Below are 144,179 nucleotides of genomic sequence, written 5' to 3'. Positions count from 1 at the left end.
TTCAAGAAGCAAACAGAACACCAAGTTTTCTTAACCCCAACAAACCTACTCCAAGGCATATCATAATGAAATTGACACAAACCAACAGCAAAGAAAAAGTTCTCAAGGCAGCCAGGAAAAGAAGAATACAACATATAAAGGAAGGCCTATTAGATTATCATCAGAATTCTCAGCAGAAACTCTACAAGATAGAAGAGAGTGGACCCCAATATTTAAAGCCCTGAAAGAGAGGAACTTTCAGCCAAGAATACTATACCCATCAAAGCTATCTTTCAAGTACGAAGGAGATATAAAAATATTCACAAATACAGAAAATATGAGAGAATTTATCACCAGAAAGCCCCCACTCCAGGAAATACTAAAGAGGATTTTCCAACCAGATTCAAAGAAAAAAAGAAAACATAACCACAAGTAACAGCTCCACCAAGAAAACAATAAAACCAAACTTAAACTGTGACAACAAAAGAAAAAAAAGGGGGAGAAAGGATGAAGATTAACAGTAGCAAAGGACAATGAAGCGCAGAAATACTCATAAGAAAGGGTACTACAATGAATATGGTAGGTACCTTTTCATTACTTAATGGTAGCCACCCTTGAAAAAACCACCACAAAAACACTTGACTTAAAAAAGGTAGCAACAGAGGAAAGAAGTATGGAATACAAACAAACAAAAACAAACGATAGAAAAACAAAAGAGAAGAATCAAGCAAGATACAAAACTAACAGAAAGCAATTTATAAAATGGCAATAGGGAACCCACAAGTGTCAATAATTACACTAAATGTAAATGGATTAAACTTACCAATAAAAAGACACAGAGTAGCAGAATGGATTAAAAAAGAAAATCCAACTGTATGCTGCCTACAAGAAACTCATTTAAGCATCAAGGATAAAAACAAATTCAAAGTGAAAGGCTGGAAAACAATACTCCCAGCAAACAACACCCCAAAAAAAGCAGGTGTTGCAATACTCATATCTGATAATGCTGACTACAAGACAGAAAAAGTACTCAGAGACAAAAATGGTCATTTTATAATGATTAAGGGGACACTGAATCAAGAAGAGATAACAATCCTTAATATATATGCACCAAACCAAGGAGCACCAAAATATATAAGACAGCTAATTATTGACCTTAAAACAAAAACTAACAAAAATACAATCATACTTGGAGACCTCAATACACCGCTGACGGCTCTAGATCCATCATCCAAACAGAGAATCAATAAAGATATAGTGGCCTTAAATGAAATACTAGAACATCTGGATATGATAGACATCTACAGGACAGTTCATCCCCAAGCGACAGAGTATACATTTTTCTCTAGTGTACATGGAACATTCTCAAGAATTGACCATATGTTGGGCCACAAAGACAATATCAGCAAATTTAGAAAAATTGAAATTGTACCAAGTATATTCTCTGATCATAAAGCCTTGAAACTAGAATTCAACTGTAAAAATGAGGGGGAAAAACCCACAAAATTGTGGAAACTAAACAACATACTTCTAAAAAATGAATGGGTCAAAGAAGAAATAAGCGCAGAGATCAAAAGATATATACAGACAAATGAAAATGAAAATACGACATATCAGAATCTCTGGGATGCAGCAAAAGCAGTAATAAGAGGAAAGATCATATCACTTCAGGCCTATATGAACAAACAAGAGAGAACCGAAGTAAACCACTTAACTTCACACCTTAAGGAGCTAGAAAAAGAACAAAGACAACCCAAAACCAGCCGAAGAAAGGAGATAATAAAAATCAGAGCAGAAATAAATGAAATAGAGAACAGAAAAACTATAGAAAAAATCAATAAAACAAGGAGCTGGTTCTTTGAAAAGATCAACAAAATTGACAAACCCTTGGCAAGACTCACCAAGGAAAAAAGACACAGGACTCAAATAAATAAAATCCAAAATGAAAGAGGAGAAATCACCACAGACATCATAGATATACAAAGAATTATTGTAGAATACTATGAAAAATTATATGCCACCAAATACAACAATCTAGAAGAAATGGATAAATTCCTAGAACAATACAACCTTCCTGGACTGAGTCATGAAGAAGCAGAAAGACTAAACAGACCAATCAGCAGGGAGGAAATAGAAAAAACTATTAAAAACCTCCCCAAAAATAAAAGTCCAGGTCGAGACGGTTATACTAGTGAATTCTATCAAACATTCAAAGAAGACTTGGTTCCTATTCTACTCAAAGTCTTCCAAAAAATTGAAGAAGAAGCAATACTTCCAAACACATTTTATGAGGCCAACATAACCCTCACACCAAAACCAGGCAAGGATGGCACAAAGAAAGAAAACTACAGACCAATATCTCTAATGAATACAGATACTAAAATACTAAACAAAATACTGGCAAATCAAATACAACAACATATTAAAAAAATAATACATCATGATCAAGTGGGATTCATCCCAGAATCTCAAGGATGGTTCAACATACGTAAAACGGTTAACGTAATACACCATATCAACAAAACAAAGAACAAAAACCACATGATCTTATCAATAGACGCAGAAAAGTCTTTCGATAAAATACAACACAATTTTATGTTTAAGACTCTCAACAAAATGGCTATAGAAGGAAAATATCTCAACATGATAAAGGCCATATATGATAAACCATCAGCCAACATCATATTAAATGGCGTAAAACTGAGGACTTTCCACCTTAAATCAGGAACACAACAGGGTTGTCCACTCTCTCCACTGTTATTTAACGTGGTGCTAGAAGTTCTAGCCAGAGCAATCAGACAAGACAAAGAAATAAAACGCATCCATATTGGAAAAGAAGAAGTAAAGGTATCACTTTTTGCTGATGATATGATCCTATACATCGAAAACCCGAAGGACTCCACAAAAAGATTACTAGAAACAATAAACCAATACAGTAAGGTCGCAGGATACAAAATTAACATACAAAAGTCCATAGCCTTTCTATATGCCAGCAATGAAATATTAGAAAACAAACTCAAAAAAATAATCCCTTTCATGATTGCAACAAAAAAAATAAAATACCTAGGAATAAACATAACAAAGAATGTAAAGAACCTATATAACGAAAACTACAAGGCATTGCTAAGAGAAATAGAAAAAGACACAATGAGATAAAAAAATATTCCTTGTTCTTGGATAGGAAGAATAAATATAATCAAAATGGCCATATTACCCAAAGTAATATATAAATTTAATGCAATTCCCATCAAAATTCCTATGACATTTTTTAAAGAAATGGAACAAAAAATCATCAGATTTATATGGAACTATAAAAAACCCCGAATAGCCAAAGCAATCCTAAGGAAAAAGAATGAAGCTGGGGGCATTACAATACCTGACTTCAAACTATATTATAGGGCCACAATAATCAAAACTGTATGGTTTTGGCAGAAAAATAGACACTCAGACCAATGGAACAGAATAGAAAGCCCAGAAATAAAACCACATATATATGGTCAAATAATCTTTGATAAAGGGGCCAACAACACAAAATGGAGAAAAGAAAGCCTCTTCAACAAATGGTGTTGGGAAAACTGGAAAGCCACAAGCAAAAGAATGAAACTCGACTACAGCCTGTCCCCATGTACTAAAATTAATTCAAAATGGATTAAAGACCTAAATATAAGATCTGAAACAATAAAGTACATAGAAGAAGACATAGGTACTAAAATCATGGACCTGGGTTTTAAAGAACATTTTACGAACTTGACTCTAATGGCAAGAGAAGTGAAGGCAAAGATAAATGAATGGGACTACATCAGAATAAAAAGTTTTTGCTCAGCAAGAGAAACTGATATAAAAATAAACAGACAGCCAACTAAATGGGAAATGATATTTTCAAACAACAGCTCAGATAAGGGCCTAATATCCAAAATTTACAAAGAACTCATAAAACTCAACAACAAACAAACAAACAATCCAATAAAAAAATGGGAAGAGGACATGAACAGACACTTCTCCCAGGAAGAGATACAAATGGCCAACAGATATATGAAAAGATGCTCAGCTTCATTAGTTATTAGAGAAATGCAAATCAAAACTACAATGAGATACCACCTCACTCCTGTTAGATTAGCTATTATCAACAAGACGGGTAATAGCAAATGTTGGAGAGGCTGTGGAGAAAAAGGAACCCTCATACACTGTTGGTGGGAATGTAAAGTAGTACAACCATTATGGAGGAAAGTATGGTGGTTCCTCAAAAAACTGCAAATAGAACTACCTTATGACCCAGCAATCCCTCTACTGGGTATATACCCCAAAACCTCAGAATCATTGATACGTAAAGACTCATGTAGCCCCATGTTCATTGCAGCACTGTTCACAGTGGCCAAGACATGGAAACAACCAAAAAACCCTTCAATAGAAGACTGGATAAAGAAGAGGTGGCACATATACACTATGGAATACTACTCAGCCATAAGAAATGATGACATCAGATCATTTACAGCAAAATGGTGGGATCTTGATAACATTATACGGAGTGAAATAAGTAAATCAGAAAAAAAACAAGAACTACATGATTCCATACATTGGTGGAACATAAAAATGAGACTAAGGGACATGGACAAGAGAGTGGTGGTTACTAGGGGTGGGGGGAGGGAGGGAGAGAGTTAGGGGGAGGGGGAGGGGCACAGAGAAAACTGGACAGAGGGTGACGGAGGACAATCTGACTCTGGTTGAGGGGTATGCAACATAATTTAATGACAAGATAACCTAGACATGTTTTCTTTGAATATATGTACCCTGAATTATTAATGTCATCCCATCAGCATTAATAAAAATTTATAAAAAAAAAAAAATAAACTACATCCATCCTGTGGCTCAGGCCAAAAGCCCTGGAGTCATCATTGATTCTTCTTTTTTCTTATACTCCACATTTAATTGACCAGCAAATCTCATTATTTCCACCTTTAAAATATATATATATAATCATAATCTTTACCATCTCCACCACTTCAATCCTGGTTAAAGCCACAGTCATTTCTGGATTATTACAATAACTTTATTATTTGTCTCTTTGATTATACCTTTGTTTTCTATCTTTCCTTATCTCATTCTACCCTTCAGACAGTAGCTGGAATGATTCTTTTATAGCAGGCCACACAACTGACTTTGTACCTCAACAAAATAAAAACCAAAGTACTTTCAATTACCTATGCATGCTACATAATATATGGTATACCACACATACAAACACACCTCTGTGACAAAATAAAGAGAAAATGAGTGAATAGATTGAAGGGAAGAAGAAACTGGAATGTGTGACATTAAAGAATTAGGTGATGAATAACTTTTTTAACCAAGCTAAGGAGTTCAGACTTTATTTGAATAGAATAGGTAGTTATCAAAGGTTAAGAATTTTAATAAGATAACTATTTCCAATAGACCCTCTCTCTCTATTTTTAGGATAGAAGCCATATGTGACTTCTATACAAATGTTAACATAATTTGTCTATCAATTTCCCATCTTCATCAAAATATCAAGCCACAGAAAACTCCTTTCTGCTCCTTAAATATTTCACATTTCCAATCCTTCATGCCTTCGCCCTCTCTGTTACTTCTGCCTGGAATGCCCGCCCTTGCTTTGTCTGTCTGAAATGTGTGTACTCATCCTTTTTGACTCACCCCAATGCCATTATCCTTGTGAAACACTCCCTGACTGCCTCTGATAGTTATGTGTTTTCTTCTTTGGGCTTCCAGAGTACATATTACCTACCTCTATTCTAGATATTTATTTACACATTGGCAAGTCTTAGGAGGACAAGATCCACAATCAGTTTTTGATGAGGCCCCTGTACTTAGCAAACACAGTGTCTTCAACAAATATTCAGCATATGATTGTTGAATAAAAATTAGCAAAATAGAATTCAAATTAATAGAGGAAATATGTAGGAGAAACCAGGCAAATGAGATGTCATCAAAATAAAAAGAGGAGAAATTTTCAAATAGTATAGAGTGGTCAGTACTTTAGAGATCTAAGTAAGCTGATGTCACTGTATTTAAAAAATAAGTAATATAGATTTGGAGATATAATAATCAAGATTCAGTAGCATAAATAAAAATTATCTTATATTTAATTAGTGATCTAATATAAGGACTGGTGCTCAAAACATCATTTAACAGCTGGAGAAGGGAGGTTTAGGCTACACTCCTAGAATCCTGACAATACTGTAGAATTGTCCTGCAGAGAAACCCCAACCTTTGCCACAGTGAGAAAGCTGTAAGCAAGAAAGCCACACTGGAACTTCTGGCTTCATAACCACTTTACCTGCTAGATCTTCACCAGCCAAAACACATTTCTTACACCCTGCCTCTTCATACCAAAAACAAGTCCTTAAATCTCTGCTAATACAAGCACAGGAAAACATATCTCCATGATTATGTACATGGATTTTTTTGGCTGTGTAACAAATTACCTCAAACACTTAAAACAACATTAACTTATCCATATTCTTTAGGACCATAGTCCAGGCAGGTTCTGCTAGGTTCTCTGCTTAGAGTCTCACCAGATAGAAATCAAGATGTCAGCAGGCTGAGTTCTTACTTGGGAGCTCTGGGGAAAAAATCACTTCCAAGTTAATTAGGGTTTGGCAGAATTCAATTCCTTGCAGCTATAGGACTGAGCACTTTGTTATGTGACTATTGACTAAGGGTTACTTTCAATTCCTAGAGGGCATTCACAATCATTTTCACTGGCCTTCTTATAAGCCCTCTCATAGCATCACAGCTGGTGCAAGATCCCTCATGTGGACCCCTATTTACTTTGATCTCCATTACTGCCTTCAGCCAGAGGAAATTCTCTGCTTTTAGATGGGCTTATGTGATGAGTTTAGGCCCACCCAGACCATCTCTCTGTCTTAAGAGCAACTGTGCCATATAACATAATCAGGGGAGTGGTATCTCATCTTATTCACAGGTTCCCTGGGTTAGAATATAAAACCTTGGAGGCTATTTTTAAAATTCTGGCTATCACATTGTATAGCAGTATAGCCAATAGATACATCTTTTGCCTTATGAATTAGTTAATTCTCCAGAGAAACAGAACCAATAAGATGTATATCTATATACAAAGAGATTTATTTTAAGAAATTTGCTCACATGTTTTGAGAGGCTGACAAGTTCCAAGATCTGCAGCATGAGCTGGCATTAACCCAAAGAGTTAATGGTATAGTTCTTGTCCAAAGTTCAGCAGGCTCAAATCCCTGACAGAGCTGATGCTTCAGCCTGAGTCTGAAGGCAGGAAGAAACCAATATCCCAGCTTGAAGACGGTCAACCTGATTGGATGAGGCCCACTTGCATCAGGGAAAGTAATCTGCTTTCTTCAGTCTACTGATCCAAATGTTAATCTCATCCAAAACACCTTCACAGAACATCTAATATAATACTTAACCAAATATCTGGCACCCCATAGCCCAGTCTAGTTGACACATAAAATTAACCATCGCATCTTCTGAATTTTACACAAGTACATTCAATTGGCTGAACCTAAGTTCTATCTATAACTTTTAAACATTATCACCACAGGCCTGACCTGTGGTGGCGCAGTGGATAAAGCGTCGACCTGCAAATGCTGAGGTTGCCGGTTCGAAACCCTGGGCTTGCCTGGTCAAGGCACATATGGGAGTTGATGCTTCCAGCTCCTCCCCCCCTTCTCTCTCTCTCTCTGTCTCTCCTCTCTGTCTCTCCCTCTCCTCTCTCTAAAAAAAAAAAAGAATAATAAAAAAAAGAAAAAGAAAAAGCTTTAAACATTATCACCACAATCTACTGTATTGCATTACAGTCCACTTCAAGCATACACTCATAAATAGAACAAAATTTCATGAAACATTAGTTATTCTTACTAAGTGAAATGTACTCTGATATTTTCTTTATGATTCTATTTGATTTTAAACCATGCCGATCTTTTTTTTTTCCAAGTGAAAGGAGGGGAGATAGAAAAACAGACTCCCACATATTCCCAGACCAGGATCCATCCAGCAACCCCCATCTGGAGCCGAAGTTCTGCCCATCTGGGGCCATGCTTGCAACCAAGTTATTTTTAGTGCCTGAAGCAGAGGTTCCACAAAACCATTTTTAGTACCTAGGGCCTATGTGCTCAAACCAAATTAGTCATGGCTGCAGGAAGTAAAGAGAGAGAGAAGGGGGACAGGGAGGGGTGGAGAAACAGGTGGTCATTTTTCTTGTGTGCCCTGACCAGGAATCAAACCAAGGACATCCACAAGCTAGGCCAATGCTCTACCACTGAGTCAACCAGCCAGGGCCTAAACCATGCTGATCTTGATCCACTAAATGGTTTAATGACCTTCAAAAAAACAAGACATTATTAGGAAGGTAAACTGATTTTGAGGTTTGATCTATTTTACTTATCACAAGTGATCTTTGGAAAGCTATTTTTCTTCAGAACTCTGTCTCACAATGTCTGGTATGTAATACCATGTTTGTTAAGTTAAATTGAATATAGACAATGGGCTTTTAATTATATCTGAAGAAACACTAAAAAAGTATGAATCCTTTTTTTATGGTTAGGTCCATAACTATTCAATAAAATCAAACAATGGACATCAAGAATGCTCATTTTCTGTCCCTCACCCCCATTCAGAAAGGCTAAATTTGCAAAGCCACTCAAATGTATGGGAGCCATTTTTCAGGAATAATAAAATGACTGCCAAAGGGGTGTTCATGTGCAAGTGTGGACATGACTAAATATTATAAATAGGTGTTGAAGCATGTAGAAAGTATCCACTTCTGTGCCATAAACTCCTGTGTCATAAACACTATGACTCCCTTGGATTATTATGCCAATGAGTAAGGCACAATTTAGAGAATGTTATTCTTCAAACATGCCCTTTCAACAGCTACTTGAGTTTCATATCTTTGTTTCACACACTCCAAATAGTGAACTGTGCTTCTGCACTAGGAAAAACCCTAAAGAAGAATTCATCCATTTTGAACTGCTCAATCTCTCTTGCAAACTGTTCTCTAGTGAAATGACTCACTTGTTTAAACACTTGATTTGTGTTACTTGGATAAGCAGTAGACATATTTCTGAGTGCAGCTTTTCGATTTAGCTGTATCCATGTTTTAAGCAGCTTATCAGGATCAGCCCAAAGAGTTCGACTTGAATTGATCCTTTCCCTCTGTGGCCACATCAATGGCAGAGTTTCACACAGTCAAATTTAATTGTCTAAGAAAAAATTAGAAATTTGGACTCCTTAAACGAAGATCATACTGAAGAGTTTTCCTTATTCAGCCTGACCAGGTGGTGGCACAGTGGATAGAGCATTGGTCTGGGATGCTGAGGTCCCGGGTTTGAAACCGTGAGGTAACAGGCTTGAGCACTGGCTCATCTGGCTTGAGCACAGGGTCATACATATAACCTCATGGTCGCTGGCTTGAGTCCAAGGTAGCTGGTTTGAGCAAGGGGTCACTTGCTCTGCTGGAGCCCCTCGGTCAAGGTACATATGAAAAAGCAATCAATGAACAACTAAGATGCCACAACAAAGAATTGATGGTTCTCATCTCTCTCTCTTTCAGCCTGTCTGTCCTTTGTTTGTCTGTCTGTCTCTCTTTCTCAAAAAAGAAAATAAAAGAGAAAGAGAGAGAGAGAGAGTGTGTTTCTTATTCAGTTGCTCAAGAGTGTGAATGGAAATATGGGCATTGTATAATACAAGAAGTGGAGCTTCAGGGCCGGCTTATGATGGTTGTAAAACAAACAAACAAACAAACAATACATTGCTTAGAAAACCATGAAACCAGTGAAATTGTGGTGGTTTGGGGGCTTTTACCACTAGAATTGTCAAACATCTGGATATATGCTCTCTAAAAAACAATAAAACTCAATTATTCACTTAAGAAAGTGGAGTGAACACCTAGATGGAGTGAACACCTACTATGTGATATTTATAGCCCTGCTATAAACATAGAAGTGATCAAAGCAGACCAACTCCCTGCTTATAATGTAGCAGAAGGAAGCAGAGGACAACTAACTGGTAAACAAAGAGTTAAGGAACAGGCAAAGTAGCCAGTACACTGGGACTCAGCATCTAGGACATATCGCCAGCCCCAAGTTACCTAAATAAACACACTACATTGCCCATGCCATCTACGGACCACAGTTCCAAGAGCTGTGACATATTTCTAATTGCTACACATTATAACTTCCAGTGTGTTTCTCCTTTCTCTCAATTACATTTAGTTTAAAGAAATGGTGTGATTTATTAAATGATACCTAAGATTCAGAAGATCAGTGGATGCTGAAGGACCAGGTTTGAATAGCAGTCCTGGAGGTTGAGAAGCAGTAGATCTAATTGTGTTTTCTTTATAAACAGCTTTATCAAGGTATGACTGATATACAATAAACTATATATTTAAAGTATAAAATTTTACAAGTTTTGATATATGTATATGCCTATGTACACATCACAACATCAACACAAAAAACATACCTGTCACCTTTAAAAATTTCCTTCTGTCCCTAGTTATTCTTCCATCCCACATGTCCCCAACTTGTATTTCCAGGCAATCACTCATTTGTTTTCTGCCACTATAGATTATAGAGCATTTCCCAGAATATCATATAAATTAAATTATACAGGCAATACTCCTTTTGGGGGGATTAAGGGAGGTCTGGTTTCTTTCATTCAGCATTATTATTTTGAATTTTATCCATGATGGTGTGTGTATCAATAGTTCATTCTTTTTTTATTTATTAATATGTCAGTGAACATATGGCTTGTTCCATTTAGCCTATTATAAACAAAGTTTCTATGAACATTCATGTAAAATTCTTTGTATGTACATATACTTTGATCTCTTTTGAAAAAACACCTGAGAGTAAATTGACTGAGTCATACACTGGGTGAATGTTTAACTATTCAAGACACTGTCATACTTTTTTCCAATGTGGCACCACTATTTTTACATTTTCATCAGCAATGTGAGAGATTTTCATTTGTTTCATATCTTATTCAGTGGCTTATAACCTTTTTATACTTGGGGAGCAGTAAAAATAAGAGAATTATTTCAGAGACTGGTAACTCAGAAATCACCCTGAGCGTAAGTGAATTCAACTAAGATCACTGGGCTTGTAATCTTCATACAACATCAGAGTAGTTAACTCTTTTACAGACCACAACAACATTTCTGACAGACCAGTTTGCAGACTGATGGCTAAAAAACACTTGGTAGGTTAGTTTTTTAATTTTAGACATTTTAGTGGGTGGGTAGTGTTATCTCATGGTATTTTCTTTCTTTCTTTCTTTCTTTTTTTCTTTCTTTCTTTCTTTCTTTCTTTCTTTCTTTCTTTCTTTTTCCTTCCTTCCTTCCTTCCTTCCTTCCTTCCTTCCTTCCTTCCTTCCTTCCTTCCTTCTTTCCTTTCTTTTCTTTTTTTGACAGACAGAAAGAGTCAGAGAGTCAGAGAGAGGAACAAATAGGGACAGACAGACAGATAGGAAGGGAGAAAGATGAGAAGCATCAATTCTTTGATGCAGTACCTTAGTTGTTCATTGATTGCTTTCTCATAGGTGCCTTGATAGGGGGAGGGGAGGGCTACAGCAGAGCAAGTGACCCCATGCTCAAGCCAGCAACCATAGGGTCATGTCTATGATCCCACACTCAAGCCAGCAAACATGCGCTCAAGCCAGTGAGCCCATGCTCAAGCCGGCGACCTCAGGATTTTGAACCTGAGTGCTCTGCATCCCAGTCCAACATTCTAATCTGGTCAAGCTCATGGTATTTTTTATTTTCATTTGCCCATATGATGTTAAACAGATTCTTGGGTATTTATTTGCCATTCATATATCTTTTTTTTCTTTTTTTTTTAATTCAGTGAGAGGAGACGAGGCAGAGAGACAGACTCCCGCATGTGCCCCAACCAGGATCCACCTGGCAAGCCCACTAGAGGGTGATGCTCTACCCATCTGGGACATTGCTCCCCACCTCCCCACCGAGATCTTCTTAGCACCTGAGGTGGAGGCCATGGAGCCATCCTCAGTACACAGGGCCAACTCACTCCAATTGAGCCATGCCTGTAGGGGAGGGGAGGTGGAGAGAGAGAGAGAAGAGAGAAGAGGAAGAGTGGAAAAGCAGATGGGCACTTCTCCTGTGTGCCCTGACCAGGAATCAAACCCAGGATATCCACACACCAGGCTAACACTCTACCACTGAGCCTACTGGCCCAGGCATATCTCTTCTTTGATATGTGTCTTTTTAAATATTTTGCCCATTTTTTATTGGATTGCTTATCTTTATAACAGTGAGTCTTAAGAGTTCTTTATATGGTCTAGATACAAGTCCTATGTCACATATATGATTTGCAAATATTTTTTCCCAGTCTCTGTTCATCATCTTATCATCTTAACAGTTTTAAGAAAAGCAAAACAGTTATTTGAAAAGCAAAATCTCTTGGTTTGACAAAGCCTTTCTTTTCTCTTTTAAAGAAGCATGCTTCTGGTGTTGTAGCTAAGGAATCTTTTCCTAATCCAAACTCATAACAACTTTTTCTTTAGGTACTTTAAAAGTCCTGTTCTACTGAATTGTAGATTACATTGATACTGATGATAAATTTGTTTTCATTTTTATTTTTCTCCTCTTAGTTATTTTAAGATTTTCTCTTTATGTATGGATTAAAGCAATCATTATGATGGGCATTGGTGTAGTTTTCATCATGTTTCTCAAATTTGGGCATTTAGAGTTTTCATCAACTTGTAAAATTCTTGTCTTTTATTTATTTGATTAGTTTTTCTTCCTGCCCTTCCCCTTGTGAATTCAATTACATGTGTATTAAGCCATTTAAAGTCTTATTTTTTTCTGTGTGTTTTATTTTAGATGGTTTTCATTGCTATGTCTTCAAGTTCACTAATCTTTTCTTTTGCAATGTCTATATGACATTAATCCCATTCAGTAATCATAGAGTAAATTTTTAATTTTGGTCATTATAGTTTTAATTTCTGGAAGTTTGATTTGGCTCTTATTTACTACTTATATAGCTTGATATAACATACTTAGTCTGTTTTCTAATTTCTTGAACATATAGACTATAGTTAAAATAACTATTTTAATGTCCTTATCTACTAATTGTATCATCTGTATAATTTCCAGGTCAATTTTAATTGATTGATTGTTTTCTCTCATTACTGATTTTATTTTCCAGCTTTTTTGCATTTCTGGTAAGTTTTTCTTACATACCAAACATTGTGAATTTTACCTTATTGGCTTTGGGATATGTTTATATTATTATAAATATGCTTAGTCTTGATTCTGGGACCAAATTAGTTGGAAATAGTTTAATCCTTTTAGGTTTTTCTTTTAAGATGTGTTTTTAGGCAGGACAAGAACAGCATTTAGTTGAAGGATAATTTTTCTCAATACTGACACAAGAATCTCCAAGTATTCTTCCAAATGGCATATAATTTATGAGGTCTTCCACACTGGCTATTAGGAACAGGCATTATTCTTGGCTTTGTGTGAACCTGGATATTGTTTTCTCTAATCCTTGTGTTTCTTCCCCTGGCCTCAGATAGTTTCTTTATATACTTGGGTCATTACTCAATTGAATACTGAAGGCAAGTACTATTGATCTCTGGGGTTCTCTCTCTGAGCAACTTTCTCTCACTAACATTCTTCCCTGTGTAGTCTAGAAGCCTCCCTGTGCTAGTAATACCATCTCCATAATTCAGGGAAAATGCTGGGCTCTGTGTGGTTTCTTTCTATCTCTACCACAGACTTGAAACTTTGTCTAGAAAGTAAACTGGGAACTGTAGAAATCACTTCATTTATTTCTCATTCTCAGGGTCATTGTCTTTCACTGATTGATATTTGATGCCTTAAAAACAGTTGTTTCATATATTTTGTCTACTTTTTTAGTCATTTCCAAAAGGAATATAGATCTAGGCCCTGTTATTATATTTTGGTTGGAAGTGGATGTTGAATTTTACTTCTATAGTTTTGTTTTCAGATTTTTTTTTCTTCTTCAATTGTAGATTTAATGTGGTCATATGGGAAATGACAAATTGCTACACCAGGGGAGAAATTAGAAGGATTGTGCTAACAGATGAGAAGTAGAATTTAAAAGAAAAAAAAAAGAATTAAGAATAAAATGATACAGTTCTTAACTTTTTCTGATTTACTTATTTCACTCAGTATAATGTTCCCACACATAGGTGGGATATAAAACTGAGACTCATAGACATAGATTAGAGTGGTTACCAGAAGGAAGGGACATGGGGGAGGGGGCAAGGAAAGGGGTGTAGGGAAGGGTGCAAAGAGAGAAAAATACAAGGTGATAGAAAATGATTTGACTTTAGGTGATGGGTATACAACATAATCAACAGTTCAAATGCTATAGAAATGTTTACCTGAAACCTATGTACTCTTATTGATCAATGTTACCCTGTTAAAGTTAATTTTCTAAATATAATTATAAAATTAAAAAAATAAAAATTTAAAAAAGTAAATAGTAAAAACAAAACAAGAATGAAATGATAATAAGCAGTCAAAATTCTGGAGAGGCCCTGGCTGGTTGGCTCAGTGGTAGAGCGTTGGCCTGGTATGCAGGAGTCCAGGGTTCGATTCCCAGCCAGGGCACACAGGAGAAGCGCCCATCTGCTTCTCCACCCCTCCCCCTCTCCTTCCTCTCTGTCTTTCTCTTCCCCTCCTGCAGCCAAGGCTCCATTGGAGCAAAAGTTGGCCTGGGCACTGAGGATGGCTCTGTGGCCTCTGCCTCAGGCGCTAGGATGGCTCTGGTCACAACAGAACGACGCCCCAGATGGACAGAGCATCGCCCCCTGGTGGGCATGCCAGGTGGATCCCGGTCGGGCACCTGTGGGAGTCTGTCTGACTGCCTCCCCATTTCCAACTTCAGAAAAATACAAAAAAAAAAAAATTCTAGAGAAAGAAATTGATGGCGATTAGTTTGAAATTTCAAATCTCAGCTTCAATAGGCCTTATATGTGGTTGAAGAAGAATTCAAGGTATTTTCTTCAACTTGAAAACTTTAATCTGTCCATAATATTTACTAATTTTTACTGGTCCTCATAGCAGACCAACAAGGCAAAGCTTAGAAATTTGTCATCTCTGTTTCCCCTATAGAAAAACACCAAAACTATTGAGTAAATGACAAACACAAAGTCACCCAGAGAATAATGCTTGGGTGAGATCTTAAAACCTTAGATATGAGATGACGTCAGAGTAATGGCGGAGTAGGAAGCGATACCGATAAATCTCCCCCAAAACTCAACAAGATCTTCAACCAGAAACAGAAAAACCTATACTTGGAGCTTCCAGATTCTTCGCAATACACCCAAAGGTATGATTGAGTGAAAAATTGGCTAAATATATAACCAAACCCCGAAGGAAATAGGGAGTAAGAAATGCTCCGCCTTCCTCACTAACCTAAACAGGGCGGCTTTCTCTGGTAACTGTGAATATAGAAACTGAGGCGGGCAAAGGGGGTGAATAGATCCAGGCCGCCGCAGCAAAAACGGCCGAACCAGGCTGTGGCTCAGAGATCCAAGCCGAGGAAAATCTGATCCTGTGGCAACCCGGGCAATACAAGCTAACACTCGCGCCAAACCCAAACAAAGAAAGACAAGCGGAGCGGCCATTTTACCCGGTCTCCTGGTCGGTGCGCAGTTAGTGGAAGAGAGATTTCTTCCTAAGCCGCGGAAGTGGGTGCCCGTGTTGCCCCACGGAGAGGCAGGGTCAGAGGCCTTTCTGTGGGCTGAGGGCAGAGTCTCTGGGCAGCCCCAGCGCCCTGGGAAAGCCACGCACGGGAGGGAGTGAGAACTAATCCCAACGGTGGAGATTTTCCGTGCTGGAGGCTGTTTCACTCAGAGGGAACCGCAGCCAGCCTCATATCCTGGTTTGCGCGCGCAGATAAGGAGTGAGTGATTCCTCCGAGTGCCTCGGCAGTGCGCGCCCGTGTTATCGCACAGAGGGGCAGAGTCAGGGGCCTTTGTGTGGGCCAAAGCGGAATCTCAGGCCGCCCCAGCGCCTTGCAAAAGCCGCACACGGGGATGGAGCGAGACTCAATTCCAACGCTGCAACTTTTCCCTGCGGTTGGGGGTTTCACTCAGAGCGTGAGACTGCTGGCCGGATATCCTGGTCACAGACAGTGAGTGAGAGTTTCCTCCAAGCGCCCTGGAAGTGGGCGCCCGCTTGTGTTACCGGATAGAGTGGCAGAGCCAGAGGTCTTCGAGTGGGCGGAAAGCCCGCCTGATTATGCTAGCAGCTCTGACTGACTGAGCCTTACCCAGAGCCCTGTGCTGAGTGGAAATAGAGTGGGGAGTTGCCAGCAATTTGAGCCTCTTACTATCCAGGCAGAGGCAGCAGCAACCCCATACCTGGACTATCAGGCTACTAATTGAGGAAGGAAAGACTAGGAGAAAGGCTCCAGGAACACGGACTCTCTCACTGTCGGAGCCTATAAATGCTAATGAGCCTCGACTCCCAACGAGAATAAAGCACAATACATGACATTGCCATAGAGACTTATCAACTGCAAACCTCTACCTGAGCGTGCCAAAGGGGCAGAACCCGGGGTACAGAGTCACCGACCAGGAAGAGGGAGAGAAAAGAAAAAGCAAGAAGATAACCTCTCAAAATCAAGAATAATCTGCAGACTTTATAACCTATCCCATTTTATTATATTTGTTCGTTTGTTTCTCTTATCTTCATTCTTGAGACTTTTTTTTCCTCCTCCAATTTGGCCGATTAACTCTCTACCAGTCTTACTCTCTCCTCTCCTTGAACTACACTACCCATAAGTGTTACATCTCCCATTATCATTTCTCTTCTCTTCCTTTCTCTCTATGAGGGTTGCACTCCAAAACCCTTAACTCTCTCTCTCTCTCTCTCCTTTCTTTTTTCTTCTTTTAGTGGTTCCCTCTTTTTTTCTCTCTCTCTCTTTCTTTTCTCCCTCTATATTAGTTTCTTCCTTTCTCCTTTACATCTCCTCTCATTCAAACCTCAATAACAAACAAATTATCTTATCTGGGACTCAAACCTATGTTTGTGGCATTTTGGGGGTTTTTTACTTCACCTTTTTAACTCACTAGCAGTGCTCCCATCCCTGGCTCTCCATATTATCTAGTTCTTGTTCCACTAAATACAATAGTAAGTTTTTAATTTGTCCCCCCATTTTTCCATTTTCCTCTTATTCCTCTCATCATAACTCTTAGAAAACCAACACCTAAAAGCAAATCATTTTATTCTTGACCCAAATTTTTTCCTTATTTGCTTTTTGTAGGTCCATACGCTCTTTTTTTTTTCTTTTTTCTTTCTTTTTTTTTTTCTTTCTCTCTTTTTTACCCCTTTATTACTTTTCCCCAATTCAGGCCCTCCATCACAGGCATTGTTTGTTATAACTCACAGTCCACCACAAGATTTTCTCAAGAAAGAGGGGAGAGGAGAGGAGAGGAAAAAAAGAGGGGGGGAATAATTTCCTTTTTTAAAAAAATTTTTATTTTATTTTATTTTTCTTTACTTCATTATTAATTTTTTTTAAAATAAAACAACTCTTTTCGATTTGTTATTTTTTTATTTTTTTTAACTTTTTATTCTTTATTAAATCTCATTAATACTATCAACAAAACCACCCTCAGATGCCATTAAGGAAGAGAAAATCGAATATCATGGATACAAAAGAAAGAGAGGTAACACAGCTAGATGAGGAAAAATCTATGGAGAAAAAATTTAATATATTGGAAACCTTGGAGCTAAATGACAGAGAATTCAAGATAGAAATCCTAAAAATCCTCCGAGATATACAAGAAAACACAGAAAGGCAATATAGGGAGCTCAGAAAACAACTCCATGAACACAAAGAATATATGTCCAAGGAAATTGAAACTATAAAAACAAATCAAACAGAGATGAAAAACTCAATTCACGAGCTGAAAAACGAAGTAACAAGCTTAGCTAATAGAACAGGTCAGATAGAAGAGAGGATTAGTGAAATAGAAGACAAGCAACTTGAGGCACAACAGAGAGAAGAAGAAAGAGACTCAAAAATTTAAAAAAATGAGATAGTCCTACAAGAATTATCTGACTCCATCAAAAAGAATAACATAAGAATAATAGGTATATCAGAGGGAGAAGAGAGAGAAAATGGAATGGAGAACATACTTAAACAAATAATTGATGAGAACTTCCCAAGCCTGTGGAAAGAACTAAAGCCTCAAGTTCAAGAAGCAAACAGAACTCCAAGTTTTCTTAACCCCAACAAACCTACTCCAAGGCATATCATAATGAAATTGACACAAACCAACAGCAAAGAAAAAATTCTCAAGGCAGCCAGGGAAAAGAAGAATACAACATATAAAGGAAGGCCCATTAGATTATCATCAGATTTCTCAGCAGAAACTCTACAAGCTAGAAGAGAGTGGACCCCAATATTTAAAGTCCTGAAAGAGAGGAACTTTCAGCCACGAATACTATACCCATCAAAGCTATCCTTCAAATACGAAGGAGAAATAAAAACATTCACAGATACAGAAAAGATGAGGGAATTTATCATCAGAAAACCCCCACTCCAGGAATTACTAAAGGGGGTTCTCCAATCAGATACAAAGAACAAAAAAAAACAGAGCCACAAGTAAAAGCTCCAAGAAGAACACAATAAAACCAAATTTAAACTGTGACAACAACAAAAAGAAAGAGGGGGAGAAGACGGAGATTAACAGTAGCAAAGGACGATGGAGTGCAAAAGTACTCACAAAATAGTTCGCTACAATGAACAGGGTAGGGACCCTTTTCATTACTCAAAGGTAACCACCATTGAAAAAACCACCACAGAAGCACATGAGATAAAAAAGATAGCAACAGAGGAAAGATGTATGGAATACAACCAAATAAAAACAAAAGATAGAAAAACGAAAGAGAAGGATCAAACAAGACACAAAACTAACAGAAAGCAAGATATAAAATGGCAATAGGGAACTCACAAGTATCAATAATTACACTAAATGTAAATGGATTAAACTCACCAATAAAAAGGCACAGAGTAGCAGAATGGATTAAAAAAGAAAATCCAACGGTATGCTGCCTACAGGAAACTCATCTAAGTAACAAGGATAAAAACAAATTCAAAGTGAAAGGCTGGAAAACAATACTCCAAGCAAATAACATCCAAAAAAAAGCAGGTGTAGCAATACTCATATCGGATAATGCTGACTACAAGACAGGAAAAGTACTTAGAGACAAAAATGGCCATTTCATAATGGCTAAGGGGACACTGAATCAAGAAGACATAACAATTCTTAATATATATGCACCAAACCAAGGAGCACCAAAATATATAAGACAGCTACTTATTGATCTTAAAACAAAAACGAACAAAAATACAATCATACTTGGAGACCTCAATACACCGCTGACGGCTCTAGATCGGTCATCCAAACAGAGAATCAACAAAGACATAGTGGCCTTAAACAAAACACTAGAGCACCTGGATATGATAGACATCTACAGGACATTTCATCCCAAAGTGACTGAGTATACATTTTTCTCCAGTGTACATGGATCATTCTCAAGAATTGACCATATGTTGGGCCACAAAAACAATATCAGCAAATTCAGAAAAATTGAAGTTGTACCAAGCATATTTTCTGATCATAAAGCCTTGAAACTAGAATTCAACTGCAAAAAAGAGGAAAAAAAATCCCACAAAAATGTGGAAACTCAACAACATACTTTTAAAAAATGAATGGGTCAAAGAAGAAATAAGTGCAGAGATCAAAAGATATATACAGACTAATGAAAATGACAATACGACATATCAGAATCTATGGGATGCAGCAAAAGCAGTGATAAGAGGGAAGTTCATATCGCTTCAGGCATATATGAACAAACAAGCGAGAGCCCAAGTGAACCACTTAACTTCCCACCTTAAGGAACTAGAAAAAGAAGAACAAAGACAACCCAAAACCAGCCGAAGAAAGGAGATAATAAAAATCAGAGCAGAAATAAATGAATTAGAGAACAGAAAAACTATAGAAAAAATTAATAGAACAAGGAGCTGGTTCTTTGAAAAGATCAACAAAATTGACAAACCCTTGGCAAGACTTACCAAGGAAAAAAGAGAAAGAACTCATATAAACAAAATCCAAAATGAAAGAGGAGAAATCACCACGGACACCGTAGATATACAAAGAATTATTGTAGAATACTATGAAAAACTTTATGCCACTAAATTCAACAACCTAGAAGAAATGGATAAATTCCTAGAACAATACAACCTTCCGAGACTGAGTCAAGAAGAAGCAGAAAGCCTAAACAGACCTATCAGTAGAGAAGAAATAGAAAAAACCATTAAAAACCTCCCTAAAAATAAAAGTCCAGGCCCTGACGGCTATACCAGCGAATTTTATCAAACATTCAAAGAAGACTTGGTTTCTATTCTACTCAAAGTCTTCCAAAAAATTGAAGAAGAAGCAATACTTCCAAACACATTTTATGAGGCCAACATAACCCTCATACCAAAACCAGGCAAGGATGGCACAAAAAAAGAAAACTACAGACCAATATCTCTAATGAATACAGATGCTAAAATATTAAACAAAATACTAGCAAATCGAATACAACAACATATTAAAAAAATAATACATCATGATCAAGTGGGATTCATCCCAGAATCTCAAGGATGGTTCAACATACGTAAAACGGTTAATGTAATACACCATATCAACAAAACAAAGAACAAAAACCACATGATCTTATCAATAGACGCAGAAAAGGCTTTCGATAAAATACAACACAATTTTATGTTTAAGACTTTCAACAAAATGGGTATAGAAGGAAAATATCTCAACATGATAAAGGCCATATATGATAAACCATCAGCTAACATCATATTAAATGGCACTAAACTGAAGGCTTTCCCCCTTAAATCAGGAACAAGACAGGGTTGTCCACTCTCTCCACTCTTATTTAATGTGGTACTAGAGGTTCTCGCCACAGCAATCAGACAAGACAAAGAAATAAAAGGCATTCATATCGGAAAAGAAGAAGTAAAGGTATCACTTTTTGCAGATGATATGATCCTAGACATCGAAAACCCCAAAGAATCCACAAAAAGACTACTAGAAACAATAAGCCAATACAGTAAGGTCGCAGGATACAAAATTAACATACAGAAGTCAATAGCCTTTCTATATGCCAACAATGAAACAACTGAGAAGGAACTCAAAAGAATAATCCCCTTCACGATTGCAACAAAAAAAATAAAGTACTTAGGAATAAACATAACAAAGAATGTAAAGGACTTATATAATGAAAACTATAAACCATTGTTAAGAGAAATCGAAAAAGATATAATGAGATGGAAGAATATACCTTGTTCTTGGCTAGGAAGAATAAATATAATCAAGATGGCTATATTACCCAAAGCAATATACAAATTTAATGCAATTCCCATCAAAATTCCAATGACATTTTTTAAAGAAATAGAGCAAAAAATCATCAGATTTATATGGAACTATAAAAAACCCCGAATAGCCAAAGCAATCCTAAAGAAAAAGAATGAAGCTGGGGGCATAACAATACCTTACTTCAAACTCTATTATAGGGCCACGACAATCAAAACAGCATGGTATTGGCAGAAAAATAGACACTCAGACCAATGGAACAGAATAGAAAGTCCAGAAATAAAACCACATATATATAGTCAAATAATTTTTGATAAAGGGGCCAACAACACACAATGGAGAAAAGAAAGCCTCTTCAATAAATGGTGCTGGGAAAACTGGAAAGCCACATGCAAAGAATGAAACTGGACTACAGTCTCTCCCCCTGTACAAAAATTAACTCAAAATGGATCAAAGATCTAAACATAAGACCTGAAACAATAAAGTACATAGAAGAGGACATAGGTACTCAACTCATGGACCTGGGTTTTAAAGAGCATTTTATGAATTTGACTCCAATGGCAAGAGAAGTGAAGGCAAAAATTAATGAATGGGACTACATCAGACTAAGAAGTTTTTGCTCAGCAAGGGAAACTGATAACAAAATAAACAGAAAGCCAACTAAATGGGAAATGATATTTTCAAACAACAGCTCAGATAAGGGCCTAATATCCAAAATATACAAAGAACTCATAAAACTCAACAACAAACAAACAAACAATCCAATAAAAAAATGGGAAGAGGATATGAATAGACACTTCTCCCAGGAAGAAATACAAATGGCCAACAGATATATGAAAAGATGCTCATCTTCTTTAGCTATTAGAGAAATGCAAATCAAAACGGCAATGAGATACCACCTCACACCTGTTCGATTAGCTGTTATTAGCAAGTCAGGTAATAGCAAATGTTGGAGAGGCTGTGGAGAAAAAGGAACCCGCATACACTGTTGGTGGGAATGTAAAGTAGTACAACCATTATGGAAGAAAGTATGGTGGTTCCTCAAAAACTGAAAATAGAACTACCTTATGACCCAGCAATCCCTCTACTGGGTATATATCCCCAAAACTCAGAAACATTGATACGTAAAGACACATGCAGCCCCATGTTTATTGCAGCATTGTTCACAGTGGCCAGGACATGGAAACAACCAAAAAGCCCATCAATAGATGACTGGATAAAGAAGATGTGGCACATATACACTATGGAATACTACTCAGCCATAAGAAATGATGACATCGGAACATTTACAGCAAAATGGTGGGATCTTGATAACATGATACGAAGCGAAATAAGTAAATCAGAAAAAAACAGGAACTGTATTATTCCATATGTAGGTGGGACATAATAGTGAAACTAAGAGACATTGATAAGAGTGTGGTGGTTACGGGGGGGAGGGGGGAATGGGAGAGGGATGGGGGGTGGGAGGGGCACAAAAGAAAACAAGATAGAAGGTGACAGAGGACAATCTGACTTTGGGTGGTGGGTATGCAACATAATTGAACGACAAGATAACCTGGACTTGTTATCTTTGAATATATGTATCCTGATTTATTGATGTCACCCCATTAAAAAAATAAAATTATAAAATAAAAAAAAAAAAAAAAAAAAAACCTTAGATATATCTTTGAACTACTGTGTTCAAATAATTTTCTAATATCATCCACTTGGGGGAAGAACTGGTTGTGGCACAGAGAACACACTGGACTTGTAGTAGGAGTCTAGGGCTGTAGTCCAACACTATCACAAATGACCTATGTGACCTTGAGGAAGACACTTTCACTTCTCTATATCTCAGTTGCTTCTGCTGGAACTGGGATAACTCCCCTGTGAGGGGTTACTGTGATGATTAAATGAGATGATACATGTCAAGTTTCACACAGTACCTAACCCTTAATATTACATGTAATATTTTGTGTATTATCTCTCCTAGAGGGATCTGGATCTACATTTTTTTCCTGAAAGGATATGTTAGCTAGAAAAAGATGAAACTGCAAGTAAGAGGTAGATAAGGACTGGCTTTACTGTACCACCTTTACTCATAGGCATCCTGGCCCTGGGCTTTCTCCAAATGAAAGAATCAAATTCAGAAGACCTGAAATTCACCTGCTAGGTATCTGACCTCAGACAGGTTATTTAGCTCCTCTTAGCTATTAAATAAGGAAAATAACTATTATTTATTGAGCATTTGTTCTGTGTTATCAGGTACTGCATTAAGAATTTTACACATATTATCATTTAATATTCACAAACCTTTGTTATTATCTCCATTTTATTGATGAGGCAACTGAATCTCAGTGATGTTAAGTAACTATCCAAGATTACACGCAACATGAGTGGTATGGCTGTGATGGACACCAACTCTGCTTCTATGCCAACATGCATGTTCTTATCCATAATGTTGTGCTGCCTTCTCACCGTCGTGTTAAGAATTCAGTGAACTAAGAGCTGTAAGTGTTAAGATAGTGTGTGGCATGTTGATGCCCTGAGTTCTTCTTTCCTTCCATTACCCAGAACATTCTCACATTACTGAAACCTTACTCCCTACACAACACAGCTTCCCTCAAATCATTCTCAAAGCAAAGTCTTTCTCACATAGCCTACCTATCTTAGAAGGTAATGTGGGCCTGCACATAGGATTCTGCTGCCACAGGTAGACTGTAACTCTGTCACTTTGAATCACTTTGAACAACTCTTTCTATGAGCATCATATACCAACTGATAGTCTTCATGCCTCTTCTGCCCATCTTTATCCTTGTCATCTCCTTCTATTTAAGACACTCACATTTATTCATTAAAACTTTGGCACCTGACTCATGCATTTTTTACCCAGACTCCTGTCACTGACTAGGTAATTTCAACATAGTCACTGATGCTCCATCTAACACTCAAGTCTCATGGTTCCTAGACTTCCTTCCTCTTCAGTCCACTTCATAAACCTATTTCAGGCTTCCGGTGTACCAAACTGTGGTAAGCCCACCACAACTTATTTGTCCCACTGATTGCAGTTATACTGCTCAAAACATAAGAAGCAACTACTTGAGAAGCTGAAACTTAACGATAGCAGGCAAGTAGGGGAGTGAACCAAAACTCGAAGGATGATCAAGCGATGGTTATTGTGTGTCGAGCAGAGTGGGCCACGGGTGCACAGATTAGATATTATTTGAGGTGTATCTATGAGATTATTTCTGGATAACATTAGCATTTGATTCAGTGGATTCAGTAAAACAGATGGCCCTCCCCAATATGGGGGAACATTATCCAATCCACTGAAGGCCTGAACAGAACAAAAGGCAGAGGAAGGAGTAACTGGCCCTTTTTCTTCTGTCTCACCACTTGACCTGAGATGTCAGTCTTCTCATGCATTCCTGAAGTGACATTGTTAGCCTGAGAACCTTCCATCTCAAACTGAATTGACCACTGACTCTCCTGGGTTGCCAGCTTGCAGACTGTGGGGCTTCTCAGCCTCCAAAGCTATGTGAGCCAAATCCATATATGTTTATGTATACTGGTTCTGTTGCTCTGGAGAACGCTGACTGAAAACCCTTACTGAAAAGCTTGGTTTTCCTTCTTTTGCCTTTTGTGTCTCTGTGGCACTAGTGTGAAACTCTGAAGTGGGGTTGGACAATAAAATGCAAAGCCAGACACTGGAAAGAAGGTTCCATTAACCAGAAAATGTGTAGGAAATCTCCTAGAGTTTTTTCCTTATTTTTTTCTTCTTTTTTCTTTCTTTGCCTCATCCCCAAAACAGTTTCAGTTGCAGAGTTATACCCAAGTGGAAGAAACACCTATAGCTCCATGAGAAAACCATATTTCTGGAAAGAACTAAGAAAGATAGCTCTGTGACTCAGAGTATGAGGGGAATCCTCACTCTCTTTTCATGATTTTCTTGCCACTTTGTCCCAAGGGCAGTTGAGTCTAGCAGAAGGGTGCTATAGCAGGCCAACTAAAACTACAAAAGAAATCCTAGCTTTCTAGGCAAAGGACCAGAAATAGAGGCCCTTTGAATATGGAAAGTGTGAGAGAAATGAAGAAGCAAATCTCCTAATTCTGTGTATGAACCTGCACAAATCCTAGTACCTCCACTGAGTGCATACATGTTATGAACACAATGCAGCACAGGAAAGGCTTACAGATTGGAAAGAAAACATAAAGCCATCTCAACTCCCAAATGACATGATTATCTACAAGAAAAGAGAGTTCACATAAAAAGTTCCTAGAATTGATTAATAGTTCATAGAACTGATAAATAAAGCCCTAGAATACAAGGTCAAAATACAAAACTCAATTTTATTTTTATATACCATACTAGCAATAAATAATTACAATATGAAAAAAATTTAAAGTACCATTTAAAATCACACCAATGAAATGCTTAGATTTAAATCTAACAAAAAATATGTACAGGAAATGTATGCTGAAAGTTACAGAAACCTAATGACAAAAAAAGAAAAATCAAGGAAGACCTAATAAATGCAGAAAGATGTCATGTTTATAGCTGGAAGCCTCAATATTGTTAACATATCAATTCTCTGTAAACTGATCTATAGATTCGACATAATCCGAATCAAAATTCCAGAATTTTTATAGAAATCAATAAATTCATTCTAAAATATGTGTAGAAAGACAAAGAAAATAAAATAGCTAAAACAATTTTGAAAAAGTACAAAGTAGACAACTCACATTACCCATATTTAGGACTTACTATAAAGCTACAGTAACAAGGCAGTATGGTATTCAGGAAAAGACAAACACATAGATCAAAGAGACATATTAGGGAGTCCAGAAATTGACCCTATACACAAGTGTAGTCACTTGATTTTTGACAAAAGTACAGAACCAATTTAATGGGGAAAGAATAGCCTCTAAAGAAATGTTACTGGAACAATTGAATAGTTGTAGGCAAAAAAAAGTAAACCTTGATCTAAATGTATACCTCATATAAAAGTTAACCCAGCCCTGGCTGGGTGGCTCAGTGGATAAAGTGTGGAAATAATCCCAGCATACCAAGTTTGCTGGTTCAATTCCTGGTCAGGACATATAAGAGAAGCGTGAAATTGTTCACAACTAAATGGTACAAGTAAGTGGAACAAAAAGTTGATGCTTCTCTCTTTCTCTCTCTCAATGTAAAAAAATTAATATTAATAAATAATAATTAAATGGATTATAGGTATAAATATAAATTATAAAACTATAAAGCTTTTAGAAGAAAACACAGGAGGAAATATTCAGAAACTAAAGTTAGGCAAAGAGTTCCTAGACATGATACAAAAATGCATGATCCATACATGTTTTCTAAATAGTCAATTGGACTCCAACAAAAACTTTTAAAGAAGACACTGAAAATGAAAAGATTAGCCACAAACTAGGAGAAAATATTGAAAATCACATATTTGACAAAGGTTTAATTCAGAATATATTAAGAACTCTCTAAACACAACAGTAAAAAAACAAACAATCCAAATAGAAAATGGGTAAAAGCTGTAAGAGATATTTCACTAAAGAAAATGTACAAATGGTAAATAACAGATGTACAAATAAAGAGTTGCTTGAGTCATCAAGGCAATACAACTCAAAACCACAAATTCACACCCAAAAAGATAAATATAATTTTTTTAAAGACAAATATTAACAATTGTTGGCAAAGATGTGGAGAATTTAGAACACTTGTGTACCACCAGTGCAAATGTAAAATGGTGCAGTCACATTTTTTTTAAATAAATTTTTAATAATGGTAATGGGATGACATTAATAAATCAGGATACATATATTCAAAGAAAACATGTCTAGGTTATTTTGTCATTAAATTATGTTGCGTACCCCTCGCCCAAAGTCAGATTGTCTTCCGCCACCCTCTATCTAGTTCTCTGTGCCCCTCCCCCTCCCGCTAACTCTATCCCTCCCTCCCTCCTATGTCCTCCCTCCCCCCACCCCTGGTAACCACCACACTCTTGTCCATGTCTCTTAGTCTCATTTTTATGTTCCACCAATGTATGGAATCATGTAGTTCTTGTTTTTTTTTTTCTGATTTACTTATTTCACTCCGTATAATGTTATCAAGATCCCACCATTTTGCTGTAAATGATCTGATGTCATCATTTCTTATGGCTGAGTAGTATTCCATAGTGTATATGTGCCACATCTTCTTTATCCAGTCTTCTATTGAAGGGCTTTTTGGTTGTTTCCATGTCTTAGCCACTGTGAACAGTGCTGCAATGAACATGGGGCTACATGTGTCTTCACGTATCAATATTTCTGAGGTTTTGGGGTATATACCCAGTAGAGGGATTGCTGGGTCATAAGGTAGTTCTATTTTCAGTTTTTTGAGGAACCACCATACATTCCTCCATAATGGTTGTACTACTTTACAGTCCCACCAACAGTGAATGAGGGTTCCTTTTTCTCCACAGCCTCTCCAACATTTGCTATTACCTGTCTTGTTGATAATAGCTAATCTAACAGGGGTGAGGTGGTATCTCATTGTAGTTTTGATTTGCATTTCTCTAATAACTAATGAAGCTGAGCATCTTTTCATATATCTGTTGGCCATTTGTATCTCTTCCTGGGAGAAGTGTCTGTTCATGTCCTCTTCCCATTTTTTTATTGGATTATTTGTTTGTTTGTTTGTTGTTGAGTTTTATGAGTTCTTTGTAAATTTTGGATATTAGGCCCTTATCTGAGCTGTTGTTTGAAAATATCATTTCCCATTTAGTTGGCTGTCTGTTTATTTTTATATCAGTTTCTCTTGCTGAGCAAAAACTTTTTATTCTGATGTAGTCCCATTCATTTATCTTTGCCTTCACTTCTCTTGCCATTGGAGTCAAGTTCATAAAATGTTCTTTAAAACCCAGGTCCATGATTTTAGTACCTATGTCTTCTTCTATGTACTTTATTGTTTCAGGTCTTATATTTAGGTCTTTGATCCATTTTGAATTAATTTTAGTACAGGGGGACAGGCTGTAGTCGAGTTTCATTCTTTTGCATGTGGCTTTCCAGTTTTCCCAACACCATTTGTTGAAGAGGCTTTCTTTTCTCCATTGTGTTTTGTTGGCCCCTTTATCAAAGATTATTTGACCATATATATGTGGTTTTATTTCTGGGCTTTCTATTCTGTTCCATTGGTCTGAGTGTCTATTTTTTTGCCAATACCATGCTGTTTTGATTATCGTGGCCCTATAATATAGTTTAAAGTCAGGTATTGTAATGCCCCCAGCTTCATTCTTTTTCCTTAGGATTGTTTTGGCTATTCGGGGTTTTTTATACTTCCATATAAATCTGATGATTTTTTGTTCCATTTCTTTAAAAAATCTCATAGGGATTTTGATGGGAATTGCATTAAATTTGTATATTGCTTTGGGTAATATGGCCATTTTGATTATATTTATTCTTCCTAGCCAAGAACAAGGAATATTTTTCCATCTCATTGTATCTTTTTCGATTTCCCTTAACAATGCTTTGTAATTTTCATTATATAGGTCCTTTACGTTCTTTGTTATGTTTATTCCTAGGTATTTTATTTTTTTTGTTGCAATCGTGAAGGGGATTATTTTTTTGAGTTCGTTTTCTAATATTTCATTGTTGGCATATAGAAAGGCTATGGACTTTTGTATGTTAATTTTGTATCCTGCGACCTTACTGTATTGGTTTATTGTTTCTAATAATCTTTTTGTGGAGTCCTTCAGGTTTTCGATGTATAGGATCATATCATCAGCAAAAAGTGATAGCTTTACTTCTTCTTTTCCGATCTGGATGCCTTTTATTTCTTTGTCTTGTCTGATTGCTCTGGCCAGAACTTCTAGCACCACGTTGAATAAGAGTGGAGAGAGTGGACAACCCTGTCTTGTTCCTGATTTAAGGTAGAAAGTCCTCAGTTTTATGCCGTTTAATATGATGTTGGCTGATGGTTTATCATATATGGCCTTTATCATGTTGAGATATTTTCCTTCTATACCCATTTTGTTGAGAGCCTTAAACATAAAATTGTGTTGTATTTTATCAAAAGCCATTTCTGCATCTATTGATAAGATCATGTGGTTTTTGTTCTTTGTTTTGTTGATATGGTGTATTACGTTAACCGTTTTGCGTATGTTGAACCATCCTTGAGATTCTGGGATGAATCCCACTTGATCATGATGTATTATTTTTTTAATATGTTGTTGTATTCGGTTTGCCAGTATTTTGTTTAGTATTTTAGCATCTGTATTCATTAGAGATATTGGTCTGTAGTTTTCTTTCTTTGTGCCATCCTTGCTAGGTTTTGGTATGAGGGTTATGTTGGCCTCATAAAATGTGTTTGGAAGTATTGCTTCTTCTTCAATTTTTTGGAAGACTTTGAGTAGAATAGGAACCAAGTCTTCTTTGAATGTTTGATAGAATTTACTAGTATAACCATCTGGGCCTGGATTTTATATTTGGCGAGGTTTTTAATAGCTTTTTCTATTTCCTCCCTGCTGATTGGTCTGTTTAGGCTTTCTGCTTCTTCATGACTCAGTCCAGGAAGGTTGTATTGTTCGAGGAATTTATCCATTTCTTCTAGATTGTTGTATTTGGTGGCATATAATTTTTCATAGTATTCTACAATAATTCTTTGTATATATCTATGATGTCTGTGGTGATCTCTCCTCTTTCATTTTGGATTTTATTTATTTGAGTCCTGTGCCTTTTTTCCTTGGTGAGTCTTGCCAAGGGTTTGTCAATTTTGTTGATCTTTTCAAAGAACCAGCTCCTTGTTTTATTGATTTTTTCTATAATTTTTCTGTTCTCTATTTCATTTATTTCTGCTCTGATTTTTATTATCTCCTTTCTTCGGCTGGTTTTGGGTTGTCTTTGTTCTTCTTTTTCTAGTTCCTTAAGGTGTGAAGTTAAGTGGTTTACTTCGGCTCTCTCTTGTTTGTTCATATAGGCCTGAAGTGATATGAACTTTCCTCTTATTACTGCTTTTGCTGCATCCCAGAGATTCTGATATGTCGTATTGTCATTTTCATTTGTCTGTATATATCTTTTGATCTCTGCGCTTATTTCTTCTTTGACCCATTCATTTTTTAGAAGTATGTTGTTTAGTTTCCACATTTTTGTGGGTTTTTCCCCCTCTTTTTTGCAGTTGAATTCTAATTTCAAGGCTTTATGATCAGAAAATATGCTTGGTACAATTTCAATTTTTCTAAATTTGCTGATATTGTCTTTGTGGCCCAACATATGGTCAATTCTTGAGAATGTTCCATGTACACTAGAGAAAAATGTATACTCTGTCGCTTTGGGATGAAATGTCCTGTAGATGTCTATCATATCCAGGTGTTCTAGTATTTCGTTTAAGGCCACTATATCTTTATTGATTCTCTGTTTGGATGACCGATCTAGAGCCGTCAGCGGTGTATTGAGGTCTCCAAGTATGATTGTATTTTTGTTCGTTTTTGTTTTAAGGTCAATAAGTAGCTGTCTTATATATTTTGGTGCTCCTTGGTTTGGTGCATATATATTAAGGATTGTTATGTCTTCTTGATTCAACTTCCCCTTAATCATTATGAAATGACCATTTTTGTCTCTGAGTACTTTTTCTGTCTTGTAGTCAGCATTATTAGATATGAGTATTGCTATACCTCCTTTTTTTTGGGTGTTGTTTGCTTGGAGTATTGTTTTCCAGCCTTTCACTTTGAATTTGTTTTTATCCTTGTTTCTTAGATGTGTTTCTTGTAGGCAGCATATAGTTGGATTTTCTTTTTTAATCCATTCTGCTACTCTGTGTCTTTTTATTGGTAAGTTTAATCCATTTACATTTAGTGTAATTATTGACACTTGTGGGTTCCCTACTGCCATTTTATAAATTGCTTTCTGTTAGTTTTGTATCTAGTTTGATTCTTCTCTTTTGTTTTTCTATCATTTGTTTTTGTTTGTTTGTGTTCCATACTTCTTTCCTCTGTTGCTACCTTTTTTAAGTCAAGTGTTTTTGTGGTGGTTTTTTCAAGGGTGGTTACCATTAAGTAATGAAAAGGGTACCTACCATATTCATTGTAGTACCCTATCTTATGAGTATTTCTGCACTTCATCATCCTTTGCTACTGTTAATCTCCATCCTCTCCCCCCTTTTTTTCCTTTGTTGTCACAGTTTAAGTTTGGTTTTATTGTGTTCTTGGTGGAGCTGTTACTTGTGGTGTTGTTTTCTTTTGTTCTTTGAATCTGGTTGGAAAACCCCCTTTAGTATTTCCTGGAGTGGGGGCTTTCTGATGATAAATTCTCTCATCTTTTCTGTATTTGTGAATATTTTTATATCTCCTTCGTACTTGAAGGATAGCTTTGATGGGTATAGTATTCTTGGCTGAAAGTTCCTCTCTTTCAGGGCTTTAAATATTGGGGTCCACTCTCTTCTAGCTTGTAGAGTTTCTGCTGAGAAATCTGATGATAATCTAATAGGCCTTCCTTTATATGTTGTACTCTTCTTTTCCCTGGCTGCCTTGAGAATTTTTTCTTTGTCATTGGTTTGTCATCTTTATTATGATGTGCCTTGGAGTGGGTTTGTTGGGGTTAAGAAAACTCGGTGTTCTGTTTGCTTCTTGAATTTGAGGCTTTAGTTCTTTCCACAGGCTTGGGAAGTTCTCGTCTATTATTTGTTTGAGTATATTCTCCATTCCATTTTCTTTCTCTTCTCCCTCTGATATACCTGTTGTTCTTATGTTATTCTTTCTGATGGAGTCAGACAATTCCTGTAGGGCTTTCTCATTTTTTATTATTTTTGAGTCTCTTTCTTCTTCTCTCTGTTGTGCCTCAAGTTGTTTGTCTTCTATTTCACTAATCCTATCTTCAATCTGGGCTGTTCTGTTAGCTAAGCTTGTTACCTCGTTTTTCAGCTCGTGAATTGAGTTTTTCATTTCTGTTTGATATGTTTTTATAGTTTCAATTTCCTTGGTAATATATTCTTTGTGTTCATTGAGTTGTTTTCTGATCTCCCTATATTGCCTTTCTGTGTTTTCTTGTATATCTCTGAGTATTTTTAAGATTTCTATTTTAAATTCTCTGTCATTTAGGTCCAAGGCTTCCAATATGTTAAGTCTTTTCTCCATAGATTTTTCCACATCTATTTGTGTTACCTCTCTTTCTTTTGTATCCATAATATTCTATTTCTTCTTTCTTATTGGCATCTGAGGGTGGTCTTGTTGATAGCACTAATTAGAATTAATAAAGAGTAAAAAGTAAAAAAAAAAAAAAAAGTAAAACACCCCACAAATAAAAACGGTAATAATTTATTATTTCCCCCTTTTTTCTTTCTTCTCTTTCCCTCCTCTCCCCTCCTCAGGGAAATATCGTGCCTATAATGGAGGGTCTGATTTGGGGTGAAGAATTCAAGGGGCAAAGAAAAGGGAGTAGGGACCTACTAAATGCAAAAAAAAAATAGGAAGAAAATCTTAGACAAGCATAAGATGATTTGCTTGTAAGTGATGGTCAACTAAGAGATATAATGAGAGGGATAAGAGGGAACCCGAAAAAATGACAAAAAAAGAATAATAAAGAAGAAAATAATAAAAATAATAAGTAAAAATCTGTTGTATTAACTGGAGCGAAGACTAAATACAATGGAGACCTTGGGTTGGGAGGACCCAAATGCCACAAAAATAAACAAACAAGAAAAAATCAAAAACAAAAGCAAAAAAGAAAAATAAAGCCAAAAAAAGCCTTGAGTCCCAAATTAACTAATTTGTTCGTGATTGAGGATTAAATGGGAGGAAAGTAAAACGAGAAAAGAAAAAACGAATAGAAAGGAAAAAATAAGAAAAAGAGAAAAACGAAGGAAGAAATAAAAAAGGAAGAGAAAAAAACAAAATAAAGCAAAACAAAAAAAAACAAAAGAGGAGAGAGTGAGAGTTAAGTGTTTTGGAGTATAACCTTAAAGGAGGGTGAGGATGAAGAAGAGAAATAAAATGTAACACTCATGGGTAGTGTAGTTCAAGAAAAGGGAAGCATAAGATGGGCATAGAATAGAAGGACCGAGGTGGAGGAAATAAAGGCAATAAGATAGAAGAAACAAACAACAGCAAAAAAAAAATTAGTGGAACAAGTTGTAAAGTCTGTGGATTTTTCTTGATTTTTGAGAGGTTAACTTCTTTCTTTTTCTTTTCTCTCCCTCTTCCTGGTCGGTGACTCTGTGCCCCAGGCTCTTCCCCTGTGTCACACTTAGGTAGGGATTTGCAGTTGATGGGATTCTATGGCAATGTCATATAATTGGCTTTAGTCTTGCTGGTAGTCAAGGCTTGTTGGCATTTGCAGGGTCCAACGATGAGAGAGTTTGCTTTCCTGGAGTCTCTCTCCTAGTCCCCCCTTCCTGAATTAGCAGCCTGGTGATCCAGCTATAAGGCTGCAACTGCTTCTGCCTGGGGAGTAAGAGGCTCAAAGAGCTGGGAAATCCCCACTCTATCCCCACTCGGTGCAAGGCTTTGGGAAAGGCTCTGGCAGTCAGGGCCTCCAGTGTAATCAGGCTGGGGTGGGAGTCAATTGTTGTCAAGGTGACTGTTCAGTGCCTAGCATTCAGTTGGACCTCTCAACCCAGGCTTTCCACACTTTGTAGCCTGTTTTGGCTGGGAAGAAGAGGCACTAGTCTCTGCTTGCGACTAGTGTAGTATAGATCTTATTATCTGCCAAGTCCTTCTTGTTAGCGTTTATCCCTGAATATGGAGGCTCTATCAATCAGAAGTTGCCCCCGCCCCTTTAGCGAGAGGCACTAAAAAATATCACGCCTCTTGTCTTGGGTCGCTGAACTGAGAGAGGTCTTATCAATTAGAACCGAGGGTGCGCAGCTTTCATGGGTTAAGCTAATTTCAGTGATTGGGTCGCAGCTGTGCTTCCGAAGGTATTTTAGGCTGCCTGCACGTGCCCCTCCCCCAACGCTTGATTGTTAGCTTGAATGGCTGGGTGAGGTGCCCCACCCACGGAGAGAATCTCCCAAGTAGGGAAGACCACCCTGGTGCCTCTCCCGCTCGCCCTGTCGCTGGCGGCTGGATTGCACCAGGCGCAAGATAATGGGGCACCCTGGGTGTGCGGGCCAGTAGGGTGCTCTGGGAGCGTGGAATGCCCAGGGCATGCGTGCGAATGGGGTGCTCCGGGCACCGGTGGTTGGCGACTCTCACTCGCAGTGCGCGGGCCGCTGGGAACGTTAGTGGTGCTCGCTCTGCAACCGGACCGGGCGCGCGCTGGCGGCTGCTCGCGGCTCCCGAGTGTGGGCGGTGCTCGCTCTGCAACCGGACCGGGCGCACGCCCGTGGCTGCTCGGGGCTCCTGAGTGTGGGCGGTGCTCGCTCTGCAACCAGACCGGGCACACCGGTGGCTGCTCGCCGCTCCGGAGTGTGGGCCGTGCTCGCTCTGCAACCGGACCGGGCGCACACCCGCGGCTACTCGTGGCTCCCGAGTGTGGGCTGACTCACCACAGGCGCACTCCCTCGCAGCTTGAATGAACGTCCCTGCGGTAGCTTCCTCCACACCCTCGTCTCTCAGATTCAAGTGATAACAGTCCTTTCGCTTTCAGTTTGTGTGGAACTCCGGAATGCTCCGAGGATAAATTTTTCTTTTTCTAGTTGATAAATTTGTTGTGATTTAGGCGAGATCTGTCGGACGCGCTGCTCACGGCACCATTTCCGTGACGTCACTCGCAGTCACTTTAAAAAATAGCTTGCCAGTTCCTCAAAATGTTAAACATAGAGTTACCATATGACTCAGCAATTCCACTTCTATGTATAGACCCCAAAGAAATGACAATCCATATCCATATAAAAACGTGCATACAGATGTTCATAGCAGCATTATTCACAACAGTGAAAAAATGTGGAAACAATCCAAATTTCCATTTTATATGAGTGGGTAAACAAAATATAATATATCATAAAATGGAATATTCTTTGATAGCAAAAAATATAAAGTACTGATACATATTACAACAGAGAAGAATCTTGAAATAATTATAAGAGAAAGAAGCCAATCACATGTTACATGATTTTGTTTACATCGGTGTTTCCCAACGTGGGGGCCCACGCCCAACAGGGGGGCAATTTGATAGTTAAGGGGGAAAATTTGAAAATGGGCTCGACACGACTTTAACTCTTTCGCCCCGGGCCATTTAAATTCAATGCTAGATATCGGTGCCAAATTTAACAAAAAATGCAATTCTTAAATAATTGCGGTAAATAATTATTAAGTATAATTTTGTTTGACGAGACTAAAATATCAACTGGGTGATTGGCGTCGTCAAGTAAACTTCGTCCTGGGTTCACCGCAGAGCATGCCGTCTGCAGCGGGGAACCCCAGACGTTTTAAAAACTCACTAAACAACGCAGTTATTCTCACCTAATTGGCCCATCGCAACTTCTGTAGTGTTTCGCATCATTCAGTTGGTGTTAATTTGAAATAAGTGTCAGTCAAAAATGTTGTAAAAGCTCGTTGATTTAATAAATATACATATATATATTGTATAGATATAATTGGTAAGTATTTGATTTTATTTTTATCAATACTAAACTCTTTATTAAGTACTTCTTGCATTGGGGCTAGAAAGCACTAATATTTTATAAATATTATTGGGACTATAATAGTGCATGCACGACAATTTTAATTTTAGAAGCATAACTTTCCAGAAAATTTTGTCAAGTGGAGAAAATATATTGAATAGATACCTTTTGATTTGCGGTGGTAGTGTAGTAAATGTGTTATATACATTTAAATAAATATGAATTTTTAGTATACGTTTACTCTATGTCACATTAAATATATTTTAACACATATTTTAATATTAGTTTTTAAATAATCTTATTTTTATTTCTTATAGTCCATAGTAAAATGAGTGGTGCAAGCAAGAAAAAAACTCGTCAATATTCGGAGGAATATTTAAAATTTGGGTTCATACCTGCTGTTCACGATGAGCAGATTCCTTTTTGTCTTTTATGCCAGCAAAGCTTGACCAACGAATCAATGAAACGAGGTCATCTTGAGGCGCATTTGAAGGAGAAACATAGTGCTCATATTAATTCAGATTTGAGTTACTTTAAAACTTTAAAGAAAAATTTTGAAAAAAGAACATTAAAGTCTCTATTTACTGCTCGCACTTCAACTAATAATCGTGTTCTTGAGGCTAGTTATCAAATTTATTTATTCATCACTAAAACTGGAGAAAATCACACTATAGGAGAGAATTTAATAAAACCATCAATATCAGCATTTCTTAAAACGGTTCTTGATATGCCACTCAGTGATAATACTGTTAGCAGAAGAATAGACGAAATGAGTGAGAATATTGAAAAACAACTTATTGAAAAGCTGAAAACAAGAAAATTCTCCTTGCAAATGGATAAATCAGCTTTGAGAGACAGTGAGGCAGTATTGATAACTTACATAAGATATAATATATTGATAAAGGACATTTTGCTGAAGAAATGTTGTTCTGTAAAAGATTAGAAAGCACCACTACCTCCAAAGATATATATAATAAGCTAAAAAACTACTTAGATGTCAATGATATACCAATGAAAAATATAACATCTTATGCTGTAGATGGTGCTCCCAATATGATGGGCAAGAAAAATGGCTGCTTAAAATTGATGAAAGATGCGAATCCAGAAATGATTCTTGTGCATTGTGTTATTCATAGGGAAAACTTGGTAGCTAAAAACATCTCGCCTGTTCTGAATGAAGTATTACATACAGTAATAAAGTGTGTTAATGCTATTAAAGCTAGTGCCAAATGTGAGCGTCTTTTCAAGCTATTTTGTGAAGAACAAAATGAAGACCATGTGAGACTTTTACTTCATACTGAAGTAAGATGGCTATCTGAAGGAAACTGTTTGAAAAGATTTATGGAACTGTTTGATACTCTTAGTGATTTTTTTAAGCGACAAACCTGAAATGAAGTATCTGTTAACAATAGATGGTAAAGCATTTGTGAGTTATTTAGCCAATACCTTTGAAAAACTAAATATATTAAATAAGCAACTTCAAGGAACAAATAAAACTCTTGTCAATGCAAAAGCAAAGATATTTGGTTTCATTACCAATATTGAGTTATGTCAGAAACATATTAACAACAAAAACTTTAAACAGTTTTATTGGCTCCAAAAATGTGAAGTAACTGATACTGCTTTACTTGTTATTGTCAATCATTTGAATATTCTATCGGCTGATTTAAAAGAAAGATTTTCTGATTTAAAACAAATTGATTTCCCAACATGGATGATGCAGCCAATGTTAGTGGATTTGTCTGATATATCAAATATGCAGTATCAAGAAGAACTCGCAGAATTGCAAAATGATGAGTCAGTTAAAGCTTTATTTGATATCAAAGGAGCGATGGCATGGCTTTGTGAGGAAACAGAAATCAAATACCCAAATTCAACCAAATGTGCAAGAAAACTATTGCTACTGTTTCTATCTTCATTTTTAGCTGAATGTGGATTTAGTGCTGTAAATGATTTACTGGTAAAAAAAAGAAATCGGCTGGATATAACACAACGTGGAGACTTGAGACTAAAGCTAACCAAATTGGAACCTAATATAAAATCTCTGTGCAGCAAGCATCAAGTGCAAGGATCACACTAAATTAAAATAATAAATTAATATAGAAAAATCTATATTAAAATTATTTGGAATTTAAATTTCTGTTTTTTCATTATATGTTTTGAAATTTTACTTACTGTGTTTTGTTAACAATTTCATAGTGATTTTTTTTTAGAACCTATCATTTATGTTTAGTAAGTGAACAAATCAATTTTTTAATGTTAAAAATTATGTATTTTAGAAAGGTTAAGGTGGGGCATGGCACAAAAAAGGTTGGAAAACACTGGTTTACATGAAATATACACAATAGAAAAAAATCCATGGCTATAAAAGTAAAATGGAGATTGCCTAGGGCTGAGAGGAAAGGCATGTGGGAGTGATTGCTTAGTGGGCACAGCATCTCCTTTCAGGTGATGAAATACCTCAGAATGAGACAGGAGTGATGGCTGTACAACACTGTGAAGATAATAAATGCCACTGAATCAGGCTCTTCTTCCCTTCCTGCTTAACAAATGGTGTTCATCTTATAATACAAAGGAAGTAAAAACTATCAACTCTCTGGAACTTAGTAGGAGCTCAATAAATAAGTATTGCATGATGAATGAGCCCTCTCCACTCTTCCACACTTCACTACTACCAATGTCAGTATCTGCAGCTCTCGCTCCCTTTCTCTGGTCCTCATAAAATGTTGCTCATTGTCCTCCTTCCCTAGCTAGCCTCCCTGTCAACTTCTGTGGTTTCTTATTGCCCCAGGAAGAGTTCATATTCTTTAACAGGACATTTCTAGCCTCATTTCCCCTCACCCTTGTTACAGGAACTGTTTGCTCTCCATTCTCATCTCTCTCTGCACTTTCTTCTACCTTAACTCAGTAAATTCAGTCAGTCTTCAATAGATACCTCAATGCCCAGGAAGCGCTCCCCAATCTCTCCAACTAATAAAACTTACCTTTGGATTTATTCACAATTAGGAGGTCATTGGTAACATAAAAACCTTCAGGGATCTTTGGGAAGACAGATTCAGTTCATGTGACAAATTGAAGCAGAGTGAAGGGTAAATTACTACTACTAATAACATATATTAACCTTTTTATTCAGCCTTTCAATAGTTTTCCAGAGGTTACATGTATTTCAACAAGTCATATGCAGAAGCAGATAAGAGAATCCAGATGTCTTTTATTAAATCAATCATTAAAAAGATTGGCAGATATAAAACAATGTTTCTCTTTTCACTGACCTTTTTTGGGGATGTAATATATTTTTCACAAAATTATGTTATTTGTGTTAACATGTATTGGTTTTATTAGTGCTATTTTTAAATATTCTTTGAAATGTCCTAATTTTAATTTCTTTTTTTTTTTTAATATTTTATTTATCCATTTTTATTAGAGAGAGAGAGAGAGAGAGAGAGAGAGAGAGAGAAGAAAGAGATAGAGAGAACAAGGGGAGGAGCAGGAAGCATCGACTCCCATATGTGCCTTGACCAGGCAAGCCCAGGGTTTTGAACCGGCAACCTCAGTATTCCAGGTCGACGCTTTATCCACTGCGCCACCACAGGTCAGGCAATTTCTAATACAATAAACATCCATTGTTATTATGTATAAGAACAAAAACTCTTTAAGGTCCTCAGTAATTTAATAATAATAATAATAATAATAATAATAATAATTTTTAAAAAAGGTATTGAGGCCACATACTTCACTCCAGTATTGCTAAGCACAGCTGTCAGGATGCCTGAGGTTGGGCATCATTTATTTGCGGTGCAGCTGGTTGCTCGATGTTCCCATCAGTGAGTATCCATCGTGGAGCAAGCAGAGAAACTAAGTGTGTTGTTGAGTTGATCCACGGCTGGGGTTTGGCAGAGTTGATGAAGTGGACTAGGTCAGGCTGCCTTATTCCTCTAGATAAAGAGAATAAGCCTGTCATCTGAATATATTAATTTATATTTTGCAAGAATTGGGAAGATGAAGAGGTTTCTTAATCTTGAACTTCCTTTTCTTTCACAAATCTTCTTTGGATCATTTTAATCTGGTTAATTATGTACTTGGAGTAGTATTTCCAGCTGCTTGTGGTTTAGCTATTATGTTCAGTGATAGTGACATACACAAAGACTATCTACTCAACTTCATGGTTTGACCTGTCTCTGATGATACTCCTGGTCACTTTAGATGATGGAGTCAGTTCAAATTACATATCCAATTGCTGTGACCAGATATAAATGTTCACACAGTTCAGATATTCAGTAGAGCAGTGGTTCCCAACCCGCGAGCTGTGGACTGGTACTGGCCTGTGGGCCATTTGGTACCGGTCCGCAGAAAAAGAATAAATAACTTACATTATTTCCATTTTATTTATATTTAAGTCTGAATGATGTTTTATTTTTTAAAAAATGACCAGATTCCCTCTGTTACATCCATCTAAGACTCACTTTTGATGCTTGTCTCGGTCCTGTGATACATTTATCCGTCCCACCCTAAAGGCCGGTCCGTGAAAATATTTTCTGACATTAAACCGTTCTGTGGCCCAAAAAAGGTTGGGGACCACTGCAGTAGAGGATTCCTCATGGAGATAGGCTGTTGATAATTATGACGACAGTGACATTGAGTCATCTTACAAATATTTTTTGAGCGTTTAGTAAGAGAAGCAGGCACAGTGCAGACACTGAGGATTGAGCAAATGCAACAGTGCTTACTGTTCAGTGGGGAGACCAAGGACAAAGAACTGAAATAGAAACTAGGGTATATAAATGCTGGAAGGCAAAAGTAAATAAGCCTTGAGAGATGATAGAAACATGTTATATGTATGAAATGTTAGATTGAGTGACCAGAGAAGGTCTCACTGAAAAGGCAACACTTGAATAAAGACTTCAAGGAAGTGAGGGAAGCATGTGGAGATGGAGAGAAAAGTGATCCAGACAGAAAGAGAGTAACTGGTGCACTCATGGACAGCACAGAGGCCAGAGTGGGTAACTGTAGAAGGGGATATGGGAGTGGAGGACATGGCAAGAGAGGAAAAAGAAGAAGAGGAGGAAGAAAAAGATGCATTGTCAGCAATAAAAAAGGCATAGCAAAATTTGGCTGTGTCTGCTCCTCCAGCACACACATTAACTCCTGGAATTCTTTTTTATTTCTTTGTATTCATTGATTGCTTAATCCCCCCAACCCAAAGTGTGCCAAATCATGACATAGGAATCTTTAAAACATGTCTAAAGTAACTTTGCTTTGAGAATCGGGAATTTTCAAAATAATTTGGAAACAACTTACAGTATTTTGAAGCTAGACATGTAGACTTTGGTTTGGTTTGGAGGCTTGAAGTAAAAAATACAATGACAAAGTCAATATGGATACAACCTAGTTTTTACATTGCATTTTATTGCCTTTTTCTGGAAATAATTCATTCAGCATTCTTTGAGCTAATAGATTTCTCTCTTCCTTTTGTCTTGGGGTTTCAACATCTAGCTCAGTGGTTCTTAACCCCAACGCATATTAGAATGACCTGTGGAACTGGCACTCTGGCACTGGGGTGATTCTAATGTGCAGCCAGGGTTTGAGACCGAGGATGCTAACTAAACATTAATATGCTGTAATGGATATGCTTCTACCTAAGCACAGCACAACTGGAATGTTCATAGCCTTCATTATTAGAACAGCTTCAGCCTGGAAACTACCCAAATGTTTACGAAAAGTAGAATGGTTAACTGAACTGTGGAATATTCATACAAGAGTATACAAAACAACTGAGTTAATAGCTACACAAAACATCATAGGCGAGCCTCATAATGTTGAGTGAGAGAAGCCAGACATATAAAAAAGCATTTTGTTTAATTCTATTTTTATAAACTTCAAACAAATCTGATCTATGATGTTAGAAGTTAGGATATTGGTTAAGTTTGGGAAGAGAGACAGGACAGTGGTTGGGAGTGACCACAGGAAGAGAATCTATGTAGTACTAATGACTTGTTTTTTGAGCTTTGTGGAAGTTAGAGACCTAAGGTTATACAACATAACATATGTTTTTGCTTGATTATTTCAATATGTTCTAAAATCTATGCACTGAAATAATCAGTGGTTCACTGCTAATATTAAGCAATTTAATCCTTGGAAGGTGTTTGGTCAAAAAAAAAATTGACAGTGACACATCTCTTGGTTTTGATTTCCTACTATTTCTTGGTCTTTTAAAATATAATATAACCTTTCAAACAGACAATGTTTTGGAAGTTAATATATTAATGGCAGAAAATAGGGGTATAAATGAATCTGTTCATTTAATTCTGTTCTATAACAAATAGCATATGGTTTAAATCCAATTATATGATTTTCAAATAAATATAATATCTTATGGATTCACATTATAGTACAGGTCCTAGCAGTGTTAACACTGGACAATTTAAAATCACTCTTAATATCTTGAGGGTGACTAATAAAATTATGAGTTGTAATATTTAATTTATTCAAATGATACCAGATTGAATTATTTAATTCACTTCTACATGCTAACATTTTCTAATTATGACAGTAATATAAACTTATTGTAGAAAATAAAAAATAATAAGAAATAAAATGATCATAATTTAACCACCTAGAAGTAAGCACTGTTAAAAATGTAGCATAATTATTTGGAAAGGAGGAAGGATATATATATATATATGTAGACAATTAAGCAAAACTAGCTATGTAACTGTAAGTCTCATGTTTTCATTTACTGATGTAATATAAACATTTTCATACGTCATAAATGTTCTGCAGAGCTCTCAATTTTAAAAGTCACAGTGTGCCATAATTTATTTAAATTTTGTTAATAAACATTTAGGTTTTCTAATTTTCTTACTTCCATTAGATGCTAAAAATGGAATGAACCTCATATGGTGGAGAAAACAGGTTAAATTTTATCAGTTATATCTCAATTAAAAAAAGGAAAAGGCCCTGGCCAGTTGGCTCAGTGGTGGAGCATTGGCCCAGCCTGTGGATGTCTTGGGTTCAATTCCCGGTCAGGGCACACAGGGGGGCAGAGTCAGAGGCCTGTGAGCGGGCCAGGAGCAGAATCTCCAAACTTCCCCAGCACCCTGAGGGGGCCACGCAAGGGGAGAGAGTGAGAGCCAATTCCAACGATGGAACTTTTCCTTGCGGGCAGGGGTTTCACTCAAAGTGTGACGTGGCTGGTCTGACATCCTGGTCGGCGCACACAGAGAGTGGGCAAGAGATTCCTCAAAACACCTCAGGAGGTGTATCTCCAATCAGATACAAAGAATAAAAAAAACAACAACAAAGCCACAAGTAAAAGCTCCAAGAAGAACACAATAAAACCAAATTTAAACTGTGACAACAAAAAGAAAGGGGGGGGGAGAGGATGGAGATTAACAGTAGCAAAGGGCGATGGAGTGCAAAAGTACTCACAAAATAGTGCACTACAATGAACAGGGTAGGAACTCTTTTTATTACTTAATGGTAACCACCATTGAAAAAACCACCACAGAAGCACATGATTTAAAAAAGATAGCAACAGAGGAAAAACATATGGGAGACAACCAAATAAAAAAAAAGATAGAAAAATGAAAGAGAAGGATCAAACAAGACACAAAACTAACAGAAAGCAAGATATAAAATGGCAATAGGGAACTCAAAAGTGTCAATAATTACACTAAATGTAAACGTATTAAACTCACCAATAAAAAGGGACAGAGTAGCAGAATGGATCAAAAAAGAAAATCCAACTGTATGCTGCCTACAAGAAACTCATTTAAGTAACAAGGATAAAAAGAAATTCAAAGTGAAAGGCTGGAAAACAATACTCCAAGCAAATAACATCCAAAAAAAAGCAGGTGTAGCAATATTCATATCTGATAATGCTGACTACAAGACAGGAAAAGTACTCAGGGACAAAAATGGCCATTTCATAATGGCTAAGGGGACACTGAATCAAGAAGACATAACAATTCTTAATATATATGCACCAAACCAAGGAGCACCAAAATATATAAGACAGCTACTTATTGACCTTAAAACAAAAACTGACAAAAATACAATCATACTTGGAGACCTCAATACACCACTGACGGCTCTAGATTGGTCATCCAAACAGAGAATCAACAAAGATATAGTGGCCTTAAACAAAACACTAGAGCACCTGGATATGATAGACATCTACAGGACATTTCATCCCAAAGTGACTGAGTATACATTATTCTCCAATGTACATGGATTATTCTCAAGAATTGACCATATATTGGGCCACAAAAACAACATCAGCAAATACAGAAAAATCGAAGTTGTTCCAAGCATATTTTCTGATCATAAAGCCTTGAAACTAGAATTCAACTGCAAAAAAGAGGAAAAAAATCCCACAAAAATGTGGAAACTAAACAACACACTTTTAAAGAATGAATGGGTCAAGGAAGAAATAAGTGCAGAGATCAAAAGATATTTACAGACAAATGAAAATGACAATATTACATATCAGAATCTATGGGATCTAGCAAAAGCAGTGATAAGAGGGAAGTTCATATCACTTCAGGCATATATGAACAAACAAGAGAGAGTCCAAGTGAACCACTTAACTTCACACCTTAAGAAACTAAAAAAAGAAGAAAAAGACAACCCAAAACCAGCCGAAGAAAGGAGATAATAAAAATCAGAGCAGAAATAAATGAAATAGAGAACAGAAAAACTATAAAAAAAATTAATAGAACAAGGAGCTGGTTCTTTGAAAAGATCAACAAAATTGACAAACCCTTGGCAAGACTTACCAAGGAAAAAAGAGAAAGAACTCATATAAACAAAATCCAAAATGAAAGAGGAGAAATCACCATGGACATCGTAGATATACAAAGAATTATTGTAGAGTACTATGAAAAACTTTATGCCACTAAATTCAACAACCTAGAAGAAATGGATAAATTCCTAGAACAATACAACCTTCCAAGACTGAGTCAAGAAGAAGCAGAAAGCCTAAACAGACCTATTAGTAGAGAAGAAATAGAAAAAACCATTAAAAACCTCCCCCAAAATAAAAGTCCAGCCCCAGACGGCTATACCAGCAAATTTTATCAAACCTTCAAAGAAGACTTGGTTCCTATTCTACTTAAAGTCTTCCAAAAAGTTGAAGAAGAAGCAATACTCCCAAACACATTTTATGAGGCAAACATAACCCTTATACCGAAACCAGGCTAGGATGGCACAAAAAAGGAAAACTACAGACCAATATCTCTAATGAATACAGATGCTAAAATACTAAACAAAATACTAGCAAATCAAATACAACAACATATTAAAAAAATAATACATCATGATCAAGTGGGATTCATCCCAGAATCTCAAGGATCGTTCAACATACGTAAAACGGTTAACGTAATACACCATATCAACAAAACAAAGAACAAAAACCACATGATCTTATCAGTCGACGCAGAAAAGGCTTTTGATGAAATACAACACAATTTTATGTTTAAGACTCTCAACAAAATGGGTATAGAAGGAAAATATCTCAACATGATAAAGGCCATATATGATAAACCATCAGCTAACATCATATTAAATGGCACTAAACTGAAGGCTTTCCCCCTTAAATCAGGAACAAGACAGGGTTGTCCACTCTCTCCACTCTTATTTAATGTGGTACTAGAGGTTCTAGCCAGAGCAATCAGACAAGACAAAGAAATAAAAGGCATCCATATCGGAAAAGAAGAAGTAAAGGTATCACTTTTTGCAGATAATATGATCCTATACATCGAAAACCCCAAAGAATCCACAAAAAGACTACTAGAAACAATAAGCTAATACAGTAAGGTCGCAGGATACAAAATTAACATACAGAAGTCAATAGCCATTCTATATGCCAACAATAAAACATTTGAGAATGAATTCAAAAGAATAATCCCTTTCACGATTGCAACAAAAAAAATAAATTACCTAGGAATAAACATAACAAAGAATGTAAAGGACTTATATAATGAAAACTATAAACCATTGTTAAGGGAAATCAAAAAAGATATAATGAGATGGAAGAATATTCCTTGTTCTTGGTTAGGAAGAACAAATATAATCAAGATGGCCATATTACCCAAAGCAATATACAAATTTAATGCAATTCCCATCAAAATTCCAATGACATTTTTTAAAGAAATGGAACAAAAAATCATAAGATTTATATGGAAGTATAAAAAACCCCGAATAGCCAAAGCAATCCTAAAGAAAAAGAATGAAGGCGGGGGCATTACAATACCTGACTTCAAACTATATTATAGGGCCACGACAATCAAAACAGCATGGTATTGGCAGAAAAATAGACACTCAGACCAATGGAACAGAATAGAAAGCCCAGAAATAAAACCACATATATATAGTCAAATAATTTTTGATAAAGGGGCAAACAACACACAATGGAGAAAAAAAAGCCTCTTCAACAAATGGTGTTGGGAAAACTGGAAAGCCACATGCAAAAGAATGAAACTCGACTACAGTTTGTCCCCCTGTACTAAAATTAACTCAAAATGGATCAAAGATCTAAACATAAGACCTGAAACAATAAAGTACATAGAAGAAGACATAGGTACTAAACTCATGGACCTGGGCTTTAAAGAGCATTTTATGAATTTGATTCCACAGGCAAGAGAAATGAAAGCAAAAATTAATGAATGGGACTACATCAGAATAAAAAGTTTTTGCTCAGCAAGAGAAACTGATAACAAGATAAACAGACAGCCAACTAATTGGGAAATGATATTTTTAAACACCTACTCAGATAAGGGCCTAATATCCAAAATATACAAAGAACTCCTAAAACTCAACAACAAACAAACAAACAATCCAATAAAAAAAATGGGAAGAGCATATGAACAGACACTTCTCCCAGGAAGAAATACAAATGGCCAACAGATATATGAAAAGATGCTAACTTTCTTTAGTTATTAGAGAAATGCAAATCAAAACTACAATGAGATACCACCTCACACCTGTTAGATTAGCTACTATTAACAAGACAGGTAATAGCAAATGTTGGAGAGGCTGTGGAGAAAAAGGAACCCTCATACACTGTTGGTGGGAATGTAAAGTAGTACAACCATTATGGAAGAAAGTATGGTGGTTCCTCAAAAAACTGAAAATAGAACTACCTTATGACCCAGCAATCCCTCTACTGGGTATATACCCCAAAAACTCAGAAACATTGGTACGCAAAGACACATGCAGCCCCATGTTCATTGCAGCACTGTTCACAGTGGCCAGGACATGGAAACAACCAAAAGCCCGTCAATAGATGACTGGATAAAGAAGATGTGGCACATATACACTATGGAATACTACTCAGCCATAAGAAATGATGACATCGGATCATTTATAGCAAAATCTTGATAACATTATACGAAGTGAAATAAGTAAATCAGAAAAAAACAGGAACTGCATTATTCCATACGTAGATGGGACATAAAAGTGAGACCAAGAGACATTGATAAGAGTGTGGCGGTTACGGGGGTAGGGGGGGAGAGGAAGAGGGAAGGGGGAGGGAGAGGGGCATAAAGAAAACTAGATAGAAGGTGACAGAGGACAATCTGATTTTGGGTGATGGGTATGCAACATAATTGAACGACAAGATAACCTGGACATGTTATCTTTGAATATATGTATCTTGATTTACTGATGTCACCCCATTAAAAATAAATAAAGAAATTTGAAAAAAATAAAATAAAATAGAGTGCCACAACAAAGAACTGATGCTTCTCATCTCTTTTTGTTCCTGTCTCTCTGTCCCTATCTGTTCTTCTCTCTTTCTGTCTGTCACAAAATAAAAAATAAAAAGAAAGAAAAATATAATGAACATGATGCTCTAGAAAGGGAAGCAACAGATAACACTGAAACTCCAATGGCTCAGACTCTAAGATGCATTGGCAGGTAGGAAAGAACTGAGGCCATAAATACAATTGTTTTGTGATATGCATAAAATATGTTAAAACTTAATACTGTTTTTGTGTAGTCAGATAGTTGAAAACTTTCATTTAGTAGTGTGAATTGTTTTAAGGTCCCAATGCACCATGAATAATTCCTTCACCAGCCTGACTTGACATAAATTAACCAAAACACGTTAGTTGAACTTCGATCACATGTCAGGATTCATGAAAGCTTCCATAGGTACATAAGGACCCCATTTTTGCCTTCAAAAAACTTACACTTTTGGTGTGAGGCAGTAAGTATGAACTGAATCTTAAAGGATTGGCAGGCAGGAAGGAAAAGGGCATTTCAGACAAGAGCAAAGGTGCAGGGAAAGAAAGTGGCTGATGTTCAGAGAATAATGAGAACAGCCCTGTTGGAGTTTAAGGCCTTCTGAAGCAGTGGTTATTAAAAGTTTGTGATCATGACTAAGGCAGAGCAGATGATGTACATATATAACCCACCAGCTCCATATTGCTGTGCATTGCTTTATTGAAAGCAAAGAACTGGGGACAGTCAAGATAGTAATGTGGTAGGCAGTTAAACAGACATGAGCAGAGCAAGGACAAAGGGTCAGGTACAGAAGATCACCAGGACAGAAAGCCCCAAGTGCCTAGAAATGAGCAAAATTGGGAAAACAAGGACCTTGCCCCCAGGATAACTTTTCCCCCTAGCATATTACTGGCCATGTTTAGACCCCCTGACCTTTCATATTGCTGGTCATGCAGCTTGTACACTCCCCTCACCTTTCCTCCCCTAGCATGTTGCTAGTCTTGAGGGTTTGACTCCCTTAGCAGGAGAATAAACAAGAGGGACAGAGAATAGCCCTTAAGCATTAAGCCCCCAAGACAATGAGGTTCTGATCCACATCAAATACATCTAGGCTGCAGTTGTGTTTCAGCTCCAGGGCCAGAAAAGCAGCAAAATTATACAAGCAACGTTATGGCTAATATCAGGATCAGCTGCAATACCTAATGACCCCTGCCCTGGTGCCTACTGATCAGTAGAGACCATGACCCTGAAAGGACACATCTGGAAAGCTGATGACTGTTCTAGTGGGATCCTCCCCTGAGACCTCTAGATAAATACCCTGAAGCTGGAGGACTCAGTGTAGCTGTCTCTATGGAGCATGGAGCATGGCCACACCTTTCCCTCTCTCCTCCCCCAGGCATGGTTCTTCTTGCTTCTCTCTTTCTCCTAAACTCCAGGGTTCTTCTTTTGCTTCGGGACTTGTTTCCTGAGCCCACTTCTTCTATGGCTTCACATCTACCTCTGTGACTCTCTAAATAAATAAACTTTCTCTTATAGTCTGAGTGTTGGCTCTGAATTCTCTCTTAGAACTCAAATTACTGAGGTTGCAGAACCCAGGTCCAGTCTCACCACCAACACATGGTGCCATTCTCACCACCAACACAAACAATTAAGCAGTCTCAACAGAAGCAAAACAAGCAATAAAGAAAATCTTAAGCAAAATTTCCAAAATGTATTCTTTTTTTTTTATGTTAAGGTAATTGTTCTTTTATTCTTAGGTTTTCTTTAGTGTTTTTTTATAATTTTATTTTTTTAATGGGGCGACATCAATAAATCAGAATACATATATTCAAAGATCAACAAGTCCAGGTTATCTTGTCTTTCAATTATGTTGCATACCCATCACCCAAAGTCAGATTGTCCTCTGTCATCTTCTATCTAGTTTTCTTTGTGCCCCTCCCCCTCCCCCTTTCCCTCTCCTTTTCCCCCTTCCCCCGAAACCACCACACTCTTATCAATGTCTCTTAGTTTCACTTTTATGTCCCACCTACGTATGGAATAATGCAGTTCCTGTTTTTTTCTGATTTACTTATTTCACTTCGTATAATGTTATCAAGATCCCACCATTTTGCTGTAAATGATCCGGTCATCATTTCTTATGGCTGAGTAGTATTCCATAGTGTATATGTGCCACATCTTCTTTATCCAGTCATCTATTGATGGGCTTTTTGGTTGTTTCCATGTCCTGGCCACTATAAACAATGCTGCAATGAACATGGGGCTGCATGTGTCTTTGCGTACCAATGTTTCTGAGTTTTTGGGGTATATAACCAGTAGAGGGATTGCTGGGTCATAAGGTAGTTCTATTTTCAGTTTTTTGAGGAACCACCATACTTTCTTCCATAATGGTTGTACTACTTTACATTCCCACCAACAGTGTATGAGGGTTCCTTTTTCTCCACAGCCTCTCCAACAACAAAATGTATTCTTTAACACCCAAAATAGAAGCAATTGAAATCCATGACCAACCGAAGACCACTCTTATATTAACACTCTTCCCAGGTGCTCGAGCAGGAAACCTAAAATTCATCACCCACCTCTTTCTTGTGATCCACTCAATAGCAGATGCTCCCCACTCTGCCCCCACTGAATGCCAAGCCAGCTGGTTTCTCCCCACTTTCCAATTAGTCTTTCTGCTTAACTTCAGTGCTCTCTTCCTTCTTTCCATTCTGATCCCAATTCATTCTGTACACAGTAGCTAAATCTCATCTAAATTCTAAATCTCATCAGATCACTTCCCCACTTAAAACACTTCTATGATCCTCATTGTACCCAGGATAACATATAGAATCTGTAACATGACCACAAGACCCTGGAGGGCCCCACCCTGTTCCTTCTCTAATGCCATCTTTCCTCATGCTTCCCTTTGTTAGCTGACTGTGACTCACTTTCTTCTCCTAGTTCCTCAAACTAGATCTGCTTTTGTCTGCTTGCACCTAGAATGCATTTTGTCTTTCTTTTCTTTCTGGCTAGTTTCTATAATGGGTCAGAGCCTAAAGGTCATTTCCCCATAGAGACCTATTTCAATGAATCCCCCAATCTAAATTTTGTCCCTTGTGTCATTCTTCTTCATAGTCTTTAGACTTCTATTTTATGGCATTTATCACAATTTATAATTATACATGGTGGGGCAAAAGTAGGCTTACAGTTTTAAATGTAATAGATTTTATTATTGTATTTTTATTTATTAATTACTGTATTATTTGTTATTATTAACTTATTTTTGCCCACCCCTATATATGCAATTTTGTATTTGTTTAAGGCTTAAAGCATCATGAAAATACGAATCATGTGCACCTGAGCCTAAGGTTTGCAATACATCTACCAAGCACAGAACAGAGGAAATTTCAAATACCTCTGTACCACACTACAATATTGATTCAAATCCTCAATGTTCTCCACCACTACATTTAGTAACTCATTTGATTGATTACTGTCAGTAGTCCTTATTCACATATAAACAGGGAAGAGTTACCTCCCTCAAGCATAGAAGAAAATTTTTGCATTTTTTTTATCATTCCTTTCCCTCTGTTTTCTTTTCCTCTGGTCCCTTTGATCTCTCCTCTGTCTCAATTCCGTTCCTCAGTTCACATTGTTCATTGGATTCCTCAAATGAGTGAGGTCGTATGATATTTCTCTCTTTCTGCCTGGCTTATTTTATTTATAATAGTTTCCATGCCCATCCATGTTGTCGCAAAAGGTAAGATTTCCTTCTTTTTCATGGCCCCATTGTATTCTACTGCATATATGTACCAAAACTTTTTAATCCACTCATCCACTGAGAGACACTTGGGCTGTTTCCAGATCTTCGCTATTGTGAATAATGCTGCCATAAACATGAGGATATATTTCTCCTTTTGAAACAGTGCTGTGGTGTTCTTGGGGTATATTCCTAAAAGTGGGAAAGCTGGGTCAAAAGGCAGTTCGATTTTTAATTTTTTGAGGAAACTCCATACTGTATTCCACAGTGGATGCACGAGTTTGCATTCTCAACAGTAATGCAGAGGGTTCCATTTTCTCCACATCCTGGCCAGCACTTATTCTATATTGTTTTGTTGATGAGTGCCATTCTAACTGGTGTGAGGTGATATCTCATTGTGGTTTTAATTTGCATTTCTCTAATGATTAATGATGTTGAGCATTTATTCATATGCCTATTGGCCATCTGTATGTCCTCTTTGGAGAAGTGTCTATTCATTTCTTTTGCCCATTTTTGGATTGGATTGTTTGTCTTCCTGGTGTTGAGTTTTACAAGTTCTTTATAAATTTTGTTTATTAACCCTTTATCAGACATATTGTCGAATATGTTCTCCCATTGTGTAGTTTGTCTTTTTATTCTGTTCTTATTGTCTTTAGCTGTGCAAAATCTTTTTAGTTTGATACAGTTCCATTTGTTTATCCTGTCTTTTATTTCACTCACCCATGGAGATAAATCGGCAAATATTATATTTTGCTGTGAGAGATGTCGGAGAGCTTACTGCCCATGTTTTCTTCTAAGATGCTTATGGTTTCACATCTTACATTTAAGTTTTTTTATCCATTTTGAGATTATTTTTGTGAATGGAGTAAGTTGGTGGTCTAGTTTCATTTTTTTTGCAGGTAGCTGTCCAATTTTCCCAACACCATTTGTTGAAGAGGCTGTCTTTACTCCATTGTATGCTCTTACATCCTTTGTCAAATATCAGTTGTCCATAAAGGTGTGGGTTTATTTCTGGGTTCTCTGTTCTGTTCCATTGATCTATATGCCTGTTCTTATGCCAGTACCAAGCTGTCTTGAGTACAATGGCCTTGTAGTATAACTTGATATCAGGAAGTGTGATACCTCTCACTTTATTCTTTCTTTTCAAGATTGCTAAGGCTATTCGTGTTCTCTTTTGGTTCCATATAAATTTTTGAAATATGTGTTCTATATCTGTGAAGTATATCATTGGTATTTTAATTGAAATTGCATTGAATTTATTAATCACTTTGGGTAATATAGACATTTTAATGATGTTTATTCTTCCTAACAATGAGCACAGTATATGCTTCCACTTGTTTGTATCTTTCTTGATTTCTTTTATCAATGTTTTATAGTTTTCCTAGTACAAGTCTTAGTCTCCTTGGTTAAATTTACTCCTCGGTACTTTATTTTTTGTTGTAATAGTAAAAGGGATTGTTTTCTTAATTTCTCTTTCTGACATTTCATTGTTGGTGTATAAAAATGCCTCTGATTTCTGAGTATTCATTTTATACCCTGCCACCTTGCTGAATTCATTTATCAGGTCCAGTAGTTTTTTGACTGAGACTTTAGGGTTTTCTATATACAATATCATATCACCTGCAAATAATGATGGTTTTACATCCTGTTTTCCAATTTGGATGCCCTTTATTTCTTCTTCTTGTCTGATTGCTGTGACTAGGACTTCCAGGACTATGTTGAACAAGAGTGGTGAAAGGGGGCACACCTGCCTTGTTCCTGATTTTAAGGGGATTGCTTTTAATTATTACCCATTGAGTATGATGTTGTCTGTGGGTTTGTCATAAATGGCCTTTAACATGTCGAGGTATGTTCCCTGTATTCCCCGTTTGCTGAGAGTTTTGATCATGAATGGGTACTGGATTTTATCAAATGCTTTTTCTGCATCTATTAAAATTATCATGTGGTTTTTCTCTTTTCTTTTGTTTATGTAATGAATCATATTAATTGATTTGCAAATGTTGTACCAGCCCTACCTTCCCAGAATAAATCCCACTTGATCATGTTGTATGATTTTTTCATATATTGCTAGATCTGGTTGGCTAATATTTTGTTGAGGATTTTAGCATCTAGATTCATCAGGGATATTGGCCTGTAATTTTCTTTTTTTGTATGTTGTCTTTGCCTGGTTTTGGAATCAGAATTATGCTCGCCTCATAAAAGCAGCTTAAAAGTGTTCCTTCCTCTTGAATTCTTTCAAATAGTTTGAAAAGAATAGAAGTTAGTTGTTCTTTGAATATTTGGTAGAATTCACTTGTGAAGCCATCCGGCCCCAGGCTTTTGTTTATTGGGAGATTTTTGATAACTGTTTTGATCTTATTTGTTGTAATCAGTGTATTTAGGTTATCTCATTCTTCCTAATTAATTTTTTAAATATCATATGTTTCAAGAAATTAGTCCATTTCATCTAGGTTGTCTAATTTTTGGTATATAGTTCTTCATAGTATTTTCTTACAATCCTTTGTATATCCGTTGTGTCAATTGTTATTTCTCCACTCTCATTTCTAATTTTATTTATTTGAGTCCTCTCTCTTTTATTCTTAGTGAGTCTGGCTAAAGGTTCATCAATCTTGTTTACCTTTCAAAGAACCAGCTCCTGGTTTCATTGATCCTCTTTACTGTTTCTTTAGCTTCTATGTCATTTATATCTTCCCTGATCTTTATTATTTCCTTCCTTCGACTACCTCTGGGGTTTACTTGCTGTTATTTTTCTAGTTCTTTTAGAAGCAGGGTCAAGTTGTTTATTTGAGCTTTTTCTAGCTTCTTGAGGTATGCCTGCAATGCTGTGAACTTCCTTCTCAGGACTGCTTTTGCTGTGTCCCATAAATTTTGAGTTCTTATATGCTCATTATCATTCATTTCTAGGAATTTTTTTGATTCTTCTTTCATCTCATTCTTAATCCATTCATTATCTAGTAACATGCTATTTAGTTTCCAAATGTTTGAGTATGTTTCAGTTTTTCTGTTGTGGTTCATTTCTAGTTTAATGCCATTGTGGTCAGAGAAAATGCTTGATATAATTTCAATCTTCTTAACTTTGTTGAGACCACTTTTGTGCCCTAACATGTGGTCTATTCTAGAGAATATACCATGAGCACTTGAAAAGAATGTATATTCTGCTGCTTTAGGGTGAAAGGTTCTGAAGATATCTACCAAATCAAGTTGATCTAGTGTGTCCTTTAAGTCTGCTGTTTCTTTGTTTATTTTCTTTCTTGAAGATCTATCTAGTGATGTTAGTGGGATATTTAAATCCCCTACTATTATAGTATTGCTGTTGATCTCACTCTTTATATCCATCAAAGTCTGCTTTATATATTTAGGTGCTCCTATGTTAGGTGCATAGATATTTATAATAGTTATATCTTTCTGTTGGATTGCTCCCTTTATCATTATGTAGTGACCTTCTTTATCTCTTACTATAGCCTTTGTTTTGAAATCCATTTTGTCTGATATAGGTATTGCTACCCCAGCTTTTTTTTCATTTCCACTTACATAAAATATTTTTCTGCCATCCTTTTACTTTCAATCTATGTGTATCTTTTGTTTTAAGGTGTGTCTCTTGTCGACAGCATTTGTATGGGTCCTGTTTTCTTATCCATGCTGCTGCCATATACCTTTTGTTTGGATCATTTAATCTTTTACATTTAAGGTTATTATTGATATGTAGTTGTTTATTGTCATTTTATTCTTTAAAGCTGTATTCCTCTTTTACTATATTCTTTTCCCCCTTTGTTATGTTTACCACATGCCACTTAACATTTCTTGTAGCATTGGTTTGGTTGTAATGAATTCTTTGAGTTTTTTTTTGTTTGTTTGTTTGTTTGTTTTTTGTCTGAGAAGCTTTTCATTTCTCCTTCAATTTTAAACAATAGCCTTGCTGGATAAAGTAGTCTTGGTTGTAGGCTCTTGTTCTGCATTACTTTGAATATTTCTTGCCATTCCCTTCTGGCCTCAAGTGTTCTGTTGAGAAGTCAGATGTCATTTTCATCCTTATGGGGGCTCCTTTGTAGGTGATAGCCTTTTTTTCTCTAGCAGCTTTTAATATTTTCTTTTTATCATTTAGCTTTGGTATTTTAATTATGATGCGTCTTGGTATAGATTTCTTTGAGTTTCTCTTTAATGGAATTTTCTGTGCTTCTTGAACTTCTGAGAGTTTTTTCTGCATCAATTTAGATGTTTTCAGCTATGATTTGATTGAACAAAGTCTCTATCTCTTGTTTTTTCTCTTCTTCAGGAAACCCTATGAGGCGGAGGTTATTTCTCTTCATGTTGTCACAAAGCTGTCTTAGAGTTTCCTCAGACTTTTTGAGTCTCTTTTCTTTTTGTTGCTTGGCTTTCATGCCTTTGTTTATCTTGTTCTCTAACTCGCTGATTCAATCTTCAGCTTCATCCATTCTGCTTTTAATTCCTCTCATTGTGGTCTTCATTTCTGATATTGTATTTTTCATTTCTGACTGATTCTTTTTTATTATTTCTATGTCCTTTTTATACTTGTTATCTCTTTATTTAGTTGTTCAGTATGATCATCTATTGTTGTTCTAAGATCTTTGAGCATCCTAACAATCATTATTTTAAACTCTGCACCTGGTAATTTAGTTATATCTGACTCATTCAAGTCCTTCTCTGGGGATTTCTCTTGATTCAATTAGGTTGCATTTCTCTGCCTTCCCATTTTGTCTGTGTATAAAAAGGGTGTGGCCACTGTAGTCCTATGGGTGTGGCCTCTGTGTTCCCTAGGTGTGGTCTGTTGCAGACCCACCGCAGCTTCTGCTGCTGCCTTGGGCTTTCGGGTATGGGTGTTGCCAGCACTGGCCGGCTGCAGCTGTCTCTGTGGTTTCTGCCTCTCTTCCATGGGAGGGGCTGTGTTCACGTGGTCAGGTCTACAAGGCTTGGCTTTTGCCCCACCACTGTGGGTGAGGCTGTATATCATGCCCAGGGTCGCAAGCCTCAGCACCACAAGCCTCTGAAAATTTTTGCATTTTGAAAAACTATATGGATTCCATTTGACCAACAAAGGATCCCATGCTTAAGACACAATGCAAATGGAAGTGGTGGGAAGTATGAGAAAATCATAATAACAACATAGTGTTTCTTGAGTGTGATGTGCCTGGCTTCCTGTCACAACTTTCACAAGTGTTATCTGTAATCTTTCAACTATCCTGAGCATGGGTATTATAATCCCATTTACAAGTGAGAATAGCAAACTCTGAAAAATGGTGTGCCCACAGTCATACAGCTAGTGAGCAGGAGGGACTAATGGAGTAATTCTTTAAAAAGTCGAACAATGTAATCTCTGTAAAATTAACAACCCATTGTGAAATTTCCACCTCTATTGTTATTTTCCATATTGGTTAAAATGTTTACCAATGCTCGTTTTGTTTTTCTTAAGAACCATAAGTTCTTAAGAACTTTTTCTTTATTTTGAACAATAAACAATATCATTCAGAAATAAATGTTTTCTGATCCTAAGGCTTCATTGGAGAGACTTTAGGGTAAAAAAGAAAACTAAAACCAAATTAAGGTATTTATAAATATGATGCAGCTGACCCAAACAATAAGAAATAGTTTTTGACCCACATAATTACAAAATGCATGTGACTCCCTGGTATGTGTCAGGAAGTCCATAGGCTGTGTGAGCAAATATTTAAGCATGTGTAAGGGCAATAGTGGCTCCTTTAGAAGTCCTCCATGCACTAACATGCACTAAACCCATCAATATCCAAGGAGATACAGCACAATGGAAAGAGAAATCCAAGTTGACTTGGCATGCAGCAGGATACTGCTTGAAAGATTTACAACATCTTCAAACTTGGCCATTGTGAGAATCCTGGAAGGGAGATGATGTGGAGAAAATGAGGAGGCCTGCCAGGGAACCCTGACTTGGGGTATACAGTTACATTCCTCTCTTTATGGACCTTAAAGCAATGTTTTCAACAGTACAGACCACTTTAGAGAGAAATGTCACATTCCTGTTAGAAGGAAAGATCTTCCAGTAAGAACAAGAGAAAAAGAAAATTACTATATACAGTGGCTTTATATATAGGGTGGGGCAAAAGCAGGTTTACAGCTGCCCATATGGAAAATAACACAATGATTAGTAAATAAATAATACAAGAATAAGCTCTGTGCTTTGCATACTCACAGCTGAGGCCAAGGGACTCTTCAATGATATTCAGTCACGATTTTTCCCTAGTCTTTGTCTCTGGCATTGTCTAACACTCAGAGGGTACGAGTGCTGGGCCAAAGACACAGAAACTAAGGCAATCATTAGAACAGTCCATCTTTGCATTAGCCTCAGCTCCCTGTGGAGCAGGGCAGCTGTGACCAGAAACAGGATGGCTTTTCTCTCTCTCTCTCTCCCACTCCTTCTACATCTCCTTCTCATTCTTCTTTCACCAGGAACTCTGTTTACTTGCTGGGCATTGTGTCTGTAGACTGTAGGTTATTCTCTCCTGGCCAGGCCACCCTTATTCATAGTCTTTCCCAGGAGTGAATGTTCCATCCTGCTTGGGAAGAGCTTGAGAATTGCAGTAAAACTCATCTCTGAATCTTTTAGTGCTGAAAGGTTCCACGTCATCAAACTAGAAGGGTGTATGTGACTAGTAATTCTTTTTAGTTATTAAGTGGAAACTGATATTTGCAAAAATGTTATGTTTATCAAATGGCAAAGCATGTGTGAAAAGTGACATGAGAACTAACCATACCATGCTAATAGCTCCAGCATCCCAACTGTTTCCTGTTTGCTCCTGAGCAGGGGCGGGGGTGTGGCCATGACTAGACTCTGTGGGAGCAGTCAGGGCTTTTTTCACCATCGAATCAAGGAAGGAGCAGGCTGAAAAGAGGTGTTCCCTGTGCCCGCTCTGCCTGCACCTTAAGAAACAGAAGTAGGACACACTTTCTGAAAATGAGTGTCTGATTCTCAGTGAAGGTAGAGAACATAACATCCTGCAGGAAACTGAGAGGGGAATTCACATCAGAAAATGGGAGAATTATTTAAAGGAGAAAATTACAATAAAATGGTTTACAGTGTGTGTGTGTGTGTATGTGTGTGTGTGTGTGTGTGTGTGAGAGAGAGAGAGAGAGAGAGAGAGAGAGAGACTCTAAACCACATAATAATAAACTCTCTTCAGAACACCAAGAAAGATCTTCATAACCTTAAAGGCAGAAAAGAACTATTTCCAAGTTAATTCCAAACAGCAAATCATCTATAATTTTTTTTCTAGGTTAATGCTTCAGTGGCACAACTGGTGCAGAAATAATAAGTTAAAGAGTGGCTCCAAAATGATATACCCAAGCCCTAATCCCCTATACCAGGGGTTGGGAACCTATGGCTTGTGAGCTAGATGTGGCTCTTTTGATGGCTGCATCTGGCTCGCAGACAAATCTTTAATTAAAAAAATAATAATGTTAAAAATATAAAACATTCTCATGTATTACAATCCATTCATTTTCAACCACTCATGTTCATGGTTGTGGGTAGCTGGAGCCAATCACAGCTGTCCTCTGGGACAACACCAAATTTTTATTGGATAATGCGTAATGTACATGGGTCGTTGTATGGCTCTCACAGAATTACATTTTAAAATATGTGGCGTTCGGCCCTGGCAGGTTGGCTCAGTGGTAGAGTGTCGGCCTGGCGTGTAGGAGTCCCGGGTTCGATTCCCAGCCGGGGCACACAGGAGAGGCGCCCATCTGCTTCTCCACCCCTCCCCCTCTCCTTCCTCTCTGTCTCTCTCTTCTCCTCCCGCAGCCAAGGCTCCACTAGAGCAGGGTTTGCCCGGGTGCTGAGGATGACTCTGTGGCCTCTGCCTCAGGCGCTGGAATGGCTCTGGTTGCGGCGGAGCGATGCCCCAAGATGGGCAGAGCATCGCCCCCTGGTGGGCATGCCGGGTGGATCCCGGTCAGGTGCATACAGGAGTTTGTCTGACTGCCTCCCGTTTCCAGCTTTGGAAAAATATTAAATAAATAAATAAATAAATAAATAAATAAATAAAATATGTGGCGTTCATGGCTCTCTCAGCCAAAAAGGTTTCTGACCCCTGCCCTATACCTATGAACATGACCCTAATTGGAAAACAGGTCTTGCAGACATCATTAATTAAGGATCTTGAGACGAGAGCACCTTAGATTTAAGGTGGGACTCAAATCGAAAGACAGGTGCCCTTACAAGGGAAAGGAAAGGGAGACTAACACAGAGACACTGGGAAGAAGAATGTGTGAAGATGGAGGCAGACACTGAGTCACACTGCCGAAAGCCAAGGGCAGCAGGGTGGTGGGCAGCCACCAGCACCCAAGAGAGCGACATGGACTAGATACTTCCTCAGAACCTTCAGGGAGGACTGACACTTTGATTTTGGACTTCTGGCCTCTAGAATTGTAAGTGAATAAATGTCTATTGTTTAAACCACCCAGTTTGTGGTAATGTGTGGCACCAGCTCAGTGGTGGGATTCAAATAATTTAACAACTGCTTCTCTTCCCTAATGACTGTTTTAAGTATAAAAAATATATATACCAAAAGGTAGTTTATTATCTCATGCATTTAATACTTAAATAAGAACAATGAAAGACATACACAAAACTAAATTGTTATGAGTTTTAAAATATTAATGAAAAAATATTAAATAATACCTGACAAAAAACAATAAAACTGTTACTTAAAATATTTCTGTATTGCTTCTTAATTGCCAACGTTTTTTAACTATGGACAGAATAAACATTACTATGGGCCCTGGCCGGTTGGCTCAGTGGTAGAGCGTTGGCCTGGCGTGCGGGGGACCCGGGTTCAATTCCCGGCCAGGGCACATAGGAGAAGCGCCCATTTGCTTCTCCACCCCCACCCTCTCCTTCCTCTCTGTCTCTCTCTTCCCCTCCCGCAGCCAAGGCTCCATTGGAGCAAGGATGGCCCAGGCGCTGGGGATGGCTCCTCGGCCTCTGCCCCAGGCACTAGAGTGGCTCTGGTCACGGCAGAGCGACGCCCCGGAGGGGCAGAGCATCGCCCCCTGCTGGGCAGAGTGTCGCCCCTGGTGGGTGTGCCGGGTGGATCCCGGTCAGGCGCATGCGGGAGTCTGTCTGACTGTCTCTCCCCATTTCCAGCTTCAGAAAAAGAAAAAAAAAAACATAAAATAAAAACATTACTATGGGCACTTAGAATATGCTGTTGCATAAATGAAGGTTGAAAAAAAAGTAAGGAATATAAATTTGTGATTTCCACATTCGGTGGCTACCTAGGTCACCCACCTTAGAGAGAGCCCTGATTACAAGTGCCATTTTAAAAACCAGTTCACCGAACTCAACAAACATTAGGTATCAGTTCTTCTGGACCAGTGCAAACCAGCTGAATCCCACCACTGCACCAGCCCTAGGAATGTAACACAGGCTCCTGAGCCTCAGGTCTGAGCACACTAGTGAGTAGGAAATATCTTATAGAAAATACTACTTTGGCCTACTGCAGTAACCTTTACAATACTTAAATATGAATGATTTCTATATTAGACAGAAGAATATGTTTAAATTCTAGTACTCTTGCCCAAAATTTTGATGACATTAAAGCAAGAGGGCAGCAGGAAGATCTATTCTCACATCCTTGTTGAATTCAGGATTCTTGAGTAAGCCCACCCAGTTTTATCTGCAAGAAAGCCCCCTAAGTCTTATGTGGACAGCGGTTGGGTTCTGTGGGGCCAGCAGCCATTGGCAGGGTAAGGCTCCAGGTGGGTGGAAAGTGGTGCTGCTCTTTTTCTCTAGGACAGTAGCCAGCTAGGTAAGGGACTTGCAGCAAGGGAGGAGGAGACAGGAGGAGGCTTAGCTTCCAAAGAGGGGCAACATTGGAGTGCAGCTCGATTTTTGTATCTTCCACCTTCTTTTCTGGCCCTTCCTCTTATGTCATATAATTAAATAGGGAGCAGCCATGGACTGAAGTGCAAGACAAATGATTGATTCAGAGCACCAGTGCACAAAGGCTACGGACACAGGCTCTGTTGGAAATTGACTGGCAGTGGGAGAAGGGCAGGTTCTCAATCTCAGCTTGACGGCTGCTGGAGCAGAAAAAGAAGAAGCCTCCTGCCAGTGTGGGGACATCCTGACAGATGGCAGAAGTGGCCATTTTGGATATTGGCTCAGCAATAGTATGACATCTAGGAGTGCTATCATAGCAGTGACCAGGAAAAAGCAAGAGCAAGAGCAATGGTATAAGCCACATCAAAAAACTTCATGGACCACCAAAAGGTAAGAAATGATTTGAGGGCTGAGGATGTAACTTTTTTAACTCATGGAAACTGAAGCAAAGTGCTACTACTAAGCCTCATGAGAGCCCAACTCACACCCTACTAATAGGATGACAACTATTAAAAACAAAACAAGACACAGAAACAAACAAGTATTGGTGAGGATGTGGAGAAATTGGAATCTCCTGTGCACCGTTGGTGAGATATAAAATGGTACAGCCACTATGGAAAAGAGTTTAATGGTTCTTCAAAAAGTTAAATGTAAAACTACTATATGATCCAGCAATATTTCTGAATATATATCCAAAAGAATTGGAACAAGGTGTTGAAGAGATATTTGTACATCCATGGTCATAGCAGAATTATTCACGGTCACCAAAAGATGGAAGTAACTCAAGTATCCGTCAATGGATGAATGGATAAAGAAAATGTAGTACATATATAATATACACTATTATTCAGCCATAGGAAAGAAGGAAATCTTGGCATGTGCCATAACATGATAACTCATGAGAACATTATGCTAAGTGAAATAAACTTGTTGTAAAAATATGAACACTGTTATGATTCCACTTATTGAGGTCCCTAGAGCAGTCAAATTTATAGAGGCAGAAAGTAAAATGATGGTGTTTGCCAGGATGTGGGGATATGGGGAATGAAAATTTTTTATTTAATGGGCACAGAGTTTGAATTTTGCAAGGAGGAAAGAATTCTGGAGATGGATGGTGGTGATAGTTGCACAAGAATGTAAGTAAACTTAATACCACTGAATTGTACACTTAAAAATGGTTAAGACAGTAAATTTTATGTTGTTGTATTTTACCACAATTAAAACAAAACAAAGCAAAGGTCATTACTTCATTTCCATATCCTGGTTACCCATACACATATACTAGATACTCCTATTCTCACATCCATACATTTGAAGCTGGGATGACCTGCAGAAACTCAGCTCACCTTCTATGCTGTCAAGCTAAGCCTGAAGATATCTATTCCTGTATGACTGATTCTATCAAATAAGTTGTGCTTCAGTGTTTAATACCTGATAGGTGTCATAAGCCATCTGGCTGGTCAAATAAAAAACCTGGAAGTCAATTCAACTCCCGCTCTTTTTTTTGAATCTATCAGCCATTGGTCAGGTCTTGTTTATTCTGCCTCCCTGACATATTTTACATTTATTCCTGCCTCTTTATTATTAGTTCAAGTCTTCCACTTGGGTTTGGCAAAATCCTCCTGCTTAATCTCCCTGCCTCCAGTCTCTCTCCTCCTATACTCATCTTTCCCAGAGATCCTAAAAAAAGAAAGTCTGATCATGTCACAGCTCTGAGAACCCTCCAATGGTTGTCTGTCCACTCTAGGATGTACCTTCGGGGATTTGAAAAGTGGCACTATTTTTTTTCTTTTTTTTTTCTTATAATAAAGAAACGTAAGAGAAGGGCTTTTACTTTTTTTTATTATTATTATTCATTTTAGAGAGGAGAGGGAGAGAGAGAGAGAGAGAGAGAGAGAGAGAGAGAGAGAGAGAGAGAGAAGTGGGGGAGGAGCTGAAAGCATCAACTCCCATATGTGTCTCGACCAGGCAAGCCCAGGGTTTTGAACTGGTGACCTCAGCATTTCCAGGTTGACGCTTTATCCACTGCGCCACCACAGGTCAGGCCACTACTTTTTTTTTTTTTTTTTTTTTTTTGTATTTTTCTGAAGCTGGAAACGGGGAGACACAGTCAGACAGACTCCCGCATGCGCCCGACCGGGATCCACCCGGCACGCCCACCAGGGGCTACGCTCTGCCCACCAGGGGGCGATACTCTGCCCCTCCTGGGGGTCGCTCTGCCACGACCAGAGCCACTCTAGCACCTGGGGCAGAGGCGAAGGAGCCATCCCCAGCACCCGGGCCATCTTTGCTCCAGTGGAGCCTTGGCTACTGGAGGGGAAGAGAGAGACAGAGAGAAAGGAGGGAGGGGGTGGAGAAGCAAATGGGCGCTTCTCCTATGTGCCCTGGCCGGGAATTGAACCCAGGTCCCCCGCATGCCAGGCCGATGCTCTACCGCTGAGCCAACCGGCCAGGGCCTTTTTTTTTTTTTTTTACAGAGACAGACAGAGAGAATCAGAGAGAGGGATAGACATGGACAGACAGACAGGAACGGAGAGAGATAAGAAGCATCAATCATTAGTTTCTCACTGCGACACCTTAGCTGTTCATTGATTGCTCTTTCATATGTGCCTTGACCGTGGGCCTTCAGCAGACCGAGTAACCCCTTGCTTGAGCCTGCGACCCTGGGTCCAAGCTGGTGAGCCTTGCTCAAACCAGATGAGCCCGCGCACAAGCTGGCGACCCCGGGGTCTTCAACCTGGGTCCTCCGCATCCCAGTCCAATGCTCCATCCACTGCGCCACCACCTGGTCAGGCCAGGTGGCACTATTTTTGAAGGCAGCCTGACTTTTCAGCCTCACTCCTATCTTCTCTCAACTTCCAACTCCTGCTATATCTCCCAAGTGTTACTCATGGTCATCTTCTGAACATGCTGTCTCATGTCTGTGATTTTTTTCATGCTTTCCCTGGGTCTAGAAATGTCCCCTCTGCCTGTCAGACTGACACACTCTAGTTAGCTTTCCAAACTCAGCTGAGACCAGAGCCTTCCCTTATCTATATATCACTCCCACCCCACCCTGAACAACTCTAACATCTCCTCCCTTTCTACTACCTCTTTAATTTAAACATAATTCTATACAGGTCTATGTCATGCAGCATGAGAATTCTTACTTTCTTTTTTTTTTTTAATGTATCACTTCCTTCCTCAATTGGTCTTTCTTTTCCTTCCTTCCTTCCTTCCTTCTTTCCTTCCTTCCTTCCTTCCTTCCTTCCTTCCTTCCTTCCTTCCTTCCTTCCTTCCTTCTATGCTTCTTTCCTTTCTTCTTTCCTTCCTTTCTTTCTTTAATTTTTTCTTTTTTTTTATTTATTTGAGGGAGAGAGCAAGAGGGGGAGAGAGAGAAAGGAGAAAGGTGAGAGAGAAAGAAAGGGAGAAAAGGTATCAACTCGTTCCACTTAGATGTACACTCACTGGTTGCTTCTCAGTGTGTGCCCTGACCAAGTACTGAACCTGTGACCTTGGCACACTGGGGACGACATTCTATCCACTGAGCCACCTGGCCAGGGCCCTGAACTGGAGTTTCTTAAGAGTAAATCTGTATCTTAATATGTGAGAAGTGTTTGCTAAATAAAATCTGTTAATTCAGTCCACTAAAATGGTCATAATTATGTCTACCATAATTATAAAATTAGATAATTTTTTAAAATTAAAGTGACCATAAATATACTCAGTTTATTAAAATTATGATCATAATTATAAAATTTATGCCAATTTTCAATGAATGTCAGACTCCATCTAGTTTGCTTTTTCAGCCAACTACATCAGAATATCAGGATTTGGGCATCAGTATTTTTTTAATGCTGTTTAATTGAATAAAAGGACTTCAAAACCATTTTCAACCAAGTTTATAAAGCTCTGATCTTATTTATTTGTCTATGAGTAGGCAGCAATTTCCTATATTCATCCCAGGAAGCTATACATCTTATTATTTAAAAAAAAAATTTTTTTTAGAATCTCTGGAAACACAGTTCTCTCCTGCTTTATAGTGTTTCTCTTTAAAATAAATAAATAAAATCAAGTGTTAGAAGAAACTTGTATCTACCATAATTTATTTTTGAAATAAAAAATTGTTTTTATGATTTTTAAACAGTCTTCAAGTTCTTTTCTGGCTATCTGATCCTTTTCCTCTGTTTGGCATGATGTTCTCTTAATTTACTATGTCTTTGAATAATAATTCCAGCATTACTGTCTCCTAAGAAGTTTGAGGTCATGACAGAATGAGCTGGCTAGCAGAGAGCTTATTTTTAGCAACGAGACTCTGATCCAAGCTCCACAGCCAGTAGTTAGCACTCAGCTTCTTTGTCTTGCCCTGACAGTTTTCTGCGTTTGTGGGCAAATCACCCTTTCCAGGGAACATCTCACATACGAAATGTTTGTGTGGTTACAAGTCTTTCTTAGTTTCTCAAGCCGAAGTGGAGCCTTTTATACCCCTAGATACAAAACTTTGAGAGGTTCTTTCAACATGTTTGTGTTTTGCAAAGTAAACAGGGGCATCTGGGGGAGGTCATCTTGAAGGAGCAATGGTCATGAAGATCACTTGGGAGTGTTTTGAATCTGAAAAACTGCATGTACATCCTAAGTTCTGTCATTAATTAAAAAAGAAAAACCCACCATCTCTTTTCTACAAACTTAACTCATTTTTATTGAAAATTTTAGGCTGAAACCAGAATTTGTCTGTCTCTTTAAATCATCTCTGAAAGGATACAGCCTGTGGAAGAGCTCAGGCCAACGTGCCTCTGATTTCTCCTAGGGACCGGATGCACCCACAGCCATTCCTGCATGGTGTTCCTCGCATCAGCCCTCTCCTCCATTCCTCCACTGCTCACCCCCTGCCCCTCCAGTGTCACCCTCCATTTCCTCTGCTTCACATACAGTCAAGAACTCACTCTGCCTGGCTGTAGCAACCAGTTTAAGCAGCTTTCGTCCTTGGATTAGCTTTCTTTGGCTGCTGTAACAAGTTACCACAAATTTAGTGGCTTAAAACAATACAAATTTACTCTTTCATTTCTGGGGGTCATAAGTTTGAAATGACTCTTATGAGGCTAAAATCCAAGTGTCAATAAGAGAGTGTCCCTTCTGGAAGCCCCACAAGAATCTATTTCCTTTTCTCTTCCATCTTTTGGAGGTAGCTGCCATTCCTTGGCTCACCACCCTTCTTCCATCTTCAAAACCCACCTTTCCAACTTCTACTCCTATAATGTCATCTTCTTCCTTTGCCTTTCACTTTCCTGCCTCCTTTTTATGAAAACCCTTGCGATTATATTGGGCATATTTAGTTAATTCTGGATAACCTCCCCATCCCCAAATCTCTGATTTAATTACATCAACAAAGTTCTTATATGACATATAAAGCAAAATATTAATATATTTCAGGAATTAAAATGTGAATGCTTTGGGAAATGGGTGTCTGTGTACTACACATCCTAAAGCTTTCTAGCTGGCCACTATTTTAATCACTTTTTCCTTTCACTGCTAAAACACACTAAGTTGCATTGTACCCTCCACTCTTGCCAAATTCATGTCTTCCTGGGACCTCCGAATGTGATCTTTTTGAAATAGAGTCTTTGCAGATGAAATTAATTAAGTTCAGATCAGGTCATACAGGATTAAAGTGGGCCCTACATCCAACAGGACTGGTATCCTTATAAGAAGAAAAGATTTGGACGCAGAGACACACAGGGAAGAGGCCATGTGATGATGGAGGTAGAAGTCAGAGGGATGGAGCTACAAGCCAAGGAATGCTGAGAATTTCTGGCAACCACCAGAAGTTAGAAAGAGGCAAAATAGGACTCAATAGGCTTCAGAGCCAATACTTTGATTTCAGACATCTGGCCTCCAAAACTGTGGAAGAATAAATTTCTGTTGTTTTAACCTCCCAACTTTGTGGTACCCTGTGGCAGCCCTAAAAAACTAATGCAGATACAATAGAAAAGAGGCACCCTATTTTGTTCATGTGCCAGGTTTTACTGAAACATAGTTTGACTGACAGGTCAGCTGACCAAATCCTAAAAGCTTTCTTTGTTCTTTTCATAATGTACAAGGTTCTCTGTGCCTGAAACTTCCCCATCTGAGAACCTCAGACTGTCTTCTAGCAAACAGGAAGACCAAGAAATCTAGGCCAGGGGGGTTGCATAGGAATTTGTATATTGAGAAAGAAAATTAATTTTCGCACATTTTTTCCCAATAAAATTCAAAATGTAATAACAATTTAGTATGATTTTTTATAATATATGTCTGCAATGAAAATAATAAATTCTTTTAGGGGTGATAGCATTTCATTTAATTGGGATTTAAATATAATCGGCCTGTCATCAACTGATTACCAATGTTCATTAGTCAATGCTAATTTGTAATGAGATTTTTACCTCATTGAGTATTTCAAGTCAAAGATGAATACTGCATCTTTGAAAAAGTACTGTTAATACTGATACCAATTCATAAGCATTTGAGTTTAATTGAGCATATTTATTGTTTGCAAGGCATTTATGGTTCTATTAAATTTTTCTATTAAAATCCATCTTTTAGCATATTATTACATTGCAGATTAATCAATTCCAATTGAAGGCTAGATGGAACTCCTCAATTGCTTAGTTAAATGGATTTTGAAATAAGGAATTTTTCTTCGCATTTGCATTGAGGTCTAACAAGTGCTGTTGGAACTAAAGTGAAACTCAAAAAAATATTTTTGCTGCAAATCTGCAGGGAGGGCAATGGGGCTCTCACTTCTTGTTTTACCTTTGTTACCAGCTTGACATTTAACTGATGTTGTCAAAATGACTTTACAGCAACGTAAGCATCACATGTGAATACTGTTTAACTTTGTACTTTTAGGTTGAACTTATTAAGAAACGTCAGCAAAAAAGCTAATTTCCAAAGTCATTCAGTGTTGAACAGTAGTGATTGAAGGCAGTTCTTCTCATTAAAAAAAATTTCAATATTAAACTTCAATCTAAAAAAAATGCATTAAAACTACTACTGTCTTGCCCTGCTATGTGGTAAAAGTCAGGATATTAAGCTTCTTTTTTTTTGAGAAAAATTAATGGAACTAACTATGGTCATGTTCACAAGAGCAAAAGAGTTCACCAATGGAACTAGTGAGTGGATCAGTGATGCATGTAGATGCTAATGTTTTCTGCAAAGTACCTGCTAATGAATAGCATAATTAATAACCACAGGCTATAAACACCTTACATTTACTCAAGCTTTGTAAATTTGTTCAACTAAGTCTTTACTGCTCCACACAGACTTTTACTGCTCTCAATTTCGACACATGTTAGCAGATTCTACCTCAGCTTCTACTGAAATAGCTTTCTCAAATTCTTTGAAAATATTCTCACCTGCAGATAATTTATCGAGGTAAATTCTTGCCACTTCAAACTTGTCAGTGACTCGTTGAAATAAGATCAACTGAGCAGTATCAGTAATATCTGTGGGCTCATTAGGAGCCAAGAAAAAACACTCCAGATTATTTATCTTATTTTTAATTGACTAGCGATGTCGCTCCTAATATCTTCAATTCTCTGAGCAACTTTTCTCACTGTAAGGTTGGAAGTCTTAAATGCATTTTTTTTCTGGACCTATTTCTCTGACTGCTGCAATCAGTCACAATTTAGTTATTTCATCACTAGTAGATAGCTGTCCTTGCTCAGCTGACAAATGAGCCACTCAGAATCTTCTTCTTATAAAGAAATTCTGCTGTGATGAGAAATTCTAAGTATTTCTAATTTCTTTTTTTTTTATAAATTTTTATTAATGTTAATGGGATGACATTAATAATTCAGGGTACATATATTCAAAGAAAACATGTCTAGGTTATCTTGTCATTAAATTATGTTGCATACCCCTCACCCAGAGTCAGATTGTCCTCCGTCACCCTCTATCTAGTTTTCTCTGTGCCCCTCCCCCTCCCCCTAACTCTCTCCCTCCCTCCCTCCCTCCTGCATCCTCCCTCCCCCCCCACCCCTGGTAACCACCACTCTCTTATCCATGTCTCTTAGTCTCGTTTTTATGTTCCACCAATGTATGGAATCATGTAGTTCTTGTTTTTTTTTTCTGATTTACTTATTTCACTCCGTATAATATTATCAAGATCCCACCATTTTGCTGTAAATGATCTGATGTCATCATTTCTTATGGCTGAGTAGTATTAAATAGTGTATATGTGCCACATCTTCTTTATCCAGTCTTCTATTGAAGGGCTTTTTGGTTGTTTCCATGTCTTGGCCACTGTAAACAGTGATGCAGTTAACATGGGGCTACATGTGTCTTTACGTATCAATGATTCTGAGGTTTTGGGGTATATACCCAGTAGAGGGATTGCTGGGTCATAAGGTAGTTCTATTTGCAGTTTTTTGAGGAACCACCATACTTTCCTCCATAATGGTTGTACTGCTTTACATTCCCACCAACAGTGTATGAGGGTTCCTTTTTCTCCACAGCCTCTCCAACATTTGCTATTACCCGTCTTGTTGATAATAGCTAATCTAACAGGGGTGAGGTGGTATCTCATTGTAGTTTTGATTTGCATTTCTCTAATAACTAATGAAGCTGAGCACCTTTTCAAATATCTGTTGGCCATTTGTATATCTTCCTGGGAGAAGTGTCTGTTCATGTCCTCTTCCCATTTTTTTATTGGATTGTTTGTTTGTTGTTGAGTTTTATAAGTTCTTTGTATATTTTGGATATTAGGCCCTTATCTGAGCTGTTGTTTGAAAATATCAGTTTCCATTTAGTTGGCTGTCTGTTTATTTTTATATCAGTTTCTCTTGCTGAGCAAAAACTTTTTATTCTGATGTAGTCCCATTCATTTATCTTTGCCTTCACTTCTCTTGCCATTGGAGTCAAGTTCATAAAATGTTCTTTAAAACCCAGGTCCATGAATTTAGTACCTATGTCTTCTTCTATGTACTTTATTTTTCAGATCTTATATTTAGGTCTTTGATCCATTTTGAATTAATTTTAGTACACGGGGACAGGCTGTAGTCGAGTTTCATTCTTTTGCTTGTGGCTTTCCAGTTTTCCCAACACCATTTGTTGAAGAGGCTTTCTTTTCTCCATTTTGTGTTGTTGGCTCCTTTATCAAAGATTATTTGACTATATATATGTGGTTTTATTTCTGGACTTTCTATTCTGTTCCATTGGTCTGAGTGTCTATTTTTCTGCCAATACCATGCAGTTTTGATTATTGTGGCCCTATAATATAGTTTAAAGTCAGGTATTGTAATGCCCCCAGCTTCATTCTTTTTCCTTAGGATTGCTTTGGCTATTCGGGGTTTTTTATAGTTCCATATAAATCTGATGATTTTTTGTTCCATTTCTTTAAAAAATGTCATAGGAATTTTGATGGGAATTGCATTAAATTTATATATTACTTTGGGTAATATGGCCATTTTAATTATATTTATTCAAGAACAAGGAATATTTTCCCATCTCATTGTGTCTTTTTCTATTTCTCTTAGCAATGCCTTGTAGTTTTCTTTATATAGGTCCTTTACATTCTTTGTTATGTTTATTCCTAGGTATTTTATTTTTTTGTTGCAATCAAGAAGGGATTATTTTTTTGAGTTCGTTTTCTAATATTTCATTGTTGGCATATAGAAAGGCAATGGACTATTGTATGTTAATTTTGTATACTGCGACCTTACTGTATTGGTTTATTGTTTCTAGTAATCTTTTTGTGGAGTCCTTCGGGTTTTCGAAGTATAGGATCATATCATCAGCAAAAAAGTGATACCTTTACTTCTTCTTTTCCGATATGGATGCCTTTTATTTCTTTGTCTTGTCTGATTGCTCTGGCCAGAACTTCTAGCACCACGTTAAATAAGAGTGGAGAGAGTGGAAAACCCTGTTGTGTTCCTGATTTAAGGTGGAAAGTCCTCAGTTTTACGCCATTTAATATGATGTTGGCTGATGGTTTATCATATATGGCCTTTATCATGTTGAGATATTTTCCTTCTATACCCATTTTGTTGAGAGTCTTAAACATAAAATTGTGTTGTATTTTATCGAAAGACTTTTCTGCATATATTGATAAGATCATGTGGTTTTTGTTCTTTGTTTTGTTGATATGGTGTATTACGTTAACCGTTTTGCGTATGTTGAAACATCCTTGAGATTCTGGGATGAATCCCACTTGATCATGATGTATTATTTTTTTAATATGTTGTTGTATTCGATTTGCCTGTATTTTATTTAGTATTTTAGGATCTGTATTCATTAGAGATATTGGTCTGTAGTTTTCTTTCTTTGTGCCATCCTTGCCTGGTTTTGGTATGAGGGTTATGTTGGCCTCATAAAATGTGTTTGGAAGTATTGCTTCTTCTTCAATTTTTTGGAAGACTTTGAGTAGAATAGGAACCAAGTCTTCTTTGAATGTTTGATAGAATTCACTAGTATAACCGTCTGGGCCTGGACTTTTATTTTTGGGGAGGTTTTTAATAGTTTTTTCTATTTCCTCCCTGCTGATTGGTCTGTTTAGGCTTTCTGCTTCTTCATGACTAAGTTTAGGAAGGTTGTATTGTTCTAGGAATTTATCCATTTTTTCTAGATTGTTATATTTGGTGGCATATAGTTTTTCATAGTATTCTACAATAATTCTTTGTATATCTATGATATCTGTGGTGATCTCTTCTCTTTCATTTTGGATTTTATTTATTTGAGTCCTGTGTCTTTTCCTTGGTGAGTCTTGCCAAGGGTTTGTCAATTTTGTTGATCTTTTCAAAGAACCAGCTCCTTGTTTTATTGATTTTTTCTATAGTTTTTCCGTTCTCCATTTCATTTATTTCTGCTCTGATTTTTATTATCTCCTTTCTTCAGCTGGTTTTGGGTTGTCTTTGTTCTTCTTTTTCTAGTTCCTTAAGGTGGGAAGTTAAGTGGTTTACTTCAGCTCTCTCTTGTTTGTTCATATAGGCCTGAAGTGATATGAACTTTCCTCTTATTTCTGCTTTTGCTGCATCCCAGAGATTCTGATATGTCGTATTTTCATTTTCATTTGTCTGTATATATCTTTTGATCTCTGCATTTATTTCTTCTTTGACCCATTCATTTTTTAGAAGTATGTTGTTTAGTTTCCACAATTTTGTGGGTTTTTCCCCCTCTTTTTTACAGTTGAATTCTAGTTTCAAGGCTTTATGATCATAGAATATACTTGGTACAATTTCAATTTTTCTAAATTTGCTGATATTGTCTTTGTGGCCCAACATATGGTCAATTCTTGAGAATGTTCCATGTACACTAGAGAAAAATGTATACTCTGTCGCTTGGGGATGAAGTGTCCTGTAGATGTCTATCATATCCAGGTGTTCTAGTATTTCGTTTAAGGCCACTATATCTTTATTGATTCTCTGTTTGGATGATGGATCTAGAGCCGTCAGTGGTGTATTGAGGTCTCCAAGTATGATTGTACTTTTCTGTTTTTGTTTTAAGGTCAATAAGTAGCTGTATTATATATTTTGGTGCTCCTTGGTTTGGTGCATATATATTAAGGATTGTTATGTCTTCTTTATTCAACTTCCCCTTAATCATTATGAAATAACCATTTTTGTCTCTGAGTACTTTTTCTGTCTTGTAGTCAGCATTATCAGATATGAGTATTGCTACACCTGCTTTTTTGGGGGGTGTTGTTTGCTGGGAGTATTGTTTTCTAGCCTTTCACTTTGAATTTGTTTTTATCCTTGTTGCTTAGATGAGTTTCTTGTAGACAGCATACAGTTGGATTTTCTTTTTTAATCCATTCTGCTACTCTGTGTCTTTTTATTGGTAAGTTTAATCCATTTACATTTAGTGTAATTATTGACACTTGTGGGTTCCCTATTGCCATTTTATAAATTGCTTTCTGTTAGTTTTGTATCTTGTTTGATTCTTCTCTTTTGTTTTTCTATCATTTGTTTTTGTTTGTTTGTATTCCATACTTCTTTCCTCTGTTGCTACCTTTTTTAAGTCAAGTGTTTTTGTGGTGGTTTTTTCAAGGGTGGTTACCATTAAGTAATGAAAAGGGTACCTACCATAATCATTGAGTATTTCTGCGCTTCATCGTCCTTTGCTACTGTTAATCTTCATCTTTTCTCCCCTTTTTTTTTTTCTTTTGTTGTCACAGTTTAAGTTTGGTTTTATTGTTTTCTTGGTGGAGCTGTTACTTGTGGTTTTGTTTTCTTTTGTTCTTTGAATCTGGTTGGAAAACCCCCTTTAGTATTTCCTGGAGTGGGGGCTTTCTGTTGATAAATTCTATCATCTTTTCTGTATGTGAATGTTTTTATATCTCCTTCATACTTGAAGGATAGCTTTGATGGGTATAGTATTCTTGGCTGAAAGTTCCTCTCTTTCAGGGCTTTGAATATTGGGGTCCACTCTCTTCTAGCTTGTAGAGTTTCTGCTGAGAAATCTGATGATAATCTAATAGGCCTTCCTTTGTATGTCGTATTCTTCTTTTCCCTGGCTGCCTTGAGAATTTTTTCTTTGTCATTGGTTTGTGTCATCTTCATTATGATGTGCCTTGGAGTGGGTTTGTTGGGGTTAAGAAAACTCGGTGTTCTGTTTGCTTCTTGAATTTGAGGCTTTAGTTCTTTCCACAGGCTTGGGAAGTTCTCATCTATTATTTGTTTGAGTATATTCTCCATTCCATTTTCTTTCTCTTCTCCCTCTGATATACCTGTTGTTCTTATGTTATTTTTTCTGATGGAGTCAGACAATTCCTGTAGGGCTTTCTCATTTTTTATTATTTTTGAGTCTCTTTCTTCTTCTCTCTGTTGTGCCTCAAGTTGCTTGTCTTCTATTTCACTAATCCTATCTTCTATCTGGGCTGTTCTGTTAGCTAAGCTTGTTACCTCGTTTTTTAGCTCGTGTATTGAGTTTTTCATTTCTGTTTGATTTGTTTTTATAGTTTCAATTTCCTTGGTAATATATTCTTTGTGATTGTTGAGTTGTTTTCTGATTTCCCTAAATTGCCTTTCTGTGTTTTCTTGTATATCTCAGAGTATTTTTAAGATTTCTATTTTAAATTCTCTGTCATTTGGCTCCAAGGCTTCCAATATGTTAAATCTTTTCTCCATAGATTTTCCACATCTATTTGTGTTACCTCTCTATCTTTAAAGGAGTTTCCTTTTTTTTTTATTTATTCATTTTTGGAGAGGAGAGGGAGAGACAGAGGGAGAGAGAGAGAGGAGAGACAGAGAGAGAGAAGGGGTGAGGAGCTGGAAGCATCAACTCCCATATGTGCCTTGACCAGGCAAGCCCAGGGTTTCGAACCGGCGACCTCAGCATTTCCAGGTCGACGCTTTATCCGCTGCGCCACCACAGGTCAGGCACCTCTCTATCTTTTGTATCCATAATGTTCAGTTCCTTTTTCTTATTGGCATCTGAAGGTGGTCTTGTTGATAGTATTAATTAGAATTAATAAAGAATAAAAAGGAAAAAAAAGGAAAACACTCCACACACCAAAAAGTAATAATTTATTATTTCCCCTTTTCTTTCTTCTCTTCTCCTCCTCTCACCTCCTTAGGGAAATATCGTGATGACCTGTGAATTATATTATGCTAAATGGAACAAAAACTGCCTATAGCAGAGGGCCTGATTTGCGTTGAAGAGTTCAAGGGGCAAAAAAGGGAGTAGGGACCTACTGAATGCAAAAAAAAAAAAAAGAGAGAGAAAATCTTAGACAAGCATAAAATGATTTGCTTGTAAGTGATGGTTGACTAAGCAATATAATGAGAGGGATAAGAGGGAAACAGAAAAAAGAAGAGAAAAAATAATAATATTTAAAGGGAAAAAAATAAAAATAATAAGTAAAACTCTGTTGTATTAAGTGGAGCGAAGACTAAATACAATGGAGACTTTGGGTTGGGAGGAATACTAGTGAGTTAAAAAGCAATGTAAAAAGTACCCAAAATGCCACAAAAACAAAATAAAGGAAAATTAAGAACAAAAGCAGAAGAAAAAAAAAAGAACAAAAAAACACAAAAAAACTTGAGTGCCAAATTAAATAATTTGTTCGTGATTGAGGATTGGATGGGAGGAAAAGTAAAAGGAGAAAAGAAGAAACGAATAGAAAGGAAAAAATAAGAAAAAGAGAGAAATGAAGGAAGAAAAAAAGGAAAGGAAAAAAAAAACAAAGAAAAACAAAAGGGGAGAGAGTGAGAGTTAAGGGTTTTGGAGTGTAACCCTAAAGGAGAGTAAGGATGAAGAAAAGAAATAAAATGTAACACTCATGGGTAGTGTAGTTCAAGAAAAGGTAGCATAAGATGGGTAGAGAATAAACGGACCGAGGTGGAGGAAATACAAATAATAATAAGGGCAATAAGAAAGAAGAAAGAAACAACAACAACAAAGAATTAGTGGAACAAGTTATAAAGTCTGTGGATTTTTCTTGATTTTGAGAGGTTAACTTCTTCCTTTTTCTTTTCTCTCCCTCTTCCTGGTCGGTGACTCTGTACCCCAGGTTCTGCCCCTGTGTCACGCTTAGGTAGGTAGGGATTTGCAGTTGATGGGATTCTATGGCAATGTCATATAATTGGCTTTAGTCTCTCTGGTAGTCAAGGTTTCTTGGCGTTTGCAGAGTCCAACAATGAGAGAGTTTGCTTTCCTGGAGTCTCTCTCCTAGTCTCCCCTTCCTGAATTAGCAGCCTGGTGATCCAGCTATGAGGCTGCCACTGCTTTTGTCTGGGGAGTAAGAGGCTCAAAGAGCTGGGAGATCCCCACTCTATCCTCACTCAGCACAAGGCTCTGGGTAAAGCTCTGGCAGTCAGAGCCTCCAGCGTAATCAGGTGGGGCTGGGAGTCAATTGTTATCAAGGTGACTGTTCAGCACCTACCATTCAGTTGTACCACTCAACCCAGGCTTTCCACACTTTGTAGCCTGTTTTGGCTGGGAAGAAGATGCACTATTCACTGCTTGCTGTATAGATCTTAATATCTGCCAAGTCCCTCTTGTTAGGTATATCCCTGAATATGGAGGCTCTGGCAATCAGAAGTTGCCCCCACCCCTTTAGCAAAAGGCACTGAAAAATATCATGCCTCTTGTCTTGGATCGCTGAACTGGGAGAGATCTTATCAATTAGAGCCCCGTGGGTGCGCAGATTTCATGGGTTAAGCTAATTTCAGTGATTGGATCCGCAGCTGTGCTCCAGAAAGTATTTCAGGCTGCCTGCGCGCCCCTCCCCCAACGCTTGATTGTTAGCTTGAACGGCTGGGTGAGGTGCCCCGCCCATGGAGAGAATCTCCCGACTAGGAAAGACAGGCTTGGCGCCCCTCCCGGACTGCGGCACAGGGCGTGCGCGTGGTTTCTCAGTGCACGCCGGTGGCCAGGACCCTCCGGGCCGCGGCACGGGGCGCGCGCGGTTTCGCAGTGCACGCCGGTGGCCGGGACCCTCCCGGCCGCGGCACAGGGCGCGTGTGCGGTTTCTCAGGGTACGCCAGTGCCCAGGCTGCCTCTCCCCGAGTGTGGGCGGGCAGTTGCACGTATGGGTTGACTCACCACAGGCGTACTCCCTCCTTCGCAACAGTCCTTTCACTTTCAGTGTGTGTGTGGAACTCCGGAATGCTCCGAGGATAAAGTTTTCTGTTTCTAGTTGATAAATTTGTTGAGATTTTGGGGAGATCTGTCGGACGCGCTGCTCACAGCGCCATTTCCATGACATCACTCAGTTTTTCTAATTTTTAACCATTGCTTTCCTGTGAGTTGGAAATAGTGTGATGATTGTTTAGTCTGGTGATGTAAACATATATTGTATTCTTCTAACATAATTATAATGTCATTGTACAGTCAGCAAAATGCTTTGCCATCAAATTCTATAACAATAATACACACTCTTAAAGCATGAAAATCAAAGTTTACTTTTTCTGTTTTGTTTTCACTTGATGGGCATTAATGTAAAGTAAGTAAATGAGGCAGGAAAGAAGTGAAGGAGAAAGGGAAGGAGGGATGTCATCATATGACATTTGAAATGATATTGAATTACAACTACATCACTATAATTTGCAATGTGCCAAATATTAGTCCAAAGTGATGAGTGCCATACACAGTCTATCTCAACCCCTTGATTCTGCCATTATAGCTTTACAGCTCTACAATGTAAACAAACATTATAGTGTACCGTGAATTTTTTAAGCCTTATTGTACTGATTTTAGAGACAGAGAGAGGAAAGGAGAAAGGGAGAGAGAGACAGGAATATCGATCTGTTCCTGAATGTGCTCTAATTGGGAATTGAACAGGCAACCTCTGTGCTTTCAGACAATGATCTAAGCAACTAAGCTATCCAACCAGGTTGGCCAGTGAAATTTGAATTTCATATAACTTCAATGTGCAATAAAATCTTTTTTTTCCCAATCATTTATAAATATGAAAGTCATTCTCAGTCTGTGGGCCATACAAAAACAAGTGCTATGCCAGATGTTGTAGCTTTCTGAGTTGTATCTTGTTGACTCATCCTCTTTAAAGTTCATCCAGCTCAGTAAGATTCCTTGAGGTACTGAGTAGTCATCTTAATTACTTCCCTTGCACAGAGCACCTGTATACTACTGTTCACTTGAATATTTCAAAGAAAGGGTTGTAAAATTTGTGGGGTTTTTTAAATTTTTTAATTTTTATTTATTCATTTTAGAGAGGAGAGAGAGAGGTAGAGAGAGAGAGAGAGAGAGATGGGGGGAGGAGCTCGAAGCATCAACTTCCATATTTGCCTTGACTAGGCAAGCCCAGGGTTTCGAACCAGCGACCTCAGCATTTCCAGGTTGACGCTTTATCCACTGTGCCACCACAGGTCAGGCCAAAATTTGTTTTAAAACAACTTTTAAAATAATTTTGTCTATTTTTTAACTTTTGCTGTATTTATTTTAACTCTATTTTATTTCCCTTTGTTATTTGCTTCCTGTTTTTTGTTGTTGTTTTTAAGTGAAAGAAAGCACAGAATTGGGAGCCAGAGTGCACTATATCACATAGGATTGACATGAACAAGGTTTTTTTTCTGACCAATTAATGGCCAAAATATATATACCCCATGAAAGTGCCAGAGGGTTCTCAATCCTATAAAAGACTTAAAAAACAAAATTATAGAACATATCAGTAGCAGTCAGGGGTTGGGAATGGGAGAGAGGCTGATCACACAGGATAGCTTAAGATAAGAGACTTTTTCAAACTTGATTGTGCTGATGGCTACATGATTCTTTGCATTTGTCAGAATATAAAGTTTTATACCAAAAGAATAAATTATACTGCATGTAAATCTTAAAAGTGAGTCATAAAAATAAAATACAATGAGGACTTTTGGTTTCAGCTTACATGCAAAGAACTTGGAAGTCATCACTCCCATCCTCACAACAATATAAAACTAAACAAACTGACAATCAATGACATTTATTAGATCCATGAGAATATTGAGATCACATGGCAAACTGCCACCCCCAAAACTCATAAAAACTGAAGAATAAAGAGAATCAAGGTTGAGTTCAGCATAGTGGGAGCAAAAGCCACTGAAGCCAGTAACTGACAGAAACAGTTAAACCATAACTGATGAATTCCTGGAGGCTGAATATAGACTAACTTGAAAGTTAAAACCCCTAGGCAGGCAGTCTTAGGGGAGCCACCACACTTTTATGGGTTTTACCTGCAGAAGCAGGTTGGAAAGGTAAAGATTAAGAACAAAATCCTCTTATGCTTCCAGTAGAGAAGGGAAAAAGTCATCATTTTGAACTACACCCATAGTTCTTCCACATGAAGGCCTAAAGACTACTTCATCAGGGGCTTAGCCAACCCAGTCAGAGGGCAATTAGACAATTCCAGCCCTCTCTAGCCTTCCTATCTCACACAGGGGCAGGAAAAAAACTGCAAAGAAATGCTCTGAAGGTCATAGCTCAGAGACTCGGACCACTAAAAATATCAAATTTTCCTCTCCAACATTATACCACCTTAACAGGGAGGGCTCCAGTATAATAATAGTAGCTTTCAACTGAGAGAGATGTAAGACCAAACTCTATTTAGGAAGAAATACTTAAGGAGACCCAAAGACAACAAGGGAGGGGGGTTGAAGCCCTCAGGACCTCCAGCTACAGCAAACATTAAATCAAGCTCAGGCTGTCTCCTGGCCAGATTCACACAGAACCTCACACAAAAGCCAGAGTGTTATACTTCTTATTACCAGTACAGCATGTCTGGCTTTCAACAAAAGATTATAAAGCATGCTAAAAAAAATAGAAAATACAAAGCAAATATCAGAAACAGACTTGGAGATGACACAGATTTTGGAATCTGAATATAGGGAATTTAACTATGATTAATATGCTAAGGGCTGTAATGAAAAAACAGACAAGATTCAAGAACAGATATATATTGTAAACACAGAGATGGAAATTCTAAGAAGAAAATAACACCGATAGAGAAAAAAGATTAAAATTACATAAGACATCTTTTCAGAAATCATACAAGGTACAAGCAAGAAGAGAGTGGAATAAAACATTCAAAATGTTGAAAGGGTGAAAACCAACTCTGCAATTCTGTCCAGCAAAATTATCTTTCAAAAATGAAGGAAAAATAATGACTTTCTCAGACAAACAAAAATTGAGAGACTTTATCACTACTAGATCTACCTTACAAAAAATGGTAAAAGAAGTTATTCAAAGAGAAGGAAAATTATAGAGATAAAAAAAATCAGATCTACATGAAGAAAGAAAGAACATTAAAGAAGAAATAAATGATGGCAAAATAAAGTCTTTTTATGATTAGTTTATCTAATAGATAACCATTAGTTCAAAATAATAGCAGCATCATATTGGGTGAGGATAGCATCTAGATAAGTGAAACAGATGGCAGCAATGTTATAAAAGATGGGAGGAGGAATAGGGCACTCTGTTATAAGGCAACTGCACTATATATGAAGCAGTATGGTGTTATTTGAAAGTGGACTTAGATTAGTTGTAAATGTATATTATAGAATTGTGCACTTGAAACCAATATAATTTCATTAACTAATATAACCCCAATAAGTGTAATTTAAATAAATAGATGGTGTTAAAAATTTAAAGACGTATAATTGATATGCTAAGAGGGGAAAGAAATGGAATAATATTAACTGCTCCATTAAAATCAGAAAAGGTATGAAAAAAGGGAAAATTAAAAAGAAGCAAAGTAAAGTGCAATGAATAGAAAACAGTTACAAATATGGTAGATATTAATCCAACTATGATCAATCACATCACAAATGCGAGTGGTCTAAATATACAAATTAAAAGTCAGAGACTGTCAGAGTGGATTAAAAAAAAAGACCGACTATATGTTGATCACAAGAAACTCATTTTAAATATAAAGACATAGATAGATTACTACACAGAAAGATATACTATGTTATCACTGATCAAAAGAAAGCTAAAATAATATTAATTTTAGATGAAGCAGACTTCAGAACAAAGTAAATTCTGAGGGATAAGAGAAGCATTATATAATAATAGAGTGTTCAACTTTCTAAGAAGACACCAGAGTATCAAACAACAGAGCATCAAAATATTTGAAGAAAAAACAGAGCTACAAAAGGAAAGAGAAAAAGTCACTATTATAGTTGGAGGCTTTAGCACCCCTTTGTCAGTAATTGACAGTACTAGAAGGTGGCAAGTCAGGAAACACACAGCTGATTTTGAACAGCACTGGTCTGAACTGCACAGGTCCACTTATACATGGATTTTTTTCAATAAGTACTATAAATGTGTTTTTTTCTTCTTTGTAATTTTTTAACATATGTTTCTCTAGTTTATTGTAAGATACAGTATATAGTACATATAACATACAAAATATGTGGTAATCAGTAAAGCTTTCAGTAAAGAGGTAGGTTATTAGTGTTAAGTTTGGGGGAGTCAAAAGTTATACACAAATCTTCAACTGCACAGGAGATCAGTGACCCTAACCTCCATGTTGTTCAAGTGTCAATTGTAGTTGAAACAGCAGCATCAATCAACTGGATCTAATTGGCATTTATAGAACACTTCCCCCAACAATAGTTGAATAAACATGCTACTCAAGTTCACTAAACATTCACCAAGACAAATCACATTCTGGGCTACAAAACACATCCTAACAAATTTAAAAGAATGGAAATCATACCATGTAAGTTCTCAGGCCACACTAGAATTAAACTAGAAATGATTAACAGGAAGATAGCTGGAAAAAATCCCAAAATATTTGGAGATTAACAACATACTTTTAGCCTTACCAGGCGGTGGCACAGTGGATAGAGCATCGAACTGGGATGCGGAAGAACCAGGTTCCAGACCCCAAGGTTGCCAGCTTGAGTGCGGGCTCATCTGGTTTGAGCAAAAGCTCACCAGCTTGGACCCAAGGTCACTGGCTTGAGCAAGGGGTTACTCGGTCTGCTGAAGGCCCACAGTCAAGGCGCATATGAGAAAGCAATCAATGAACAACTAAGGTGTCACAACGAAAAACTAATGATTGATGCTTCTCACCTCTCTCTGTTCCTGTCTGTCCCTATCTATCCTGCTCTCTGACTCTGTCTCTGTAAAAAGAAATATAAAACACTTTTAAACAACACATGGGTCAAGGAAGAAGTCTCAAGAAAAATTTAAAAATACTTTGAACTAAACAAAATAAAAATACGGTCTATAAAAATGTGTGGGGTGCAGTGAAAGCATTGCTTAGAGTGAAACTTACAGCACTGAATACACAGAAGAAAGATCTTAGATTAGTGGTGTAAACTTTCACCACAGGAAACTAGAGGAAGAAGTACAAATGAAGACTAAAGCAAGAAGAAGAAAGGAAATAGAAAATATAAAATCAATAGATAAAATCAACAGAGACCATAAGCCAGTTCTTTAAAAGAGCAATAAAATTGATAAAAATTCAAGCCAGGCTGTCAAAAAAAATGCACAAATTATTAATATCAAAAGTGAGGGAGGGGTGACCAATACTGATTTTATGAATTTCAAAAGAATAATAAAGAACTGTCATGAACAACTCTATGCCCCCAAATTTGATGTTAGATGAAATGGACCAATTCTTTAAAAAAAAACACAAACTACTAACATTCACACAAGGAAAAATAGATTTTCTGGATAGGCTTATATTTATTAAATAAATTCAATCAATAATTAATAACCTTCCAAGAAAAAGAAAGCAATAAGCCCAAATGATTTCACTGGTGAATTCTACAAAATATTTAAAGGAAAAATCATGCTAATTCTCTGCACTCTTTTCCTGAAAATTAAAGCAGAGGAAACACTTCCTAACTGTTTAGGATTAACAAAATCAGTCAATACAAAATGAATTAAAGACATTTTAAGAAAGGATTATCAATATCAGACCAATATCTTTCATTTCCATTATTACAAAATTCCTCAATAAAAAGTTAGCAAATCAGATGACATCAGAGTAAAGACAGCATGAGAGATATTCCTGATCTCTCCCCTTGAAATTTCAACAAATTGAACAACTATAATGCAGCAAAGGAACCCCAGTTGGGCTCACAGGTGCACCTGAAAGATTCATGCACTGAATGGGCTAAAGATGGGATGAGGTAAAAAGGAAGTGGAAGATAAAATGCAATCACAGTGAGCTTTGGAGAGGACAGGAGACAAGCCTGGAGTGACTGGGTTTTTGGTTTTTTCTCTGCTGGACTATGGAGAGGAGGGAAGTGCAGGCTCTCTGGATTTTGTCTGAGGGGTACAGAGAAGGAAACTAGGAGTGACTGGGTCTCCTTCTGCTGGGAGAAGCAGTGAGAGAGAGGGGCAGATGGGTAGATAAACCAAAGTGGCCAGAGCACAGGTTCACAGCCAATGTTCCTGAGGTCTGCTTGTAGTCTGTACTCAGCAAAGACAGAAAGCTAAAGTGAAGCCCCCAGCTGCCCAAATCCAGCCTCCTTCACCTCATGGTACTGAGAGGGGCAGAGGCAAACCCCACAGCTAGCTCTCTAGAGTCACATTCTCCCTTAAAGAACAAAGGTGCTCCAAGTCCAGACTTCAGCTCTGTTGAGACATCAGAGAGAGTGGCTGAAAGACTAAGATTGACATTGCTAGAGTCCTAAAGCAGGAAAACTGAAGTGGTAAACCTGAAGCAGTAAAGACTTCACAACATACCCCACTGGCCAACACAACTGCAGCCCCGCCTACATCATTGCAACTGCAGCATCTCAGCAGACAGACCAGGAACTTCACAGAGCTAAAAGTTGTAATACAGCAACACCTACTGGAAGAAACCTCTCAAAACCAAAATTTACATTTTTTCCTCCTTCTTATCTTTTTCCTTTTTATTCTTCTTATTTTTTTCTCTTTTTATTTTTGAATTTCATTTTTTAATTTTTTAATTTGTATTCTTATTTCTTTGTAGGTGTTATATTTTTAAATTTTGTTTGCTTTCTATCTTTTTTCCTGTGATTTTTCTTCTTTACTTATCGTAATTTTTAAAATTTTTATATTTTCTATAGTATTTTTAAAATTTTTTCAATTTTTTAGTTGCTTTTTCCTTAAAGTTCTTAACAATAACACTCCCAAATGTCATCAAAGAAGAAGAAATCAAATACCACGACTACACAAGACAGAGACATAGTTCAGAAATAAAATGAAAAGTCTCCAGAAAAATATCTCTATCACATAGAAGCCTTGAAGTTCAATGATAGAGAATTCAAACTTGAAGTTTTGAAAACACTCAATGAGATGTGAAAAGACACCAATAGGCAACTTAGTGAGCTCAGAAAGCAAGTTAATGAACAAAATGAATACCTCACCAAAGAGATTGGAACTTTAAAAACAGAGATGAAGAACTTAATACATGTATTGAAGACTGAGGAAGCAAGTTTAACTAATAGAATAAGCCAGATAGGGGAAAGAATCAGTGACATTGAACAGAAGCATCTAGAGATGTTACAGAGAAAAGAGGAGAGAGACTCACAAATTTAAAAAACTGAGAGAGCTCTACAAGAATTTGCTGATTCCATCAGAAAGAGCAATATAAGAATAATGAGTATATTAGAAGAAGAAGAAGAAAGGGAGAAGGTAATGGAAAACCTATTAATCAAATAATTGATGAGAATTTGCCAAACCATGGAAAGAGTTAGAGCCTCAAATCCAAGAAGCAAACAGAATGCTAAGTTACCACAAGCCAAACAGACCTACTCCAAAGCACATAGTAATAAAATAGTCAAAAGTCAATTACAAAGAAAGAATCCTCAAGGCAACTAGGGAAAAGAAGAACGTCACATATATAGGAAAGCCCATTATATTATCATCAGATTTCTCAGCAGAAACTTTACAAGCCAGAAGAGAGTGGACCTAAACATTCAAAGTACTGAAAGAGAGGAATTTCCAGCCAAGAATATTATATCCATCAATGTTATCCTTCAAATATGAAGACAAAATAAAAAACTTTTACAGACATACAAAAGCTGAGGGAATTTATCACCAGAAAACCCCTCTTCAGGAAATACTCAAGGGTGTTATTTGACCAGACACAAAGAACAAAACAAATCAAAACTACAAATAAAAGCTCCAACAAGGCCACATTAAAAACAAGGATAATCTTTGACAACAATAACATAAAAGAAAAAAGGATAAAAATCAGCAGTAGCAAAGGAGGATGGAATACAGAAGAACTCATATGACAAAGGATCCTTGGACATTTTAACATTTTTTTTTTTAATCTAATGGTAACCACCTTTGAGAAAGCCACTACTGAAACACACAGCATAAAAAAAGAATAAACAGGGAAAAGAAGTAGGGAATACCATAAAACAAAAACAAATGACAGAAACAAAAAAGAGGAGAATCAAACAAGACACAGAGCTACCAGAAAACAAAACATAAAATGGCTATAGGAACTCAAGTGTCAATAATTACCCTAAATATAAATGGACCAAACTCACCAATAAAAAGGCACAGAGTAGCAAATTGGATCAAAGAGCAAAACACAAATATATACTGCCTTCAAGAGACACATCTAAGCTGCAAGGACAAAAGTAGATTCAAAGTGAAAAGCTGAAAAATGATTCTCCAAGCAAATAATATCCAAAGAAAAGCAGGCATAGCCATACTCATATCTGACAATGCTGACTTCAAGACAACAAAGGTAATCAAAGACAGAGATGGACATTTCATAATGTTAGAGGGAATACTGTATCAAGAAGACATAACACTTCTTAATACATATGCACCAAACCAGGGAGCACCAAAATATATAAGACATCTACTAACTGATCTAAAAATAAAAGCAGACAAAAATACAATCATACTTGAATATTTCAACAAACCATTGATGGCTTTAGATAGATCATCCAAAGAGAAAATTAATAAAGAAATATTGGCCTTGGCCCTGGCAGGTTGCTCAGCAGTAGAGCATTGGCCCAGCTTGTGGAGTCCCGGATTTGATTCCCAGTCAGGGCACAGAGGAGAAGTGCCCATCTGCTTCTCTACTCTTACCTCTCTCTTTCCTCTGTATCTCTCTTGCCCTCCTGCAGCCAAGGCTCCATTGGAGCGAAGTTGGCCAGGGCACCGAGGATGGCTCCATGGCCTCTGCCTCAAGTGCTAAAATGGCTTTGGCTGCAACAGAGCAATGTCCCAGATGGGCAGAGCATCACCCCATGGTGGGCATGCTGAGTGGATCCCAGTCGGGCATATGGAGAAGGAGTCTGTCTGACTGCCTCCCCGCTTCTAACTTCAAAAAAATACAAAAATAAAAGAAAGAAAGAAATATCGGCCTTAAACGACACTCTCGATCATATGAGTATAATAGACATTTATAGAACATTTCATCCCAAAACATCAGATCATACATTCTTCTCCAGTGTGCACAGAACATTCTCAAGGATGGACCATATGTTAAGCCACAAAACTAACATCAACAACTTCAGAAAGAGTGAAACTATACGAAGTATATTTTCTAATCATAAGGTTTTCTTTTTTTTTTTTTTTGTATTTTTCTGAAGCTGGAAACAGGGAGAGACAGTCAGACAGACTCCCACATGCGCCCAACCGGGATCCACCCAGCATGCCCACCAGGGGCAATGCTCTGCCCACCAGGGGGCAATGCTCTGCCCCTCCGGGGCATCGCTCTGCCACGACCAGAGCCACTCTAGCGCCTGGGGCAGAGGCCAAGGAGCCATCCCCAGCGCCCGGGCCATCTTTGCTCCAATGGAGCCTTGGCTGCAGGAGGGGAAGAGAGAGACAGAGAGGAAGAAGAGGGGGAGGGGTGGAGAAGCAGATGGGCGCTTCTCCTATGTGCCCTGGCTGGGAATCGAACACGGGTCTCCCGCACGCCAGGCCGATGCTCTACCGCTGAGCCAACCAGCCAGGGCGTAATCATAAGGTTTTGAAATTAGTATTAAACTCTAAAAAGAAAGAAAAGAAACACACAAAAATGTGGAAATTAAACAACATTCTTCTTAAAAGAATGACTGGGTCAAAGAAGAAATAAAATCAGAGATTAAAATATACTTACAAACAAATGAAAATTTCTGGGACACAGCGAAAGCAATAATAAAAAGGAAGTTTATATCATTACAGGTTTATATCAAGAAACAAGAGAGATCCCAAGTAAACACATCACACACCTTAAGGAAGTAGAAAAACAATAACAAAGGCAACCCAAAGTCAGCTGAAGAAAGAAAATAGTAAAAATTAGAGAACTAAATAAAATAGAGAACAAAAACTATAGAAAAAATTAATATAACAAAGATCTGGTTCTTTGAAAAGATCAATAAAATTGACACACCACTGGCTAGACTCACTAAAAAAAAAGATGGATTTGTATGAACAAAATTTGAAATGAAAGAGGAAAAATTACCACAGACATCATAGATATACAAAATATCATAGTAGAATATTATGAAAGACCATATGCCACCAAATTCAACAACCTAGAGGACATTGAATTCCTAGAAGTATACAATACTCCTAGACTGAGCCACAAACAAGTGAAAAACCTAAATAGACCTATAAGCAGGGAGGAAAGACAAATAACTATTAAAAACCTCCCCAAAACAAAATTCCAGGACCAGATAGTTACACTAGTGAATTCTACCAAACATTTAAAGATTTGGTACCTATCCTTCTCAAAGTCTTCTAAAAAATGGAAGAAGAAACAATGCTACCCAACATATTTTATGAGACAACATAACCCTCATACCAAAACCTGGCAGAGATAACATAAAAAAAAAGATAAGTACAGACCAATATCTCTAATGAATACAGATGCCAAAATTCTAAACAAAATAATAGCAAATTGAATGCAATAACACTTAAAAAATACTTTATTTTTCACTCCATAAGACGCATCTGACCATAAGACACACCTAGGGTTTTAAGGAGGAAAATAAGAAAAAAAAATATTCTGAACCAAATGGTATGTTAAAATATTTAATAAAATATACCACAATAATATTTCAACAATGTAAACTCAACAGCAGTATTAACAACCATTAGCACTGTTATTAACAAATGAGAAGAGACTTTAATGTTCAAATACTCTTCTAGTTGTCTGGGAACCTGTAGCAGCTAAAAAAAGGAAACATTCGCTCCATAAGATGCACGGGCATTTTGCACTCTACTTTTAGGGAAAAACAGTGCATCGTAAGAAGTGAAAAAAATGGTAATACATCACGATCAAGTGGGATTCATTCCAGGAACACAAGGATGGTTCAACATAAGAAAAATTGATCAATGTATTATATCACATCAACAAAACAAAGAACAGGGAGATGACGTCAGAGTAATGGCGGGGTAGGAAGAGATACCGATAAATCTCCCCCAAAACTCAACAAGATCTTCAACCAGAAACAGAAAAAACTATACTTGGAGCTTCCAGATGCTTCGCAATACACCCAAAGGTATGATTGAGTGAAAAATTGGCTAAATATATAACCAAACCCCGAAGTAAATAGGGAGTAAGAAATGCTCTGCCTTCCTCACTAACCTAAACAGGGCGGCTTTCTCTGGTAACTGTGAATATAGAAACTGAGGCGGGCAAAGGGGGTGAATAGATCCAGGCCGTGACACAAACGGCTGAACCAGGCTGTGGCACGGAGATCCAAGCCGAGGAAAAACTGATCCTGTGGCAACCCGGGCAATACAAGCTAACACTCGCGCCAAACCCAAACAAAGAAAGACAAGCGGAGCGGCCATTTTACCCAGTCTCCTGGTCGGTGCGCAGTTAGTGAAAGAGAATTTCTTCCTAGGCCCCGAGAGTGGGTGCCCGTGTTGCCCCACGGAGAGGCAGGGTCAGAGGCCTTTCTGTGGGCCGAGGGCAGAGTCTCTGGGCAGCCCCAGCGCCCTGGGAAAGCCACGCATGGGAGGGAGTCAGAACTAATTCCAACGGTGGAGGTTTTCCGTGCTGGAGGGTGTTTCACTCAGAGGGAAACGCGGCCGGCCTCATATCCTGGTTTGCGCACGCAGATAAGGAGTGAGCGATTCCTCCGAGTGCCTCGGCAGGGCGCGCCCGTGTTATCGCACAGAGGGGCAGAGTCAGGGGCCTTTGTGTGGGCCAAAGCGGAATCTCGGGCCGCCCCAGCACCTTGCAAAAGCCGCACACGGGGATGGAGCGAGACTCAATTCCAACGCTGCAACTTTTCCCTGCGGTTGGGGGTTTCACTCAGAGCGTGAGACTGCTGGCCGGATATCCTGGTCACAGACAGTGAGTGAGAGTTTCCTCCAAGCGCCCCGGAAGTGGGCGCCCGCTTGTGTTACCAGATAGAGTGGCAGAGCCAGAGGTCTTTGAGTGGGTGGAAAGCCCGCCTGATTATGCTAGCAGCTCTGACTGACTGAGCTTTACCCAGAGCCCTGTGTTGAGTGGAAATAGAGTGGAAAATTGCCAGCTCTTTGAGCCTCTTACTATCCAGGCAGAGGCAGCAGCAACCCCATAGCTGGATTATCAGGCTACTAATTGAGGAAGGAAAGACTAGGAGAAAGGCTGCAGGAACACGGACTCTCTCACTGTCGGAGCCTATAAATGCTAATGAGCTTCGACTGCCAACGAGACTAAAGCACAATACATGACATTGCCATAGAGACTTATCAACTGCAAACCTCTACCTGAGCGTGCCAAAGGGGCAGAACCCGGGGTACAGAGTCACCGACCAGGAAGAGGGAGAGAAAAGAAAAAGCAAGAAGATAACCTCTCAAAATCAAAAATAATCTGCAGACTTTATAACCTATCCCATTTTATTATATTTGTTCATTTGTTTCTCTTATCTTCATTCTTGATACTTTTTTTCCTCCTCCAATTTGGCCGATTAACTCTCTACTGGTCTTACTCTCTCCTCTCCTTGAACTACACTACCCATAAGTGTTACATCTCCCATTATCTTTTCTCTCCTCTTCCTTTCTCTCTATGAGGGTTGCACTCTAAAACCCTTAACTCTCTCTCTCTCTCTCTCCTTTCTTTTTTCTTCTTTTAGTGGTTCCCTCTTTTTTTCTCTCTCTTTCTTTCTTTTCTCCCTCTATATTAGTTTCTTCCTTTCTCCTTTACATCTCCTCTCATTCAAACCTCAATAACAAACAAATTATCTTATCTGGGACTCAAACTTATGTTTGTGGCATTTTGGGGGGTTTTTACTTCACCTTTTTAACTCACTAGCAGTGCTCCCATCCCTGGCTCTCCATATTATTTAGTTCATGTTCCACTAAATAAAATAGTAATTTTTTAATTTGTCCCCCCATTTTTCCATTTTCCTCTTATTCCTCTCATCATAACTCTTAGACAACCAACACCTAAAAGCAAATCATTTTATTCTTGACCCAAATTTTTTCCTTATTTGCTTTTTGTGGGTCCATACCCCCTTTTTTTTTCTTTTTTCTTTTTTTTTTTTTTTTGCCCCTTTATTACTTTTCCCCAATTCAGGCCCTCCATCACAGGCATTGTTTGTTATAATTCACAGTCCACCACAAGATTTTCTCAAGAAAGAGGGGAGAGGAGAGAAGACGAAAAAAGGAGAAGGGGAATAATATCCTTTTTTTTAAATTTTTTATTTTATTTTATTTTTCTTTCTTTCATTATTAATTTTTTTAAAAAAACAACTCTTTTCGATTTTTTATTTTTTTATTATTTTTTTAACTTTTTATTCTTTATTAAATCTCATTAATACTATCAACAAAACCACCCTCAGATGCCATTAAGGAAGAGATCAAATATCATGGATACAAAAGAAAGAGAAGTAACACAGCTAGATGAGGAAAAAACTATGGAGAAAAAATTTAATATATTGGAAACCTTGAAGCTAAATGACAGAGAAGTCAAGATAGAAATCCTAAAAATCCTCTGAGATATACAAGAAAACACAGAAAGGCAATTTAGGGAGCTCAGAAAACAACTCAATGAACACAAAGAATATATGTCCAAGGAAATTGAAACTATAAAAACAAACCAAACAGAGATGAAAAACTCAATTCACGAGCTGAAGAACAAAGTAACAAGCTTAGCTAATAGAACAGGTCAGATAGAAGAGAGGATTAGTGAAATAGAAGACAAGCAACTTGAGGCACAACAGAGAGAAGAAGAAAGAGACTCAAAAATTAAAAAAAATGAGATAGCCCTACAAGAATTACCTGACTCCCTCAAAAAGAATAACATAAGAATAATAGGTATATCAGAGGGAGAAGAGAGAGAAAATGGAATGGAGAACATACTCAAACAAATAATAGATGAGAACTTCCCAAGCCTGTGGAAAGAACTAAAGCCTCAAGTTCAAGAAGCAAACAGAACTCCAAGTTTTCTTAACCAAAAAAAACCTACTCCAAGACATATGATAATGAAATTGACACAAACCAACAGCAAAGAAAAAATTCTCAAGGCAGCCAGGGAAAAGAAGAATACAACATATAAAGGAAGGCCCATTAGATTATCATCAGATTTCTCAGCATCAACTCTACAAGCTAGAAGAGAGTGGACCCCAATATTTAAAGTCCTGAAAGAGAGGAACTTTCAGCCACGAATACTATACCCATCAAAGCTATCCTTCAAATATGAAGGAGAAATAAAAACATTCACAGATACAGAAAAGATGAGGGAATTTATCATCAGAAATCCCACACTCCAGGAATTACGAAAGGGGGTTCTCCAATCAGATAAAAAGAACAAAAACAAAACAGAGCCACAAGTAAAAGCTCCAAGAAGAACACAATAAAACCAAATTTAAACTCTGACAACAACAAAAAGAAAGAGGGGGAGAAGATGGAGATTAACAGTAGCAAAGGACGATGGAGTACAAAAGTACTCACAAAATAGATCGCTACAATGAACAGGGTAGGGACCCTTTTCATTACTCAAAGGTAACCACCATTGAAAAAACTACCACAGAAGCACATGAGATAAAAAAGATAGCAACAGAGGAAAGATGTATGGAATACAACCAAATAAAAACAAAAGATAGAAAAACGAAAGAGAAGGATCAAACAAGACACAAAACTAACCAAAAGCAAGATATAAAATGGCAATAGGGAACTCACAAGTATCAATAATTACACTAAATATAAACGGATTAAATTCACCAATAAAAAGGCACAGAGTAGCAGAATGGATTAAAAAAGAAAATCCAACTGTATGCTGCCTACAGGAAACTCATCTAAGTAACAAGGATAAAAACAAATTCAAAGTGAAAGGCTGGAAAACAATACTCCAAGCAAATAACATCCAAAAAAAAGCAGGTGTAGCAATACTCATATCTGATAATGCTGACTACAAGACAGGAAAAGTACTCAGGGACAAAAATGGCCATTTCATAATGGCTAAGGGGACACTGAATCAAGAAGACATAACAATTCTTTATATATATGCACCAAACCAAGGAGCACCAAAATATATAAGACAGCTACTTATTGATCTTAAAACAAAAACTGACAAAAATACAATCATACTTGGAGACCTCAATACACCGCTGACGGCTCTAGATCGGTCATCCAAACAGAGAATCAACAAAGACATAGTGGCCTTAAACAAAACACTAGAGCACCTGGATATGATAGACATCATCAGGACATTTCATCCCAAAGTGACTGAGTATACATTTTTCTCCAGTGTACATGGATCATTCTCAAGAATTGACCATATGTTGGGCCACAAAAACAACATCAGCAAATCCAGAAAAATTGAAGTTGTACCAAGCATATTTTCTGATCATAAAGCCTTGAAACTAGAATTCAACAGCAAAAAAGAGGGAAAAAATCCCACAAAAATGTGGAAACTAAACAACATACTTTTAAAAATGAATGGGTCAAAGAAGAAATAAATGCAGAGATCAAAAGATATATACAGACTAATGAAAATGACAATATGACATATCAGAATCTCTGGGATGCAGCAAAAGCAGTGATAAGAGGGAAGTTTGTATCACTTCAGGCATATATGAACAAACAAGAGAGAGCCCAAGTGAACCACTTAACTTCCCACCTTAAGGAACTAGAAAAAGAAGAACAAAGACAACCCAAAACCAGCTGAAGAAAGGAGATAATAAAAATCAGAGCAGAAATAAATGAATTAGAGAACAGAAAAACTATAGAAAAAATCAATAAAACAAGGAGCTGGTTCTTTGAAAAGATCAACAAAATTGACAAACCCTTGGCAAGACTTACCAAGGAAAAAAGAGAAAGAACTCATATAAACAAAATCCAAAATGAAAGAGGAGAAATCACCACGGACACCGTAGATATACAAAGAATTATTGTAGAATACTATGAAAAACTTTATGCCACTAAATTCAACAACCTAGAAGAAATGGATAAATTCCTAGAACAATACAACCTTCCGAGACTGAGTCAAGAAGAAGCAGAAAGCCTAAACAGACCTATCAGTAGAGAAGAAATAGAAAAAACCATTAAAAACCTCCCCAAAAATAAACGTCCAGGCCCTGACGGCTATACCAGCAAATTTTATCAAACATTCAAAGAAGACTTGGTTCCTATTCTACTCAAAGTCTTCCAAAAAATTGAAGAAGAAGCAATACTTCCAAACACATTTTATGAGGCCAACATAACCCTCATACCAAAACCAGGCAAGGATGACACAAAAAAGAAAACTACAGACCAATATCTCTAATGAATACAGATGCTAAAATACTAAACAAAATACTAGCAAATCGAATACAACAACATATTAAAAACATAATACATCATGATCAAGTGGGATTCATCCCAGAATCTCAAGGATGGTTCAACATACGTAAAACGGTTAATGTAATACACCATATCAACAAAACAAAGAACAAAAACCACATGATCTTATCAATAGACGCAGAAAAGTCTTTCGATAAAATACAACACAATTTTATGTTTAAGACTCTCAACAAAATGGGTATAGAAGGAAAATATCTCAACATGATAAAGGCCATATATGATAAACCATCAGCTAACATCATATTAAATGGCACTAAACTGAAGGCTTTCCCCCTTAAATCAGGAACAAGACAGGGTTGTCCACTCTCTCCACTCTTATTTAATGTGGTACTAGAGGTTCTAGCCAGAGCAATCAGACAAGACAAAGAAATAAAAGGCATCCATATCGAAAAAGAAGAATTAAAGGTATCACTTTTTGCAGATGATATGATCCTATACATCGAAAACCCCAAAGAATCCACAAAAAGACTACTAGAAACAATAAGCCAGTACAGTAAGGTCGCAGGATACAAAATTAACATACAGAAGTCAATAGCCTTTCTATATGCCAACAATGAAACAAATGAGAAGGAACTCAAAAGAATAATCCCCTTCACGATTGCAACAACAACAAAAAAATACCTAGGAATAAACATAACAAAGAATGTAAAGGACTTATATAATGAAAATTATAAACCATTGTTAAGGGAAATCGAAAAAGATATAATGAGATGGAAGAATATACCTTGTTCTTGGCTAGGAAGAATAAATATAATCAAGATGGCTATATTACCCAAAGCAATATACAAATTTAATGCAATTCCCATCAAACTTCCAATGACATTTTTTAAAGAAATAGAGCAAAAAATCATCAGATTTATATGGAACTATAAAAATCCCCGAATAGCCAAAGCAATCCTAAAGAAAAAGAATGAAGCTGGGGGCATTACAATACCTGACTTCAAACTCTATTATAGGAACACGACAATCAAAACAGCATGGTATTGGCAGAAAAATAGACACTCAGACCAATGGAACAGAATAGAAAGTCCAGAAATAAAACCACATATATATAGTCAAATAATTTTTGATAAAGGGGCCAACAGCACACAATGGAGAAAAGAAAGCCTCTTCAATAAATGGTGCTGGGAAAACTGGAAAGCCACATGCAAAAGAATGAAACTGGACTACAGTCTCTCCCCCTGTACAAAAATTAACTCAAAATGGAGCAAAGATCTAAACATAAGACCTGAAACAATTAAGTACATAGAAGAGGACATAGGTACTCAACTCATGGACCTGGGTTTTAAAGAGCATTTTATGAATTTGACTCCAATGGCAAGAGAAGTGAAGGCAAAAATTAATGAATGGGACTACATCAGACTAAGAAGTTTTTGCTCAGCAAGAGAAACTGATAACAAAATAAACAGAAAGCCAACTAAATGGGAAATGATTTTTTCAAACAACAGCTCAGATAAGGGCCTAATATCCAAAATATACAAAGAACTCATAAAACTCAACAACAAACAAACAAACAATCCAATAAAAAAATGGGAAGAGGATATGAATAGACACTTCTCCCAGGAAGAAATACAAATGGCCAACAGATATATGAAAAGATGCTCATCTTCTTTAGCTATTAGAGAAATGCAAATCAAAATGGCAATGAGATACCACCTCACACCTGTTCGATTAGCTGTTATTAGCAAGTCAGGTAATAGCAAATGTTGGAGAGGCTGTGGAGAAAAAGGAACCCTCATACACTGTTGGTGGGAATGTAAAGTAGTACAACCATTATGGAGGAAAGTATGGTGGTTCCTCAAAAAACTGAAAATAGAACTACCTTATGACCCAGCAATCCCTCTACTGGGTATATATCCCAAAAACTCAGAAATATTGATACGTAAAGACACATGCAGCCCCATGTTTATTGCAGCATTGTTCACAGTGGCCAGGACATGGAAACAACCAAAAAGCCCATCAATAGATGACTGGATAAAGAAGATGTGGCACATATACACTATGGAATACTACTCAGCCATAAGAAATGATGACATCGGAACATTTACAGCAAAATGGTGGGATCTTGATAACATGATACGAAGCGAAATAAGTAAATCAGAAAAAAACAGGAACTGTATTATTCCATACGTAGGTGGGACATAAAAGTGAAACTAAGAGACATTGATAAGAGTGTGGTGGTTACAGGGGGGAGGGGGGAATGGGAGAGGGATAGGGGGTGGGGAGGGGCACAAAGAAAACAAGATAGAAGGTGACAGAGGACAATCTGACTTTGGGTGGTGTGTATGCAACATAATTGAATGACAAGATAACCTGGACTTGTTATCTTTGTATATATGTATCCTGATTTATTGATGTCACCCCATTAAAAAAATAATTAAAAAAACAAACAAAAAAACCCCAAAAAAACAAAGAACAAAAATCATATAATCCTATCAATAGATGCAGAAAAGGCATTCAATAATATACAAATTTATTTTTGTTTAAAACATTCAGTAAAATCGGAATAGAAAGAACGTAACTCAACATAATAAAGATCATATATGACAACCCATCAGCTAATATTATATAAAAATCTGAAGGCTTTTCCTCTAAGATCAGGAATGAGACAAGGCTGCCCACTCTCTCCACTCTTATTTAACATAGTTCTGGAAGTTTTAGCAAGAACAATTAGGCAAGAGAAAGAAGTAAAAAAGCATCCATATCAGGAAAAAAGAAGTAAAGGTATCACATTTTGCAGATGACATGATCTGTATCTAGAAAACCCCAAAGACTCCACCAAAAACTATTAGAAACAATAAACCAATACAGTAAAGTCACAGGATACAAAATCAATATACAAAAGTTTACTGCTTTTCTATATGCCAATGATGAAACTTTAAAAAATAAACTAAAAAAAAAAAACAAACTAATTCCTTTTACAATTGCAACAACAACAACAAAAATAAAGTACCTAGGAATAAACTTAACTTAAAATAGGAGTGAAGGACCTATATATACTAAAAACTACAAAACATTATTGAAAGAAATTGAAAAACACACAATGAAATGGAAAAACATTCCATGTCCATGGATTGGAAGAGTAAACATAGTTTAAATGGCCATTTTACCCAAAACAATATATAAATTTAATGCAATCCCCATTAAAGTCCCACTGTCATTTTTTAAATAAATAGAACAATGAATTACCAGGTTTGTATGGAACCATAAAAAATCCAAATAACCACAGCAATGCTGAGGAGAAAGAATAAAGCTGGAGATAATCACACTACCTGACTTTAAATTATACTATAGAGCCATGGTAATTAACACAGTCTGGTACTGGTGGAAAAACAGACATAAAGACCAATGGAACAGAATCAAGAGCCCAGAAATAGAACCATATATATGGTCAAATTATCTTCAATAAAAAAGCCAAAAATACACAATGGAGACAAGAAAGCCTCTTCAATAAATGGTGCTTGGAAAGTTAGAAAACCACATGCAAAAGAATGAAACAACTATAGTTTGTCCCTATGCACAAATATTAATTCAAAATGGATCAAAGACCTAAATATAAGACCTGAAACTATAAATTACATAGAAAAAAAGATAAGTACTAAGCTCATGGACCTTGGCCATAGAGAACAATTTATGAATTTGACCCCAAAGGTAAGGGAACCAAAGGTAAAAATAAATGAATCTAACTATATCAAACTAAAAAGTTTCTGCACAGTGAAAAAAATGGACAACAAAACAAATAGGCAGCCAACTAAATGGGAGGTGATATTTTCAAACAACAGCTCTGATAAGGGGTTAATGTTAATATCCAAAATATATTTTTAAAAAAACTCACAAAGCTCAGGAACAAACAAGTAAACAATCCAATTAAAAAATGGGAGAAGCGCCTGATCAGGTGGTGGCGCAGTGGATAGAGCATCGGACTAGGATGCGGAGGGCCCAGATTCAAGACCCGGAGGTTGCCAGCTTGAGCGCGGACTCATCTGGTTTGAGCAAAAGCTCACCAGCTTGGATCCAAGGGCGGTGGCTCAAGCCAGGGGTTACTCAGTCTGCTGAAGGCCCACGGTCAAGGCACAAATGAGAAAGCAATCAATGAAAAACTAAGGTGTCACAATGCACAACGAAAAACTAATGATTGCTGCTTCTCATCTTTCCATTTCTGTCTGTCTGTCCCTATCTATCCTTCTCTCTCTCTGTCTCTGTAAAAAAAAAAAAAGAGAGAGAGAAGCACTGAACAGACACTTCTTCCAAGAGGATATACAAATGGCCAACAGATATATGGAAAGATGTTCAGCTTCACTAGCTGTTCAAGAAACGCAAATCAAAACTACAATGAGATACCACCTCACACCTGTTAGATTGGCTATCATCAAGACTGATAATAACAAGTGCTGGAGAGGCTGTGGAGAAAAAGGAACCCTCATTCACTGCAAGGGGGAATGTAAACTGGTACAGTCACTATGGAAGAAAGTATGGTGGTTCCTCAAAAAATTTAAAATGGGCTTGAGCAGGCAGTGATGCAGTGGATAGAGCATAGGACTGGGATGTGGAGGACCCAAGTTTAAGACCCTGAGGTTGCCGCTTGAATGCGGGTTCATTGCTGGCTCGAGCAAGGGATCACTGGGTCTGCTGTAGCTCTCCAGTCTAGGCACATATGAGAAAGCAATCAATGAACAACTAAGGAGCCGCAATGAAGCGATGCTTCTTATCTCTCTCCCTTTCTGTCTGTATGTCCCTATCTGTCCCTCTTTCTGACTCTGGCTCTGTCACACAAAAAAAATTAATTAAAAATGGAATTACCATATGACCCAGCAATCCCTATCTACCTACCTCAAAAAGTCAAAAACATTGGTACATAAAAACACATGTACACCCATGTTCATCACAGCATTGCTCACAGTGGCCAAGAGATGAAAACAACTAAAGTGTCCTTTGATAGAAGACTGGATAAAGAAGATGTGGTACATATATACAATGGACTATTGCTCAGCCATAAGAAACGATGACAATGAAATTTCTAACAATGTGGATGGACCTTGAGAACACTATGCTGAGTGAAATAAGTAAATCAGAAAAAGCTAAGAACTGTATGATTTCACACATAGATGTGGTATAAAACTGAGACTTATGAACACAGATAAAATTGAAGTGGTTACCAGGGGAAAGAGAATGTTGGGGAGAGGCACTTGAGGGAATGGGAAGGGGGGTGGTGTGAGGAAGGGAGTAAAGAGGAACAAATACAAGGTGAAGTAAAATGATTTGACTTTGGGTGATGGGTATACAACATAATCAACAGTTCAAATGCTATAGAAATGTTCACCTGAAACCTATGTACTCTTATTAATCAATATCACCCTACTAAAGTTAATTTTCTAAACAAAATTTAAAAAACTAAAAAAAAAAAATAAATAGAAAGTTAGTAAATCAAATCCAACAATATAAAAAGAATTATATACCATGGCCAAGTGGGATTTATAGGAGGTATGAAAGACTGCTTCAACATTTGAAAATCAATTACTGTAATCCATGACATCAATAAGCTAAAGGAAAAAGCAATATCATCTTAACAGTAAGTGCAAAAAGGCTTTGGCAAAATCCAACCCCTATTCAAAAAAAATAATTATAAAAATCTTTCAGCAAACTAGTGATAGAAGGAGACTTAACTTGATTAAGAACATCTAGGCCGTGGTCGTTTGGCTCAGTGGTAGAGCGTCAGCATGGAGTGCAGGAGTCCCGGGTTCGATTCCTGGCCAGGGCACACAGGAGAAGTGCCCATCTGCTTCTCCACCCCTCCCACTCTCCTTCCTCTCTGTCTCTCTTTTCCCCTCCCACAGCCAAGGCTCCATTGGAGCAAAGTTGGCCTGGGCGCTGAGGATGGCTCCATGGCCTCTGCCTCAGGCGCTAGAATGGCCCTGGTTGCAACAGAGCAACGCCCCAGATGGGCAGAGTATCGCCCCCTGGTGGGCATGCCAGGTGGATCCTGGTCAAGCGCATGCAGGAGTCTGTCTGACTGCCTCCCTGTTTCCAACTTCAGGAAAAAAAAAAAAAGAACATCTATAAGAAATAAAAAAAAGAGTCTACTGCTAGCATCATATTTAATGATGAAAAAGTGGATGTTTTCTGAAATCAAAATGCAGCTTATTTATTTGTTTGTTTATTGGTTTATTTATTTATTTACTTATGTATTTATTTATTTTATCAAGAAAGGAAGGGAGAGAGAAACAGGAACACTGATTTGTTTCTGTATGTACCCTGACCAGGGATCAAACCAGCAACCTCTGCACTTTGGGACAATGCTCTAATCAACTGAGCTATCCAGCTAAGGCATACTGTAACTTACTGTGAGGAAGTTAGGTAGGTGGAAAACCCTGGGGACAATCACCTTCCCTGTAATGCTTTCATGGGCTTACTTATAAAACAAAACACACCTGTTGGTTCTATCCCTTTGTTGCTATCACTTCTTAAAGTGGAATCAGTAGCTTCTCAAATAATCATTCCTTTCCCTCATCCCTCAAACTGTGTCTCTGAACCCTCCGAGCAGTGATCCCTCTTAAAGGCTCTTTGTACCTGTGGTATTATTACACACCCACTCCTCCCAAACCTTCTAACTTCAAAGTCCACACCTCTCAGGATGCTCTCCTTAACAAAGTTCCCATTTAAGTTATACAGTACTTGTTCCCAAGGTACAAATTCTGTGTCTTCCCTACATAAAAACTAATCAAGCTTATTTTGAATAAGAACAACTCATAAATAGGACACTTGCTCCTCCTTCCCTATCTCTGTCTCACAGTCCCCATTCCAGAGCCCACATTAACTGATAAAGACAATGATGTACACCAAGAAGAATTCTGCTCTGCTGAAACTTTTGTTTCTCTCTGACACTAACTGTAGACCGATTAACAGCTTGTGATTCCACCTTTAACAGAAAGCAAGAAAGACCAACCAGACAAGTATACCAATTATAAAAATCTCAAACACTGAATGGATTCTCATGTTGTCAAAGTCATGAGCCACTTCAGTTTACTCAGAGCTACTCAGAGTTAATAATGTATTCATTATAGCCAAAATATTACCTGCAAATGGCATTTCTGTCTTTATATTCTGTTGCCTTTTTTATTCAAATCCAATTTCATAATGTATGATGCTACATATCTTAAGTTTTTTGTCATTTGTTCAGATGTGAGTTTCAAAACCGTGGCTGTCTGATAGCCAAGTCTGGCTGAGTTTCCAATTCCTATAACTGTGAATTGATGGAAAGAGTAAAGCATGGTGTTGCTGGAATCCCAAGGATAAGCAGTTAGCTGAAGAGTCAGTAGGAATAAGCTAGCTTTAGATGGTTCATATGTGCATGGTTCTTAAAAATAACTTCAGTATAGACTTCATATAATAACAAATAAATGTCAGGGGAAGTAAACCAGAACCACTCCAATGATGGCAATCTGTGCAGTAAAGAAGATACCACAGAGATAATGCATAGTTGTACAAGTCATCCACTTTACAGCTCCTGGGGTTGCTATTCATATTGTAGTCCATAGAATCATTGCCATCTAAAGTTGTACAGTGCACAATTCCTGCAACCATAAACAACAAACCTGAAAACATTCTGATGCTAATATATAATAGCAAAAGCACACCAGCAAAGAGCACAAATTTTACATGTGAAGTCATAAGCTTTATAAATTAATTTATTTAAAAGAAGAAAATCAATGAATTGGACTTTATCCAAATTAAAACTTTTGTGTCAAAGACATGTTAAGAGAACAAAAAGACAAGCTACATACTAAGAGAAAATATTTGCAAAATATGTATTCAGCAAAGTTCTCATATCCAGAATGTCATATATTTAAATACATGAAAAGATGCTCAACAACAAAAACCTTTAGGAATATGCAGATTAAAACCACAATGAGAACTGCTGCACACCTATTAAAATGATTTTTTAAGTACAGTATCAAATACTTGCCAGGATGCAAGGCACTGCAGCTCTGAGTCATTGCTGGTAGGGAAAAAAAAATGGTACATCCACCTTGGAAAAAAGATTGGCAGTTTCTTTCTTTCTTTCTTTTTAAAATTTTCCCATTGGTTTGGGAGGAAGGGGAGGGAAAGAAGGAGGAGGAGGAGGAGAGAGAGAGAAGCATTAGCTCATCCCACTTAGTTGTGTACTCATTGATTTCTTTTCATACGTGCCCTGACAGGGATCGAACCCATGACCTCAGGTAGCCGGGATGACGCTTTATTCACTGAGCTGTCTGGTCAGGGCCAGCAATTTCTTATAAAGTTAAACATTCACTTATCATATGACCCATTAATCTCACTTCTAGGTATTTACTCTAGAGAAATGAAAACTTATGTTCATACACAAACAAATATTTACAGGAACCCTATTCATAACTGACAAAAATTGGGAATAACACAAATGTCCTTCAGGAGATGAATGGAATGATACTCAGGGCAGAGGGGAGAATGAATAAGGATATTTGACTAGCATGGATGTTTCTCAAAGGCATTATGTTGTATGAAAAGAAAAACAGTCTCAAAAAATTAAATACAATAAGGTTTCATTTATATGACTATAAAAAGGGCAAAGTTCTGGCCGGTTGGCTCAGCGGTAGAGCGTCGGCCTAGCGTGCGGAGGACTCGGGTTCGATTCCCGGCCAGGGCACACAGGAGAAGCACCCATTTGCTTCTCCACCCCTCCGCCGCGCTTTCCTCTCTGTCTCTCTCTTCCCCTCCCGCAGCCAAGGCTCCATTGGAGCAAAGATGGCCCGGGCGCTGGGGATGGCTCTGTGGCCTCTGCCTCAGGCGCTAGAGTAGCTCTGGTCGCAACATGGCGACGCCCAGGATGGGCAGAGCATCGCCCCCTGGTGGGCAGAGCGTTGCCCCATGGTGGGCGTGCCGGGTGGATCCCAGTCGGGCGCATGCGGGAGTCTGTCTGACTGTCTCTCCCTGTTTCCAGCTTCAGAAAAATGAAAAAAAAAAAAAAAAAAAGGGCAAAGTTATAGAGATGGAGATAGGTGGTGATTAGGGACTGAGGGTGGGGGGTAGTGACTACAGTATGAGGGAATTCTGGGGGGTCGGTGGTGGGCCTGTTCTATATTATGGTGAGGGAAGGTTCATAAGTTTTAACATTTGCTAAAACTAAACATACACACACACAAAAGAAATATTTTTATAGTATGTTAATTAAACCAAAAAAGCAGTTAAAAAATTTCAAATATCTCTCCTTTGGCTACCCTCTCTAAAGCCCCCATGTCACTCTCAGCTCCCCTGGGCTGCACTGCAACCACTCCAGATTGAATTTTCTCCTAATTACCATCCTGAAGTCTGTGTTTTATTAATTAATTATGAACTATTTCTACTGTACAAAATGTTGTGAAGAAAAAAATGACTTCAAAAGAACTCTACCCCCTTCAGACTGAGCATGTACACCATTCTCAACAGTGTCACTACCACTGAGACCCAACATGAAAATTAAAATAAGCATCCAAAATAATGTTTGCATTTTCTACACATTTACACCATAGTTTAACAAAAATAAAGCTTGGTTACAGTGTTGGAAAAACATTTTTTTCTTATACCCAGCCCATTCTGCTTATTTGTGGTTCATTACCATGTCCCCTGTCCTAACCACTATGCCACTGCCTCAAGCAGGTGCTAACCTGAATTGAATACTAGCTGTTTCAATATGGTAGCTTCTTTGGCCTGTTGCTTTTGTCATGTGGGCCTGAAAGTCAGTGAGAGAATCAACACGCTAGGACTGGCATGACAATACTGATGCCTGGCAAAGAGCAACACCCACCCAGGGACAGCATCTATTATAATTAATTGGCTATTTAGTAAACATGAGCCAGAAAATAGAAATAGAGAACTTTTTTAAAAGGGGATCTAAAAAAAAATTGCACTGGAGTTACAAATTGAAAAAAATAAAACAAAAATTTTCCCAATGTTATTATAGTTTTATAGTTGTTTCTGGATTGGTGAGATGAACCTGAGGCAGGTGATTTCAAAACCAACAGAAAAAAAAAAGTGTTAAATACTCACTGGTATAATTTAGCAGGTAATCAGAGCTAAAGAAAATGACCTTTATGTGGAAATAATTAGTATGCCATAGCTGCTCAGAGGAGCCACATTTATTGCTAATAACAAGTGCTCAGGTGGTACTGATTATTTTATCACCCAAAACTAATTAAAATTCTTAAAAATGAGGAAAGGACTCACACAGGGAGACAGAGACAGCTGAACAGATGGGGTGGCTCAAGGGCTCAGTGAAATGAGAGGCCTTCATCTCAAAGTGAATGATCAGCCTAAGAATTCAGGCATGCACACAAGACCTCCAGGCCCCCGGCATGAGTCATGGGGAATATTAGGGAGCAGTGTGGAGGACTGACAGTTACTGAGTGCCTCTTCTGTGCCATCACATTGCTTAATCGAAGCCTCCCAATCACATCTGTGTGCTGAAGAAGGAACTGAAGTGTAACAAGGCTTTGTAATCTGCTCGAGGTCACACAGCTAAGAAAGTCACGGAGATGGCCTGTAGCCCAGTCCATAACCTTAGCCATGACATACTATGTCTCAAGTATGCAAAATCGAGTTTTGTAACCCTTTTATCATCTTTGATAACCAATGTCACCTGTATAAGTCAAGGCCTGTCCTCAGAAATTTTCTACTAGTAACTTTCCCACCCCAAATCAGAATGTACTTGATTTCAAAACTCAGGTTTCCAAGCTGGAATAACATGAAAAATAAATTTAAAAATAAATAAATGGTTAGTATATTAATATATTTCCCTTGATCTTAGCAATATATTTATAGCTATCAGAAATATAACATCATAATAAAATGTATAGCTCTAATTTCACACATGAAGACAGAAGCTGGAGAAATATTGGGCCAGCACATGTTTTCTGTAGTCACTCAGCCTCACCCCATAAAGAGGAGCCTGCTTTGTCCTCATGTGGCTTTGCCCGTAAGTTTCCTTTAGGTTGTAAGAAACAGAAACCCACTCAAGTTGTCTTAAGTGCGGGGAGAGTGTTGTTGTGTAAAGGCTGATGTGGAAGTAAATAATAAAGGATTTTTAACACCTGGGCAAGATCATGTAGAAAAGGAGGAACCATGACAGAGCCAGGCCTCCCTGGCTCTTCCATGTAGTTCAGAAATCAACAAACAGATGAGTGACTGAGATGCCACTCAGCCCCTCAGTGACATAATATGCTGATCCTCCAGAGGTCAGCTACCCTCAGTGTTCACTTCTACTTTCTACTCTTTTATCTTCACTACGTGCTTCACATTTTATCTGCTCACTCAAAACTTTTGCTTACTTGTGCTAACTGTGGACACAGAAAATAAAGGAGGCTAGGCCCTGGCAGGTTGGCTCAGTGGTAGAGCATTGATCCCATGTGTGAAAGTGCCGGGTTCAATTCCCAGTCAGAGCACACAAGAGAAGCAACCATATACTTCTCCTCCGCTCCCCCTCCTCATTCTCTCTCTCTCTCTCTCTCTTTCTCTCTCTCTTCCCTTCCCACAGCCATGGCTCAATTGATTCAAGTGTGTTAGCCCCAGGCATTGAGGATGGCTTGGTGGAGCCTCTGTCTCAGGTGCTAAAAATAGCTTGGTAACAAGTATGACCTGGATGGGCAGAGCATTGGCCCCAGGTGGAGATTGCAGGGTGGATTCTGTTTGGAGTGGATGCAAAAGTCTATCTCTCTATCTCCCTTCCTCTCACTTAAATAAAAAAATTTAAAAAAAGGAAAGAAAAGAATAAGAAAATACAGGAGGTAAAAAATAAATAAAACTGTCATTCAAGCATATTCTTCAGTGTGTATGTGTATATATATAAAATATATAAATAAATGTACATATAAAATGTACATATAATTAAGTATATATTTAAATTAAAAGATCTATTTAGCAAATGGTACTGGAACAACTGAATGGCCACAAAGAATAAGAAAAGAAACTTCATGTTATCTCAGATCATACACAAGAATTAATTTAAAAATGTATCATAGAAAAAATAAATAACAAAAAATTGAAAAAATAAAAATGTATCATAGACCTAAATAAAGCTAAAAATATAAAATTTCTAAAAAAAAACATAGAAATTCATTATGACTTTCGAGCAGGCAAAGATTTCTTAGAGCACAAAAAATATACGCCATTTTCATTGATTATGACAAATGAACTATACTAACATTAATGAGAGAAAAAGCTATAAGAATTCTCTGTGCTACTTTTACAATGTTTTTATCTAAAATTATTCTAAACTACAAAAAACATAAATGTTAAAATTAAACATGGCGAAATTGATAAAATTAAAATTTTTGCTCTTTAAAAGACATGATTATAATAAAAATGAAAAGACAAGCTATAAACTGGGGAAAATATTTGCAAATCACATGTATGACAAAGGAATTACATACAGCATATATAAAGAATTCTCAAAACTCAATAATAAGATAGCAAACAATTCTAATTTTAAAAGATATAGACATTTTACTAGAGAAGTGATCTGGGTGGTATATAAAAAAAGATACTTAGTGACGTCACGGAAATGGCGCCGTGAGCAGCGCGTCCGACAGCTCTCCCCTAAATCACAACAAATTTATCAACTAGAAACAGAAAAATTTATCCTCGGAGCATTCCGGAGTTCCACACAACCTGATAGCAAAAGGACTGTTATCACTTGAATCTGAGAGACGAGGGTGTGGAGGAATCTACCACAGGGACGTTCTTTCAAACCGCAAGGAAGTGTGCCTGTGGTGAGTCAGCCCATATACTTGGGAACCGCGAGCCCCCGCGAGCTGCCGCCGCGAGCGGAGCGGCCACCGCGAACCGCCGCGTGCGCGCCTGGTCCGGTTGAGCACCGCTGACGTTCCCAGCGGCCTGCACACTGCAAGTGGGGGTCACCGGCCACCGGTGCCCGGAGCGCCCCATTCGCGCGAATGCCTTGGGCATTCCACGCGCCCAGGGCGCCCTGCTGGCCCGCACACCAGGGGGCTCCATTATCCTGCGCCTGGTGCGGTCCAGCCGCCAGCGGCGCGAGCGGGAGAGGCTTGGGAGATTCTCTCCGTGGGTGGGGCACCTCACCCAGCCATTCAAGCTAACAATCAAGCATTGGGGGAGGGGCGCACGCAGGCAGCCTAAAATACCTTCGGAAGCACAGCTGCGACCCAATCACTGAAATTAGCTTAACCCATGAAATCTGCGCACCCTCGGTTCTAATTGATAAGATCTCTCTCAATTCAGTGTTCCAAGACAAGAGGCGTGATATTTTTTAGTGCCTCTCGCTAAAGGGGCGGGGCAACTTCTGATTAATAGAGCCTCCATATTCAGGGATAAACGCTAACAAGAAGGACTTGGCAGATAATAAGGTCTATACTACACTAGTCGTAAGCAGAGACTAGTGCCTCTTCTTCCCTGCAAAAACAGGCTACAAAGTGTGGAAAGCCTGGGTTGAGAGGTCCAACTAAATGATAGGCGCTGAACAGTCACCTTGACAACAATTGACTCCCACCCCCGCCTGATTACACTGGAGGCCCTGACTGTCAGAGGCTTTCCCAAAGCCTTGCACTGAGTGGGGATAGAGTGGGGATTTCCCAGCTCTTTGAGCCTCTTACTCCCCAGGCAGAAGCAGTTGCAGCCTTATAGCTGGATCACCAGGCTGCTAATTCAGAAAGGGGGGACTAGGAGAGAGAATCCAGGAAAGCAAACTCTCTCATCGTTGGACCCTGCAAACGCCAACAAGCCTTTACTTCCAGCAAGACTAAAGCCAATTATATGACATTGCCATAGAATCCCATCAACTGCAAATCCCTACCTAAGAGTGACACAGGGGCAGAGCCTGGGGTACAGAGTCACCGACCAGGAAGAGGGAGAGAAAAGAAAAAGGAAGAAGTTAACCTCTCAAAATCAAGAAAAACCCACAGACTTTACAACTTGATCCACTATTTGTTGTTGTTGTTGTTGTTGTTTGTTTCTTCTATCTTTTTGCCTTTATTTCCTCCACCTCGGTCCTTCTATTCTCTGCCCATCTTATGCTTCCCCTTTCTTGAACTACACTACCCATGAGTGTTGCATTTTATTTTTCTTCTTCATCCTCACCCTCCTTTAAGGTTATAATCCAAAACACTTAACTCTCACTCTCTCCTCTTTTTTTTTTTTTTTTGTTTTTGTCTTGCTTTATTTTGTTTTTTTTCTCTTCCTATTTTATTTCTTCCTTCGTTTTTCTCTTTTTCTTATTTTTTCCTTTCTATTCGTTTTTTCTTTTCTCATTTTACTTTCCTCCCATATAATCCTCAATCACGAACAAATTAGTTAATTTGGGACTCAAGGCTTTTTTTTTGGCTTTATTTCTCTTTTTTGCTTTTGTTTTTATTTTTTTTTTCTTGTTTGTTTATTTTTGTGGCATTTTGGGTCCTCCCAACCCAAGGTCTCCATTGTATTTAGTCTTCGCTCCACTTAATACAACAGATTTTTACTTATTATTTTTATTTTTTCTTCTTTATTATTCTTTTTTGGTCCTTTTTTCTGGTTCCCTCTTATCCCTCTCATTATATCTCTTAGTTGACCATCACATAGAAGCAAATCATCTTATGCTTGTCTAAGATTTTCTTCCTCTTTTTTTTTTTTTTTTTGCATTTAGTAGGTCCCTACTCCCTTTTTTTTGCCCCTTGAACTCTTCACCCCAAATCAGGCCCTCCATTATAAGCATGATATTTCCCTGAGGAGGGGAGAGGAGGGAAAGAGAAGAGAGAAAAAAAGGGGGAAATAATAAATTATTACTGTTTTTTTTTCTGGGGTGTTTTACCTTTTTTTTTTTTTCTTTTTACTCTTTATTAATTCTAATTAGTGCTATCAATAAGACCACCCTCAGATGCCGATAAGAAAGAGGAAATCGAATATTATGGATACAAAAGAAAGAGAGGTAACACAAATAGATGTGAAAAAATCGATGGAGAAAAGACTTAACATATTGGAAGCCTTGGAGCTAAATGACAGAGAATTTAAAATAGAAATCTTAAAAATACTCAGAGATATACAAGAAAACACAGAAAGGCAATATAGGGAGATCAGAAAACAACTCAATGAACACAAAGAATATATTACCAAGGAAATTGAAACTATAAAAACAAATCAAACAGAAATGAAAAACTCAATTCACGAGCTGAAAAACGAGGTAACAAGCTTAGCTAACAGAACAGCCCAGATTGAAGATAGGATTAGTGAAATAGAAGACAAACAACTTGAGGCACAACAGAGAGAAGAAGAAAGAGACTCAAAAATAATAAAAAACGAGAAATCCCTACAGGAATTGTCTGACTCTATCAGAAAGAATAACATAAGAATAATAGGTATATCAGAGGGAGAAGAGAAAGAAAATGGAATGGAGAATATACTCAAACAAATAGTAGACGAGAACTTCCCAAGCCTGTGGAAGGAACTAAAGCCTCAAATTCAAGAAGCAAACAGAACACCAAGTTTTCTTAACCCCAACAAACCCACTCCAAGGCACATCATAATAAAGATGACACAAACCAATGACAAAGAAAAAATTCTCAAGGCAGCCAGGGAAAAGAAGAGTACAACATATAAAGGAAGGCCTATTAGATTATCATCAGATTTCTCAGCAGAAACTCTACAAGCTAGAAGAGAGTGGACCCCAATATTTAAAGCCCTGAAAGAGAGGAACTTTCAGCCAAGAATACTATACCCATCAAAGCTATCCTTCAAGTATGAAGGAGATATAAAAACATTCACAAATACAGAAAAGATGAGAGAATTTATCAACAGAAAGCCCCCACTCCAGGAAATACTAAAGGGAGTTTTCCAACCAGATTCAAAGAACAAAAGAAAACAACACCACAAGTAACAGCTCCACCAAGAACACAATAAAACCAAACTTAAACTGTGACAACAAAGGAAAAAAAGGGGGGAGAGGATGGAGATTAACAGTAGCAAAGGATGATGAAGTGCAGAAATACTTATAAGACAGGGTACTACAATGAATATGTTAGGTACCCTTTTCATTACTTAATGGTAACCACCCTTAAAAAAACCACCACAAAAACACTTGACTTAAAAAAGGTAGCAACAGAGGAAAGAAGTATGGAACACAAACAAACAAAAACAAATGATAGAAAAACAAAAGAGAAGAATCAAACTAGATACAAAACTAACAGAAAGCAATTTATAAAATGGCAGTAGGGAACCCACAAGTGTCAATAATTACACTAAATGTAAATGGATTAAACTTACCAATAAAAAGACACAGAGTAGCAGAATGGATTAAAAAAGAAAATCCAAATATATGCTGCCTACAAGAAACACATCTAAGCAACAAGGATAAAAACAAATTCAAAGTGAAAGGCTGGAAAACAATACTCCAAGCAAACAACACCCAAAAAAAAGCAGGTATAGCAATACTCATATCTAATAATGCTGACTACAAGACAGAAAAAGTACTCAGAGACAAAAATGGTCATTTCATAATGATAAAGGGGAAGTTGAATCAAGAAGACATAACAATCCTTAATATATATGCACCAAACCAAGGAGCACCAAAATATATAAGACAGCTACTTATTGACCTTAAAACAAAAACGAACAAAAATACAATCATACTTGGAGACCTCAATACACCGCTGACGGCTCTAGATTGGTCATCCAAACAGAGAATCAATAAAGATATAGTGGCCTTAAACGAAATACTAGAACACCTGGATATGATAGACATCTACAGGACACTTCATCCCAAAGCGACAGAGTATACATTTTTCTCTAGTGTACATGGAACATTCTCAAGAATTGACCATATGTTGGGCCACAAAGACAATATCAGCAAATTTAGAAAAATTGAAATTGTACCAAGCATATTTTCTGATCATAAAGCCTTGAAACTAGAATTCAACTGCAAAAAAGAGGGGGAAAAACCCACAAAAATGTGGAAACTAAACAACATACTTCTAAAAAATGAATGGGTCAAAGAAGAAATAAGCGCAGAAATCAAAAGATATATACAGACAAATGAAAATGAAAATACGACATATCAGAATCTCTGGGATGCAGCAAAAGCAGTAATAAGAGGAAAGTTCATATCACTTCAGGCCTATATGAACAAACAAGAGAGAGCCGAAGTAAACCACTTAACTTCACACCTTAAGGAACTAGAAAAAGAAGAACAAAGACAACCCAAAACCAGCCGAAGAAAGGAGATAATAAAAATCAGAGCAGAAATAAATGAAATAGAGAACAGAAAAACTATAGAAAAAATCAATAAAACAAGGAGCTGGTTCTTTGAAAAGATCAACAAAATTGACAAACCCTTGGCAAGACTCACCAAGGAAAAAAGGCACAGGACTCAAATAAATAAAATCCAAAATGAAAGAGGAGAGATCACCACAGACATCATAGATATACAAAGAATTATTGTAGAATACTATGAAAAATTATATGCCACCAAATACAACAATCTAGAAGAAATGGATAAATTCCTCGAACAATACAACCTTCGTAGACTGAGTCATGAAGAAGCAGAAAGCCTAAACAGACCAATCAGCAGGGAGGAAATAGAAAAAACTATTAAAAACCTCCCCAAAAATAAAAGTCCAGGCCCAGACGGTTATACTAGTGAATTCTATCAAACATTCAAAGAAGACTTGGTTCCTATTCTACTCAAAGTCCTCCAAAAAATTGAAGAAGAAGCAATACTTCCAAACACATTTTATGAGGCCAACATAACCCTCATACCAAAACCTGGCAAGGATGGCACAAAGAAAGAAAACTACAGACCAATATCTCTAATAAATACAGATGCTAAAATACTAAACAAAATACTGGCAAACCGAATACAACAACATATTAAAAAAATAATACATCATGATCAAGTGGGATTCATCCCAGAATCTCAAGGATGGTTCAACATATGCAAAACGGTTAACGTAATACACCATATCAACAAAACAAAGAACAAAAACCACATGATCTTATCAATAGATGCAGAACAGGCTTTTGATAAAATACAACACAATTTTATGTTTAAGACTCTCAACAAAATGGGTATAGAAGGAAAATATCTCAACATGATACAGGCCATATATGATAAACCATCAGCCAACATCCTATTAAACGGCATAAAACTGAGGACTTTCTACCTTAAATCAGGAACAAGACAGGGTTGTCCACTCTCTCCACTCTTATTCAATGTGGTGCTAGAAGTTCTGGCCAGAGCAATCAGACAAGACAAAGAAATAAAAGGCATCCAGATCGGAAAAGAAGAAGTAAAGCTATCACTTTTTGCTGATGATATGATCCTATACATCGAAAACCCGAAGGACTCCACAAAAAGATTATTAGAAACAATAAACCAATACAGTAAGGTCGCAGGATACAAAATTAACATACAAAAGTCCATAGCCTTTCTATATGCCAACAATGAAATATTAGAAAACGAACTCAAAAAAATAATCCCCTTCACGATTGCAACAAAAAAAATAAAATACCTAGGAATAAACATAACAAAGAACGTAAAGGACCTATATAATGAAAATTACAAAGCATTGTTAAGGGAAATCGAAAAAGATACAATGAGATGGAAAAATAATCCTTGTTCTTGGATAGGAAGAATAAATATAATCAAAATGGCCATATTACCCAAAGCAATATACAAATTTAATGCAATTCCCATCAAAATCCCTATGAGATTTTTTAAAGAAATGGAACAAAAAATCATCAGATTTATATGGAACTATAAAAAACCCCGAATAGCCAAAACAATCCTAAGGAAAAAGAATGAAGCTGGGGGCATTACAATACCTGACTTTAAACTATATTATAGGGCCACGATAATCAAAACAGCATGGTATTGGCAAAAAAATAGACACTCAGACCAATGGAACAGAATAGAAAGCCCAGAAATAAAACCACATATATATGGTCAAATAATCTTTGATAAAGGGGCCAACAACACACAATGGAGAAAAGAAAGCCTCTTCAACAAATGGTGTTGGGAAAACTGGAAAGCCACATGCAAAAGAATGAAACTCGACTACAGCCTGTCCCCGTGTACTAAAATTAATTCAAAATGGATCAAAGACCTAAATATAAGACCTGAAACAATAAAGTACATAGAAGAAGACATAGGTACTAAAATCATGGACCTGGGTTTTAAAGAACATTTTATGAACTTGACTCCAATGGCAAGAGAAGTGAAGGCAAAGATAAATGAATGGGACTACATCAGAATAAAAAGTTTTTGCTCAGCAAGAGAAACTGATATCAAAATAAACAGACAGCCAACTATATGGGAACTGATATTTTCAAACGACAGCTCAGATAAGGGCCTAATATCCAAAATTTACAAAGAACTCATAAAACTCAACAACAAACAAACAATCCAATAAAAAATGGGAAGAGGACATGAACAGACACTTTTCCCAGGAAGAGATACAAATGGCCAACAGATATATGAAAAGATGCTCAGCTTCATTAGTTATTAGAGAAATGCAAATCAAAACTACAATGAGATACCACCTCACTCCTGTTAGATTAGCTATTATCAACAAGACAGGTAATAGCAAATGTTGGAGAGGCTGTGGAGAAAAAGGAACCCTCATTCACTGTTGGTGGGACTGTAAAGTAGTACAACCATTATGGAGGAAAGTATGGTGGTTCCTCAAAAAACTGCAAATAGAACTACCTTATGACCCAGCAATCCCTCTACTGGGTATATACCCCAAAACCTCAGAAACATTGATACGTGAAGACACATGTAGCCCCATGTTCATTGCAGCACTGTTCACAGTGGCCAAGACATGGAAACAACCAAAAAGCCCTTCAATAGAAGACTGGATAAAGAAGATGTGGCACATATACACTATGGAATACTACTCAGCCATAAGAAATGATGACATCAGATCATTTACAGCAAAATGGTGGGATCTTGATAACATTATAAGGAGTGAAATAAGTAAATCAGAAAAAAACAAGAACTACATGATTCCATACATTGGTGGAACATAAAAATGAGACTAAGAGACATGGACAAGAGTGTGGTGGTTACCAAGGGTGGGGGGGGGAGGGAGGACATGGGAGGGAGGGAGGGATAGAGTTAGGGGGAGGGGGAGAGGCACAGAGAACTAGATGGAGGGTGACGGAGGACAATCTGAGTTTGGGCGAGGGGTTTGCAACATAATTTGATGACAAAATAACCTAGACATGTTTTCTTTGAATATATGTACCCTGATTTATTAATGTCATCCCATTACCATTAATAAAAATTTATTAAAACAAACAAAAAAAAAGATACTTAACATTAGTTACTAGGAAAATGAGATATAATTATACCCTATTAAAATGGCTAAAATATTAAAATACACTATACTATGAGCATAGAGGATGCAAAATAATTGGAACTCCCATTGTTGGGAGGGACGCAAGATGGCACAGATGATTCAAAGAAGAGTTTGGCAATTTCTTAAACATACACTTACCATATGGTCCAGTACTTCTCTGAAGATGTTTACCCAAGAAAAATAAAAACATTATGTCCTGTACACAAATGGTTCATGATCAGCAGAAACCGGAAACAACCCAAACGTCTATGGAAGGGTGAGTGAACAAAGTGTGATACGTTCACATCATGTAATGCTGCTACAGTAAAAGGAGTGAAGTGCTGATACAACATGCATGAATCTCAGATGTGAAAGACGCCAGGTGCGAAACACAAACACTGTATGATTCCATTTATCTGACATTCTGGAAAGTACCTGACTGCAGTGTGCCAAGGAAGGAAGTAGGGGGAGAGCACTGACTACAAAGGGGCAAAAGGAAACTCTTTGGAGTAGTAAAATCTAAAACCATGATTGTAGTGGTAATCACATGACAGTGCACATTTTTTAAAACTAATTGAAGTATATATCTTGAAAGGGAAAATCTTATTGTATGTAAATTGTACCTAAGAATATTTTGAGCTATTTGAAAAAAAAAATGGGACTATGTCTTCTACATTCTTTATATACCCCTTCTCTTTTTCATTTAACTTCAGAGCATTAAGTGTACTATGAAAACATGACTTTAATGACTACATATACCATGTGGGTGGGTATATTGTCACATAATTATTGTTCCATATTGAGCATTGTTTATTTCCAATTTTTCTTACATATATTCTTACATGAACATCTCTGTACACCAATTTAGTTTTTCGTGTTTGATTATCATGTTAGAACAAAATCTAGACATGAAATTACAGATCCAAAGGGTTTGAACAGCAGAGCTGTTCAACCTTAGATACTTATTGCCAATTAGGAAACAGCTTACATACTATTATTATGAGAGAGGGTCTATAATAGAAATCTTAAAAATATCTTTTTTTTTAACACAAAGAAATCACACAAGAAAAGACTTATTCAAAGTATCTGAGGGAGGCAGCACCTGAACTCTCAGATCTAGAACACTAAACATCAGAAAAGGTCTATGGGGTAGTGAGAAAATGAAAAGGATAGACAAAAATGAATTAAAAATTATAAGAGGATTTTCTGTGACATTTCCAGTGGCCCTTTATGATGTTTTCTTGAATAATATTTTCCTGAAGAAGAGAGATAATTTTTTAATTAATAATACATTATTTTGAATAATGAAGAACAATTAGAAAAATAAATCATCAGAATCCTATTTACATTTCTATTTTCAAGAGCAATCATTTCAACTAAAATATTCCTCTCTTTATAAGCATCAGTACCAGTGAGTAAGCATGTAGGAATTTTCATAAGAGTCTTTCGACAAAACAAATCATGTTCCAAAATAGAATCCTAGGCTCACAATATTCTTTCATGTACTGGTCACTATATTCAAGACATAGTTTAAGCTAATAGATGAGTCTCCTTTACAAAAGAAACAGAATCTTCTTATTTGTTAGTTTTCTAATTATGTTTCTATTCAGACATTAGCTCTGTTATACCTAAGATAAACACAGTGATGCTCTAACATTTCAACTAAAAAGTGATCAAAATAGAAGAACAAAACCTGGACTATGTTAAATTCAGTTTTAAAATATCTTCACTGGTGATTAAATAAAATATCTGAACCTCAGCCATATGATCCTAGAGCTCTGATCATTATTCTCCATCACTAAGATCACTAATGTGAAAGATGAACAAGGTCTGTCAGAACAGCTCCATCTGAAGCCCTCTTTTCTGAATTATAATATTAATGCAGGTATGAATTTTGATTGCACAGAATTCATGTAGAACTTTAGCCTGCATCATGAAACTTGGGTATAGAAAGAATCCTGATTTGCCCCAATCCTCATAGCAGGTAGGTAGTTGTTCTGACTATGAACTTAGCTTCCAAGCCTTGTGCTCTCCATACTCACCAATTTCACCTGTCCTCTGCTGCACATGAGCTGGGATCACTTATTTCACTGTACAGTTCTGGTTGCTACTAACAGAATGCTCGATCTGTGATATGAATTTAAAATCACACCAATAAAGGTTCTATTTCAAACCATCTTTAATATTTTATTATGTCTACTAGGATTCAGAGAAGACCAAAGTCAACTTCTAAAATCAAAGAAACGTATTCAGAAACAAAAATTAACAATGCACATCAATTTCTAGATCTAATTTTATTTATTTATTATTATTGCTATTATTCTTTAGAACTGACTTTTTTAAGGAAAATACCCCACAATTTGAATCATTTGCAAATAATGTGAATAAGCAATCAAAATAAATATCGCATTCCTTCACTGTCATTCTCTCTCTCCCTCTCTCAGACAGACACACACACCTATTTCCCACAGACTGCCCGGAACCTAACTAACATGCTCCATTGCATCACCAATGCATGAAACTCCACCAGCACTCAGAACCAGACTGCCCAGACATCCTTATTAAGGCCAAAGTGGAAAGAGACAGAGTGTTCCTCAGGCCCCTTCTCCTGGCATTTCAGTGTCCCCTCTCCTTCCAGTCCTCCCTGCCTCTCACCGACCCTGCTATCACTATGTATGGTGTTAGAGAGATACTATATTTATCAGGAAAGGACCACTTCATAAGCTATATATTGAATGGCAACTGTAATAAAAAATTGTTTTAATTTTAACAAACAAAAACAATAAATAAATAAATCAAAGTTAAGTTTGTTCTCTCTCTTATCCAATGTATTTCTGACCATTTTGCTATCACCTTGAACTGAGGGCGAGTCTTGTGCAGCTCTGAGCTCCTCCCAGTAACTGAGCACCCTTTAGCACACACCACTTTTAATGAATTTGACCTCGTTCTCCCAAATAAATCGAACTGTAATATGACATTTGGTGTACTGCAGCTTTTCTTTGCTCTCAACACATGTTAATATGAAAATTTTAAGTAATCAAACTGAGACTTTATAGTTTTTTACATTATTACTAATAAAAGCTAACACTTACTGAATTGAAGCTAACAAGTTGTGGGCACTATTCTAAGTGTTTTACCTGTGTCATCTCCCTTAATTCTTATAAGAGTTCTATGGAGTCGATGCTGCATTGCACCTGTTTTTACAAGCTGAGGAACCTAAGGAACAGAGAGATTAAGTGGCTTACACAAAGGTCTGTTACTAGTAAGGGACGAAGGTAGCCTGGCTCCAGGGCCCCCCGGCTTAACAACTCCATTTTGCTGCCTCTTGCTAAGGCACTCTAAGGTAGTGATTCTTAGGAGGAATTAGTTTTCAAGTAAAATTGTAAAAGCTGCCCTGGCCAGTTGGCTCAGTGGTAGAGCGTCGGCCTGGCGTGCAGAAGTCCCGGGTTCGATTCCCGGCTAGGGCACACAGGAGAAGCGCCCATCTGCTTCTCCACCCCTCCCCCTCTCCTTCCTCTCTGTCTCTCTCTTCCCCTCCCGCAGCCGAGGCTCCACTGGAGCAAAGATGGCCCGGGCGCTGGGGATGGCTCCTCGGCCTCTGCCCCAGGCGCTAGAGTGGCTCTGGTCGCGACAGAGCGACGCCCCGGAGGGGCAGAGCATCGCCCCCTGGTGGGCATGCTGGGTGGATCCCGGTCGGGTGCATGCGGGAGTCTGTCTGACTGTCTCTCCCCGTTTCCAGCTTCAGGAAAAAAAAAAAAAATACAGAAAAAAAAATCGTAAAAGCTATCAAAATTTTCAGCCAATTTGCCTGAGCAGGTGGTGGTGCAGTGGATAGAGTGTTGGACTGGGACGCAGAGGACCCAGGTTTGAGACCCCGAGGTCGCCAGCTTGAGCGCAGGCTCATCTGGTTTGAATAAAGCTCACCAGCTTGGACCCAAGGTTGCTGGCTTGAGCAAGGGTTTACTCAGTCTCCTGAAGGCCCACAGTCAAGGCACATATGAGAAAGCAATCGATGAACAACTAAGGTGTCGCAATGGAAAACTGATGATTGATGCTTTTCATCTCTCTTCATTTCTGTCTGTCCCTATTTATCCCTCTCTCTGACTCTCTCTCTCTGTCTCTGTAAAAAAAAAAAAAAAATTCAGCCAATTTATTTGATCAAAAAGTGCTGAAAATTCATCAAAAGTTTATTACATAGGTTTCTGTAATATTTTCTCCATTACTGATTATTCCTATTACACATAAAACTACAATGACAGAGTTAGTTCTTCTGTAAAATTTGTGTGCCTATGTTCTGGGTTTGTCTGCACACCATAAACAATGCACTCATTCCATATCTACTGAGCACTTAGTGCCTGGTCAGTGCTGTTGTAATGAGAAAGATGAGTCCTGCCCATGAGGAATTCTTGGTCTAGGAGGAGAGGAAGAAAGCTACCATATTTTCCCATGTATAAGACGCTCCCATATATAAGATGCACCTTTATTTTGGGGCCCGAAATTTGAAAAAAATGTATCACATAAAGCTATTGAACTCAAGTTTTATTCATCATAAAATTTATACAACTCTTCATCACTGTCAAAACTCCCATCCATTAGTTCGTCATAATCTGTGTCTGATAATGAATCACTGGCTTCATATATTGCCTCATCCTCAGTTCCATTTATGGCATTTGAAATGCCATACTTCTACAACCACTGTATAAGATTAACCCAGTTTTTAGACCCCAAAGATTTTTTTAAAAGGTGCATCTTATACATAGAGAAATACAGTACATAGGAATTCAGTAATTGGTGTGAAGAGGTATTAGGGACACAAAAGGGGAAGTTATTATCCCCCAAGACAGTTTATTTAATAATAAAACAAACAAGTCCTTTTTAAAGTTCTAAGACATCTTTCACGTGGGTCCTCAGGGGTGCAGTTCTCATTAATTCCATACCAACTGTAAGTCATGCCCTGCTGAACCTCATGAGCCCTTCCAACTTATCTCTGCTCACCTGGCTTCAGAGAACATGGATATTTTGCACTTCTACAGTCTCCCTCCTCCTCTGCCCAACCCCCAGGCCTCTCCATACCCAGGTCAAATAGATAGTTTCTTCCAGAAACAGGGTCTCCACTGTTACGGATTATTTCAATAAAATCCTACCAAGAGCTGTAAAAGAAATCCAAGAGATGAATTCAGTGTCTCCTCTCCTCAAATGCTTGGTTTTATGACAATTTAAGTTCACTGTGCTTGGGTTAACAATAGTCAACATTATTTCCGATCTCAAACCTAGTTTTGTACAAAAGACAGAAAGAAAAAAATTAATATGTAAAAGAGGTTTTTAAAGGCTCAGATTTAAAATGGCAAAAAGAAAATGTAGAGAAAAAAACATCTTTTTTTTTAACTCCTCTATTAACTTCAATCACATTTTCAACATGCAGCCAAGAAAGAATAAAGCAATGATGGTATGCTATAAATTTACACAAACAAGCATTGTCATTTTTCTACACTAGCAACACTGAGATAATATGAGTAGGGTATTTTCTTTCTTGTATCTTTCTTTGTTGAAGAGCAATAAAAAATAATTGAAAGATTTATTCATATCTCAAATTTATTTGCCATAAATCTCTTGAAATATTGCACTCAGTTTTGCTTTGTTTATGGCAAATTAAAAAATCAACTTAGTTTCTCAGACTGTTAAATGCAGATTTTTAAAGATCACAGTGGTGACAGAGTTGGTACATGTTTTATCATAATATACTTGCTTATGAGAACAGACATTAAACACTAGAAGAAATTTATGTTTAACTTTAACCACTTGCCATGTGAGCAAAAACCCCTAGTATATACAGAGCCAGAACCTTTATATCAGGGGTCCCCAAACTTTTTACACAGGGGCCAGTTCACTGTCCCTCAGACCATTGGAGGGTCAGACTATAAAAAAAAAAAACAAATAACTATGAACAAATCCCTATGCACACTGCACATAAAAAACAGGAACAAATACAGTATTTAAAATAAAGAACAAATAAATTTAAATCAACAAACTGACCAGTATTTCAATGGGAACTATGGGCCTGCTTTTGGCTAATGAGATGGTCAATGTGCTCCTCTCACTGACCACCAGAAGTGCGGCGGGGGCCGGATAAATGGCCTCAGGGGGCCGCATGCGGCCCGCGGGCCATAGTTTGGGGACCCCTGCATATGGTTCCAGGGGGACTCCTGTGCCAATTTTGCTGATTACTCATTAAACAGTTGAAACATGTATAGATATTACTCTTCTTATGGAGCTCTCCACAGCAAAACAGATGCAAAAATGGGGTAAATACTATGGGCAAGATTATGATTCTTGGAAAGGCTAAAAGTCAACTATATTTTCAGTAAGCTTTTCCTTCCAAGCATGTGAAAATATTAAGTGCTAGAAGGCCACAAACCTTAACAAATGTGTCCTGTCATCAGTGAAACACATGGCATCATGCTTTACCACAAAGTCCATGACCTTTCAGACAGCTCAGAGACCATCGTGGACACCTTTTGCACCGTAGAGACTATTTTACCCTCACCTCTCTTGAGTGTGATTCCTGTTCCAAGGACAGTTGTTTTTGTCTGCATTACTCATGGAATCACACTTTACAATTCCTCTATAGCCAAAGAGGCTAAAACAGGCAACTATTATATCTGCCTTCTAAACCATAATAATAAACTAATATTAACCCTGTATAAGGATGGATTAAATTATTTTTTTCTTATTTTTTAATTAATTTTAATGGGGTGACATTAATCAGTCAGGGTACATAGGTTCAGACAAAACATCTCCAGGTTATTTTGACATTTGATTATGTTGCATACCCATCACCCAAAGTCATATAGTCTTCTGTCACCTTCTATCTGGTTTTCTTTGTGCCCCTCCTCTCCCCTCATCCTCTCACTCTCTTTCCTCCTCTCCCCCCGTAACCACCACACTCTTGTCCAGTTCTTTGTATATTTTGGATATTAGGCCCTTATCTGTGCTGTTGTTTGAAAATATCATCTCTCATTTAGTTGGCTGTCTGTTTTGTTGTCAGTTTCTTTTGCTGTGCCAAAGCTTCTTAGTCTGATGTAGTTCCATTCATTTACCTTTGCCTTCACTTCTCTTGCCTTTGGAGTCAAATCCATGATGGATTAAATTATTTTTCTTCGAAGGCTATACTTACAATTATCTGAGATAATCGATAAAAAAGATCAATCCTGCCTGACCAGGGAGTGGTGCAGTGGATGGATCGTTGGCCTAGGACTCTGAGGACCCACGTTTGAACCCTGAGGTTGACAGCTTGAGTGCAAACTCATCTGGCTTGGGCATGGGATCAACAGCTTGAGCGTGGGATCATAGACATGACCCCATGGTCGCTGACATAAGCCCAGAGTTGCTGGCTTGAAGCAAAGGGTCACTGGCTCAGCTGGAACCCCCTGGTCAAAACAACTATGAGTTGATGCTTCTCATCTCTCTTCTTGTCTTTCTCATTCTCACTTAAAAAATAAATCAATTCTGATTAACAAAAAGTAAATTTATCCCACTTTTCCTCCTATTCCTGCCCATTCAAATAATTTTATATATATACACACGCACTTAAACTGGAAAGATGGAGCACTCTTCTTCCACTAAACATTTCATTGAGACTTCAGTAAATGTTTGGTTCTTCTGATGTGAGTGCCATTGAATATATCGCTAAGACTAAAGCAGAGGCTAACTAGTTTGCTGGGAATAGTTAATTCTTGGCAGAGAATCAGTGTTCTCTCAAAAGTTTGTCGTTGTTGTGGTTCGAGTTCTTAGAAGGTAGAACATTTGCTAGGTCATTCTCTACCTCAGCATATAGTTTCCGTGCTCTGCATACACTTCAGCCCCTTTGTCGTATTGCTCTGCTCTCTCATGAATTCTTCCCGCTGAATAAGGGGCTGGTAAAGCTGGATTACAGGCTGGTTTTCACTGTTCAGTGGTTGCTATGAATCTTTTTTGTTCCTGGGCTTCTGTCGGAGTTTACAGACAGAGGAGGACATGGTTTCACTGTCTTGCATTTCTCTGCATTTTGGAAGAGTATGTTCATTTCTTTCATGGATCATAGTCTTCAAATCCTCAAGAACTTATATTTCTCAAAGACTATGTTTTTCTTCAAAGTCATTCACAAAATAGTGGGTCTCACCTTGAATAACTTCTCTGTGATTTAACAGCTTTTGAATTTCTCCAAGACCTTAATAATGAGGAGCACTGGCGAGGCCACGGTCTCTATTGAGTCCCTCTTCTGGCCGCACTGGTGGCCGGACATGAGCCACACGGTCTGTGTGCCCCTGCCATTCAAAATGTCTTTTTATTTCATGTTTTATTTCATCAAACTTCATTAAACAGAACTTTTTTAAGTACAAAATTTATAGATTATGGTATTTCTCATAACTCTTACAGAAAAAAAAATTTATTGCTTAATATTTATCTGATTTTATGACTATCTTTCTTTTTATTTTTTTACAGTGCAGCTTACCCTAATTAAATAAAAATAGTTGATTTCTTTTTGACAATAGAAGGGAAATCTAATTTATACTTCTGACCTTTGTGTGTCCCCTTTCAGCACCTAATAGGTTTCCTTGCACACATATTTGCTAATTAGTAGAGAAGAAATTTTTATTTGAGAGCAAAAGTAAAAGATACCTGTTTATGTATGTTCCACAGAGAGAATGCACTGTTACCTGAGACAATAAGACATTTGAGTACTGAATATATCAGGGGTCTTCCAAATGTTCATACTCATTAGTACTGAAAGTTAATGAGCAAGTGGAGACTAGGATCCAGATCTTTAAAAAGCTGTAAGTTTATACTAACAAAGATCTTATGCAAATCTTCTCCAAGATTAAAAACAATGCTCCAAAAATCTGAAGGGCATTAACTTTTTAAGGAAGTTTCTCAAAGTATGAGCTGACTTTCCTTAGCCCACCCCATGTCAGAACCATAGAGTGCTGAGTAAAGGAACAGATCCTAAGGTCTCATCTCTACATTTTTAAGTAATTCTCCATTTATTGGTAAAAATACCCAACACTAGCACCAGTGTTCAAATCTGCAAAGGACACACAAACCTAAACATTAATGGTAATGTTTAGGTTAGTTTGGTAAATGGATGATGACAAAAACACATCAGCCTGCAGGAAACAGTGAAGCCTCAAAGTGCTTCAAATGTATCCTGCTGCTTTCTGAGCAGGGGCACAGACACTGTGCCAAGACCCCCACACCAGATGCAGAGCTAAGCCTGCTACCCTGGCCACAGCTAACCACATATCTAATGGGATGGTCTATATCTGCTGTTGACTTGCTGACTAAGCAGACTTTCACTGCTCATGGGCTTGGAGGTGACATACATGGAAACAGACAAACCCAAATAGGCCAAGAACTGGATGGAGTCCACTCTAGTTGCTAACACTGCCACCACTGAAGTTTCCATACCTGATGCCACACCTGGGGACACCACTGCACTGTGATGATAGTAGTGCAGTTGTTTCTCACAACAAGGATTAAAATGAAGCTTGTTAAGTTAGTGTATGTTAGAAATGTCAACAAGAAGACAAAGTAAATTTTTGTTTTTATTTTAACTGATACCTATAGTGGATATAAAAGTTGCAGTGCCTTATGAGAGGTAAGGTGCTTGTCAACAGAAGCACAAAGCCAATACACTCACAGGTTTCATCCTGAAAAGATATTAAACATTATGGATCTTTAATGTGATTGGAAAAAGTTGGACTGATTTTGGCATAACACAAAGTACTGGAGTCTAGAATTTTTATGCTTCCTTCATGCATTGATTAGCAGAAGAAATCTTGGAGGGATTTTGGTGAAGTCACATGCCCTAGAAATGTTACAGCTAGCTTGTGACTTGGAGAAGAAGGAAAGGGATGACTTTCAAAAGACATCACCATTCCTCCTCAGGTTTGTTGTGAGCCTGAAATGCTGATATATGCAATGCACTTTGAAGAGGGCAAGTGGTAAGTAATGAGTAAATATTGGTATTGTTGGCTTTGATTATTGCTTAATATTTCTCCCAATATTTTGAAGTGGGTTATAAAAAAAATGACAGCTCTGCCACTTTATGCAGCTTGCATCAGGTGACACTACTGCCTTAAGGTAGTGCAGCCTGCAGCCTGTTTTGGGTGAGTACATCTCTGTTTAAGCCACTGGTGGCAGGTTTTTTGTTACTTGCAGCTGAATGAATTCCTAACTGATACTACTTGCATTTAGTCATACCATTGAAATATAGTTTCACATTTTATTGACACAAGTAACATTAATGATTCAGTCCTTATCAAAGGTGAGATTATTAACTTCAAAACAAAGTTGAATAGATAACATTTGAGAAACGATGCCAGAAAAGTTTTCTAAATGAAATAGAGTTTTGGAGAATCCAAGTATTCTGAGGGTATAACCATACTCTCAGAAAGCAAAATGAACTGTAGAACTCATAGTTCTTTTTGTTACTACATACCTGAAGTTTAAGAATGTTGTTCCTCATCAGTCTCAGCAGAAATTCAAGGTAGAGAAGGTTTTACTTAAAAGAACACAGACAGTACAATGAAAGACTGCTTTGGAACCAAAAACTTTCAGAATTGTTAAGTAGACTAATACGGATATGCAGCTACAACACAGGCTACCTTTTATACAAAAGAAAGAATGACTCAAAGGATGAAATCCAAACCCCAGAGGTTAAAGTTAGAGCCATAGACTTCACAGACTAGAGTTCACAGACTTTGGGTACTAATGAAGGAACTGCCACCTATGTTCAGCTGAATTTTAGCATTACTATGCACCAGTGACTTTTATGAATCTCACTTTTTCCCTATTTTTGAATAGCAGTGTCTATTCTGGTTATCCTATGCCTATCCTATCATGGACTATTGGTTGTATCATTAATTCATAGGTCTTCAGATTGAGAGAAAGTGTACTTAAAGACCTGTGTTTAAGAAACTGCTCCCAAGGAGCCCCATCCACACCTTAACCTAATGTAGATGACAACATCCCAGTCTTTGAGCTTATTATAAAGGGCTAGGACTTTGAGAGGGGTGATCTTAGGACAGAGTAATGATATTTTCCATGTGAGATGAATGTAAATAATTAAGCCCAGAGGGCAGACTGTGGTGGTTTAAAATGTGCTCATAAATTTTTTTTAAGCCCTTCAAAAGGTAGAGCTTCATTCCTCTTGCCTTGAATGTGGGCTGGACTTTGTGAATCATTTCAAAAGAATAGAATAAGATTAAAATGACAGTATGAATTAGAAACACTATAAAAATTAGATATGATAGTTCTAACAGTGTTATTTCTCGGCCACTTAGGGAAGGGGCAATGACTGTGAAGATAGAATAAAAATATTTTTAGACATGAAAAGCCTCAGAACATCTGAATCTTTATTAAGGAGTTATGGGAGGATATACTTTAATAAAACAAAAAGAGCCTGACCTGTGGTGGCGCAGTGGATAAGGCGTCGACCTGGAAATGCTGAGATCGCCGGTTCGAAACCCTGGGCTTGCCTGGTCAAGGCACATATGGGAGTTGATGCTTCCAGCTCCTCCCCCCCTTCTCTCTCTCTGTCTCTCCATCTCCTCTCTAAAATGAATAAATAGAAAAAAAAAATTAAAAAAAAAAAAAAGGCACCAAATTGCCTAAAAAAAATAAATAAATAAATAAATAAAACAAAAAGAAAAATAAAGAACTCTTCATACTTTCTGGTCAATTTTTCTGCAAATCTAAAACTGTTTTTTTTTTTTTTTAATAAACCCCATTAGCAAAAGAAATGAAGGAAAGGAGTGAGGGTGGGAGGGGGAAGGGAGGTAAAAGACATGGAAGAAACTTAAATATATCTTGTTATGTGAAAGAAGCCAATCTGAAAAATATATACACTTTGTGATTTCAACTATATGACATTCTGAAGAAGGCAGAACTATAGAGACAGTAAAAACACCACTAGTGTCCATGGGTTCAGGAAAAGAGAGAAACTGATGACTCGATGGAGCACAAGCATTGGTAGAATCGTGAGACTATTCTGTGTGATGTGGTTACATTACATAATGCATTTGTCAAAACTTATGAAACTGTACAACATAAAGAGTTAACCCTAATTTTAGTTAATAATGTGTCAATAATGTCTCACCTGTCAGTTATAATAAATATAGCCACATTAATGCAAGATATTAATAACTATGGAGACTGTGGGTGAAGGAGGAATCTGTACTTTCTGTGAAATTTTTCTCTAAACCTAAAACTGTCCTTAAAAATAGCCTATTTAAAACCTGACTTAAAAAAGAAGTGTAAGGGTTCCAAGATGGTGACGGAGTAGGCGGGCATTCCAACTGCCACCTCCCAGAGCAAACTTGGATTACAATCTTAATTTAAGAGCAGTCATCTTGAAAAATCAACTTTGGACTAAATGAAGAGGAGTCTATAACCAAGGATCACAGAAGAAGCCACACTGAGACTGGTAAGAAGGGTGGAGACACGGAAAGGGCTGCCTTGCACTGCAGAAGTGAGCAGTGGCTGAGGTTCTGGAGGGACTCTCACTGTGGGGAGGGTCATCCTGAGAGGTGTGAGTTCTCAGCCCAAGGTCCAGAGCCCCAGCCTAGAGCCCCAGAGACTAGAAGAGGCACCCAGTCAGCATTTGGCAATGAAAAGAGCCGGGTTTCTGTCTGTGAGAAAGAGACAGAGCTCTTGGAGACACAGACTCTGTTTTAAAGGGCCCACGCAGAAAATAGCATTCACAGCCACTTACCTGGAGCTCTGGTGGAGGTAGGGTTGAAAGGACTAGAGTTGCATGAGTAGAGTGGAAAGTTGAAGGCCCAGGGAGAGAAACTATGTGGGATGGCCACCAGAACCCCTGTGCGGAGTCATTCTCCAATACTACAGTTGCCATTTTTCTTGGGAGGAGCAGTCCCCTCTGAGAGGCATCAGACTGGGGGAAAGCAACTGCCCCACCCCTCAGGAATCTTTCCTACCCTAGTCATGGCAATGGATCATTTCTGAGAGGCCAGGAAGCAGGGGGCACATTAGTAACTCAGTTTTCTGGTGTTCAGGCAAAAGCTTTCCCCCATACCTCTCAACTCTTAAGATTGGTGCTTCCACCTCACAGAAGACTCAGTTGAAATTGTCTGCAGGGTGAGCAGACCACACCTTCGCATCTCAGAGGACACACCACCAGATTCCTGAAGCCATCTACTAAGGTCTGTGAAAAAAAGTCTGAACAGACTGACAACCGGGGCTGAGGGGTGGAGCCACACCCACCACCTTCCTAATCCCTGAATTGCCACAGGCAGGCTCTAGGCTATAGCAGGAGTTTTTTCAGTAGCCGAACCCAACAAGCAGCCAACAGACAGAGGCTGCAGGAGCTAGGACTCATGAAAATTTGGCTTTTTAAGTGGACCTTCCCTTTGGGCCCAGAGTGAGTAAAAGCCAGCCTAGGAGTGCAGCTGGTATTTACATGAGCACCTGGACCCAGCAGAGGCAGCCACAAATTCTACATTGCTTGTAGCTCCAAGAAGGTTGCTGAGGGCAAGTTATGAACAGTGTCACCCACTAGTCTGCACCAGGTTCCTGCCAGGGAGACCCATGACTGGCACATCCAGCAGCCATATGTGAAGAGTATCAGTTCAGATCCAAACAACCCTTGCTAGAGTGATATCCTAAAAAAGGGCTTCTCACACCTAGCCCAGCTGAAGCAAGTTCCGCTCTCTGTGATCAGCACCAGCACAGTGGCTCATGTGTATTGGATAGGGTGCAGCTTCACAGTCAGCTGGCCTGGGTGCTGGATATCTTGCTCTGCTGGGCTAGATTCCACAACAGGAAGGGAGAGGGTTTGAAACCTGGACATTTAATGTGTGGGTCTCCGTGAGCTTATTGTTGGATCTGGTTGAGGGGATTAGTCACCTTTGGGGGGCACAGTAGGCCCCAGAAGAAGACTCTTTCAGTCTTACTCCCCAAGAATATGGTCTCACCAGCTGTAAGAACTTCTACAGAATGAACTGTTGGCCACACTCGATCACAACCTGTGATCAACTTGTTGGGAGAAATAAAATTTGAGCATCCAGCAATGGATGAGGGATTGGGTTCTGTTCTAGGGGCCATATTCCCCATACTGAGCTCATGGCCAAGATATCCCTGAAGTAAGGGGTGCCACTAATGTTGTATACACCTCAGCTGCCCTAACCCATCAGCATGCAAGCTGTAGAAGAATTGCTTGGGTTAGGCCAATCTGAGCCCACACTACAGTCTTTCCAAAGAAGACTCTGTGGGAAGACCAGGAAGCTACAAGAGGAGGAGGGGCAACTGAAAAGTGGAGACAAATCTTATGAAGCTTAGGGATTTTACAGAGCTGTTGTCATCTCTAAATAGAAGGAAGCTGTCCTTATACAAAAGTTGGCACCTCCTACACTACCCAGGCACAGAAAACACAGACACAAACAGCAAAAAGTGCAGTAGCAGCAGACAAGTAGCCCACAGTAGGTGACAATCAACAGCTGACACCAACCCAAGAAGATCTAAAGCAAATACAACTAGTAGTGGGTGGCAGATAGCACAATCCTAGACTCAACTAGATACAAAAGCAGCATGCCCAAAGGTGGAGTCTAGCAGGCACAAGAACCTGTGGGAAATAAATAAACATTACAGGACAGACATTGCACAATGTATAATACACATGATAGTTGAGCCTTAGAGCCAGCCAGCCTGAAGGAATAACTGTATCCATAAAAGGGCCAACTGCATCTAATACATAAAACAAGAGGAAAAGTAGTACCCTCAGGGAGCATTTCTAGAACAAGGAAAACAGGTGGCCTTGAGGTCAGTATCACTGAGCCCGTCTTCTTCATTAAAACACCACAAAAATTTCAAAGTCAGACAGTGCTACCTAGTACACAGGCAAACAGAAAAATGTGACAAAACTAAATCAACAAGAGAAATTCCCAGAAAAAAAAACCTGAATGAGATGAAATTTACCAAACTACCAGATACAGAGTTTAAAATAATGATTTTTAGGATGCTCAAGGATCTTAGAACAACAATGGATGGACATAATGAGCACCTAAATAAAGAGCATCAAAAAGGATATTGAAATCATAAAAAAGAACCAGTCAGAAATGACAATAATGTAGCAGAAATGAAGACTGCTCTAAAAGGAATCAACAGCAGGCTGGATGAAGCAGATCAAATCAGCAATTTAGAGGACAAGATAAACAGAAGCACGGAAGCAGAGCAGCAAAAAGAAAAAAGGCTCAAAAAGACTGAGAAAACTCTAAGAGAGCTCTGTGATAACATGAAAAGAAACAACATTTGCATCTTAGGAGTACCCGAAGGAGAAGAGAACAAACAAGGGATAGAGAACCTGTTTGAAGAAATCATAGCTGAAAACTATCCTAATTTTGTGAAGAAAAAAAATCACAGAAGTTCAAGAAGCACACAGTCCATTAAAGAGGAACCCAAAGAAGCCTACACCAAGACACATCATAATTAAAGTGCCAAAGTTAAGAGACAAAGAAAAAGTTCTAAAAGCTGCAAGAGAAAAGCAGCTAAATTACCTACAGAGGAGCCCCCACAAGGATGACATCCAACTTCTTAACAGAAGCATTAGAGGCCAGAAGGGATTGGCAAGAAATATTGAAAGTGATGCAAAACAAGAATCTACAACCAAGACTTCTTTATCCAGCAAGGCTATTATTTAAAATTGAAGAAAAAATAAAAAGCTTTCTAGACAAAAAAATAAACAAACAAAAAAAACCCAACTCAAGGAATTCATTACAACCAAACCAGTGCTGCAAGAAATGTTAAGGGGCCACAGTAAAAAGAGCAAAGGAAAAAAATCTAGAAAAAGAGAATTGTAGATTTAAAGAATAAAATGGCAATAAATAAATACATATCAATCATAACTTTAAATATAAATGTATTAAAAGCTCTAATCAAAAGACATAGGATACTGGCATGGATCAGAAAACAGAACCCATACATATATTGTCTACCAGAGACTCTTCAGAACAAAAGATACACATGGACCAAAAGTGAAGGGATGAAGAAAGTATTTCATGTAAATGGAAATTAAAATTAAAAAAAAAAACCTCGGGTAGCCAATACTTATATCTAACAAAATAAACTTTAAAACAAAGATATAAAGATAAATAGATAACAGATAAAGAAGATCACTACATAATGATAAAGGTAACAATCCAATGGGAGGATATAACCATTGTAAATATTTATGCACCCAATATAGGAACTGCTAAATATATAAAGCAGATATTAATGGACATAAAGGGTGAGTTCATCAGCAATACAATAATAGTAGGAGATTTTAATACTCCACTAATATCAATGGATAGATCCTTCAGACCAAAAATTAACAAAGGAACAGCAGCCTTAAATGACATGCCAGATCAACTGAATTTAATAGATGTCTTCAGAACATTTCACCCCAAAGCAGCAGAATATACATTCTTTCCAAGTGCCCATTGTACATTCTCTAGGATAGAGCACACGCTAGGACACAAAAAAGTCTTAATAAATTTAAGATGATTGAAATCATATCAAGCATCTTCTCTGATTAAAAGGGCATGAAACTAGATTTTAACTACAATATAAAAACTAAAAAACATTCAAACACTTAGAGGCTAAAATCCATGTAGGTAAATAACAAATGGTTAACAATGTGATCAAGAAATAAATCAAAAATTTCCTTGAAACAAATAAAAATAAACATACAACAACTCAAAACCTATAGGACACAGCAAGAGTAGTTTGAAGAGGGAACTTCATAGCATTTCAGGCATACCTTAAGAAGCAATAAAAAATTCAAATAAACAACTTAACCCTGCATCTAAAATAACTAGAAAAAGAACAACAAATAAAGCCCAGAGAAAGTAGAAGGAAGAAAATAATAAAGCTCAGAGAGGAAATAAATGACATAGAGGCTAAAAAAAAACAATACAAGAGATCACTGAAACCAACAGCTAGTTCTTTAAAAATGTTAACAAGATTGACAAACCATTAACCAGACTCATCAAGAAAAAAAGAGAGAGGACTCAAAAAAATAAAATTAGAAATGAAAACGGAGACCTAACAACTGACACCACAGAAATACAAAACATTGTAAGAAAATACTATGAAGATCTATATGCCAAAAAATTGGACAACATAGGTGAAATGGATAAATTCCTAGAAACATACAATCTGTCAGGACTCAATATGGAAGAATCAGAAAACCTAAACAGATCGATTATGACAAATGAAATTTAAAGTTATCAAAAAAACTCCTAAAAAACAAAAGTCCTGGACCAGATGGCTTCACAGGTGAATTTTACCAAATATTTGAAGAAGAACTAACATCTATCCTTCAGAAGCGATTTTTAAAAATTCAAGAGTAGAAAAGACTTCCAAGCTCCTTTTATGAGGCAAGCATTATCCTCATTCGAAAGCCAGGTAAAACACTACAAAGAAAGAAAACTATAGACTAATATCCCTGATGAACATAAATGCTAAAAATTTTAAACTATTAGCAAACTGCATTCAGCAACACATTAAAAAATTCATACATTAGCCTGACCTGTGGTGGCGCAGTGGATAAAGCGTCGACCTGGAAATGCTGAGGTTGCCGGTTCAAAACCCTGGGCTTGCCTGGTCAAGGCACATATGGGAGTTGATGCTTTCTGCTCCTCCCCCCTTCTCTCTCTCTCTCTCTCTCTCTCTCTCTCTCTCCCCCCTCTGTATTATGAATAAATAAAATCTTAAAAAAAAAAAAAAAGAAAAAAAAAAATTCATACATTATGATCAAGTGGGATTTATTCCAGGGAGGCAAGGCTGGTACAATATTCGCAAATCAATCAATGTGATTCATTACATAAACAAAAGGAAGGGTAAAAATCACATGATTATACCAATAGGTGCAGAAAAAGCATTTGATATAATCCAGCACCCATTTATGATTAAAACTTAGCAGCCCTGACTGGTTGGTTCAGCAATAGAGTGTCGGCCTGGCATGTGGAAGTCTCGGGTTCATTCTCGGCGAGGGCACATAGGAGAAGTGCCCATCTGCTTCTCCACTCCTCCCCCTCTCCTTTCTCTCTGTCTCTCTCTTCCTCTCCTGCAGACAAAGCTCCAATGGAGCAAAGTTGGCCTGGGCACTGAGGATGGCTCTATGGCCTCCGCCTCAAGCACTAGAATGCTCTGGTTACAACGAAGCAATAAACCAGATGGGCAGAGCATCGCCCCTGGTGGGCATGCCAAGTGGATCCCAGTCGGGCACATGCAGGCCTCTGTCTCTATGCCTCCCTGCTCCTCACTTCAAAAAAATGCAAAAAAAAAAAAAAAACCCAAAAAAACAACAACAAAAAAAACCTCTCAGCAAAGTGGGAATACAGAGAACATATATATTTCAATATGGTAAAGACTACCTATAACAAAGTGACAGCCAACATCATACTCAATGTGAAAACATTAAAAGTAATCTCCTTAAGATCAGAAACAAGGCAGGGGTGCCCCTTTTCACTATTCTTATTCAACATAGTTCTGGAAGATCTAGCCACAGCAATCAGACATGAAGAAGAAATAAAAGGCATCCAAATTGGAAAGAAAGAAGTAAAACTATCATTGCTTGCTGATGACATGATACTGTACACAGAAAACCCTAAAGTCTCAGTCAAAAAACTACTAGACCTGATAAATGAATTCGGCAATTCGGCAAATTGACAGGATATAAAATTAACATTCAAAAATTAGTGACATTTTTATATATCAACAATATACTGTCTAAAAACAAAATTAAGGAAACAATCCCCTTTACTATTATAACAAAAAAATAAAGTACCTAGGAGTAAATTTAACCAAGGAGGTAAAAGACTTGTACTCAGAAAATTATAAGACATTGAAAAAATAATCAAGGAATATACAAACAAGTGGAAGAATATACTGTGTTCATATATAGGAAGAATAAACATCATTAAAATGTCTATATTACCCAATGCAATCTATAGATTCAATGCAATTTCTATTGAAATATCTATTAAAGATATAGAACAAATATTCTAAAATATATGGAACCAAAAAAGAACATGAATATCCTCAGCAATCTTGAAAATAAAGAATAAAGTGTGATGTATCACATTACCTGATATCAAGTTATACTACAAGGCTATAGTAATCAAAACAGTTTGGTACTGGCATAAGAACAGGCACACAGATCAGTGGAGCAGTACAGAGAACCCAAAAGTAAACCCACACCTTTATGCTCAATTGACTTGACAAAGCAGGTAAGAACATACAGTGGAGTAAAGACAGTCTCTTAAATAAATGTTGGGAAAATTGGACAGGTACATGCAAAAAAATAAAACTAGACCACCAATTTACACCATTCACAAAAATAAACTTAAAATGGTTAAAAGACTTAAATGTAAGTCGTGAAACCATAAATATCTAAGAAGAAAATATAGGCAGTAAACTCTGATATCTCTCGTAGCAATATTTTTGCCGATTTATCTCTATGGGCAAGTGAAATAAAGGACAAAATAAACAAATGGGACCATATCAAACAAAAAAGCTTTAGCACAGCAAAAGACACCATGAAAAAAATAAAAAGACAACCCACACAATAGGAGGACATATTCGCCAATATGTCTAATATGGGGTTAATAACCAAAAATGTATAAAGAACTTCTAAAACTCAATACCAGGAAGGTATATAATCCAATTAAAAACTGGGAAAAGAATTGAATAGACATTTCTCCAAAGAGGACATACAGATGGCCAATAGGCATATGAAAAAATGTTGAACATCACTAATCATCATAGAAATGCAAATTAAAACCACAATGAGATACCAACTCACACCAGTCAGAATGGCTCTTTAACAAAACAACACAGAATAAGTGCTGGTGAGGGTGTAGAGAAAAGGGAACCCTCCTGCACTGCTGGTGGAAATGCAGACTTATACAGCCACTGTGGAAAACAGTATGGAGTTTCCTCAAAAAATTAAAAATGGAACTGCCTTTTGACCCAACTATCCCACTTTTAGGAATATATCCTAAGAATATCAAATCACTGATTCAAAAGATATGCATTCCCATGTTTATGGCAGCATTGTTTACAATAGCCAAGATCTGGAAACAGCCCAAGTGTCCATCAGTGGATGAGTGGATTAAATAGCTGTGGTACACATACACAATGGAATACTACACAGCCATGAAAAAGAAGGAAATTTGACCTTTTGCAATGGCATGGATGGACCTGAAAATTATTATGCTAAGTGAAATAAGCCAGGCAGAGAAAGACAAATATCATATGATCTCACTTATATATAAAATCTAATGAACAAAGTGAACTGAGGAATGAAATAGAGGCAGAGGCAGGGTCACAGGGAACAGAAGGACAGCTGTCAGAGGGAAGGGGTAGGAGGGGATGGGATCAGAGAAGGTAAAGGGATTAGTAAAAATATATACACATAACACATAGATACAGATAACAGGACAGCAAATCCCAAAGGAAAGGTGGGTGGAAGTTAGAGGGAGGCTGCAAAGGGCAGGTAATGGCGTACAAGAGGGTGGGCTTAAGAGTGTTATATTGAGTGGGACACTAGAATCCATGTTAACACAATAAATTAAAATTAATACAAAAATTTTTAAATTCATATAAATTGGTATAACCACTTGGGAAAACTGACAGTATCTACTAAAGCTGATCATTTAAAGAGCATGTGACCAGCAAATTTACTTCTAGGTAAATACTATCCCATCCATCCAAAGAAGGTTCATCAAAGGACATGTTCTCTAATGCTCATTAAAGATTTAACCATAATAGCGCTAAACTGGAAGCTACCTAAATGCCCATCAAGAGATGCAAAAAAACACTGTAGACTATTTACATAATAAAATTCTATATACCAGTGAGAATAAATGATTTACAACTACATGCATTCATATGAATGAATCTCACAAACATAATTTTGAGTGAAATAAACTAGGCACATGACACATAAAGTCCAAAAACAGGCAAAACTTATCAATGTTCTAAGAACTCAGAGTAATCCTTATCTTGGAGGGGAGAAGGATAGTGACTGGAAAGGACATAAGGGGTCCTTGCAGTGGTTTTCAACTGCCAGCTGTGGACAGACATGGTCTATGATCTTCATAAAACACAGAATGGTTAACTCTTTCACTGACCAGCACAAAATTCTGGCAGACCAGCACCCATTTGCACACCAGCAGTTGGAAAACACTGCTCTGGGATACTGGTAATGTTCTGCTCATTTTCTTTTTTAACCTGAGTATTGGTTCCACTAGAATATTGAATTTATAAAATTTTATGAAGCTGTGTTTACAATATATTGTATTTAATGTTTCAATAATTTTTAGGTTAGACCTTAGAATTCTAAGTTACACCCTTTTTTCTATGTTCTACTAAACATTTAAAGAACATCTACTGAAAAAATCCTAGAAGATTTTTATATAGAGAGATAGATATGGATAGATATACTTTACCCTGTTAATTGCAGTACTTGGAAGAATCTCAATTTAACATTTCTATGAATATTTTCAAAAGCAAAAGAAATCCAATTTTGGGTTGTGTAAAATAATTATTCAAATTTGTTCGGCTAGCTAAAGTGTTTGATGTTGTTGTGATCATTACCTTCAAGTTGGGCTTTGGCTATGTTTATGTTATAGATGGGTATTTTCAACCACAGTCCACAGACCAGTCTGCCTGAAATTTTCTGCAGATTGGCGAAAGAGTCAATCAGCCAGATGTTGTATGAGGATTATCGATCTAATGATCTTAGTTCAATTCACTTATGCTCAGAATGATTTCTGCCTTTGCAGTCCCCAAAATAATACTATTTTCATCAGTCCAAAGTATAAAATGGTTGAAAACCAATATTATAGATTATGGTTTGGGGAGAGATTTACCAAAACAAGTGAGTGCTGACAGAAATCATTGCTCTTGTGAAGCTGCAATCAGGCTGTTTACGGCTTCATACTACTGGATACCTTCCACTGAAGAAAACTCTTTTGTGTCAATTTCAGCTACTACAACTTGGGCTCCCTCATCAAATTAGAATATGTTGTTATTCTTTGTGCTAAGAGCAATTAGAGCTAAATTACAGGTTTTAGACCCAGAGTCTAAAAATGATTGTGTTAATGCTTTGAATAGGATCATTTTTACTTTCAGTAATAATTTTTTGTTTGAAAAATAACTATTATATTCATGTTTCCTTTAACACTGCAGGTACAAACCTCACACAAATTAATTCCAATTTAGATCTGAACATGTAGATTAACATGGTTTTTTAATCAATCCTTACTGAACTTAAATTTACTCCAAGTGAAAACTTAAGTGTGGAAATTTGGCAAGTTCTCAGGTCAGTTAATCGATTACTTCTAGAAATCTCAGTTTAAAACACATAAAAGCACATTTTAAATCTTTTTTGAAGAAATCAAGATGATAAGACTCAAATTTTTAAGAATGACCCAAGAGTTCCTTCTACTAACCACATTTGATACTTGAAGCTAAGGCATTAAAAGTTGATGGAACTTTAATCTAGAATTCTAATGCAAACAGTAAAGCCTTACTTCTATCCCAGGCACTGTGACTCATATCTGTTACACTATTCTAACCCCATTTTTTATAGGAAATCAAGTACAAACACTAGTTCAGATTATATTGTGAATCCCACCCTTGTTAATATTCCACTTCTACCTTTTAGACTATAATGAAAATTCTAGCTCTACTAATTATGTGAAACAACACTGACTAATGCTACTCATAAGAAACACTCTTACTTTCTTTTATAACTATGAAAGAATGTGAGCTTTAGACTTTCTATCACTACCACAAGGGGACTTAGGGTCAGAACTCAAAACTAAATTTTAATGCATTTCTAAAGTCTTACTGCTGACAAACAGGGTAATTGTTTGGGCTAAGGCATGAAGCATTGTCCTGGAGACTCACTCATTTCCACACCACGAAACATATATCTCAAAACTGCCAGGAGTTTGAAGTTCACAAAAAAGTCACAATTTATCACATTGTAAATTAAAATGCATTCCAATTTACAGGTAAACATACAATCCCACTTCAAAAACTTTCAACATCATTAGAAAAACCAGTCTATTCTCTAAAATTTATTTACAGTTAATAAATTAAAAAGCAAAGTACAACCATACTGTAAATCTTAATCATATGCACATCAAACTGTCCAAAAAAATCAGTTCCATTACAAATAATTGCCTTCTAATGCACTTGACATAACAATTCATCAAGAAATATTTTAAACACGTTGATAAAGTAATATTATGTAGATATGTCCATCAAAGAAACATGGATTTAAAGGATGCCGTGGCAACCCTTAAAACAACAAAAAACCTTTGAGTTCAAAATTGCTTAGATTTTTGTATTCAAATATTTTAATTTTTTTTATTGAAGAGTTTTAAGATTCGCACATAGCAAATCAAAAGGTGTCAGCCACCAACTTAAGTTACACTTGTTCACAGGGTACTCAAACTTGGACAAAATTAATACACACCCCAACAATGACACTTTGCACTATCAACAATGAAGCTTCGCTTCAACAATCAGGACATTACTGGTTTCAGTATGGAAAGATAAGTTGTTGGTTGACAGGAAGAATAAAAATGACATCAGGAATTTCAAAATTATTTGAGGTGCCCATCACCACATTTAGGCACTCAAGAGTTAAAAGTTAAATAAAAGCATAGCACGGTGATACACTTCCTACTAGCTTCTCCCCTCTGCTTGTGAGATATGACATATAAGTGAAGGTAAAAGAATGAATAAAGATCATAGGATTTCTTTTTTTTTTTTTTTTTGTATTTTTCTGAAGCTAGAAACGGGGAGAGACAGTCAGACAGACTCCCGCATGCGCCCGACCGGGATCCACCCGGCACGCCCACCAGGGGGCGACGCTCTGCCCACCAGGGGGCGATGCTCTGCCCCTCCGGGGCATCGCTCTGCTGCGACCAGAGCCACTCTAGCGCCTGGGGCAGAAGCCAAGGAGCCATCCCCAGCGCCCGGGCCATCCCTGCTCCAATGGAGCCTTGGCTGCGGGAGGGGAAGAGAGAGACAGAGAGGAAGGAGGGGGTGGGGGTGGAGAAGCAAATGGGTGCTTCTCCTATGTGCCCTGGCTGGGAATCGAACCCGGGTTCCCCGCACGCCAGGCCGACGCTCTACCGCTGAGCCAACCAGCCAGGGCCAAGATCATAGGATTTCTTACAAAAACTATTTACAAGCTAAGCTACAGACTCACATTAGAGGACAGTATATGGATGCCTCACAGTAAAGGCCATCATGCCAGCTTCCTTTTCACATTCTGCCCAAAAGTACCCATAAAATATTTTCACTGTTTTATTAACATACTAATCAACTGCATTAGTTGTATCTTCACATTCTAGAAGTTGTAACAGGTTGTGCTAAAGAAAACTAGGCAAAAATAAAAAAAAAATTTTCTTACATCTTATTTTACCAACTAGAAATGGCATGGATTTTTAATAAACCAGATAAATAACATTGAATTCAGGATGGCAATTAGATCCAAACTAAATCAGGCAGCCCAGATAATCTAAAGAAGCATTTATGTGAGTTTAAGTGCACTAAAGTAACAAGGCATGAGGAAAAAAAGTTAAGAATCTGAATTACAATAAATGCTTGTTGTCAATGATTGTTTTGTGCTGAGCAGTTATCTTCTGAGCTAAGTCTAATTTCAAAATCTTCTGAGAAACTATATAATGAGCTATATGTTGAAATGATATTCTAATATGGCCACTGGGTTTTTTTTTAATTATTAGAAAACTACAGTATTGAAGTGGTATGAATACAAATCGTTTTCTCAGGTGCTAGTTAGCTTAAACAGTTAACAATTTAGGGGTGTGGGAGTGAAGAGAAAACCTTATATAATTGAAATTGGCAATGGAAGCTAATAACCAAAAGAATATTGATAAGCTTCCTATCACACAAATGTAATATAACACTCTCCATCTTCTAATTATTCACTTTTACTAATTCATGTGACAGTGTTTGTAACAATGCATTGAGTAGTGAATAAAAAAGTATGATGCTTACTAGGCAACTGGTATAGTCATATATATATATACATGTATAATGTATATATGTACACATTATGCACGTGTACGTGTGTTTTCAACAAAACAAAAACACTGAAATTAGTCACAAAGCTCCTACAATTAAATATTAAACTTAGAAAAACCATTTCAGAAAGCTGTGCCATTTAAATTCCAAAACACATCAAAATTGCAGCTCTTATTATTCTCTAACGAAGCTGACAAGCAGAAATAAACCTTAATATTGAGTATTACATATATCAATTTCCAGCCCAGTTCTGATCACTCCATAGCAGAATGAATTGGAAATAACAGTGATACAAAAACACTACTTAACCCTTCAGATATTGCAGTAAAATCTGGCTGTGGCATCACTAGCTAAAAACCACCAAGTTTTGCTGCCACAAAGGCCAAAGGCACTTGGATAATCAAGAATTACACACTGGGCCATATGGTATAAACATTATTATAAAAGTGTAAAAAACCGGTCAGAACTCTGTTTGGCTAGCCTGTTTGATCCCTGTGGTCTTCAGTTATCAAAGACTCCTAACTGCAAACATAAATTTAAATGGAAGTAAGATAAAAAAGGAAACTGGTGGAACAAAATGGTAAACTGTCATGATGTTTATAAAAGAGGTAATGTTAGTCTGGGCATTTCTTGACAACACAAAAGCAAAAAAGATTTATTTTGCCCAAAGTTAACTTCAACCAGTTTTTTATACCAAGAAATGCCCCCACCCCTTTAGAACATATACGGCTCTTAGGATTCTAATGGGTATTCTGTTTATCATTTTCATCAGAATAGTTATACACATTCATTTCTCCTACTGGACTCCCATTTAAAAATAAATTACCCTTGAAATATTCCTATATTTGTATGTTACACCAGAGCAAAGAGGCCAAATCATTCCCAATCGGATTCCATCTATCTCTTTAATCAACACCAGGTTTTTATAAAACTTATTTTTTTTAAATCACAAGCCATGTGGTATCAATGCACATTAATTTTTATTCAATTTTTAAAAGTTTAACAAGTCAGTTTTTCCTAAACAAAATTTATGAGTTTTTACCATTTTCTTTAGGAGCTCAGTATATATAAACTTTAAATCTCAATATAAAATCTTCAAAAACACCCTAAAATAATTAAACAGTCGTATTTTGCATCTCTTTGTTATCACTGAGCCAGCCCATGAAGTTCAAAGCCATACAAATCCTTGCACTATTAACAGTCATAAGCTTGTATAGCGTAGAAAAACATCCTTGGTCAAAGCAATGGAATCCAGTTCATATTAGGAAACGAGTGGGATTCAGAATACCCTGAGCACAAACTAGTGCAACACCACAAAACATGTTTGATCTTTCGTCTAGAAAGAGGGGTGGCATCAAAAAAAAAAAAAAAAAGGTAGCGGAGAAAAGGGGTATAAAAAGCAAGTGAATTCTGGCTTATCACACAAGCACGAAACCAAATTCCTTTGGAAAAATAATGACTTCTTCGGAAGGCTTCCAGACCAGTGAGGTAGAGTCAGTCCAAAGGAGAGAAAACGGATCTGCCCCTACAGTCCTGGAGACGTCTCAATCTGGGGTTAGGAAGAAAAAGGACCTCTCCTGCGGGTCTAGCAGTCTCCTCCCTCCACAGACGCGGTGCCAGGAGGCAGCAGAGAGCACATCTGCCCGGGGGTCCCGGACGGCGGCGCCGCATCCAGGGGCGCAGGGCCGGGAACACCATCCGGTGACTTCTTCGCCCGTAAAGTGCAGACTAGAGGACGGAGTCCTGGCCAGATCTGTAAACATTCGACTGACACTTGTTCATCCCTCCAGGCGGAAGCTCCGTCCGAGGATCGGGGACCGAGTCTCACATTCGAGGCACCGGGAAGCGGCGGAGCCTCACCACGGGTTCCAGGTTCACGCGCAGGACCTGGCGCGCCCGGCGCCGCACGGCCGCTAGGCTGCGCTCGCCCCACACGTTGCCGCCGACGCGGATGGTGGGGAAGGTGGTTAGCGTCGGGGTGGCCGCTCTCCAGATCTCCTCGAGGGTGCGACCCCCGAAGGAAGGGCCGAGAGCCCCAGGGTCCGCGGGGCGGCTCTCCTCGGGGACCGGCGGGGGCGGCGGCGGCAGTTTCTTCCTGCGGGCAGCGGACGGCAGGGCTCCGCAGCGCCTCCTCCTGGCCGCCAAGCCCCGGGCCGGCCTGCGCGCCTGGCCGCGGGTGGCGGGGGGTCCTGGGGGGTCGGGGACCAGGGCCCGGCAGGAGGAGTAGCCGTAGACGTCCTTGCTGCGTAGGATGTGCGGGGAGAACTGGTGCTTGAAGCTGCAGAGGAAGCTCCAGAGCTCCGCGTCCGAGCTCATGAACTCCGTGCTGCGGGGCATGAAGAGCTTGAAGGCTTCGCCCAGCGCCTTGGTTGTGTCGGCCAGCGACATCTGCGACCGCGAGTACACCACCTTCTCCTGCGCTTCCAGCCCGGCCCCAACTCCGGCCCTAAAGCCGCCGCCCCGGAAGGCCGAGGCCGGGGCCGCCGGGGGCCGCCGCCTCTTCACGTTGCGCCGCATCGGAGGCCGCTTGGGGCCGCCTGCGCTCGCCGGGTCCCACCGCCGCCGCCGCCGCCTTCTCCTGCGTCCGGCTCCGCGGCGGCGGCCGCTGCAGGAGCCTTCCGCCCCGCGCGTCTCTCGCTACTTTTCTCGCCTCCGCTGCCGCCGCCCCTCCCCCTTCGAGGGCGGAGGACGCGGGTGAAGATCCTGCCGCCCGGTACAAGATGGCGGCCGGCGCCCACCCGTGGGCTTTGTCATTGGACGTCGCCTCGCCCCCTGGTTTCCCTTTCTTCTCTTCTCCCGCTTCCTTTCGCCCTCTGCCTCCTTTTAAATGTGCCCGCCTCAGGCCCCTCCCACCGCAGCCCTGACTCCACCCATTGGGTGCTCTCAGAAGAGGGGCGGGGAGTAATGGTGTAGAGGCCAGTTCCTGTAAAATGGTGCTGAGGTGGATGATGGTAGTGGATGGACCCTGGAATCGGAGTCAACCTTTGGGTTGGTATTGGAAAGGGTGCCATGTCTAGAGCAGGGGGTGGACATCAGCTCCACCCTGGGGAGAGTCACTCTCAGAATGAATAGGTATGTATTTGTAGATTGAGCTGGGAGATCTACCAGTCTGAATAACAAAGGGAGCAATGCCCAAAAGCTGTTGATGGTATCACAAGGGAGTTTAGGTTTAAATCAAGAGGAAATAGGCCTTTCACAATTCCCCTCAATCCTCGAAGCTTCTTTTGGCAACTGCATCCAATGGTTCTCCTTTTGGCCCCAATCCATTTCAAGCAACCACTGGTAATCTAGAACTATTTGGGTTCTAGGGGTGCCATCAATGAGATTATGTCTTTCTGGACAATGAAACCATCTTCATATTTAAGAGATACTCTTTTTATTGGGAAAACAAAACCTTTTATTTCTATAAAACTGCATACTATTTGCTCAGGTTGATCGAAGATCAATTACATCAAAGCCATCTATTTAAAATATCCTTGTTTGTAAATATACAGTTGTTTCTAAATGAGAACATTTTCATTTCGCTTTAACATGTCCTTTTGCATCATCATCTCTCATTTAGAAAAGATTCAGCATCATGGACAATCAAAAAAGTTCTGTTGAAAAGAACACATTACCTGTTGTATTTGAAGGGAGGGGAATATGAATACTTATAGAGTAGTGGACATTCTTTGGTTGTCTTTTTCATCCTTAGTACTTAGCTCAGTGCCTGTCAGATAGTGGATGCTATGTTTGATGAGTGAATGGATGAAATTTAAAATGAACTGAGAAAGAAAGATATACTGAAATTGCTCAAGCAGGACAATTTTAGAATTAAATTTATATCGCAATTTTCTCTTTAAGTCCCTTAAACTTTTAAGGTTAAAATAATCTACTACTCAGAATTTTGAGGTAGGCATGCAAATTTTATCCTTCAGTGAGTGAACATCTTATTTTCCAGTAGAGAACTGATAAAGCACAGTTCTGTGCTTTGCACACAGTTGCTAATGGTTCCCTCAAATATTTTAGCTGAAAGATATCTAGTTCAATCTCCTTGTTACATATGTGGAAATTTGGACCCACAGAGGTTCAGTAACACAGCTTGCTGATAGTAAGACTGAGACTATAGTTTAGGTTTTTGGATTTCTAATCTGGTGACCTTTATATTTTACTGAGGACTTTTCAGTTGTGCTCTTGGGACTCTAAAAAGTTCAACAGAAAATTATGCATATGTGGAGTAACCAAGGGACAGCTGTACTCCAGAGTCTACTTCCATGTCACCCCAAATTGAACCATTTTTATGTGTTTTATATTGGATTTACAGATAACATTTTGTTTGAACCAGATATTTTTTTGGCTTAGTTTCAATAACAAAACCAAATAGGAAAACAGTTCTCTATGTACCTAAATCATGGTAACTTTCTGAAGAGAAAATCATTTTCCTAGAAAAGCACACCCTAATCTCAGAACAAGACTAGGGAGGCAATTATCAGCTTTCTAAATCCTTATATAAAAATGAGATCATAACTCTTTATATCACATTTAGTTCTTGGTGTTTCCAGGAACACATGGTAATATAAAATTTGAATAACTTCCATTGGAATGCTACCGCAAATTGGCATAGAAAACCTCACATAATTAAGCCAGTGGGACATTAAAGGGACTTCATAATGGAAGAAAGGGGTAAAAGAAGAATTTGTGTACTCCTGGCTTCTCCTATTGTTATCTTCTCCCTTCCATGTGAATCACATTATAACTACTAAAAAGTCTTTTACCACATAAATATATACCAGGAATCCACACAAACTTACAGAATTTATTTCAATTGTGAGGTTAAATCTTTTTTCAATATAGTTTTGGTTTTCAGGAAATAAAAGATCTCAACAAATTGCTCAGTATTCAATAGTTTTTTGTATCACATACTCATTTAATTTACTTAAAACCAAACAATATTTTTATGAAATATTTTTAGGAATTAGTATCCTGTTAAAGTGTATAAATTATTATGTACTTTAAAATTTTGTGTTCATCTCTTTCTCTGTTTTCTGTTTTTCTTATTTTTAAATTTTTCCTTGACCTCTATCTTTGCTTAGCTCAGTTTTACAAATGAAAACTCATTTGTGCTCCAAAATAAGTACAATTTACACAGAAAGATGATATATTTCTTATAGATTCCTAAGACACTATAAAGTTCATGGAAGTTGACAAATTAAATTTTTGTTCTTGAGGAATAATAGTTTAAAACTTCAAGTTTTTTTTCTTTTTCTCTCAAGGGAAACAATGTTTCCTATATCTGATAAATGACAGAAAATGAAAATAAATGGAAAAAAATCTAGCTCTGTAGATTTCTGAATTTATGTATAACAATGAATCCATGCAGACTAAAGTGATTGGAAAAAACTAAAAATAAAATAT

The 144,179-nt window shown here is 37.8% G+C and overlaps 1 protein-coding gene across 1 annotated transcript; it reads right to left on the bottom strand.

Moving 5' to 3' along the window:
- Nucleotides 1–136,762: 136,762 nt before the first annotated feature.
- On the bottom strand, nucleotides 136,763–142,923 carry CCDC71L (coiled-coil domain containing 71 like). The gene has a single exon (XM_066272225.1). It carries the CDS (start codon nucleotides 141,300–141,302, stop codon nucleotides 140,610–140,612), a length of 693 nt encoding a protein of 230 aa, XP_066128322.1. The 5' UTR covers nucleotides 141,303–142,923; the 3' UTR covers nucleotides 136,763–140,609.
- Between the last annotated feature and the right edge of the window lie 1,256 nt (nucleotides 142,924–144,179).

Source organism: Saccopteryx bilineata, chromosome 4 (assembly GCF_036850765.1).
Source record: "Saccopteryx bilineata isolate mSacBil1 chromosome 4, mSacBil1_pri_phased_curated, whole genome shotgun sequence".
NCBI classification, from domain to species: Eukaryota; Metazoa; Chordata; class Mammalia; order Chiroptera; family Emballonuridae; genus Saccopteryx; species Saccopteryx bilineata.
The sequence above is the reverse complement of the archived record's forward strand: the minus strand, read 5'-3'. Positions and strand labels throughout refer to the sequence as shown.

Excerpts from the sequence above, each read along its gene's own strand:
- CCDC71L (XM_066272225.1), bottom strand. The coding sequence starts at position 141,302 with ATGCGGCGCAACGTGAAGAGGCGGCGGCCCCCGGCGGCCCCGGCCTCG.